The 121,896-nt window shown below is 38.2% G+C and overlaps 3 protein-coding genes across 17 annotated transcripts; 2 read left to right on the forward strand and 1 right to left on the reverse strand.

Moving 5' to 3' along the window:
• The first annotated feature begins 7,029 nt into the window (after positions 1-7,029).
• Positions 7,030-30,522, forward strand: Ivns1abp (influenza virus NS1A binding protein). 2 transcript variants are annotated; one of them, XM_090340224.1, is made up of 15 exons: positions 7,030-7,303; positions 12,749-12,978; positions 15,335-15,463; positions 16,105-16,274; positions 16,704-16,779; positions 17,970-18,143; positions 18,425-18,550; positions 19,883-19,990; positions 25,169-25,298; positions 25,529-25,753; positions 26,235-26,356; positions 26,450-26,576; positions 26,663-26,794; positions 26,887-27,060; positions 28,625-30,522. In XM_090340224.1, the coding sequence occupies exons 3-15, from the start codon at positions 15,353-15,355 to the stop codon at positions 28,876-28,878; spliced, it is 1,929 nt and encodes a 642-aa protein (XP_090196350.1). In that variant the 5' UTR covers positions 7,030-7,303; positions 12,749-12,978; positions 15,335-15,352; the 3' UTR covers positions 28,879-30,522. The 2 variants fall into 2 exon arrangements, with proteins under 2 accessions (XP_090196350.1, XP_090196352.1); XM_090340226.1 differs by lacking the exon at positions 7,030-7,303 and adding an exon at positions 8,485-8,700.
• Positions 30,523-32,830: 2,308 nt separating this feature from the next.
• On the reverse strand, positions 32,831-90,052 carry Swt1 (SWT1 RNA endoribonuclease homolog). Of its 11 annotated transcripts, none has more exons than XM_090340231.1 (21): positions 89,963-90,052; positions 85,882-86,029; positions 85,404-85,490; positions 81,171-81,254; positions 80,168-80,226; positions 80,051-80,080; positions 78,527-79,229; positions 75,154-75,213; positions 72,167-72,293; positions 71,670-71,771; positions 70,283-70,471; positions 66,887-66,980; positions 66,349-66,494; positions 63,929-64,092; positions 62,099-62,237; positions 60,969-61,117; positions 55,984-56,171; positions 52,205-52,339; positions 42,833-42,899; positions 39,349-39,413; positions 32,831-33,481 (listed from the first exon to the last, which is right to left on the reverse strand). In XM_090340231.1, exons 2-21 carry the CDS (start codon positions 85,891-85,893, stop codon positions 33,352-33,354), a joined length of 2,730 nt encoding a protein of 909 aa, XP_090196357.1. In that variant the 5' UTR covers positions 85,894-86,029; positions 89,963-90,052; the 3' UTR covers positions 32,831-33,351. The 11 variants fall into 11 exon arrangements, with proteins under 11 accessions (XP_090196357.1, XP_090196354.1, XP_090196355.1 ...); XM_090340228.1 differs by lacking the exon at positions 89,963-90,052 and adding an exon at positions 89,764-89,879; XM_090340229.1 differs by lacking the exon at positions 89,963-90,052 and adding an exon at positions 89,686-89,756.
• A 231-nt stretch (positions 90,053-90,283) lies between these two features.
• On the forward strand, positions 90,284-121,489 carry Trmt1l (tRNA methyltransferase 1L). Of its 4 annotated transcripts, none has more exons than XM_090340238.1 (15): positions 90,284-90,488; positions 97,007-97,117; positions 98,754-98,867; positions 101,372-101,436; positions 103,320-103,449; positions 105,664-105,787; positions 106,186-106,283; positions 109,849-110,095; positions 110,619-110,831; positions 112,220-112,410; positions 115,511-115,589; positions 117,404-117,570; positions 118,765-118,830; positions 120,904-121,030; positions 121,127-121,489. In XM_090340238.1, the coding sequence occupies exons 1-15, from the start codon at positions 90,284-90,286 to the stop codon at positions 121,332-121,334; spliced, it is 2,145 nt and encodes a 714-aa protein (XP_090196364.1). In that variant the 3' UTR covers positions 121,335-121,489. The 4 variants fall into 4 exon arrangements, with proteins under 4 accessions (XP_090196364.1, XP_090196365.1, XP_090196368.1 ...); XM_090340239.1 differs by having other exon boundaries at positions 118,765-118,818; XM_090340242.1 differs by having other exon boundaries at positions 106,204-106,283.
• The last annotated feature ends 407 nt before the right edge of the window (positions 121,490-121,896 follow it).

The raw sequence follows: 121,896 nt of genomic DNA on the forward strand, positions 1-121,896 counted from the left end.
AAGGACCTCCAGGATATAGAAACAAAAGCCATATAATGAGTGATTGTTGTCCTTAATGTACTATGTTATCTCTCATCTCTTTTGCTGTCCCTTGGTTATCTCATATTGTTACAATATTTCACCTTGTTATCTGATATATTTTATATATGCTTAATTGGTTATTTGAAATTGGATAGGGAAGGGGGGAAACCAAGATGGGCAGGGGTGGGGGGGAGGAAAATGGGGACCATGACATGAGAAAGGTATCAATATTTGTGAGGTGATGCACCTTCTATCTGGTGAACATAATGTAAGTCTATAGTTATAATAAAAATATATGGAAAAAAGGGTTTTGTTTTTGATACTTACATTTTAGATGCTCTCAGAAAGCCCAGATTGCATATTGTGGCCACATGTCTAAAAGAAAGCAGGAAGCAGGGGCACTAGTGTCTCACACCTGTAATACTATTTAGTAATACTACCTACTAATTACCTACCTGTAGTATTAACTACTTTGAACCATGATCTAGGGATCATGGTTCAAAGCCAACCTGAGCAGGAAAGACCATGAGATTCTTATCTCCAATTAATCACCCAAAACAAAACAAAAAACACCCAGAAGTTGGAGCCCTAGCTCAAGTGGTAGAGCACTAGCTTTGAGTAAAAAAGCTAAGGGATAGCACCCAGGCCCTGTGTTCAAGCCCCAAGAAGAGCACCAGGAAAAACAAAAACAAAAACAAAAACAATGAAACAGGATTAAAGGTTATACAACATCGAATTTAAGGAAGAATAATCTCTGAATGGCAGGAAGTTTTCATTTCTAAGAAACTGGTGAAAGAGAGAGAAACTATTAGGAAATTTCCATTGTTAGAGTAAGAGGTTAAAAGTTGATCTATAAAACTTTAGCAGTCATAGGAAAAGTTACCAGTAAAATAGTCTCTTTGAGTCATTTAGCAACCAGGCCTCAAGTATTCTGATATATTTGAAGAATTTTAAATTCTTGGATTAAAAAATAATAAACCAAACATTGGCCTTATTTTGATGAAAAATCTATGGATGTCTCATCAGGATAGGGAAAGATTTTTTAGTAAGAAGTATGTATTAAGAAAATATCTTTTTTACAGATTCAAGATAGTGGAAGCTGATGAGGGAGCTTGAAGAGATCTGCAAATGTGGAATGAAAAACTTCCATAACATCCGGGTTGATGAAGCTAATTTATTGACTTGACAAGGCTTATTGTTCCTGATAATACTGCATATAATAAAGGGGCTTTCAGAATTGAAATCAACTTTCCAGCAGAGTATGCATTCAAATCACCAAAGATCACATTTAAAACAAAGATCTATTATCCCAACATTGATGAAAAATGGCAGGTCTGCCTGCCTGTCATTAGTGCTGAGAGATGGAAGCCAGCAACCAAGACTGATGGAGTAATCCAGTCGCTCATAGCACTGGTGAACGACCCCCAGCCTGAGCACTCCCTCTGGGCTGACCTAACTGAAAAATACTCTAAGAAGTGCCATGAACGATTCTAGCAAGTGTGAACAGAGACCACAAGCAGAGCATTCAGACACCATGCAAATCAGGACTCTGGAAAATTGACATGTGCCACTGCCTGGCGTTTACTTGTGGCAGTTACTTTCTACAGTTTTCTTAATCAAAAGTGGTCTAGGTAACCTGTTAAGAAAAGATTAAAAAGGGCTAGGAGTTTGGCCTAGTGGCAGAGTGCTTGCCTAGCATGCATGAAAATCTGGGTTACATAGAAAAAAGCCGGAACTGGTGCTGAGGCTCAAGTAGTAGAGATCTAGTCTTGAGAAGTCCAAAGACAGTGTTTAGGCCCTGAGCTCAAGCCCAGGACTGGCAAAAAAAAAAAAAAAAAAGAAAAAAAAAAGATTAAAAATTGCATCTGTTCTAGTTCTTTGTTTTAAAAATCACTTCAATCAACTTCAAAAAATGGTGTTTCTTTTCTTGTCCAAATTTACCCCAAATCTTCAAGTTAGTTCAGAAAGTTGGAGGGAAAAGGTTGTGGTTCTTTTTTCTTTCCTGCCCTAGCAACTCCTACTTTCTTGCATTTAGACCCAAGTCTTATCTCCTCCCTCTACAAAGTGGCAGTGGTAACTTTTCTTCCATCCTACTGCCCTGTGGAAGCTGGTTCAGACTTTTCCTGATACCAGTTTATAACATCCTTTTAAAAAAAAATTTACAAAACAAGCAAACATTCACACTCCACAAAAAAAAACCTCCTTTCTTTAAAAAAATTAAAATAAAAAAAAGGCCACCCAAAAAAAAGCTCAGCTCCTGTATATAATCCTGGTTGTTTCCACAATAATGTGAATTGAATGGGCCAAAGCTCCACTGTTCATATGTGGCCAGGTCTGTGATGATGCTGGAGGGAGGGCCTGCCACTTGAAGATGCTGTGCACTTGTGTGATAAATTTCTCACCAGAGAAGCTTTGCAGCTTCCCTTCATGCAGCCATGTTAGAAGATCCACTGGTCGTCAAAAAGCAAAAGCCTGAATATCCTTTCGAAGTTCCAAGATCCTCTACCACTGAGCTCCTCTACCCTCTGAATGTGCCACAGAGCTCTCCAACTCAGTGTGGCAGTCCCACCACAGCCCTCCCTTGGAAGATTTGACTCTTTGCAGAATTGGAATTGGTGGGACTTGGCTTTGTAACCAGCACCAGTCTGGGGTTGCTCAGGTTCCTTCCTACTGGCCTCTTCTTTCGGAACAGCTGCCAGCCCAGCCCAGCACAGGAACAAGATGGCCTTCCCTCTCCCTTTGGACTCACAGCCTTTGCAGAGTCAAGCTCCACTTGAAGCTCACTCAATATCCATTCAATGTGTTTTATATTATTTTGCCTTTCTTTTCTGTAGAAATAAAAATTGACCTTAGAATTTATTATCAGAAAAAAAATCCTTGTTAGAGAAGCATCAAGTTCTCAATTTGTTATGCACTACAATACAGAACAGGTTTCAGGGACCAAGACATGAGAAAGGGTATCAATGTTTGTGAAGTAATGCATCTTCTATCTGGTGAAAATGATCTAACCCTTCTATTAATTACAATAAAAGTAGCTAATCTGTGATCTTCAAAAAAAAATGAACTACTTTAATGTTGGTATGAAAGTTTTAAGATAAGCTGGGCTTGGTGGCTCACACTTGTAATCCTACTCAGGAGGCTGAGATCTGAGGGTTAAGGTTCAAAGCCAGCAAGGGCACAAAAGGACCTGAGACTCCAATTAACCTCTAGAAAACAGGAAGTGGGGCTTGGCTCAAGGTTAGGGTAGCCTTTAGCTGAAAAGCTCAGGGACAGTGCTCAGGCCAAGTTCAGCCCCATGACCTCCAAAAAAAGAAAAAAGAAAAAGAGTTTTAAGACTTTCCCCTAGACTTTTTGTGCGAGTTTTATGACACCACTATTTTCTGGGTTTTACTCTTAAAAATCCTTTAATGTGACCTAAAAATATGTTCAAGACCAACATTAAAGAAGAAAAGGAGTGGCTCATGCCTGTAATCCTAGCTACTCAAGAGTCTGAGATCTGAGGATCGCAGTTCACCAGCCAAGGAAGTGAAGTCTGTGGGACTCATCTCTAATTAGGAACCAGAAAACTGGAGATTTGACTCAAAGTGGCAGAGCACTAGCCTTGAGCCAAAAAGCTCAGGGATAACACCCAGGCCCTGAGTTCAAACTTTGACAAGAAAGAAAGAAAGAAAGAAGGAAAGAAGTAAAAAAAGAAAGAAAGGAGAGGAAGAAAGAAAAAAGAAAAGGAATTGAGGAAATTTCAAGGGGAGGAAGTAGAGTTGTGACTCAAGGTGGTATATCACTAGTGTTGAGCAAAAGAGCTCATAGACAGGGCACAAAACCTGAGATCAAGTCCCATTATGTGTGTGTGTATGTGTGTGTGTGTGTGTGTGTGTGTGTGTGTTCATGCAGATGTATGTATCTCAACATGATTTGCGCTAGTTTCATCCACTTACCAGCGAATGCTACTATTTTATCTTGTCTGGTGGCTATGTAGAATTCCATTGTATATATGCCATTGTATACATATTTTGTATTCATTCATCTGTAGTAGGGCATCTGGATCGTTTCCATCAGTTGGCTATTGTGATTAGTGCAGCCATGAACATGGCTGAGCAGATGTCCTTATCATATTCTGGGTTATGATGCTTAGGGTAGATGTCCAGGAGTGGTATGGCAGGATCATAGAGAAGGTCTATTTTTAAGTTTTTTGAGGAACCTCCAAACTGCCTTCCAGAGTGACTGAACTAGTTTACATTCTCACAAGAAGTGCAGTAGGGTTCCTCTTTCTCCACATGCCCACCGGCATGTGTTGTTGTCTGAATATTGGCCATTTTGATTTGGGTAAGGTGGTATCTTAGGGTTGTGAAGGTATATTAGGGATGATAAGCATTTTCTCTTTTGTTTTTCTGCCATTTTAAACCTCTTCTTTTGATAAGTCTCTCTTTAGTTCCCTTGCCCATTTAGTGATTGGTTTGTTGAGTTTGGCGGGAATTGTTTTTTCTTGAGTTCCCTGTAGATATTGGATAGTAAGCATTTGGTGTATTATTGGTAAATATCTTTTCCCAGTTGGTTGGCTGTCTTTCTACTTTAGTAGCTATGTCTTTGTGCAGAAACTTCATTTTTAGGTAGTCCCATTTGTTGAGTCTCCAATCTGTTGTGACCCTAGGATTCTGTTTAAGAAGTTTTTGTCTATATCTATGAGTTCCAATGTCTCTTCTACTCTGTCGTATGGCAGTTTCAGGGTTTCAGGTCTGATATTGAGGTCTTTGATCCATTTTGAATTAATATTTGTGTATGGTGACAGGCTGGGATCAATTTTTAGTTTTCTGCATGTGGCTGCAGTTTTCCCAGCACCAATAATTGAAGAGCATTTGTTTATTCCACTATGTATCTCCGGCTCCTTTGTCAAATACAAGTTGGCTATAGGTATGTGGTTTTATTTCTAGATCTTCTATTCTGTTCCATTGATCTTTGGTCTATTTTTGTGCCAGTACCAAGCTGTTTTTGTTATTATGGCTCTATAGTAGAGTTTGAAGTCCGGTATTGTAATACCACCTGCATTGCTCTTTTTGCCTAGAATTGCTTTGGCTATTCTATTCTAGGTCTTTTGTTGTTCCATATGAACCTTTGGACTGGGGTAATATTAAAGCAATGTCACAATTAACATGGTTAGTAATAAGAAAGGTGACAGATATGAGGAAAAGGGGTAAAGACATTTACATGTGTGTGAGTGCATGTGCACTAGTGTAGAGACTTGAAACTCAGGGCATTAAGCTTCACTTCAACTTTTTCAGTCACCACTGGTGCTATACCTCTAATCCTGCGTTTTAGCTGGTTATCTAGAGATAGTCTTACAGACTTTTCTGCCAGGCCTCAGCCTCCTGAGTAGTGAGAATTACAGGAGTAAGTTACCAGTGATTAGCAATGACATTTTTCTCTATAACATTATCCTGTGCATTACATAGGATTATAGGAGCATTCCAGGCATACTAGATACCAGTAGTACCTCTCTCCCAGTTCTGTTTCCAGGCATAGCCAAATGTCCCCTGGGGGAAAAATAACACTTCTCCTTTGAAAATTACTAGTTCAAAGCCTTGGGACCTAGATGACAAATGCAAATATCCACGTGATTCTAACAAATATGGTCAGAGGACTGCACTTGAGAGACACAGAACTGAAGTGTTATGGATCAAATCATGTGTGGAGTTCAAAGTCATACGTTGAAGCTGTCTTAGTGGTTCAAAATATGACTTCATTTGGAAAGGAGAGCTGCAGATTTAGTTAAAGTGAGGTCAAAGTGGATTAAGCTGTGTCCCTAGTCGAGTATGACTTATGTCCTCTAAAGAGAAAATCTGGACAGTAAATATGTACAAAGGACAAATACTACGTAAAATGGAGGTTATACTCCACAAACTGAGGAGCTACCAAAAGCTAAAAGAATAGCCCTGAACAAATCCTCTGCACAATATGAGTAGGAAGACTGGACTTGCAATACTTTCACCTCCCATTTTCAGCTTCCAAAACATGATACATTTTTGTTGTTGTTTAACATAGTTCCAGATACTTTTGGTCACAGCAGATCTAGGAAACAAAAGATGGAATGTATTCATTGTCTCATTTTAGCAGGCATTGAGTAGTAATTGGATAGGAGTTACCTGGAATACAGTTTACACTCCCCTCCCCCACAGCCTTTCAGCCTCCAGGGGACAAAGAGATGGAGTACAGATAATTAGGCTTAGCTCCAGGCATAAAAGGCCCAGAAAGATAAGGTTAGGGGCTACTAATCCCTCTAGGTTTCAAGTCTAAAAGAAGACAGGGCCAGTAGAGAAGGGACTGAGTTTTCCCGAGGAGAAGTCCAGGGGACCGAAAGCAAAGGGGAACAGGGTTTCATGGTACACTGTGATAAATACCAATTGGTTTTTGTTAAGTTACGGAAAACTCTCACCCAAACCAGGCGAAATCCCTCCTCTCTTTTTTCCTCCATCTCCAACCTAAAGGCTGTGGACTAACAACCGTTCAAGTCCAGCATGGCCAAGTCTAGAGCAGCCGCTCTGACACGGAGAAATCCAATCACCCAGGTCCCATCCCTGAAGCCATTGTGCCTCCTGAGGGGAAAGGACAAACAGGTGAAGGCGGCCAGAGAGAACTAGTTCCGGGACAGTCCCAAAGGACAGAGGCAGGGTGCAGGTCGAGAGAGGAGGCGACTGCGCGACCAGGAAGGGACGGCGCGGACGCTGGGGGGGAGGACGCAGGGCCGTCTCCCGCCGCCGGATCACCTTGCGCTGACCTACTTGCGCCATGGAGGAGAGCGCGCCGGCGGACCCCGGAGGAGGGCGGGACGGGATGTGGGCGGGACGGGATGTGGGCGGGCCCTCGGGGGGCGGGGCCTAGAGCGGGCTGTTTCCGGAGCTCGCCGGTGATTCGCCGGTGGGTTGGAGCCGGAAGTGGGACGGGAGGCGTTGGCGTTGCACGTGGTGACGTGCGTGGGGGGGTGAGGCGCGGACGGGCGAGCGAGCGGCGGCAGTGTCTCCGGGACGCGCGTGGAGGTCGGGCGGTTCTCTCGGGCAGTGCTTGGGCGCCGTCTCCTCCTGCTGCTTCTGTGCGGCCGTGCCGGCGATCGAGCGAGTCCTCCCTTCCGTGGCGCCGCAGCCTCCACGGACTGGCCGCGAGTCCACGCGCACGCCCGCTGCCCCCCGCCGCCGGCACCTTTCCGCTGGGCCGGTTCCCGCCCGTCCGCTTCCTCCTGCACCCCGTCGGAGCCCCAGAGATGAATTTTTCCATCTCTTCCGCGATGAACCAGGTAATTCGCGTTGGCTCTTCGGAAAGCGCTCCGGCCAAGAGGGCGCGGCTGGAAGTGGAGGTGCGGGAATGGCGCGGGCGGCGGGGGAGAGGGCGGGAGGTGCGGAGCGGCGCCCGCGTCTCCGAGGACGCCGCTGCGGGCCGTCGGAGCCACGGGGCCTCCTCGTCTCCCCGCCCCGGCCGTGGTTGCTAGGTCGCGTTGCCCACCGCCGAGAGAGTGGCGGCGGCGGCGGCGGCTCAGACCCTGCGCGGAGCCGCGGCCGGCGCGGCTGGGTGCTAAGGTGGAGAGGTCGGTTTTGCCGGGAAGGGGGCCCGGCGACGGGAGTCCCGGCGGCGTGGGGGAAGGCGCGGGGTGGGGGGGGGGCGAGGGAACCGTCCGGAAGGAGGGCGCGGGACTCGGGGTTGGCCGGGAGGAACGGATCTTGCCGGGGGGGTCCGCGCGCTTCCCCGGGCGACCAACCGAGGCCCGCGCGTGTGGGCGGCGAGTCTTCCGGGGGGTCGCGCCGGTCCCCGGGGCCTGCGGCAGAGGTGGCACCGAGTCCCCGATCGCCGTGGGCCGCGGGGTCCTTTGTTCCCGCTCCACGTTGCCCGCTTTTCTTGCCAAGCGCGGGGAGAAGAAGGCGGGAGGAGCCAGGGAGCGGCTGGCCTGACGTGTCGCCGCTGAATGACTGCGGGGCCGGCCAATCGCGGGCGGGGGTGTGCGGGCGCCGGGCGCCAGCGAGGCCTGGGGGGCTGAGGGGCTGCGGGTCACTCTGGGCCGTGGCCACACACCGTTCACACACACGCACCACCACCACCGTCACCATCAGAAAATAAAAAAGGAGTGGGCGGAGAGGTTTGCTCTTGACTTGTACTAACTTGCTTGGAAAAGTCTCGAGGAAAGGACACCGGGAGTTATCCGACTTCTTCAAGTACGAACGTGGACGAATTAGAACCGCAAGTACTTCGGAAATGCGTGCCCTTTTCTCCCAGTATCTAATAGGCAGATGGTCCGGGACAGCTGGCGTTTCCAATCAGAAGACATGAGACGAGCCTGAAAGGCGTATTTTTGTTTCTGCTTTCTGTTGGCAGTGATGAAGGTTATTCCAACAGCTCGAAGTTTTTGTGGAATCCTTGGTTCTCAGTAATAAATGATAACCTTTGGAAGTCTTGCTGAGCAAATGCAGCGTGGACTACATTATCACGGACATATTCGCTTTTGACCCCAACAGTAATAGTTGCTTTGGGAAAAATACTGATAATAGTTTCAGGTTGAATTCTGTAGGAACTTACATTTTAAAAAAGTATTGTAGGAACAGTTGTAATTTTAAACCTGGATATAATGGAAACACTTTTTGTAGAGTTGGGTTGAACTTCGTACCAAGATGCTTACCAAACGTAGACAGGTTAACTGTGGAGGTAAGCTGGAGTTCCTTGATGGAAACTATGTTCCTATTCGGTAAAATCTCTAGTAAATTAATAGATGTTAATGTCTAGTCTTCAGATTTGTCTTTCTGATTTTACCCCTCCCCCCGAAACAAAGCAGTTCAGGTGTTAGTTTTAAATTAATATCATTTAATTCCCCAGTTTCTTGTTAGGGAAATGCCTTAGTAATCATTGATAGTACGCTGAAATTCTGAGGTTGAGGATTCTCCCCCACCTTGTGTTTGCTACAAGGCTATAGATAGAAGTATTAGGAAAAAGAGTTATGTTAGTACCTTGTAGATATTTCTAAACCTATTCATAGATTCAAGTCTCCCTCTCAGTTTCCTTCTTATTTTTCTCAGTGTCTCAAACTAAGGGATTGTGTTATATTTTCTGGGATTTAAAAATTACTCATTTTGGTAATGATGCCACATCTAAACTAAAATGTTTTTAAGTCCTCACAGCCAATTTTAATTGGCTTCTGTTCATATTTTACCAGTTCTACCAGGGCATCCACCACGTTTCTACTCAAATGACTTATACTTCCTTGTGTTAAGTCCTTCCTCTCCCCATACTTAGCCTTTGTTTAAATCCTGGAATAACTCTCTACTTCCTCTCCCACTATTTACCATTTACATCCTGCAGTCTGCAGTCTATTGAAACCCAAATAGCTACAGTTTCAGGAATGTTTGTCTTCCTTTTTCCTTTTGCTGTTTTTCTCTCTGGTTTGTCTGCCTTCTTAGCTCATTGGGTGCAATGTTCAAGGGTCAAAAATGATTTACTCCATTGTGTTATAAACATTCCATTCCAGTTTGTGTCTGACACATGTTTGTTGCCACATATGTTAGAGTGTGAACTGAAAGGATTCCTAAACTATAAGTTTAACAGTGTGAAATAGGTGAATAAGTTTGGTGAATTGGGATACAGATAGATGGCAATAGCTAAACTTCTGGTTTTAAAAAGTATTTTGACCTAAGCACACATGAGGCTTTGATCCCCAGCATTGGGTTGGAAAAACTGCTTATTTTATGGTTGACTACTCAAAAACTGACTTGAAGGTTAAATATTTGTAATTTATCTTAAGCTTTTAAAAGTGGTTTTAAAGTCTGATAAACGATCACTTTTATCTTACTAAAGGCCAGACAAGAATTTAGGGGAAGGCCATGGTATGCCTACTTCCTCCATTTCCCCTCATCCAACAACTCTGTTAAGACATTTTGTTAAATTTCATTTCATCTGGGCTGTGAGCAGTAACTGGGGAAGGTCTGAATCTTAGAAGCTGTTTCTTTGAGTCTTCTGTTTATTTCTTTGGGGTAGTTCTATTAGGGAACTGAAATACAATTATCAGAGTATTCTGTTTGACTTGTTTTCATTTTAAAAGTGGGTTTGTTAAATGTATAATTTAATACCAAGCATGTACCTTTTGTATTTTTAGATGACCTTGAAGGTACTTGGGATTTGGGTATTTTTCAAAGAGAAACAGTTTTCTCTATTATTTAATTTTTTTTTTTTTTTAAACAGGGCTGGGAATGTGGCATAGTGGTATAGTGCTTGCCTAGCATGCACAAAGCTCTGGGTTTGATCCACATACACAGAAAAAGCCAGAAGTGGTGCTGTGGCTCAAGTGGTAGAATGCTAGCCTTGAGAAAGCTGGAGGACTATCTTGGGGTGGGAGTGGGTGGTAGATGTTACCTTAGTTTCTGTGCTTGGCCAAAGAAGAATAGAAATCTTGATTTGCCTGGACTAAAGTCAATCAACTTTTGAAAGCAAATTTACATTGACTTAAATGTCATCCAGATTTTGACTGGCTTTTAAAATCGTGTAAGATTGCATTTTTATAGATTAAAAGGTAGGGCTCTTTTTAGAGCTTGATATTAGAAGTCAAAAAATACATAAAGATGTTCTACAAATTTGTGTGCCAAGAATTATTCCAAAAAGTCTTAATTTCTAAGGGACTGTAGCAAATAAACTTAAGGTGGAACATTTTTATTAAATAACAGGTGCCATTTTTGTGGGTAGATTTACTAGGTAAAATTATGTTTTTAAATATTTACAAATTAATTCAGTGTTTCAGATTTTTTTCTGCTTTTTTTGGGGGGGGGGGTGTGTCCTGGAGCTTGAACTCAGGGCCTGGGCACTGTCACTGAGAAGCTTCTTTTGTGTAAAGTTAATGCTCTACCACTTGAGCCACAGAGCCCTATCCTGCTTTTGTGTTCAATACTGAAGTATTGAACCTGGGGCTTTATGCTTGCTGGGCAAACACTCTATGACTAAGCCACATTCCCAGGCCAGTGTTTCAGATTTTTAAAGGATGTGTTTTAATCATATCAAAATAGTTTGTGTGGGGGTTTCCTTCCCCTTTACCTTTGTTCTAGGAGTAGTTTATAAAGCTGAAGTGAGTTGCCAGTAGTTTGGCACCCAGTTTGAAAGGATTGTGTGTTCTCTTTATGAAATAAGTTTCTGTGCTTTTGGAGAGCATTTATTTTACTGAAACTAGCTTGGTAAGAAAGCTGAGAAGTATACAGCAGTACAAGTCAGCATTATGTAATGTGGTGTGATAGTTTTGAGGAACAATAAGCTTTAACTTACTTCCTTGAAATGAGTCCTGTATGGAGAAATGAGCAAGAGAATATGGGTTCCAGCTCTCACAGATTGTATACCATGTTAAATCGTACAAAATAGGTTCATCGCTAGACTTGCCTTCAGTAACCCTGAGGCAAGATAATACTCCTTTCCAAATAATGATGGACTTAGAATTACGAGTTTTATTGGTGTGTACAGAAAGTTTGGGTAACTTTAAGATGTCCATTTTTAAAAAGGTTCCACATTTCACAGTTCGTTCTTTCATTCTCTGAATTAGGTGGTGATGTAATAACAGTTCAAAAGTTTAAAAACAATAAGTATGGGGCTGGGAGTGTAGCATGCAAGGTTCTGGGATCCATCCCCAGCACTTGGGGAGGAGAGACAGTAAAAGGGGGTATATAAATATGACATTACTAATTAATGTGAAAATTAGTGGGAAAGAATAGGTAGGAGGACTGATTTCCTTGATTTAATTTGTAACAGAATCATTCTATTGGTCTTACTATATGTGAGAAAAATGATTACACAAAGAACAGATGTTAATACTTCCCCTTTTGTTTCTTTATTTCAGTATCTTCTTTTTTGTTGTTGTTGGCTTGAACTTGGGCTCAGGACACTCTCCTTGGGTGTTTTTTGAGTTCACAGCTCTACTTCGATTTTCTGGTACTTAATTGGAGATAAAGGAGTCTCCTGGACTTCTTGACTGAACCACAGATCTTAGATCTCAGCTTCCTGAGTAGCTAAGGTTACAGACATGAGCCAACAGCACTAACATATTTTCTCTGTAAATAATAAATTCAAATTTTGACCTGCTTGTGGAGGGCAAGATGGGAAGGTTTTGCCTTGTTGGGTCTTGAATTGAGAAAGATAAAACAGATACATGGAAGCAGAACATAGAACAGACAGGCTGTAAAATTAGATATACCTTTCTGAGGTTTCTGGATGAGAAGGATGGGTATAACTACTTCCATCTGTGTAGGATTTGGCAAAGGCTCTGTGGCCAAGATTGGATTAAGAGCTTTGGGGGTAGAACAAAGGTAGTGAGACTAGGATTTGTAGAGCACACTTTGGGAACCAAGTATCTGGTTTGTAACAGTATTTCCTCATTTGGGAGTAGCACTCAAAGGTTGTTTCCTGGGTCCTAAAACTGGCATTTCATATTTGTACATAAATTGAAGTCTAAGTACTAAAGAGAGAGTGGGAGTTAACTCTTAGCAGTCTTGTATACTCCACTTAAATGATAATTCATTACCTCCTGCCTCCTTGGGGAGAATTTTTTTTTAATTGCTTGAGTAGTTCCAAGTGAAAAGTGTTTGTGTATAATTCTATTTGTTGTTTATGTGACATGAATATGTTTGCCATTTGCCTCAACGTCTCTTAAACATTGTTTGCGTGATGTTTTCTGTTAGTGGCAGGCTGTTTGTTCTGAATATCTAACTTAGATCTGTCATTGTTGTAGATTATGATGCATGATTATCACAGAAGAAATTCGTGTCTATAGCTATTAAGGACTTGATTACATCATTTTCAAGCCTGATAGTTTTGGAACCACCATTAGAGCTTAAGACACACATCCACCTTCACTCCAGCCACCTATCTACATACCTTGACGACGTGCCTCATTTCAACACTCCTTTGTCTTTGGATCAATTTTAGTTTCCAGTAATCATTTCTCACCTTAATAAGAAGGTAAGTTAATGAATGCTTAGTGTAACATTTAGGATAAAGTAAAATGTTTTTCTGAAGACTCTACTCAGTACAGAACAACCTTTTTTGTTTTTGTTTTTTTGAAAGCAAAGATGTCAGTAATCTTTTCTTTTCCTTCGTTCCTCCCCACCCCCCCTTCCTTCCCTTCCTCTCTCCTCCTCCTCCACCTTCTTTTTTTCTTTTTTTTGTGCCATTCCTAGGGCTTGGACTCAGGGCCGGGGTACTGTCCCTGAGCCTTTTTTTTTTTTCTTTTTTTTCTCAAGATCACTCCACTTCAGCTTTTTGGTGGTTAGTTGGAGTTAAGAGTCTCAGGGATTTTACTGTCTGGGCTAGTTTTGAACTATAAGCCTTAAGTCTCAGCCTCCTCAGTAGCAAGATGTGAGCCATGAATGAGTGCTTGGCCAGTAATCATTTTACTATGAATACAGTAACTTCCTGGCCTTCTTTTATATGATCAAAGGCATTGTGCCTTTGTCTTGCTCCTAAATCTTAGATAGAAGCATTTTTATAATGTTCCTTTCTGTAAATAGTTTTGCCTTTGGTGTGCATGTATACATAGGCATGCATACTATTCTAGGTTTTGAGCTCCAGGCTTGGGCACTATCCATGAGTGTGGTAGGTTTTTGTTTTGTTTTGTTTTGTTTTTTTCTCATGGCTCTACCATTTGAGCCACAGCTCCACCTTTGGATTTGGGAGGGGGAGCAATTTATTGGAGATAAGAGTCTCTGGGACTCTTTTTTTTGACAGGGCTGGCTTTGATCATGATCCTCAGATCTCAGCCTTCTGGGTAGCTGTGATTACAGGTATGAGTCACAGCACCTAGTTACTACTATTTTGATTTTAAGTTGCTTTAAACTGAAGTCTCCTGCATGTTCTTCCCCCCCATACATATCATACATGGTGTATTCTTGTGAAATTACTTATTTTTAAAGTAAATTACAAAAACTTTGTAAAAGCAGTAGTTTCTATTATCTTAGGAAATAAGTGGTTTAGAATGTTTTGACACTTAGATAAGAGCAGAAGATAAAATTCATCTTTTTAAATCTCTACCTGATTCTTTTAAATGGTATTTGGAAGGCCAGGAGTTTGGCTTAGTGGTAGAGTGCTTGCCTGGCATGCACGAAGACCCAGGTTCAGTTCCTCCATATCACATACATAGAAAAACCCAGAAGTGGTGCTGAGGCTTACGTGGTAGTAGAGCCCATGGACAGTGCTCAGGCCTTGAGTTGAAGCCTCATGACTGGCCAAAAAAAAAGGTATTTGGTAGATGCAGTGTCAAGACATCAGTCTTTGAAAGTGTGTTTTAAGCAAGGTAAGAAGTAGATAATTTTCCACATTTAAAACAAGATATAAGCAGGGTGCAGTGGCTCACACCTGTAATCTTAGCTACTCAGGAGGCTGAGATCTGAGGATCAAGGAGGTTCAAAGCCAGCCCGGGCACAAAAGGACCTGAGACTCTTTATCTCCAATTAACTTCTAGAAAATGGAAAGTGGGCCTTGGCTCAAGGGTAGGAGAGTGGTAGCCTTGAGCTGAAGAGCTCAGGGACAGTGCCCAGGCTGAGTTCAAGCCCCGTAACCCACCAAAAAAAAAAAAAAAAAGATATATTTTGGAGATAGAATCAAAATAGACTGTTCAAGGATTCTAAAAAAAAAGACTGTAGGATGGCTGGGATGTAGCTTAGTGGTGGAATGCTTGCCTAGTACACATGATACCCTGGGTTCAATTCCTCAGAAAGGTTGATTCCTCAGAAAAGGCTGGGAATGACGCTGTATGTAGCTCAAGTGGTAGAGTGCTAGCCTTGAGCAAAAGAAGCTCAGGGTCAATGCCCTGCTCCTGAGTTCAAGTCTAAGACTGGAAAAAAGAAAAACCTGTAGGATTGAGATAGCAGTTTTCTCCATAGTAGCAGCCCAAATCCAAGGAAATCTTCCTCAAAGGTTCTCAGGTTATTTGTTATATTCTGTTGTAGAATAGTTTTATTTTTCTCCTTTCAGAATGAAGCTATTGAGGCAAATCTTAGCATACTCAAAGTATGGTGTACAGAGATGAGCTTTCAGCACAAGGGCTCTTTCAGTAAGGGTTTTGTTTTTTAAAAAAGGGTGTATGTGCTATTTGCATGAGAGAATTACAGAGTAAAGATACTGTTTTACTCTCTTCCATTTGTATTTCCTTTTTTTTTTCTTTTTTTTGGGGCGAGGGCATTACTAGTGTTTGAACTTAGGGCGTTGGGCTTGCTTTACAAGTGCTCCACCCCTTGAGCCATGTCCCCAGCTTATCAGTATATTTTTAAGTATTATCTATGATTTGCAAGTAAAATAACTTAGCTGTCTTTCTTCATAGCCAAACTTATAAGGAAAAATGATTCCGAATGGATACTTGATGTTTGAAGATGAAAACTTCATCGAGTCTTCTGTTGCCAAATTAAATGCCCTGAGGAAAAGTGGCCAGTTCTGTGATGTGCGACTTCAGGTACTACACCCTAACTTAGTGAACTGATCTTTTGTTGCTAAAAACATCAGTTACTAAAAGCCAAGCATAGGTCTTAGGTTTGTTTTCTTCCCCATACACATTTAATGAAATGAGTGCTTTTGTTTTTGTTAGTCCTGCGGCTTGAAGTCAGGGCCTGAGGTCTGTTCTTTGGCTTTCTCAAGACTAGTACTTTACTTCTTGAGCCACAGCACGATATGCAGCTTTTTCTATGTGGTACTGAGGAATCGAACCCAGGGCTTCATGCATGCTAGGCAAGCACTCTTATCACTAGGCCAAACCCCCTGCCCTGAAATGAGTTTTTAAAAGAATACTTTATTTAGGCGGGCGCAGTGCCTCATGCCTGTAATCCTAGCTACTCAGGAGCCTGAGATCAAAGGATCATGGTTCAAAGCCAGCCTGAGCACTAAAGTCCGTGGGTCTCTTATCGCCACTTAACCACCAGAAAATCAGAAGTGGTGCTGTGGCTCAAGTGGTGCTGTGGCTGAAGAGCTCAGGAACAGTGCCCAGGCCCACAACCAAAAAAAACCAGACTACTCTAGAAATACAAGTATGTAAAGGATACTGGATACAGAAAAAAGTATCCTACATTGTATTTACATTTTCATTTTTTATAATTGCAGGTCTGTGGCCATGAGATGTTAGCACACAGAGCGGTGTTGGCATGCTGCAGTCCCTATTTATTTGAAATCTTTAATAGCGATAGTGATCCTCATGGAGTTTCTCATGTTAAATTTGATGATCTCAACCCAGAAGCTGTTGAAGTCTTGTTGAATTATGCATACACTGCTCAGTAAGTACTGTAAACTGTATAGTTAAGAAATATCAGAAAATAGCAAGTTTCTATGATTTTTATTGTAATTAGTAAAAGGGTTACATGATATTTGCCAGATAGAAGGTGCATTAATTCACATACATTGATACCCTTTCACATGTCTTGGTACCCATTTCCCTCCCCCCCCCCACACCCCCCACCCGTCTCGGTTTTCCCCCCTTCCCTATCAAATTTCAAATAACCAAATGCAAATAAATTCAATATATCAGATAACAAAGTGAGATGCTATAACAATATGAGCTAACCAAGGGACAGCAAAGGAGATGAGAGACAACATAGTACATGAAGGACAACAATCATTCATTATATGGCTTTTGTTTCAATATCTATGATTTTTTTTTAAGTTAAATATCTTGTGTGTTAAGGCCTAATTTTTTTTTTAAATAGGTTAAAAGCCGATAAGGAATTAGTGAAGGATGTTTATTCTGCAGCAAAAAAACTGAAAATGGACCGTGTAAAACAGGTAAGAGTATCAGAAGAAATACAAAGAGTTTGTTACCTGTGAGGTGTGTGATCAGAATTCAGAACTTGTCCTGAAACATTTTGTTATTCCCAAGAACTTGAAAATGCCTACCCACATCCAACAGACAAAAAAAACTCCTTAAGTATATTGTTTTCAGTAACTGAAGTGTTGGAATCACACTCTCAGAAAGTTAATTTGGGCTAATAGCTTGCTCTTGAGACAGTTTTCTATGTTGCCATGGCTATGTCAGTCAAAGTTCTTTCCCCTTCCCCCAATCATAGGGAATTTTCCATCCTCATTTTATTTATTGATTGAGCCAGCAGCAGGGTTTGAACTCAGGACCTCCCATGTGCTCAGCTTTTTTGCTCATACCTAGTTTTGCCATACAATCCATGCCTCCGATACAGTATTTTGCTGGTTAATTGGAGATAAAATCTCTCATACCTTTTCTTCCTTGGCTGGCTTTGAAACTAAAGTATTCTAGGGCTCAGACTCCTGAGTAAGTAGGATTTCAGATGTGAAGCTCTGGCACACAGCATTTTAAAAAATTTTATGCATTTTTCAGTGGGGTGACAAAAATTCTTCTACAGTAAATGAATTTATTTTAGTGTAATATATATTACATTGTAATGATTTTTCTACAACCATAAAGTTAGTAACAGTAAACCACAGAGTCTCTGGGTGGTTTTGTTTTGTTTTGTTCTTATTGTTCTGTTTTTTGGGGTTTTTTTTTGGCCAGTCCTGGGTCTTGAACTCAGGGCCTGGGCACTGTCCTTGAGCTGTCTCAAGGCTAGTGCTTTACCACTTGAGCCACAATGCTACTTCAGGCTTTTTCTATGTTCATCGAATCTAGGGCTTTGTTTATGCTAGGCAACTCTACCAGTAGGCTGCACTCCTGTTTTCTTTATTGTGACAGACAGTATGGTCTTACAGACAAGCCTAAAGAAAACCTTAGGCCCTATACGACCAGTGAAGGAATCCATGTATGAATGGGGTCTTGGAATAAGGTCCAGCAAACCAATCTTTCTTAAAGATCTTGTGGGCCATTATTGACACTATATTACTTGACCTATGCTCTAGTTTCCTGACAGTGATTTTTAGTCTCCTTCCTAAATCTTTGTATACATGTACACATACTGAGAGTTAGGTCTTTGTTGAATAAATTTGCTATTTACTTTTTCTTTTGCAAGGTTTGTGGTGATTATTTGCTATCTAGAATGGATGTTACCAGCTGTATCTCATACCGAAATTTTGCAAGTTGTATGGGAGACTCCCGTCTTTTGCATAAGGTTGATGCATACATTCAGGAGCATTTGTTACAAATTTCAGAAGAGGAAGAATTTCTTAAGCTTCCACGTCTAAAAGTAAGGGCTATACATATACATTTATTTTACTGTTTAGTTCAAGAAATAGAAACTTTGTGCTTTAAGTGAGCCATGTTTATGAACATGATAATATGTTGAAATTATTATTATTAGTGTGATATTTTCTGCTTGTCCATTTGTTTTCTTTGTCTTGGGTTATTGCTGTCCTTACAAGTTACAGCAAATGTATTGATCAGACTTTATCATAAAGTAGAGGACTGGTCAAAAAATTAAGAGTTTCAATACTAGTAACACGTTTCACTGTTTTTTTTCTCCTCTAGCTGGAGGTGATGCTTGAAGATAATGTTTGCCTGCCCAGCAATGGCAAATTGTACACAAAGGTAATCAACTGGGTGCAGCGTAGCATCTGGGAGAATGGAGACAGTCTGGAGGAGCTGATGGAGGAGGTTAGTTTTAAAGTAAATGGGATCTAACAATTTTTAAACATTATTTTGTTGTGACATGAAGGATTCCCTTTCACTTTATTTTATAACCATGACCCTAAAGAATTTAAATTTTGCTATAGGTACCCCTAAGCTGAGAAACAGGGGGGGTGTCCAGGTGAGCTGATTGAACTGTTCAGTTTGGTCTTCTGCTCTTCTTTTTTTTTTTTTTTTTTTAAATTTTTATTTCTTTGCTTATTATGTGCTGTTAACTTTCTTGAAAGTAGCATGTAATTTGCTTTAGAAATGGGAGGTGGTACTGAAATTTCTGTAGATTCTTAATTTTTCTTCACAGGTTTTTGCTTTAAGTTTGACAAGTAGGTAAAGCTTCTAATGGTTGTTCCTCCCCATTGGTTTATCTCCCCATAGGTTTATTAACAAAACTAGGATACCCAAGACTGAAGAAACAAGAAGAATCCTCAAGTGTAATGACACGTAAAGAAGCAGCAGTCCTGCCCCATTTCTCCTAAGAAAAATCCGCTGTGGGCAGAGAACGATGATGATTTAATGGTGTTTACTCCTTTACAGGATTCTTGTCTTTAAAGCTGTGTGTTTCTCACTGGTGTTGTTTCATACATTTAGTCAATCAGTTGCTTAACTTTTAAAAAGCTACACAAGAAAACCAAAACTGGTTTTGGTGGGAATCAGCATACGCAGGTGGAGCAGCATTGGTTGATCTTTCCATATTAGCCTTGCCAGTCCACTTGGTCCTCAAGACTGCATTACTACCTTCTGAAAGCAATCAAGCACCATCTTCCATTTCTGTCGTTCCCACTTGAAAATTAGATGCATTAACAATGTATTTGCATCTGTTAAGGAAGAATGAAACTTCCTTGAAGTTTTACACTAGTATTTATTTGTTTAACCTGACATTACCTACAGGAGAGAAGTATGTTGATGAAAGTCATACCATTTATTTTCAAAGGTGTAAGGTATTCAATATTTTATTGTCAATATGTATATTCTATAGGAATCTCTGTTGTTACTAGTACCTTTTTTTTTAATGTTATACAATAGAAGCTATGAAAACAGTGAAGATTTCTTTCAAGCCAGTCAAGCCAAGGAGTCTTCAGTCTTAGAAGATTTTGTGTTCCATTTTGAGTTTTTTTGTTTTTGCTTTTTAAATTTTTACCACCATGACATGTATTTTTCTTTACTTCGGGATCCTACCAGAGTAAGATGTCAAGAAGCTTAAGCAGCACACTGGAGGTTACCTTGAGGCGGTTGTGTATCTGCGTTCTAGTGGAGTAGCCATGGTGACAGTAGCCACATGGGTGTTCTGTTGCTGTTTTGCAGGTTCAAACCTTGTACTACTCAGCTGATCACAAGCTGCTTGATGGGAACCTTCTAGATGGACAGGCTGAGGTGTTTGGCAGTGATGATGACCACATTCAGTTTGTGCAGGTACACATTGCACAGTCTGAGGTAACCTCAGGTTAAAACGTGACTAGAGAACTTTACAGCATACTTAAATTTTCCTTTAGTAAAGGAAAGTAGACAGATTTTATTGGTATAACTGGACAGGAGCATTTTTGGGGGAGAAAACTAGAGTTAACTAGCATTTTTGCCATATGACCAAAAGTTAACTCGGTAAACCAGAAAACCCCATTTAGATTTTTTTTTCTCAAAGTAGAATTTACATGATAAGAAGAACAGGAGATGCAGCAATGTAGAAATTATTTGTTTGGGCTAGATGATGAAAACAGTTGCAACAGCATGCCTAATAGATCCTGTAATGAAAAAATACACACTTAAGTTGATGACTATGGACGCAATTAGGCTATATCATTAGTGGGCTTTCATTTGAAATTAGAAATGGTATAGCTAAGACAGACACTGGAAACCTGTTAACACGGATTGTAGTGTTTCTACAGCATTATCAACTCAAGTTGATCACAATGTGATCTAGATGTAAATTGAGAAAAATGAATTGAGATATAATTCTACTGTGCTTATTGAGTTGCTTTGCCTTTTCTTAAATACAAGTGTATTCAAAACTTTTTTGACCATTTATTAGAAAACATATGCTAGCAACTTCAGCTTATGGAAAAATATACATTTATTTTTTTCTATTGCTTAACATGGGAGTACCCAGAGCCTACCATTGAGTCATATTGCTGGCCCACAAATCATAAACTAACCAATGTATAAACCCTACCCATATTTTTTTTTTAAGTTTTCTAGTGTTTTATAATCTCTGTGCCTTATCCCATTATCAATCACTATTCGATACTGCCCCACGAAACCATTTTCCTGAATAGGTTTTGGTAGATTGCTTTGCCTATGCTTGAATGAAACAATAAAAATGGTCATGAAATAATGTATTTTCTTGGCCTTTTAGCTCAGCATTATAATAGGAATAAGCTATAAAGTAAATCTAGATTAAACACAGTTTTGTCTTTTGGGATTTTTTTTTTTTTGTCTAGTCCTGGGACTTTCAGGGCCTAGGCACTATCCTTGGGCTTTCTCAAGGCTAGCACTCTACCACCTGAGCCACCACTTCTATTTCTCTGTGTGTGGTATTAAAGAATCAAACCCAGGACTTCATGCATGTTAGGCAGGCATTCTACGAATAAGCCTTATTCCCAGCTTTTTTTTTTTTTTTAATTTAGAAAGTGAGCTGGTCATAATGGTGCTTGTCTTTAGTCCTAGCTACTTGGGCAACAAATATGAAGGATGGTTGTTTGAGGCCAGCCCAGGAAAAATAGTGTATGTGTCCCTATCTCAGCCAACAAGTTTGGTATGATTGTTCACATCTGGATATCTCTGCTATGCAGGAGGTATAGGTAGGAATTTGCGATTCAAGCCTAGCCTGGACAGGGCCCTATCTGAAAAATGCCTTAAGTGAAATGGGCTGTTGGCATGACTTAAAGTGGTAGGTCAAGTGCTTGCCTGGCAAACACAAGACTCTAAAAGAACAATTAGAAGGTAAATGATAGAGTTGCTAGTAACCTGCGTGGTTGTTATTAAAAACATTGTGTGGTATCCTGTGGTACTAGCATTTGAACATTTTCTAAAGAATTTGGGGGGTTAAATTATTGAGAATTCTGTTTCATTTTGAATATTTAAGGTATATATTCTCTGTTAACCATAACATTTTAACATTGTTTTAAATTTTTTTGTTGTTGTTGGGATAATATATAGAGGGGTTACAGTTACATTTGTTGGGTAGTGAGTGCATTGTTTCTTGAACATTGATACCCCTTCTCATGTTTTTGTCCCACTTTCCTTCCCCCAAGTTAACATTTTTAGTGTCCTTTCAACCAGGAAAAGATTAAATGCCCAGTAAGTGTCAAGCTATGATGTTTGGCATGGTGACACAAAAGTGTACACAAGATATCCCAGCTACATGGAAGGCTGTTAACATCAGGAAAATTCTGTTTTTCAAGGCCAACCTAGGCTAAATAACCACTCTCCCCCTTCTCAACAGAAAAAGATGGGTACAGCAGTGTGTATTTGTCAGAGATATAGCAGTAAATATGGATAGGTTAGAGGTCCAGACCAGCCTAGACCTTTGAAAAACAAAAGAATTGAAGAGGTGGCTCAAACAATTGTTTATTTACCAAGTGTCAAGCCTAGAGTTCAAATTCAATAATGCCATAAAAAAAAAGTGCAGGAGTTAGTTTCTGCTGGCAAGACTTTATTACTCTTACAAGCATATCTTACAATATACCTCTGGGTGCCCCAAAGGAGAAGGTGTAGTGAAATACCTGGAATCCACAGAGGCATTTGTGTAGACATGATTTAGAGTTCTTTAAGTTTGATTGCAAAGTCCATAATTTTTAGATCAGAGTTGTCTTTTTATTAGTTCTAGGAAGCCTTAGGAACTGATATCTAGCACCTGTAAATCCAGCTATTTAGAAGGCTATGATCTGAGGGATCATGTTGAATTCCAGCTCAGGCAAGAAAGCCTGTCAAGCTCTTATCTCCAGTAAACTACAAAAAAGGCAAAATTGGAGCTGTAGCTCAGAGTGGTCATAGTCCTAGCCTTGAGCAAGAAATCTCAGGGACGGCACCTAAGCCCTGAATTTAAGCCTCGGGACAGCTCCTCCTCCCCCTCCCCCCAAGTAAAAAAGGTCTTAGGATTAATGAAGTATTCAAATACTCATATTTGGCATTTGGTACATGATTATGTTAATTACTTCATGGTCACTGTGTTTCCCTCTTTAAGATAAAAGAGATGGTAAGGTTGGTTTCTTTCCAGGTTTGAGATCCTGAGTCTGGGAAAGGGGTACAGGCAATCTGGATGGGCTATCCTGAGGTAGCAAAAAGAGGGAAGAATGGGAGCAGGTCCAGTAGTGGTGAGAACAAATTAGCCTATCCGTGTCCTGAACTGTGAGATCCAGTTGATGTGAAGCTTTCCAAAAGTGTTGCCTTGAGCATATTTGTATAACCAAGCACAAAGGGCAGATAAAGCCCATGAGACCAGTTTGTAGATGTTGCAGGCGGTAGCTGAGGTTTTTTAAAAAAGTTAATCAGGCATGGAAGGACAGAGAAAATGGACAGAGAAAGGATGGATGTGTACTGTGTATGTCTACAATCACATATAAGTGGAAGTTGAGTTCGTAGGCCGCCATAATCACTTAGGAGGTTTGAGGAAGACCTGAGCATGCATGGGATCCTGACTTGCTAGCGTGTGGTAATGTGAATAGGGGGATGGTGAGGCACACAGGATGAGGAGCCACATAATAGTTTCTGGAGTAGGAGGAGGGAAGTTGAGACGGAGTCATAGAAAGGTAGGAGCAGAATTAGAATCTAATCATATAAAAGCTACCTAATGTGGGAAAAGAAAATTTGGAGGGAGAGTATTGGCACAATCACATCACCTGAAAGATAATAGAAAAGCTGGAGATAGCATTCTATCCTAGTCCTGTTTTGTAATGCTGGTCTTCTCTTTAATTTTTCTTTATCCATTACAATAGTTTTACTGCAGTCAGCCCTCTTGATGTGAGTATCCTCTCTTTGCGGTATATTTCTTCCCCAAGTTAGGCAAGATGAGAGATTTACATACTTTGTCACTCCTCAGATATAGCTTGATATCACTAACGAGTCCCTGTTAGTTTTCTACTGCAGTGTATGAAACGGTAGGCTTTGTTTTTGGAATTCCTAACCTTAATTTTAGCTGCTTTATTGGGTAGCTTCTTAGACAATATAGGCCATCTTCTCTGGATTAAAAGGTTATAATAACTGCATGAGTACATGTAAATCAGTGCTAGCCAACAGTGTGATGAGTTCTCTGCCTTTTCTTAAAGGAGTGCATACATTCAGTTAACTACTTACGGAATGGTCCAGACTTGAAGACAGGGTTTAACCTGAGCTCATCATCTTCCTGCCTTCAGCCTGCTGCGTGCTGAGATGATACACATGCCACACCACTCCAGACTATACCTAATTTTTGAACATTACATTACTTCTTTCATCATTTACCTTTTCATGAGCCACAGCATTTTCCAATAGAAACTACACCTCTGTGTAGTTTGACCCCTGGGGTCTAGTGACTAAGTGGGCTGGCCAGATAATTACTAAGGTAACTTACACCAGTTACTTTGGCAGTTACTCTCATCGTGGTTATGATTAATCTTCCATAGGATCACAGTCCTTAGAAGTGATAAGGACTCAAATTCTGGGAAGAAAGCTATGAAAACAAACTCATACATGAGGAACTTGGTGTAATTCTCTTAGTCATTTGTCCTTGTGTTACATTTCTTAGATATTCCACCTTTGTGGATATTTGGTTCTTGTAGTAGTATTTCATTTTTTTTTTTTTTGGCCAGTCCTGGGCTTGAGCTCAGGGCCTGAGCGCTGTCCTTGGGCTTTCTCAAGGCTAGAGCTCTACCACTTGAGCCTCAGCACCACTTCCGGCTTTTTTCTATGTATGTGGTACTGAGGAATCGAACCCAGGTCTTCATGCATGCTAGGCAAGCACTTTAAACACTAGGCTAAACTTCTGGCCCAGTATTTCATTTCTTAATTGTTGTATTGATGTATTTTTGCCTCGAGCACCACTCTCTTACACATATGAGACAGCACTAAAGAAATAACACAGGGCTTCTTGTGATGGCCATGTTTTCCTATAAAATACTTAGAGAGAAACTGGAACTCTGTGTCTTCACTTTAGTGACTGTGCATACGGTAGCCTTTAGTTAAGGTTTGACAATTTGGTGGTGACAGTTAGATGTGCTTTCTTGGGTAACTTGTGCCATTATAAATTTATGATCTCTTTGGGGAGATTGTATATTTGATCCAAAACAGAACTTGGGCTTATGTGAATTATAGATGGTATTTTTCTTCCTCATATCCATATTGCGAATACCCTTCTGAGGCTTGAGCTTTTTGGATTGTTTAAACTGAGTGTTTTCTAACAAATTGTGTAGGTAGGTACTGTTTTATCTGGAGCTGGAAGTGTGACCGTAATGGGTCACTTGGAAAGTGCTGGTGGTTGTATTAAATTTAGTGTGCTATCGGTGTTCTTTAGGTGGAAATGACTCAAGTGGTTGGCAGTGTCATGGACTAGCTCAGGAACAAAGGTACACCAGGTATGGTCTTTGGCTAGGTTTCTGTAGCTACCTTTTGATTTTGCAGAAAAAGCCACCACGTGAGAATGGCCATAAGCAGATAAGTAGCAGTTCCACTGGATGTCTCTCTTCTCCAAATGCTACAGTACAAAGCCCTAAGCATGAGTGGAAAATCGTTGCTTCAGAGAAGACTTCAAGTAAGTATAGAACACTGGCCAACTTTGTCTTCAGTTTATTCTTAAGGAGCCTAGTCAATTTTAATACTTTTAGATTGACTAAGGAAAACTTAAGCAATTAAATTTGGAAAACAGTAGTCAAATATCCCAATCAGGGACCTGGAATCTGTAAAGTTCAAATCAGAATCATACCACAATCAGAAGCATTAATTAATATTTGCATCAGTAACATGGAACTCTTGTGTTTACAGATAACACTTACTTGTGCCTGGCTGTGCTGGATGGTATTTTCTGTGTCATTTTCCTTCATGGGCGAAATAGCCCACAGAGCTCACCAACAAGTACTCCAAAACTAACCAAGAGTTTAAGCTTTGAGATGCAACCAGACGAGTTAATAGAAAAGCCCATGTCTCCGATGCAGTATGCACGGTCTGGGCTGGGGACAGCAGAGATGAATGGCAAACTCATAGCAGCAGGTAAGTACAGAGGATTTACCAAAAGCATTTAAGTGGACAAGCCTGGTAAATGGCCATTTATTCTTGCTTTTGTGGCATTCAAATTCGAAGGCTTAAAATACTTAATAGACTTCCATGGCATTTGAAGAGAACAGAAATAATACCATTAAATAGACCTAAACAAGGTAGCCTGTTTGTAATTTTAAAAAACAAAAAACTATATAGTACATGAGTAAGTTTTATGCCAGGATTAAACAAGTTTCTCACACTAACAGTGCTACTTTTGTGAGCCTGTCAGTATCAGCCAGTGGGTTCTTATTAAAGTTTTTAATACTTTTCTTTGTACATAGATATTACTTGGAGCATTCTTGGTGGGTGTGGAGGAAGATCATAAATTCAAGGTTAATCTGGGTTCCATAGGATAGCTGGTCTCAAGAAAATGGTTAACTAGAACCCCTTGGCTGATTCAATTTTTTAGAAATAAATCTGGTTCTCTGAACAGGTGGCTATAACAGAGAGGAATGTCTTCGAACAGTTGAATGCTATGATCCACATACAGATCATTGGTCCTTTCTTGCTCCTATGAGAACACCAAGAGCCCGATTTCAGATGGCTGTACTCATGGTAAGCATGTTGTGTTGCCATAACAACCTATATTTAACATTGTTTCCCTGTACTCGAGCATGGCAGAAATTCTCACTTTTCATTTTGGTGTAGGGCCAACTCTATGTGGTAGGTGGATCGAATGGCCACTCAGATGACTTGAGTTGTGGAGAGACATATGATCCAAACATTGATGACTGGATCCCTGTTCCAGAACTGAGAACTAACCGTTGTAATGCAGGTAATAATACTTTTCAGAGATAGCCAATATTGAAATGCAGTATTTACGTTATTAATGTACAACAGCTGTGTCTTCTGTTTACATAGGAGTGTGTGCTCTTGATGGAAAGTTATATATCATTGGTGGCTCTGATCCATACGGTCAGAAAGGACTGAAAAATTGTGATGTTTTTGATCCTGTAACAAAATCATGGACAAGCTGTGCTCCTCTTAACATTCGTAAGTTAAAGACTTGTGAAGTAGTATGTGTGGGTTGGCATTTACAGGTTTGATAGAATTGGTAATTGCCTTGGTTTGGCTTGGTTTTATAGGTAGACACCAGTCTGCAGTTTGTGAGCTTGGTGGGTATTTATACATTATTGGAGGTGCAGAGTCTTGGAATTGTCTGAACACAGTAGAGCGTTACAATCCCGAAAATAACACCTGGACTTTAATTGCTCCCATGAATGTGGCCAGGCGAGGAGCAGGAGTAGCTGTTCTTGATGGTGAGTGTTTGGATTTGGAGAAGTGTGTAACAGTAGCAAGGATTTGTTCTCAGATTCCAAGGAGGTAAAAATGATACAAATTATACCTTTATCATAGAATTCAGAAGCATCCATCTCTGAGGCAGTGGGGACTGAGGACTTTTTAGAAGTTTGGTGGGGTTTTACTTGCTGTCTTTTCCCTCTAGTCTGACTGAGCATACAGCTTAAATATGAATTATCAGACTTAATGAAGTTCCAAATCATTTTTCTTTCATAAAGCAAACCCAAAATGTTTTATCTTGAGCTTCCTTCCCTTTCTTGTGTGATTGTAAAAATATGATTTCCAACTTGCAAATACAAATCCACTTTTTCCACATGAGTGGGAAGTAAAACCTATGGGATACTTTTGTTTTATGTTGACAGAGTTCGTGTTTTATTGCTGTTTTAAATCTGATGATGTAATTGTTATTAGAAATTTTTTTTTTCTTGAAGCAAGCTGAATGTTAATAGGCTGACATGTATAGACAGTGAGAATAGCCACTGCCATGAGCCTCCTGCTTTCTGCAAGCCTTGTTAATATGTTGTGCAGGTTTGGATGCAAGGTAGATGAAGTAATGAACTTAAGAATCAGTAATGTTTTTCCAAGCTACAGAGCATTTTATGAAAACATTTCTTAGAATATAGTTTAATGTGGAAATTACTTGTAGTTATGTGTTGGTGCTTGAACTGAAGGCCTTGGTGTTGTTCAAAGCTGAAATGCTACCACTTGAACCATATATCTGCTTCCAGCTTTTTGGTGGTTAGAGATGAGTCTCATGGATGTTTTTGCTTGGGCTGCCTTCAAACCATGACCTTAACATAGTCTCCTGAGTAGGGAGGATTACAGATGTGAGCCACTGATGCTCATATTTATTTGCATCTGTAGCCATAACTTCCTGAAAAGAACATGACTTCCAAATTTTTCACACCAATGGAAAGCTCCAGAATTTCAGTTTTTGTGGATTATTCTATTAACTGGACTAAATACACAAGCCTTGTTGTGTGATGCCATCCAATTTGCCAACCTAAAATCTGTTCAACTTTATGCTTCTCATTTCTTTAATAAGGACTACCAGAATTTTTTAGATGCTGCTGCCACTTGGGTCCCGTTTTGACTTCTTGAGGAACAAATTTTTATCCATGTCACTCCTTTTTTATCTCCAACTTCAAAAGAGCTTGCCACATTGCACAGAACTAAGGAAGATTTTTTTTTTGACAGAACTACGTAAAACTATTGATTTTTTTTTTTTTTTTTTTTTATGTGGCCGGGAGTTTGGCCTAGTGGTAGAGTGCTTGCCTTAGCATGCACAAAGACCCAGGTTTGATTCCTCAGTACCACATACATAGAAAAAAGCCAGAAGTGGTGCTGTGGCTCAAGTGGTAGGTAGCCTTGAGAAAACCCAAGGACAATGCTTAGGCCCTGAGCTCAAGCCCAGGACTGGCAAAAATAAAAACTTGATTTTTTTCTAGTAATAGATGTCTGGTTTTCTTTTTTTCATTATTGCAAGTCAGCCTTTAGATTTACTCTGCTTCATTTCTCTTTTAGGAAAACTGTTTGTAGGTGGCGGCTTTGATGGCTCTCATGCCATCAGTTGTGTGGAGATGTACGATCCAACTAGGAATGAATGGAAGATGATGGGAAATATGACTTCACCTAGGAGCAATGCTGGGATTGCAACTGTAGGGAACACTATTTATGCAGTGGGAGGATTTGATGGCAATGAATTCCTGAATACAGTGGAAGTCTATAATGTTGAGTCAAATGAGTGGAGCCCTTACACAAAGATTTTCCAGTTTTAACAAATTTAAGACCCCCTTAAACTAACAGGCTTAGTGATGTAATTGTGTTTAGTAGAGGTACATTTGTGAATAAGGAGGGTGGGTGGGTGTAGATGTTCATAGATGTTGTTAACAGCAACACAGAGCTTTTGCATATTGCATATTATTAAACACGCTGTACATAACTTTTTGTGTTTGGGAAGGAATGCAAAGATGAAGGTCTGTTTTGTGTATTTTTAAGACTTTCTTTGGTTACCTTTTAGAAGTTGATACTATAAAAGAATAAACTGAGAATTGATTGGGCATGTAATGTCACTTCAAGAAATCCCTTCTCCACATTTGTTTTGCCACTTTGCACATTAAATGACTCCTCCCTCAGTTGTGTATTATGGGACAGAGGGGTAGGGTTTAAACATGTAGGCAGTTGGGATTTTTAAGGACCCTTTTTCAATAACTGGAATACTCTATTACAAAAGATACTTATTTAAATAGATAACAATGACTATTTTTGTTTTTTGTTAAAGCTGACATGCCTACCAATATTTAATCTTTTATGATTGCCTTTTTATAACTTTTTATATTCTCAGCAGAGTGCTTTATCTGTTGAAATAAAATGTGACAAACTCAGTTACTGAAGCAGAATGGCAGTCTTGAAGGATGCAGTGTAGAGTAGGGCTTCTTAAATGCAGACTTGGTAGCATTTGATTCAGCTGTTTTTTGGGGGGATGTAGTATTAATGTTTGTTTGAAACGAGTTGCTGCTGAACAGTAACATAGTGATGATTTGGTAATTCAAATACTAGTTTCAATTAATTTGACAAATTTAAGGAATTTAATAGATAGTGATAAAAAAAGCATTTTTATCATCTTCCAAATCCTGTTTTCATTATGAACAAAACAACCTTAAATGGAGCCTTTGAAAAAGTAAAAAATAATTATTAATTGTTGGGTTTGTGAGTGCAGCCCTTATCAGAACTATGTTTTTGTTCAGCTTTTCTATTCAGATAAGTGCTGATTGGGATGAACTGGTGTCTGATGCGTTATGCTACACACCTAACTTATGGTGCCAAAATGACCGCATCTAATGCTTGCAGACACATTAAAAGTACCTTGCCAGAAGTCCTTGCACGATGGGATGAATATCAAAATGTTGTTTGTCTACTCATTCATTACTAAAAGTTGAGGGATTAAAAAATGCATATATATATATATGTATATATATATGTAGATATGAGAATGAACTTAAGGTGTTGTAGAGATAATCACCTAGCATCCTACATCTGGAATAAGGGGTGATATAAGATTTTTTTTCACAGAAAATGAAGCATGCAGGAACCTAAAAGAGCTGGATGTGATGGGATGACTTCGTTGGCTAACTTGGGTTAGGAAAAAGTTTAAACATTCGTTCTGCTGGTCCTTTGCCATCTTATTTCTACCAGATTTCACAAAGAACTACTCGAAAATCGGATCACCTGGTTACTAACCATTTATGCCTATTTGCTTCTGAACTAAAACTAGTGTAGCAGGTTAGATTTGAATTTGCTTAATATGATACTTGTTCTTTACATGAATCTGTGTATGTTCTGTCAAGCTCAAGGAAATAAAGTTTTAGGTGAGGATTCAGCACTAAGTAATATGCTTCATGCAAATAAACGTGGGAATACTTTGTCAGAATTTTCGTCATTACCATTTGTAGCAAATGGAGCTTAATGGATAAAAGTAAAAAGTACTGTGGTGGACTGTTTTGATGGCCCTGTAGCATTAGGACCTGGTGCTTGTCTTATTGGCACTGTACTACTTGAGCTGTGCCTCCAGCCTTGCTTTTTGCTTGTTACTTTGAAAATGGGAGCCTATGCCTTGTCCTCACACTTTCTTCCTTGATCTCCATTCCTAAGTAGCTAGGATTTCAGTTGTAATCTACTAGCACCTGGCACAAGCATTACATTTTTTTTTAAGAAAACAATAGTGCTAATTCACCAGTTTTGTTTCAATACTTTCAATCAGTTGCAGAAAACATACTGAAATTTCTAAAAACGATAACTGCTTTTAATATACCAATTAGTTTGCTACATGCAGGTATGGTTTTAATGTTTTGGTGGTTTGGGTTTTTATTTTTGGCTATGTTGCCACTGCTCAAAATGTTTTAGAATCTCCTAAATTCAAAGAGACTCTTAACATTGGCTTAAAAAAAAAATGTCATATGGGGCTGGGAGTATAGCCTAGTGGTAGAGTGCTTGCCTAGCATGCATGAAGACCCGGGTTTGATTCCTTGGTACCACATACTTAGAAAAAGACAGAAATGGTGCTGAGGCTCAAGTGGTAGAGTTCTAGCCTTAAGAAAAATCCAAGGACAGGCCCTAAGCTTAAGTCCAAGACTGCCCCCTCCCCAAAAAATGTTTTTGTGAGGGTACATCCCCCAAACCTAACAACATGTTCATTTAAGTTTTATGAAGTAGGTTTTCACCCAATGCAAACTACTGCTTTCAAGTCAAGTTTGGAAGGCAAAGGTAAACATGTCCTAGTAAATGAACTCCAAAGTTAGTGTAGTTCTTGTCCTATTGGTGCTTATATTCCTTTGAATGAGTTTTTTAGCAAAACACCCCCCAGAATACAAGGGTGATTTGCCTGTACAAGCTCCACGCATATTTCCTTTGTCATGAGAGTTTGTGCTCAAGACTAGTGTTCTACCACTTGAATCATAGCTCTACTTGAAGCTTTTTGGCAGTTAATTGGAAATAAGGCTCACCAGTTTCCTGCTCAGACTGGCTTTGAACCACAGTCCTCAGATCTCAGCCTCCTGAGCAGGATTACAGGCGTGAGTCACCTGTGTCCAGTGGCATCTATTTCTTGTAAGAAGTAAATTCATCTCTCCATATCACTTGGAGTTGGCAAAAATGGGACATGTGAACAATATAGTCAGTTTACACTGTGCTCTTAAGACATCCAAAATACCAAGGAAATAGATCCCAGCCTTTGTGTGACAAAGACAAATGTAAAAAGTTAAATTGGGAGTTGATGGCTCACACCTTAGTCCTTGATACTCAGGAGGCTGAGATCTGAGAATTGCCATTTAAAGACAGCCCTGGCTGGAAGGATCATTAAACAAATGTATGTCTACAAGGTGGGGATCTTCAAGCCAATCTAAGACCAAAGAAACCAAGCTCTGATGGCAACATGTAATCCTAGTCACTAAGGAAACTCAAATCTGCAGATAGCCAACCCAGGCAGAAGGTCCACAAAACTCCACCACCAATGTAGTGAAAAGCAGGATGGGAGGTCTGGGCTCAAGTGGTACAATACCAGCTGGAGAAAGGGAAAAGAAGACTATGAAGTTAGAAAGGAACTATATGCATCTCAAGTTGAAGTCAAACCACAAAATGTTTAGTATAGGTGAACTGGCAATCAAAATGAAAGGGAATTGCATGAAACGGAAAACCTACAAACTGGGGAAAAGATACAACAAAGAGCTCAGTAATAACTACAAACGAAGGATAAAGATACTCTTAGGGAGGAGTATGGACAATTGCCTGAAGCTTCTAGGTCACAAGGGTTCATATCCTATGTCCCAACACTCAGTGGTGGGGTTACTTACTTGGCAAGTAGAAAATATGATGAATTGATTCTTATTGGAGATGGTTACTATTTTTAGCATTATATCTGTACTAGTTTCACAGAAGTTATTTGGAAGTAAAAATGGAAAAAGAAAATCTTACTAAAATAATTTATTGCTTTTTTAAAAATAAATTAACATTTATAATAGAATGCCAAATTTGGTGTGTTAACAAGGGCATAATACATTCCAGTAAACAGATTTCCAACTTACTGAACTAAATTAGGAATAAGTCAATTAAACACTGGGCAGACATCAAGTTAGTCATTGCAACCTAATTCCAAAAATTAATGTTGCTTCACATTTTAAGGGGCAAGTCAGCACAGGCCTTGTCCCCAACAGAAATACACTGACAAAAGATGAGTCCAGGGAAGAAAAGCCAAATTTATTACCCTGAGGAAGGTGGGGTTATTTCCACCAGATTTATATGAATGACCATGGGATCACAGAAACATCTCAGGACAAGAGTTCCTTCATGGAATGTGGTAAGCATAGTCTTGTCCTAATTCTTGGCAGTGTGTGGTCATGGGCCTGTATTTCAGGTTGTGGGACTGGTAATGCTGTGCCATAGGCCTTCCTCAGATGCCACAATGGCTCCAGCCCTGGGAACAGTAAAAAGATGGCTCTCCTTTCCTTAAAGGTACTGGCTTGGTGCCAGCTGTAGAGGTATGAAGGTATTGTCAACTCCGAAAGAGTCCAGTCCACAGTTTATCATACATGGATGCATGAGGATAAGCTTTACTGAAATTGTCAATAATAGAATCACTTTTTATACTTATGAAATTGCTTAAAATTTCCTGAGTTTGGTTCAAAAAAGTGACCAGGTTGAAAGTTACTCTGTATTTATGAAGCAATGGCGTTCCTTTTTAAGTTCCAAATCACCACTTAGGCCCTGTCATTGAGTGTGTCTCCACACCATCCCCTGTTCCTGGCTTCCATGTAGACGGATGCACTGCACTGCTGCATGGTATATTCCATCTCAACCAGCTGGCGGCATCCAATGGTTAACTTCTCCCTAGGAGAAAAAAACAAACATGCAATCACGGGAGAGGCTAATCAGAAAAGCAGTTTTTCTTTTCCTGTTTTAAAAGAAAAAAGCATGAATTGTTTAGCTGTTTAGGCATTACACGACATGCTGTTTTGAAACATGCCACACTTAGTGGAATGGTTCAGCTGAACTAATAAACAGCATTACTTGTACTTTTTTTGTTGTGAGAACACTTAAAATCTGCTCTTAGCAATTTTCAAAATTTCAGTTTACTAACTAAAGTTAATATCTTGCTAGTATACTAGTTCCTCCCCCACCTTCTCTGACACAAGTATTACTGTGTAGCCCAGGTTGATGGAGAACTTAAAATCCTCTTCCCTCAGTCTCCTGAGTGCTGGGATTTTTATAGGTATGAGCTACAATGTCTGGTAGTATCTCTGGAGTTTACTCTTCCTAACTTAAATTTGTGGGCTTGACCAACATTTAACCAACTTTTCTATCACCACTACCAGCCTTGTGACTACCATTTTATTCTCTAATGAAACTTTTTTAGGTCCCATAAGGAATCATGCAGTATTCTTTCTGTGCCTGGCAGATTTAACATAAATCCTTTCAGGTTAATCCATGCTGTGTGAAATAACAGGATTTTCTTCTTGCTTTAAGACAACATAGGATGTGATGAAGTATATATGCCATATTTTCTTTACTCATTAGCTGCTGGACATTTAGGCTATAATATCTTGTGCAGGTTGGCTATTGTGATTAATGCTATACAGACTGGGAGTGATGGTATCTTTTTAGCATGTTGGTACCATTTCTATTAGGTAAAATTGAACTTTTTTTTTTTTTTTTGCCAGTCCTGGGCTTTGAACTCAAGGCCTGGGCACTGTCCTTGGGCTTTCTCAAGGCTCTACCACTTAAGCCACAGCACCACTTCTGGCTTTTTTCTTTGGAGGTGGTACCAAGGAATCGAACCCTGGTCTTCATGCATGCTAGGCAAGTACTCTTATCACTAGGCTAAATTCACAGCCCACAACTGCACATTTCTTAATATGACCTGATATTAGGTGTGATTAGAAATATATATTTTTTTATATTTGAAAGAAGATTCTAATGACATAGTTCCCTAGCAAAAGCAAAAAATAGGAGTATGAGCACCTAGCTACACATATTTTTAGATAACATTGTAAAAAAAGAGTAACACTGTAAAAATGAGCAATTCTCAAACCAGAAAGAAGGGTTTTTATGGCAGATCTTTGTCAGCAAGCAAAACTGTGTTTAAACATCATCCTTTATGTGGTGAGTTGGACTGAACCACCTAGTTCTACTTTAAAACAGTAAGTTTACTCTAAAGAGAGTAAGGAGATAGGTTAAGATATTACTAAGGGATACAAACAACACTGGAACAAATGGCTTTACCTTGTCTTCCTTGATTTGAGAGCTAATAGGTAGACTGGAGGATGCCCTTTCTGAAAGACACTTACAAAACTGCCAACGCTTGATAAAGATTATAGCCACTGGCACCAGTGGCTCATGCTTATAATCCTAGCAATTCAGAAGGCTGAGGATTATGGTTTGAAGCCAATGTGAGCAGGAAAGGCCATGAGACTCTTTTCTCTAACTAAGCACTAAAAATTAAAAGCTGGAAGTGGATCTGTGGCTAGCCTTGAGGAGGGTGGGGAGAATCAAGGACAACTGGACAGCACCTAGGCTCTGAATTCAAGCCTCAGGAGGGCAACAATACCCCTACTACCCCCCCATACCAAAAAAAGGAAACTGGAATTAATATATAGTGTACTCCACACCTACACATTTTTTAAGTTAATGGAGGCTTAGAAATTGTGAGGTCTTAAAGTAGGGCGCGGTGACTCATGCCTGAAATTGTAGCTACTCAGGAGGCTGAGATCTGAGGATGGAGGTTCAAAGCCAGCTCAGGCACTAAAGACCCTGAGACTCTTATCTCCAGTTAATCACTATAAAAGAGGAAGTGAGTCTGGCTGAAGAAGGGCAGTAGCCTTGAGCTGAAGAGCTCAGGGACAGTGTCCAGGCCCTGAGGTAGGGTGATAGCCTTGAGCTGGACTACTCAGGGACAACGCCCAGGCTCAGAGTTCAAGCCCCATGACCCACAAAAAAAAAAAAAAATCGTGAGGAGGTCTTACATTATGGAACACTACTCCATTATATTTTAACTTAAGCTTACTGAAATATGACATGTCAAGTTCAAGAACATTCAGCATCTCATACTGTATGACTACCTTAGACAACTAGAAGCCATCTCCAAGGTGTTGGAAAAGACCACCAGCTGCCTCTCCCATTTTTGCGAACACATAACATAGATAACAAAGGAAAACAAGAAGTCAATCAGAACAAAGATGCACAAGACTTGCACAAAACACTGGTGAAAAAAAAATAAAAGAACTAAAGTAGATCATAATTCCACTGACTAGAAGCCTCAGTAGGTGTTTTTATACTCCCTAAGGCAATCTACAGTATCAATGCAATTCCTAACTCTCAAGCAATGTACTTTTGTAGAAATGGAAAAGCTAATTCTAATATTCATCTAGAATTACAGTGTACTCTGAATTGTGAAAAGGAAAAAAAAAGTAAAGGAATTAAACTTTCCAATTTCAAAACTTTAATGGTGATTAAAAAGTGTGGTACTGGCATAAATATAGGCATGTTTTTAAAAAACAGAATAGCTGGGTGCCAGTGGCTCATGCCTATAATTATTGCTTCAAGCTCAGAGACAACATCCAGCCCTCAGTTCAGTCCCTAAGACCAGCAGGGAAAGAAGTTAGGAAGGAAGGAAGGGAGGAGGGAGGAGGGAGGGAGGGAGGGAGGGAGGGAGGGAGGGAGGGAGGGAGGGAGAGGGGAAGGGGGGAAGGAAGGAAGGAAAGAAGGAAGGAAGGAAGGAAAGAAGGAAGGAAGGAAGGAAGGAAGGAAGGAAGGAAGGAAGGAAGGAAGGAAGGAATAGAGAAAGAAAAGACAAAAATCAAGGAATAGAATTCAAAATCCAGAAGTAAGCTCTCACATGAATCAATTTACTTCAACAGGGATGCAATTCTATTCAGTGGAGAAAGAACAGGCTTTCTGTAAAATACTGCCAAGACAACTAGATGGACACACAGGAATGCATAAAATTGGCCCCTCATCTCACACCATAAATAAATGGAACCTGAATTCTAATTTTTCAATTTTATGATGGTATAAGAGCATTATCCCTTTGACAGAAAATGTAGTTTGAATTTTAGGTTTAGATTTTTTTTTTTTTATACTCTGGTGATATCCTGCCTGATACTATACTCTACAGAGATTCTTAGAGGGGTGGGCTGCACCTGACCTAGCCATAGCATAAAGGACAAATACTGAAAAGGAATTGCTAAGTTATGATGTTTTGTACATTAATGCCCTTGTATTAAATGCTTTTTATCAGGGTATAACCCCATTATAACTTAAGTAGCATCAATACTATATAGTTCTTTAATTAAAGCAGAAATACCAAGTGTCTAAATTTGGTCTTTAGAATATTACTCTCTAGAGCTTTTTTCTAAGGTTTCTTGAAGAGACCAAGTTAGCTTATTGTAGCAATTCTAAGACTTTATTGAGTTTTGGAATTGTTGTTAAACCCATTTTTGGCTCCACTCCTAGTTTCTGATTCACAAAATCTGGCACAGGGTCTTAGAATGTGCTTATCTCACAAGTTTCTAGGCGATTCATATTCTGGTATAGGGCAACATAAGAGAGCCATAGCTCTAATAACATCTGGAAGATACTACCATGCTCTGATTGCTGGAGTCAATTATTTTAACTTTGCACATTAAATCTATTCCTCCAAATCTTCCAACTATTTCAAAAGTAAGCTGAGACCAAAACAATATGTCAATACACCAATAATAATTCTTCAATCTAACTGAAGCCATCTTTTAAGAGGCTATGGCCTCCGAAACCTAGAGTAAACATTTTAAACTTGCAAAACTTTGCCTAAAATTAGAAGGCATTTCATTTTTTACACAAATATTGCATAATCTTCTAATTGTGGATTATATGTAAAGATATACAAGCAAGAGTATAACTGATTCATTGAAAGTCTGAAGATCTGAGAAAGAAGTTTTTTCCTCCAAATACAATGTATTTGTGTATATGTACTGACTTCAAATTTTCTTGGAAGACTTACTTTAAATCATGACTGAGTCAACTTTCAAAACTTTTATAACTTCTATCATTATTCCTTGAGTCTTACTATCATCAAATTGATCTGGAGTTTCGACACAGAAATATTTTGAAAAAAAAAATTGAAATAAAGTATTTTGAGGGCCAGGAGCATAGCCTAGTGGTAGAGTGCTTGCCTAGCATGCACGAAGCTCTGGTTAAATTCCTTGGCACCACATACACAGAAAAAGCTGGAAGTAGCCCTGTGGCTCAAGTGGCAGAGTGCTAGCCTTGAGCAAAAAAAAGTGTCCAAGGTCAGTGCCCAGGCCTGACAGGGGGCGGGGGGGTCAGCAGAGGGAGAGGAGGGAGGGAAGGAGGGAGGGAGGGAGGAAAGAGGGAGAGGAAGAGAAAAGAAAGAAGAAAATATCTTGAAACAAAAGATTGCTACATTTGCTCCTAGAACATCTTAAGTTATATGTAGCAAATGAACTATGGATTAGTGACACAATGTACTTCATTCTGCCACAGTGCTTGATTTCAAGCCAAGGATTTGTTCTGATACTACTGATTAAATTTGAACACAGTGCAACTTTTCTCATTTGGTAAGGAGAAGCAAAGAGAAAATCATACCCAGCTAAGGTTAGGAAACAAAAACACATGTACACACACCTCAAACTCATAATAGCTCTTCATCTGTGTTGAGACATGCACTCACTTCAGTATTACAGCTTCACATTCAAATCCAAGTAATTCTCAAGCTCAAACTTTTTCAATGACTACCTCTTCAAGCCAACTTTAAGGTAAAAATTTCATAGTAAAATGACAGCTTTTTCATAGCATTAAGGCATTTCTCAGCCAGTGAACATGTATAACATGGGATATCATTTTTATTAGGTTTTTATCTTTTTTTGACATGTTCCTGATTAGGCTTCACATTTTCCTCACGGGACCTGTAGTTTTTAATGCCTGACTGTTCAATGCAGGCATGGCATTTAGAAATATCTGTACTAATAGAACTGTCCATAAACAATTTCTCTTTCATTAACATGGGTGAGTTTCCATGTTGAGTTAAAATAGACTGAGGGTAAAGGGGCCGGCAGAAAATAGCTGTAAGGCAACACTGAAGTCTCTAAGCAGGTTTTTGCTCCTCTTGAATTTATTTTCTTGGGCCAGAATTAAAGGGCTTAGTTTTTATTGCTATCACAAAACAGGAATTTCTTTTTTTTCCAGGAATTTATTTCTTATGGTCCTGGAGATGGGTAGTTTAAGCAGCAGACATTGGTAGACTATTAGTCAGGTGAGGCTTCTTTTATGTGTCTTAGGTGGCAGAGGGGTTCACTGGGTCTCTAAGGTTTCCATCATGACAGCACTAATTCATTTTCAAAGCTTCATGTTGCTATCACACTGAGGAATAGGCTGCAAATCAAGGGCTTCACAATCCTGTGCGTACATGAATGCACGCATGCATATATATACACACACACATATATATGTGTATATATATATATATATTCTCTAATGTTCTTATTCTGAGACAAGGTCTTACCAAATTGCCGATTGACCTTGAATTTTCAATCCTGCCTCAGCCTCCCAAGTAACTGGAAAAGTACTATACCAGAGAGTACTGTACGAAAGAGTACTGTACCAGAAAGTACTATACCAGGCTGACATTTGACAAGTCTCAATGCTGCTGAACATGCTAAAAGCCTGTAACAATGATATATCTACATACGTGTAAGACTTACCGGTACTCAGTCTGAGAAACACAATCATAAAGTTCTTGGGCAGTAAATTTGACATTTTTATTTACCTGAAAAGAACCAAAGTATAGCTATTAAGAAGAAACATTAAGCAAAATGAGGTTAAGGAGTAAAGTTAGAATGCCCTGTCTTCTAAAAAAGCCAGATTTCATGCTCCTAGTTACTGCTTTAAAAAAGACCCAAATAAGAAGTTCACCAACAGTGAATTACATAGAAAAATATCAATCCTAGTACTATTTATACCTCACACATGAAATGGGCAGATGATCACATCACACTGTAAATCATACGGACAGAAAAAGAACCTAAGATTATAAACTATTGAAAGCTCTAGCTAATTTAGTTAAAACTTTGATACAGCTTTTTTTCCCTCCTTCTCCATTGCCTTTTTCATTCTTTCCATGATACTGGAGATCGAACACAAGGCCTCTAGTGTGCTAATTAAGCAAGTGCGCTGCTGTTTATCTACAACCCCAGTTCATAGAAATTTTTGTGGTTTTTGTTTTGTCACAGGATCTTAGTATTATCATCCAGGGTGACACAGAACTCATTATCCTCTGTCCTTAGCCTAATGAATGCTGATATTACATGTGTGAGTGATGACATTTAGCTTGTTATGGAAACAGCAATTTTTTCCGGGGTTCCGCCTAGAACCATGGTCCTTCTATCTTCACCTCTTGCCTAACTGAACAACAAACTGATTTTGAACCTGATATAAGAATACAAAGTAGCCCCTTATTAACTATTATCCGGATTTATCTTTGGTTTTAAAGCAATCATCCACATAGATGGACCTCCCAGAACACAATGAATAGAAAGGTGACATAGCTCCATTATAGTAGAAAACTTAGAGCACAAATTCAAGACAATCTAGAAAGGTAGTTTACTAATATGAACACAAATTCATGAAAATCTAGTCTGAATATATTCATACTCATTAATTTTGTATATTGAGATTTTTACTTACTCATTTTGGGCCACGTTAAATGCAATACAATTGTCCAAGAAATAAATAGCTCTGTCCTTGAGAAAGCCCAAGGACTGTGCTCAGGCCTTGAGTTCAAGACCCAGGATGGCAAAAAAAAAAAAAAAAAAAAAAATTAAAAATTCAAGACGTAGGGCCGGAAGTTTGGCCTAGTGGTAAGAGTGCTTACCTATCATGCACAAAGACCTGGATTCAATTATTTGGTACCACATACATAGAAAAAGCCAGAAGTGGTGCTGTGACTCAAATGGTAGAGCTCTAGCCTTGAGAAATCCCAAGGATAGTGTTCTGGGCCTGAGTTCAAGCCCCACGAATGGGAAAAAAAAAATTCAAGACTTAGCCAGGTGCCATTGGCTCACACTTATAATCCCAGTTACTCAGGAGGCTGAGATCTGAGTCCAAAGCCAGCCTGGCTAGAAAAATCAATGTGACTCTTATTTCCAATTAATCATAGAAAAAGTTGAAAATGGCATTGTGGCTCAAGTTGTTTAGTTCAAGCCTTGAGCAAAAGGAGCTTAGTGCCCAGGCCCAGACTTCAACTCCCAGGACCCAGGCTGTGGGCTTATTTATATCATAAGACAATGTAATAACTGATGTAGGGAAGAAATTTTGCTAAGTGAAATTATTTCAAACATCTGATAGTCAAATCCATGCCTTCTTTTAAATGCATATTAATTCAGGCATTTTCAATATTCTTACCAATATAAAGTAATATACCCCAAAAAGAGATGCCTTAGAAATTTACAGGCTATAAGCTGATGTGTGGTGGCTCATGCCTGTAATCCTAGCTACTCAGGAGGCTGAGATCTGAGGATCAAGGTTCAAAGCCAGCCCGGGCACAATAGGTCCTGGGACTCTTATCTCCAGTTAACCTCTCGAAAACGGGAAGTGGAGATAGGTTCCAGAGTAGGGCAGTGGCTTTGAACTGAATTTCCCAGAGACAATGCCCAGGCCCAGTGGCAGGGCCGTAGCCTTGAGCTAAAGAGCTCAGGAACAGAGCCCAGGCCTCGTTTAAGCCCCATGACCCACAAGAAAGGAAATTTACAGGATATATAATGTTCAGACTATCCTTTTGTTTCTACATGAATCTTTGCCATTATATGTAATGTCATTTTTAATTTTTGAAAGTCTTATAAAATATGTATCAATTCAAATAAGAAACATCCTTTCAATGACCATATAATATGGTTAAAGAATGTTAAACTGATTCTTTAAGTGCATGTACATGTAAAATTATTTTTTGGTTATATAAGAATAGATCACAACTATAGACATCCTGTATGCCTGATTCTATGCTATTTGGAGAACTTTATATGTTCTTTCATCATTCCAGAATATATACGTCTGCTGCTATTCTCATCTAAAAGATGAAGAAACTGGGATAAGCACAGTGAAGAAAGTCACCCTTGAAAATATAGTTAGTAAATGAAAGCACCAACATTTGACCACAAAAAGTGGATCTCAAGGGGGTATCAATGTTCAAAAAGTAATGTACCCACTACCTGATGAATGTAACTGTAACCCCTCTATATGTTAGCCTGACAATGAAATACAATTTTTAAAAAAGTGTGATCTCAGATCCTGGGTTCTTATTCATTAGGTTTTAATAGATGCTATGACATACAAAAGGTTAAATAGTTAGCCAAGACTAAAAGGAATGTTTTGACTCCATAAGAAAGAAGACCTAAATATGCAGCTCTTCACCTGAAATGTTTAAAATTAAACACATGCACACAACAGAAAAATGAATAGAAAACACCAGAGAGTTTTAGGCAAACTGAAATGAACAATCAGCAGAAAACTTTCCATGGATCAGCACTGAATGTGTGGCACACAATGTAAGAATAACTCCAACAATAAATCTACACTGAAACAGTTTGTGTGGAAACAAATGTGCCATTCTATTTTTTACTTAGGAAACAAAATAAACTGGCTATGTCAACTGGCAGGAGTGGGATGGGAGAAGGCAAGGACCAAAGGACAGAAAGTTGTAGATATACGGGATAAAGAAGTCTAGAGAGCTAATGCAGAATGTGAGGTTAACAACACTGTATTTAGGAATTTCACTAAAAGCGTAGATTTTAGGTGCTGTTGGTACATCAATTAAAAAAAAGCTACTGAGATGTATTAACTTAATTGACTACAGAGATAATTTCACCATGCATATAAAAATATCATCATGTATACTTTAAATATATCCTTTAAAAAATGAGAGTAAAAGAATAGGTTACTAGCAAACTACTATGGCATTCAAGAATTTAAGTTGGACATGGAGACAAACACTTGCAATACCGGTACTTGAGGGGCTGAGGAAGGAGAATAATGAGCATGAAGTCAGCCTGAGTTATATAGCAACTGTGTCTCAAAATAAAAAAAATAAAATTTAAATATCAAATTGCATTTGCTATGTTTTATAATTACTATATTCATATTAAACTTGTTTGTCTATAAGAAAAATACAAATACTTGAAAATATTCTCATACCTCATACTTGATTAGGAAGTTATAGAGGGTCTCAACATCTTGACAATTACTGTTGGGGGCCAAAATCCTTTAAAATAAAATAAAGGAAGAATGACTGATTCAATAACAGTATCTTGAATCTTTTTCTTCTCCCCAAAGTACACCCATACCATGAAAAGATAACTGGCTGTTGAATTAATTTATTCAAATTTTATAACCTTTCTTTTTGTTTACCAATTAAAATCTGTAAGATCATGAACTTAATTCAGCAGAGATCATTACAATATTTTGGCTTATTTAAATTGATACTTGTAACAGCTAATCAATAACCATAACCATTCTTACATGTGAAATTACAAGTCATAGAGTGAATAAAGGATAAGTATTTCTCAAAAGGTAGAGAGCCCAGTGCCAGTGGCTCACATCTATAATCCTAGCTACTGAAGAAATTGAGAACTGAAGGATTATGGTTCGAAGTTAGCCTGTGGTTTCTGCTAGGCTAGGCAGAAAAGCCTATGCGACCAGAAAAAAATAAAGATGGAGGTATGGCCCAAGAGGTTGAGTGCCAGCCAAGCAAGCAAGACAAGTTGAATACTTTGTACAAAGCACTAAGATTTCCATAGTAATATTTAACTAGTCCAAACAGACAACTAATGAAACTGTAAGATACATTAAAAGAAAACTAATGGAAATAAAAACCTGTGGCTAAACTCAAAAAAACACTCAATTATCATCCAAATGCTCTATGAAAAGTCAGATGAGTGCTTGAACGAGGCCAGCTGATTGACATGACACTGATTGATGATATACACACACAGTAGATAGATAGATAGATAGATAGATAGATAGATAGATAGATAGATGAAACAAAAAATAGAAACAAGATGCTTTACCTTATTACTTTATGCTAATTTGTTTTACCAGTGCTAGGACTTGAACTCAGGGCCTGGGCACTGTCCTTGGACACTTTTTGTTCAAAGCTAGCACTCTGCCACTTAAGCCACAGTGCCACTTCCGGCTTTTTCTTTGTATGGGGTTCCGGGAAATCAAACCCAGCGCTTTGCAGGTGCTAGGCAAGCATGCAACCACTAGGCCACGCTCCCAGCCCAATGCTAAATATTTTTAAATTATTTCAATATGAACATTTTTTCTTTTGAAAAAAATAGGAAACCTACCTTACCATTACAGAGTAAGGATTGTAAATATTGTCTATCTCAACCTGTCTGTTATGACCTTTCATAAAATACTTAAATTTATGTGACTTATCTGAAAAGTATGGATGGGGATAATACCTACTTCATAGGGCTATTGTGAGAATTAAATGAGTTACTATTAATAATAGTCATTACAACAGTGACCATATATAACAAACACCACACACTTCAACTGCAACATCATTACTTAGTTAGAAGTCACAAAATAAGTGAATGATGCAACTAATATGAAATCAAGTCACCTCAATTAGCTCTTAAATCTCAAGTGGTTTTTAATTGTAATGTCTCAAGGCTGTCGTTTCTTTTGCCAATGCCAAATACTGTGAGAATCAGAAGCTAAGCGATGGGAATAGAAGTATTATTAATTATATCTTGAGGCTATTTGGTCTTTACTACACTTACAGTAAAACTTGTATAGATTCCCTTAAAAGAGGCATACACAAATCTGAATGGTAATACCAGTTTTGGGGACAAATAATTTAAAAATAAAATTAAACTTCTAACAAAAAACTACAATCAAAATAGGGAGGGGCAGGGTCCATAAACTGCTTTTAAAAAACAAAACCAAAATATTAGCATTAGCTAGTCACCAGCAATGCAACAGCACAGCAGAACTTCTTACTCCTAACTACAGCTTGGTCCCCACCAACCATGTTCCTCATCTCTTGCCCCACCTAGCAGACTGCTGGCCACCAGTCTAGACTCTTCTATGAGATCAATGGTAGATTTCAACATGCTAGAATGATTTGGATTTTACCATAAAGAAATGACATATGTTTTGAGCAGATATGTAACCTAATTAATATATTTTGCCATGAATGCTTATACTGAAGTATCACAGGTACCTCATAACTATGTAAAATGTTTATTTTTCTATGTAACATTTCAAAAGATTTCAAATGAAAACAATAGTAATGGCCAGTTACCTAGAAAAGAAGTGAAAAACAAACTGGAATGTTCTAACCTCATAATGTGATAAAGACAAACTATCGCCAATATACAACAGTATATACTTGTTTCTTTTCATGCTTTAGTTATTTTCCATGTGTTATTTTTCAAACTGTACACACAAAAGGGCAAGGAAATTTGATATTTTAATATTAAGAGCTTTATGAGATCCAAGTTCATATCACATAAATACACATATAAGAATAATTAACACTTTGTTCAAAATCGCTTTGTAGAAAACCTCATTCTAAGTAAATTGGTCATTTGTCTCTAGCAACAAGATATATCCAAAGTAGGAAATAAAATAATTTACCAATTTAGTTTTCTAATTAGCAGAAAGTTTAATTCGTGTGTGTGTGTGTATGTGTACACGTGTACATGCACTATGCGCTGGTCCTAAAGCTTGAATTCACAGCCTAGGTGCTGTCCATAAGCTTTTTTGCTGAAGGCTAGCACCTTACCACTTGAGCCACAGTTCCACTTCTGGATTTTTCATGCGTAATTGGAGGTAAAGAATCTTAGGGACTTTCCTGTCTCAGCTGGTTTTGAATTGCATCTTCAGATCTCAGTCTCCCGAGTAGCTAGGATGTCAAGTGTGAGCTACCACTGCCTGGCTAAAACTTTGCTTTTAATAAAACCGTGGTTGCTTTTCTTTTTTAACAGATATAATTTATAGTCCATAAAATGTATTCACGTTAACAACTGAATGATTATTAATAAATTTACATATGTGTATAATCACCACTGCAATCTAAATTCAAAACATTTCCTTCAAAAAGGGATCTCTTTTGCGGTTGCCATTCTGATCTACCCTGTATCAACAGTTGCCATTTCTGGACTACACTGATCTCTTCATTTCTAAATTTTCTCCCTCTTCTAATCACAAAAGCATGATTATAACTGTAAATAATAGCGTACTATATTAAGAGTCCAGAGGATGAGCCCTAACTTCCACAATACATTTGATGAGTAAGCCAAAAAGTGAAAGTATACTAAGGATACCCAGATCAGAACAATTAATCCTTTCTTCTCTCACTCAACAAACATCTGAGACCTACACTATGAACTATATACTGTTCCAGATCCTTGGGTATAACAATCACTAAGAAAAGCCTGAAGATCTAGAGTAGGCTATAATGTAATTGTTCCAAAAAGCACATGAAAGAAAAAACACTGACTGAGCAAGGTAGATAATCAGGAGAGATTCCATTTTTGCCATTTGGCAGCTGCCCACTTCTGAATGCTAACTGTAAACAAAACAGGAAAAACAGAAATTTTAGGCTTTTAAGAAAGCAGTCATTTGTTTCAAAGTTGGTTTGGTGGTAGTGGCTCACTTCTGTAATACTAGCTACACAGGAAGATGAGATCTGGAAGATAACAGTTCAAAGTCAGCCCAGCAGAAAATGCTCTGAGACTCTAGCTCCAATTAACTAATAAAATGCCAGACTGGAGTAGTGATCAAGTGGTAACATCATCCATGAGCACAAAAACTGAATGAGAGTATAAAACCCTGAGTTCAAGCCCCAGTACTGGCACAAAAGAATTGCATTCTAATGAAGAAAGGTTTGCTAGAATAAAAACAACACATTTAGCTGGATGCTGGTGGCTCAGATTTGTAATCCTAGCTATTCAGGAAGCTGAGATGGGAGGACTAAAGTTCAAAAGGCCAGCCTGGGCAGGATACTCTTTTCTCCAATTAATCACCAGGTCAGAAGTGGAGCTGTGGTCCAAGTGGTAGCAAAAAAGCTCATGGACAGGACCCAGACTCTTGAGTTCAAATCCCAGGAGCAGCGCACACATATGGCACACATATATATACCCACATACATACATGCATACACATACACACACACACACGTGTGCGCGCGTGCTATATATACTATTTTTTAAAACCAAGATATTCATTATTTCAAAAGAATGGTTTAAGGTAATTAGATTCTCAAGTAAACTGAGTCTAGTAAAATATAACCAGTTAAGGGAATTGAATTCAGACTTCACTACATCCTACCAACTCTGAGTTTTAGAGAATAAAATTTGTACTGGTAAAAAACAATTACAAGCTTTTACTCTCTAGAAGTACAACTTGATGAAAACACTTGAGAAAAAAAAACAGACAAAAATGGAGAAAAATTACTTCTGGATTTTAATAAAATTTTGTTTGACACAAAATAATTGTAAACTTCTATGCTCTAGAAGTACAACTTGTTTATAAAAAATAAAAATTCTGTTTATGGATTTTCATGCATTAGTAATTCCCCACACAAAAATTCTTCAGAGGTCAGACTTCTTCAAGTTTCTCGTTTCTTTTTTCCTTTGTACCAGTGGGAAGACAAAAAACTCTCAGAACAAAACCCCCAAAACTACCCTCTGTGCCAATTTTTAGAAAGAATAAAAGAACAAATGGAAATTAATTTAAGAAAATGAATGTAGCTTAGTGGTAGAGTGCTTGCCTAGCATGAATGAAGTCCTGAGTTTGATTCCTCACCACCACATAAACACAAAAAGCCAGAACTGGCACGGTGGCTCAAGTAGTACAGTGCTAGCCTTGAGCAAAAAAGAGTTGGGACTGTGCCCAGGCCCTGGGTTCAAGCCCCAGGACTTCAAAAAAAAAAAAAAAGGCAATAGGTGTGTATATAATATATTCCCATCTTTGTCCTTTTAAAAGACATTTGTAGGCCTAGAGGTTGGCCTAGTAGTAGGATGCTTGCCTAGCATGAACAAAGACCCAGGTTCAATTTCTTGGTACTACATACACAAAAAAAGCAGAAAGTTGTGCTGTGGCTCAAGTGGTAAAGCACTAGCCTTGAGAAAGCCCAAGGACAGAGCTAAGGCCCTGAGTTCAAGCCCCAGGAATGGCAAAAAAAAAAAGACATTTGTAGTAAGCACATATTCAATTTATAGCATTTTCTCAAACACATGTTATGAGAGCTATGGAATCAAAGGTGCTAAGGGGAGTTCAAAGCTATTACCAAAGTATACCCTCATGGCAAGATAACTACATTTTTCATCCTATTTAAAATGACATATTCTTGCTGGGGAATAATGGCTCACACCTGTAATCTTAGCTACTCAGGGGGCTGAGATCTGAGGATCATGGTTTAAAGGCAGTCCAGGCAGGAATGCTGTAAGACTCTTATCTTTACTAAACTACACAGTCACTCACACACACATGTACTCATAATGCAGGCTTAAATGTAATGAAGCATCTTAGTATAATAATATCCATTTTTATTATAAACTATCAGTATCTATTGTAATTGATCGTCCTCAAAAGAAAGCCATCTATGGAATATAAAACAAATATTTAAGACATCTTTTTTTTAATCTTCAACTTGTTTATAGTCTTGAAATTTTACTCCAGGATGAATTCTGAGGAACAAAAAATGTCCTCTACTGTTGTGAACAAAATAATCTGTTCACAGAACTTGAGTGCATTTTGGTTTCTCTAACAGTTACTGCAAGTCTGAGCATGCTCTACATAGATCATCTCCAGTCCTCTTAAAACCCTGAGTTTAGTCAGGGGACTTGAATCAAACTTCTTTATGTGCATCTTAGTCCTCAACTGTGAAATGGGGATAAAGTAAGGTTTATCTCATAAGGTGTGAATTAAATAATGTATCTAAAGTGTTTAGCAAAACCCCTAGCGGTTGCCTCCTCATCTGACTCCATTTAGGCCTGGACCAGCTTAGGCGCCACTATCCCATGCTACATGTCTCCATGTTTGTATCCTGTGTCTTGTCTTCTGGCTGTTCACTATGGTGTCCACTGGAGTTGAATTGGGTTGTTGGTTTTGTTTTTGTTGTTTCTTTCCTCTCTGGCCTGTTTCCTTACTGTATTAAGTGTATTTTCTGGCTGCTGGTCTTTGAGGCAGTCTATTATGCAGTTACTTGTCTTTTAATAGAGACCCCATGATTTGGACCCTCAAAAAAAAAAATCCCTAGCATATAGTTTGTGTTCAGTATAAGCTAGTACAAAAATTAGTTTTCACATGTAAAAACTAAAGATCATAGTTTTTTGTTTAGGGTTTCTTTTTTTTTTTTTTTTTTTGCCAGTCCTGGGGCTTAACCTCAGGGCCTGGGCACTGTCCTTGAGCATTCACAAGGCTAGCACTCTATCACTGGAGTCGCCACGTCCAGCTTTTTTGTGTATATATACCAAGAAATTGAGCTCAGGGCTTCACACATGCTAGGCAAGCGCTCTACCACCAGGCCACATTCCTGGCACCTAAGGTCAGAGTTTTAAGACACTTGTCAAAGATGGTGTGATTCTGGAATGCATGCTTTTCTTAGTGAAAAAAGAAAAATTACTACTCTCTACTTGCCTGTTGGTAATGTTACAAAAACCACATCAAAAGCCAAATCTTGCCCTTTTTTTGGTAGGGGGCTGTTCCAGGACTTGAACTAGGGGCTTGGACACTGTATCCAAGGTTTGTGTTCATGTCTAGTACTCTACCAGTTGAGCCACAGCTCCACTTTCAAGTTTTTGTGGTTAAATGTAGTCTCATAACCTTTACTGACCAGGCTGGCTTTGGACTACAATCTTCAGATCTCAGCCTCTGTAACAAGGATTAAAGGCATGAGTTACTGGTGCCCGACTGAAAACTCTTGTCTTTAATCAAATGCTGTTGTAAATTATTTTTATGTTCCAAGTACTAAATGTTTCTGGTTATCTTTTCCTCAAAGCAATAAAGTTAGTTACTAACAGAATCAACACTCATACAAGTCCTGACTTGCTCACATATGCCATGAGAGTTCTCTATTTGCCCAGGAGCAATATCATAGAGTAAGTAGTCAGTTGATCTCAATTTAAAAAATTCCTTTTCCTGTATCACTCAATATAAATAAATGTCCTCTTCAATACAATACTAGAATTTCTAGCTAGAGCAATAAAGCAAGAGACAAAGGGATCCAAATAGAGAAAGAAAATATAAAACTGTCCCTCTTTGCAGATGACATAATCTTGTATTTAAAGGACCCCAGAGATTCCTCTTCCAAGTTATTGAGCTCATCAGTAACTTTGGCAAAGCATCAGGGTATAAAATTAACCCACAAAATAAGTAACTTTTCTGTATGCCAACATGACAAGAACAAGGCTGAAATAAAAAATGCAAATACAAAAACCTCAAAAAAAATATCTAGGAATTAACCAAAAATGCAAAGAACCTCTATGATGAAACCCTTGAAAACCTGAAAAAGGAAATTAGAGCAGATTTCAGGAAGTACAAAAACCTCTCATGCTCCTGGATTGGAAGGATTAACATCATGAAAATGGCAATCCTGCCCTAAACTATCTACAAGTTCAATGCATCAAAAACTCAGCAACATTCTCTGATAATATTGAGGAAGCAATTCAAAATTTCATATGGAATAATAGAAGACCCTGAATAGTAAAAAACATCCTTAGCAGGAAGAAGTGCTAGAGAAATATCAATATCAAGTTTCAAACTCTATTACAAAGCTGTAGCAATTTAAAAAAAAGCCTTGATTTTAGCACATGAACAAGCCTAAGGACCAATAGAATAGAATTGAAGACCCAGAAATAATCCTACAGCCCTATGGCCACCTAATCTTTGATGAGGGAGCCAAAAAAAGAGGGAAGAAAAACAGCCTTTTCAACAAATGGTACTTGCAGAATTGCCTATATGATTTAAGGAGAATAGTTCTAACCATTTTCTAAAACTTAAGTTGGTAAGAATTAAGTAACGAAACAATAAATGACCGTGGTAGTAGCTAAGCACTTATATACTACTTGACAGAAATTGTTCTAAGTGTTTTGCATATGTCAATAAGATATGGCAAAACTCATGCCCCTATTTTCAGCTTGAGTTTTCATGAGTCTTCTTGGTAGATTAAAACAAAAAAGTCTTAGAAGATCCTTCAAAAACTAGCTCCCAAAGTAAGAAAATAATTAAAATATAGACATTAAAGAATATGACAGTCATCAAGGTAGATCATTCCCCAGAGCCATTTCTCCAACATTAGCATCTTAGGTCTCTGAGGATTATCATCAACTCTGAGTCACTATGTAGCAATACCTAAAACATCTAAGTATTTTACTAAATCATAAAGGCACCATGACTCATGGATGTAAACAACTTTGAAGAAGGCTGCACAATGAGCTAAATTACCTTGCATTCTAACACTGTGCAAAAATGCTCACACTTAATAGATATTATCAAAAGATGGAAATAAAATTTTTATGAACAACTACCATCAATAATAAAAGCTACAGGACTAGGAGCATGGCCGAGTGGTAGAGTGCTCGCCTACCATGAAGCCCTGGGTTTGATTTCCCAGAACCACATACACAGAAAAAGCAGGAAGAGGCACTTGGGCTCAAATGGCAGAGTGCTGGCCTTGAGCAACAAGTGTCCAAGGGCAGTACCCAGGCTCTGAGTTCAAGGTCCACGACTGGCAAAAAAATTAAAAAATAATAAAAGCTACAATTTATTTCTTTGTCTTGGACCAAGAATTAAAGTTAGGAAAAAAATGTCAAAAATAATAAATAGGCTTGACATGGTAGCAAATACTATAATCCAGCTACTCAACAAAAGGAGAAAGGAAGATTGTGGCTTAAGGCCAGACTGGGAAAAAGTTTTCAAGATTCCATCTCAAAAAAATAAGCTAAGCGCCAGGAGTTTGGCCTAGTGGTAGAATGCTTGCCTAGCATGCACAAAGACCAGGGTTCGATACCTTGGTACCACATACATAGAAAAAGCTGGAAGTGGTGCTGTGGCTCAAGTGGTAGAGTACTAGCCTTGAGGAAAAAAAAAACCAAGGACAGCGTTCAGACTCTGAGTTCAAGCCCCAGGACTGGCAAAAATAAATAATAATAATAATAATAATAATAATAATAATAATAATAAGCTAAGTATAGTGATATATGAAATAAAAGTTAAATCTATTTTTTTCTTTTTTTTTTTTTTGCCAGTCCTGGGCTTGAGCTCAGGGCCTGAGCACTGTCCTTGGACTTTCTCAAGGCTAGAGCTCTACCACTTGAGCCTCAGCACCACTTCCGGCTTTTTTCTATGTATGTGATACCAAGGAATCGAACCCGGGTCTTCGTGCATGCTAGGCAAGCACTTTAACCACTAGGCCAAACTCCCGGCCCTAAAATTTAAATCTAAAAGTAATTTATTTATTAAGTTACTGGAAGATTCCTAGCAAATTTCAAAAAATATTAATAGGCAAATAATTAAAAACTGAAACCTTAAAATTAATATAGAGTTTACCTCTGAATTCCTTCAAGAATGTCCTTCACAGCTGCCATTAACTTTTGAAGATATAAAAATGCTTCTTCAAATGATGCTATTTTTGGAGGGGTAATCAGAGTTGAACTAGAGCCCAATCTTTGAAATACATCGGTGCTAAAATACAAAAAAGATGTTTTAGATAAATTGTACATTGAGTATTTCAATTATTTCCACTGCCAGTGTATAAAAATGATGATAAAATTACATCTCTTGGAATACTGATTTATTTAAGTTAGAAATACAAAAGATGGTGACATATGAAAGTCAAAGCTAAAATTCATGGAAGGGATGCAGGTCATACATAATGTAGTTTTGCACTAATACCGTAAAAGTTATGTAGATAAAGTTCTATTATAATAGATCATAAGAAGCCAGGCACAGTGGCTCACACCTGTAATCGTAGCTACGCAGGAAGCTGAGCTCTGAGAACTGAGGTTCAAAGACAAGCCGGGGCACTATAGAGTCCTTGAGACTCTTATCTCCAATTAACCACCAGAAAACTGGAAGTGGCACTGAGGCTCATGGGGTTAGGGCAGTAGGGACAATACCCAGGCTCAGAGTTCAAGTCCCATTACTAACAAAAAAAGAAAAAAAAATAGACCATAGTAAGTAATGCTATCAATGTACATTTAAGTCAGCACTCAAGAATATATGGAAAAAGTTGAAATTGAAATTTATTCTGGAAATTCTAGTTCTAGAAAATCATTAATCAATCATAATTCACAATCAGATAAAAATAGTAATACTCTATGTTGGCCGCTAATTCATAGCATTTTTCCCTTAACCTACAGATCTTTCAGTTGAGATTACAGGTGTATACCACCATGGCCAGTAACACAGGAGATTTTTTGAACTTGAACTAAGACTTTCTTGAACTTAAATCATTCAGAGTACCTATTATCTAGCCAAGTTCCTCATAATTTCAAAAAACAACAAAAATCTGACTTGATGTGCTATTAAGAGTACAAATGATTATTAAACCACAGGACAAGGAGCTCGCATATACACTTATGTAAATCCTGCTACACCTCCCAGTGAGCCTTTTTACACGGAGGGCCCAAGCACATTGTGTGGCATATGTTCTACATTGACTTTGGTGTACAACCAGTTTGTGAAACGAAGAAGTAGACTTAGCATTTTCCATTTACTAAAATGCTATTGCCCAAAAGGTACACAGAACCCTCTACAATACAAAAAAATATATATATACATATATATATATATATATATAAATTTGTGCCAAGCACGGTGGCTCACACCTGTAATCCTAGCTACTCAGGACACTGAGAACTGAGGATCTTGGTTTAAAGCCAGCTCAGTCCATGAGACACTTATCTCCAATTAAACCACTAGAAAACCACAAGTGGCTCTGTGGCTAAAGGAGTAGGGCAGTACTCATGAGCTGAAGAGTTCAAAGGCAAGTCCAGACCAAAGGAACAAAAGGCGCATGGAATCCTTAATATTTGGCTATTAGATCCAAACAGTACAAGAGTGAGGACTCAAAAGTTGCATACCCAGGGGGCCCGGAGTTTGGCCTAGTGGCAGAGTGCTTGCCTAGCATGCACAAAGACCCAGGTTCAAATCCTTGGTACCACATACATAGAAAAAAGCCAGAAGTGGTGCTGAGGCTCCAGTGGTAGTGCTCTAGCCTTGAGAAAGCCAAAGGACAGGGCTTAGGCTCTGAGCTCAAGCCCAGGACTGGCCAAAAAAAAAAAAAAAAAAAAAAGTTGCATACCCAATGCTATGAACATGGTACTGGAAATATAAACACAACTACATAGTCATAAAAACTTATGACTCTATAACATAATGTTTTATTACATAGATTATTATGTATCTATGACATATAAACCCTCAGCCTAATTTTGATTATGTTCTAAAATCTAAGTGCCAGTGATTGTATATAGATACCGTTCTTGAATACCTGTTTGTTAAACACGTCATTTGAAATATGATGTACAAATCAATGTTAATAAATTCTTTAATTAAAAAAAGACAGTGCTGGGCTGGGAGTTTGGCCTAGTGGTTAAAGGGCTTGCCTAGCATGCATGAAGACCCAAGTTCGATTCCGCGGTACCACATACATACAAAAAAAGCCGGAAGTGGTGCTGAGGCTCAAGTGGTAGAGCTCTAGCCTTGAGAAAGTCCAAGGACAGTGCTCAGGCCCTGAGCTCAAGCCCAGGACTGGCAAAAAAAAAAAAAAAAAAAAAAAAAAAGACAGTGCCCCACAACCAACAACAACAACAACTATATATATATATATATATATATATATATATATATATATATATCTTCTTTATTGTATATGTCACTCAAAGGTAGTTCTTTAGTATAATAAAGTAGCTAGTCAAATGACTGATTATAAATCTATTGGAGAAGAATATAGCCAAGGAGGGCCAAGAGCATGGCCTAGAAGTAGAGTGCTCACCTAGCATGCACAAAGCTCTGGGTTCAATTCCTTGGTGCCACATACACAGAAAGAGCCAGAAGTGGTGCTGTGGCTCAAGTGGCAGAGTGCTAGCCTTGAGGAAAAAGCCCAAGGACAGTGCTCAGGCCCTGACTTCAGTCCCCAGGACTGGCAAAGGAAAGTAAATAAATAAAAGAATATAGCCAAGGACTAAAAGTCAGACCCAATGAAAAAGTTGACATAGCCGATTGCTCACAGGTGTTTCCAGTATTGTTCTGCTGCCTTTGTTAACAGTAAAACAAAAAGTAGCAACTGTCACATGACCTTAAAAATCAAAGTCGTAAACATTAGTTTGATAGAATTTGATTTTATATAACTATTCCAAGGGGTTGGATACATGGCTCTGGTCATAGAGCACTAGCCAATGAGTGAAATCAAGTCTCAGATACCAAGCTGGAATCCTGCTCTCAGACAAAAAAAAAAAGATTCTGAACTTGGAGAGAAATATATGTAAGAATATTCATCTGAGTAGATTAATCAAATCAGTAGCTTTAAGTTATCTTACAAACTACTCTAGCAGCAGCCCATTTAAAACCCATTCTAGGGGCCAGGGGTATGGCTTACTGGTAGAGTGCTTGCTTTACATGGATGAAGCCCTGAGTTTGATTCCTCAGTATCACATAAATGAAAAGTAATAATAAAAAAACTATTCTATTCTATTCTATTCTATTCTTATACTATGCTATTCTGCTTGACCAATCCAGTTGACTTTTCATTGGTTTTGACAATACTTCTCAGCCAAGTTTACATATGAAACCTGGAGAGATTATTCTAAATTTACACTCAGCTTGACTTTAATCTTTCTGAATCTAGATTTCTAGAAATAGATCTTAAGCTATATACATTTTAGAAAGAGTGTCTAAAGTTTCTAGCAGGACAGTAGAGCTATTTATATATTAGTGACAAAAGAACAATCCTTCATCTGGAAAAGTCATCCTTTTTCGTCCAGTGTGCAGCTTGGAGAGGGATGTACAAGAAATGCTCTAGGGTCTAGTCAGCCAAATAAACATTGATAATCAATGAAGTGACAGATGTCCCAGCTACATCACCCTCATATATGTGTATGGATATCATACATCACATATATCATATACCAAATGTAATCTCACATATATGTGAGATATACATACACATATACATATATACTTAAAATTATAAGCAAAAGGCCTTCAGTAAGACAATCTAGAAAAATAAATCCATAAGCTAAACACTATTTCATAAATAATAGTAATAATGGGAACCCTAAGAAATCTGTAAGGCAAGAGTGAAAAGATTATTGGAAATTAAGTACCTGTTCTGATATATTATAATCCATACATTCTCTAGGATAGACCAGATTTCTTGATGCCTATTAGGCTGGGGAAGGTCAGATCCGGAGAAAATAGTGATTTCTTGGTTATGAAACTTCATCAAAGACGTATCTTCCTGCCTTGTACTCACTGTGGTTTTTGGAGAATTTGATGTAAGTTTTGTCTTGACCTGGGGAAATAAGAATTAAACAAAATGTACTCACCTTTCATTAGTAAATAAGTAAAACAGAAAACCCATACTCATAAATGTTAGCTTTCTGGGAAATGCTAGCAATTCTTGGTCATTGAGTAGGTACAGAACATTCCCAGAAACAGCGAAAGAATAGATATTTTCCTTTTCTGTTAAATCAAATAATATTTCAATCCATTTATTGTTTGATCTGTGTTAGTTAACATGCTAATGTTAACATAAGAAAATTATTTGATCATTTTTAAACTGACAGTGGGTTCTTTTTGAACTACAAGAGACCATAGAAAACTAAATACAGACTCAAGATCCAAGCAATATACTTCATGTATCACATTCATTACACATTGTCATTGCTGATGTGGGATAATACACTGAACATATCACATATTATACTGCAAATACAATAAAACATGTTTAAAGTTTGTGTCTGTTTACAAACTTAAAAAAGACAGTATACCAATTTATTGTATAGATATATGTTGACTTTGAAGTATAAAAAGATATTCACAAGGAAAGAGGAAACTCAGTAAACATAATGGCCAACAAAAAGTATTAAGTAGTATATCTAATCAGGAAAGTAACTCCATTTGTAAGCTCCCCCCCCCAAAAAAAACCCCAAACACCAGGAATTGACGAAGGATGTGAAGGAACTCTACAGTAAAAGCTATAAAATCTTGAAGAGGCAAATTGAAGAAGACATAAAATAGTGGAAAGACCATCCACTCTCCTGGATTTTCAAAGTTAACCGCATGAAAATGGCAATACTGCTCAAAGCAATGTATAAATTCAACGCAATGCCCATCAAAATTCTAACATCATTCTTCAATGAGATAGAGAAAACAATCCAAAAATTCATATGGAAACACAAAGGCTTACAAATTGCAAAAGCAATCCTGACTAGAAAAAGTAGTGTTGGAGGAATAACAATATAAAACTTCAAACTCTAGAGGTCAGGAGTGTGGCCTACTGGTAGAGTGCTTTCCTAGCATGCATCAAGACCTGGGTTTGATCCTCAGTACCACATACACAAAACAAAAGTCAGAAGTAGGGCTGTGGCTCAAGTGGTAAAATGCTAGACTTGAGAAAGCTGAAGGACAGTGCCCAGGCCCTGAGTTGAAGCCCCAGTACTGGCAAACAAAATAAAACTTTCAAACTATACTATAGACCCATAGTAGTAAAAACAGCCTGGTACTGGCATAAAAACAAGCCTGAGACCAATGAAACAAAATAGAGACCCAAAAATTAAAAAATTACAAACTTATAGCCATCTAATATTGGATGACAACACCAAAAAAAAAAAAAAAAAAAAAAAAGGCTGGAAGAAAGACAGCCTCTTCAACAAACAGCACTAGAGCATCAATTCAAAAAGTCTCAAAGACCTCAGTGTAAGACTAGAAATCATGAAACTATTACAGGAAGGAGTAGGAGAAACATTAGGACTTCTTGGCACTGGTAGGAACTTTCTGAATAAAACATACAGAAGCACAGCAAAGCAAAGATGACTTGATAAATGGGACTGCATCAAACTGAAAACTTCTACACATTAAAGGACATACCAAACAAGCTAAAATGACAGCCTACAAAATGAAAGATTCTTTTTTGCTAATTCTGGGCTTGAGTTTCAGGGCCAGAGCACTGTCCTTGGGTTTTCTCAAAAGCGCCACCACTTAAGCCACACCATTTCCAGCTTTTTCTATGCCTTCAGTACCAAGGAATCGAACCTGGGTCTTTATGCATGCTGGGCAAGCACTCTATCACTAGGCAAAACTCCGGGCCCTGAAAGAAGATTTTTACCAGCTATACATAACAGACAATGCCCTAATATCCAGAATATGCAAGAAGTTTAAAATTAAGCCCTCAAAAAACCAGTAACCATAGTGGCGCTGTGGCTCAAGTGGTAGAGTGCTAGCCTTGAGCTGAAGAGCTCAGGGATAGTGCCCAGGCCCAGAGTTCAAGCCCTACAATGTACAAAAACCACCACCACCACCAACAGAAAACAGCAACCCAATTAATAAATAGGCTAATGAGCTAAAGAGAGACTTCTCAGATGAAGTGAAAATGGCTAATAGACACATAAAGAAATGTTCAACAGGTTTGGCTATAAAGGAAATGCAAATCAAAACACTAAGAATCCACACCTCACTTTAGTTAGAATAGTTACTATCAAGAAAATAAACAATAAGTGCTGCCAAGAATGTAGCCAAAAGGGAACTCTTATTACAATAGTGATGGGAATGCTAACTTGTTCAACCACTCTGGAAAGCAGTATGGAAGTTCCTCAAAAACTAAATATGAGCTTTCCTCCTATGACCAGCAATTTCAGTCTTGGGTATAATCCAATAGAGCACAAATAAGGCTACAGTAAAGCTACAAATACAACCATGTTCATTGTAGTACTATTCATCATTGCCAAGATATGAAATTAGCCCAGATGCTCTTTATTGAATGAAGAAATGAAAAATGTGTTATACTATACCATGTAGAAAAAAATGATGCTGAGGAAAGTCAAGCACAGAAAGACAAAAGCTGCATGTTTTCCCTTATCTGTAGAAGCCAGAATTAGCTTATAAACATATAATATGTTGGGTGGTATGCAAGTACTAATTGAAATATGGTAGATTCAAGGCAGATTTCAAATTGTATAGAAACAAGTAATTGAATGGGGTGGGTTTAAAACAAAAACTGGTAAGGCAGAAAAATATTTGTTTTGCCAGTCCTGGGCCTTGAACTCAGGGCCTGAGAACTGTTCCTGGGCTTTCTCAAAGCTAGAGTGCTACCACTTGAGTTACAGCAACACTTCTGGTTTTTGTCTATGTATGTGGTACACCAAGGAATTTAACCCAGGTCTTTGTTCATGCTAGGCAAGTAGTCTACCACTAGACCAAACTCCTGGCTCAGAAAAACATTTTCATTATGAGTTTAAAAAAACTTGATTCTGGAACTCAGTTTTACAGTAACTTTGCTAGAAGCATTGTTTGTCTAGGGTTCAGTTTCTACATGGGAGCTGGTAGCACACACATTTTCCTAGCTACTTGCTAAGATGAGATCTAAGGATCATGATTCAAAGCCAAGCCAGGCAGAAAAACCTGTGAGACTCCTATCACCAATTAACCACCAAAAACAGGGAAATGGAGTTCTAACACTAGTGATTAGGTTACCTAGAGTTCTGAGTGGAGGAGCCCTGGCACTGATAAAACAAAAACAAACCTTTAGTTTCTTAGGTTACTAATTTTATGCTTTTATTTGATTTTTTTGCCAATCACGGGGCTTGAACTCAGGGCCTGAAAGCTGGCCTCTGAGGTACTGAGGAATTGAACCTGAGTCTTTGTGCATGCTAGGCAAGTACTCTACCGCTAGGAGAAATTCCTGGCCCTAATTTTATGCTTTTAAGTTACAAAAATAAGCCAGGCACTAAAGACTGTGAGATTCTTATCTCCAATTAACCACTAGAAAACCAGAAGTGGAGCTCAAGGGGTAGGGCTGAACAGCTCAGGCCCAGAGTTCAAGTCCCACAACTGACAAAAATAAAATTTCTAAAACTATAAATTAATATTTATAAGACTGCTATGTACATCAATCTTCTATTAGAACAATTAACTTTATGACTACCTAGTAAAACAAATAACTAAACACAATCTAATAAAACACAAACCCTACGAAACAGATACTGTAATTCAGATTTTATAACAGAGGAAACAGACATAGCAAAGCTAACTAACCCATGCGATGTCACTTAGATTGTATGAGGAGTTGACCTTCAGTTATCTATAAATGCAGTCATGATGTCATGCCAGGTATAAAAGTAAATATAAGGACTAGGAGTTTGGCCTAGTGGCAGAGTGCTTGCCTAGCATGCATGAAGACCCAGGTTCAATTCCTTGGTACCACATACATAGAAAAAAGCCAGAAGTGGTGCTGTGCTCAAGTGGTAGAGTTCTAGTCTTGAGAAAGCCCAAGGACAGTGCCCAGGCCCTAAGTTAACAGGATTGGACTGGCAAAAAAAAAAAAAGTAAATGTAACATTTATCTTCTAATGCAGGAAGTAAAAATGATGCTTACCATTTTTGCCTATTAAAACTCAAATTTAATTCATATATATGAGACAAAATCTCAATACATATATATTTGTTTTTGCTTTCTGGTGCTGATTATGGGGCTTGAACTTAGGGCATGGGCCATGTTCCTGCAATCTTCAGATCTCAGCCTCCTGAGTAGCTAGGATTATAGATAAGAACCAGAGGTATTTATTCCCTACATGTGACATATAAGATTCACTAGTCTCAGGCACTGAAAATAAAAAAAATAATATAAAAGCTCACCAAATGCACTATGGTTACACAAACCTAAAATTCCAGCACTGGATAGCAGGAGGACTGCAAATTCAAGATCACCCCAAGCTACATATAAGGACCCTGTCTCAAAAATAAGAAGGGTAATAAAAAAGAAAGAGCAAAAGGAGGGAGAAGCGAAGGGGAAAAGCAGGAGATGGAAAATGGAAAAGACAGGGGAAAGAAAAAAGGTATGGAAGGGGAAAAGAAAAAGGAAAGTAAAAAGAAAGAAAAAGGACTACTTCATGAACAAAATAACGAAACTGTTAATTTTAACTGTCAAATGTCTTCATAACTTATAAGACTTGCTTATACACCCCTAAACTTACTTATCTAATGCCTTTATGCTAGAATAGGTTAGAATTACATTTTTTACCCCTTTCTGTCTAAATACATTTTTAGAATATATGTTAATGGCTACTCTAAATGGTATTTGAAAAGTATTTTACCTCTGCAAATGTTTGGAGCAGTTTGTTCACCTCAGCAAAGGTTTGTGGAAGAATACCATCATAATTTGACCTTGTACTAAAAGCATGTAACAAAGTTTTAGAATCATGAAGGAGAAATTTTACTGTTGCAGAATTCACTTCATTATTAGCTGGTAAGAGAAAATAAAGAAAAACATGTAAGAATGAATCCACAACATGAAAATCACTTTGGGACACTAATATTATAAACTCCAAAGTTTAGGAAGAATATATGTTTACGTGTACATGTCATGTCTAACTTACCCTTCTGCTATTAAAAGAGATTAACAAACAGAGAAAGTTCTACCATTATTCTGTTTTCAGATTCTAGGTGTTCCCTCACTTTGTCAACCTCACTCGTTAGAAATGAGATAGTTACTAAAAAAAAAAAAAAAAAAAAAAATCAAACTGTAGAATTTCAAGTTGAGATTGCTTCCCATGCACATCCTTTCATAGTGATGAACGTACCAAAAGAGTCAGATGTTATGGCAACCCATATTAGTTAGATATGGTTCTTATCACACCAAATCAGTAGTCATGTTGTGCTTTTTCTTCAACTCACTGCGTGAAACTTACCTCTTGATTTACTGAAAATAATGTGTTTTGCGTGTAACAAAATTATGGCAAAAAAAATAGAGAATTTGGGCAATAGTGAAAAGCAAAAGGGGCTAGATTTTTTCTCCCCTGTAAGTTAATGTGAGAAATCTACAAATAATAATTTAAAGACCTAACAACTTACCTGGCACTGACTGCTCACACCTGTAATCCTAGCTACCCAGGAGGCTGATATCTGAGGATCTGGGTTCAAAGCCAGCTTGGGCTTTGAAAAGTCTGAGAAACTCATCTCCAATTAAACACCAGAAAACTGGAAGTAGACCTGTGACTCCAAGTGGTAGACACTAGTCTTGAGCAAAATAGCTCAGGAACAGTGCCTAGGCCCTGAGTTAAAAGCCCATGTCCTCCACACCCTCCCCCCCCCCAAAAAAAACTCAGACTTTTCCCAAGCTGGCTTCAAACCATGATCCACATATCTCAGCTCCCTGAGAAGCTAAGATTACGGGTGAAAGCTTTAATATTGTAATACACATAGCTAAAGGAAAAAAGATTCATACCTTTGGAGAGATTTTCATATAGGCGCTCAACAGTTAAAAGCAAGTTCTTTCCCATTATTAATCCAAATACAGCCAACCAATGTTTTTTAAAGCACTGTAATAAATGTATTAGTGTCCATGGTGGTTTCAAATACAGCATCTAAAAGGCATTTTCAAAAATTATTATTTATGGACTTTATTATTATTACTGTTACTTAAACACACCTATTTAGAAATATATATTTCTGTTGAAAATATAGTTGGATTCTCCTTATATTAAAATACATTTTATAAAAAGTTAATCACAGCCGGGCCAGGTCAAACTCTCGGCCCAGAGTTTGACCTAGTGGTGCTTGCCTAGCATTCATGAAGACCCGGGTTAGATTCCTCCGTACCACATATGCATAGAAAAAGACAGAAATGGTGCTGTGGATGAAATGGTAGAGCTCTAGCCTTGAGAAAGCCCAAGGACAGTGCTCAGGCCCTGAGTTCAAGGCCCAGGACTGGCAAAATAATTTTTTTTTAAGAGTTAATTACAGCCAAGCGTTGTGGCTCATGTCAGTAATCCTAGCTATTCAGGAGGCTGAGATTTGAGGATCATGGTTCAGAGCCAGCCGGGGCACTAAAGTCTGTGAGACTCTTATCTCCAATTAACCAGAAAACCTGAAATGGCCCTGTGGCTCAAGGGGTAGTTCAGTAGCCCTGAAATGAGCTGAAAAGCTCAGGGACAGTGCCCAGGCCCAGAATTCAAGTCCCACAACCAAACCTCCCCCACCCCCAAAATCAAAAAACAAAAAACAGTTAATCATCTTGAAATGCTATTACAATCTGCTCTTGTAAAATTTACATGAGCATTAATTTTTATAGTTTCAGAAACCAGAAGTTTAAGAAAAAAAAAAGCATAATTCTAACCAGAGAAATAGTCTTCATCAGAAAGGTTCTTTAATGTACTTTTTGTATGAAATGTCAACACCTTTTTTCTGAGTCATTCCTATTTCTATTATAGAATATCCCATTTAAATCAAACCTCCTAGAATCTTATCATTCTCATTATTTTGGCACAACACTAAGTAATACAGTCAAGTTGCAAACACAAGATACTGGCAAATATTAGAAGTCACTGAAGAGCTGAGATAAAGTTAGAAGCTACAATTGATGGGCTATATAATGTTTCTGCTAGCTATAAATGTATGTGAACATCAAATCAACATTACACTGAGCTCTTAAGAACATGGTTGCCCAGTTTGGTATTTTATTGAATTGTAGAAAAGAGTAATCCTAAAGAAAATCCAAAGCATCTTGCTAAGGTGATCAACTGTATTCTGACTGTCATTATTTGACATAAGCCAAAATACTAATTTTTTTCCTAAATGCACATTGCTAAGTGGATTTCTCTATATCAAATCAAATTAAAATAAGTTTTCTAGACTCAATTTAAGCTCCAGGAGTAGGCTTCCAACACATCATAAATATTTATTGATTAAAACTATGATCATGTAGTTTTTAAAACCTTTAAGAAATACCTATGATTTAGGCCAGGAGTTTGGCATAGTGGTTCGATTCCTTGGTACCACATACATAGAAAAAAGTCAGAAGTGGTGCTGAGACTCAAGTGGTAGAGCTCTAGCCTTGAGAAAGCCCAAGGACAGTGCTCAGGCCCTGAGCTCAAGCCCAGGACTGGCAAAAAAAAAAAAGAAAAAAGAAATACCTATGATTTGCCAAAAAAACATTATTTCAAAAATCTGGAGAAAAATAATCAATGCAATATTACTAAAATGAAGCTTACACATTTTGTATAATAATCTTTTAAGATAACAAATCTCCCATTACAGAAAATTTTGAACTAATCACCTCCATCCAAAGGTTTCCAAAAGCAATTTTCATTTCTGTTTCCAATATTGAAGACAAAGCTGTTCCAAGAGATTTTTCAAGATCACATACAATGTGTTCAAGTAGAATGGATAATCCAGAATTTGTAGACTCTTCTTTACAGCTCTCTTCTACAGGTGGGGCTCCTTCAAAGCAAATAGTTAAACGGCTTTATATAGGGCATATATTGTTATTGCTCTTTGTTATTGCTTTTTGGGTGATACTGGGGTTTGAATTTAGGGCCTCATGCTTGCTAGGCAGGTGTCTGCTACTTGAGCCATGGCCTCATTCCTTTCGAGTTTTGGGGGGGGGGGGAAGAAATTAAATGTTTTTAGTCAAATGGAAAATTTTTTAGACTTTAAAATTTCTTTTTATTATTTTGAAAATAAGAATGAAAAGAATGTGCTGCATTTATTTACAACTGAAAACCCCCAAAAAAGTGTGTACAAAAATAGGCTTTCCAAAAATAGTACATATTTCTAATCTCAGTCCACATCAATCATTTACAAACAACCAATATCTCTAGCTTAACTTTTCTTTATGTCTTTTCCCATTAAGGAAAGGGAGAAGTCATTTCATTACTTGAAATCATTTCATTATCAATACTCTGTATGTGTGTGTGTATGCCATACTCAGGTCCTAAGTGCTGTCCCTTAGCTTTTGCTCAAGGCTAGCACTCTATCTACCATTGAGTCAGAGCTCCACTTCTGGCATTTTGGTGGTTCACTGGAGATTAGTCTCTCACAGATTTTCCTACCCAAACTGGGTTCAAACCATAATCCTCAAATCTCAGCCTCCTGAGTAGCTAGGATCACAGGCACCAGCCACTGGCTCCCAGCTATCATTACTTTGGATACTTCAAACAACGAGATGTTATTTGTAAAAACAAAACAAACAAACAAAAAACCACACACACACACACAATTTTTAAATCAATCCCGGGGCTTCAACTCAAGAGCCTGGACCCAGACCCAGACCCTGACCTTCTTTTGCTCAAGACTAGCATACTACCACTTGAGTCATGGTTCCACTTCTGGTTTTCCCTGCGTTTTTTATCTGAGATAAGGATCTCACAGACTTTCCTGCCTGGGCTAGCTTTGAACTGTTATCCTCAGAGCTCAGCCACTTGACTAGCTAGGATTGTAGATGTAAGACACCAAGGCCTGGCATGTATGCTGTTTTTGTTGTCTTTTCCTTTTCTCTTATGTGTTAGTTTGTCTGTGGGAGGGAAAGGTGGGACAAACGGTGAACAAATACAGCACTGGTACTCACTAGACACTATGTGGAAAATGAGCTATATAATTTGTGGATGGGGATGAGAGGGAAAAACTAGGCGTGGGTGAAGGGATGACTTGGAACAAAAAACAAGTACTCATAACCTGATTTATGTAACTGTTTTTAACTACTCTGTACATCACCTCTACAATAATAATAATATATATATATTTTTTTTAAAAAAACTAATATTTTTAAGGCAAAACCCAAAACATTTAAGTGGTTTAGTGTGACACATAAAAACTAGGGATAAAAGATGGCAATAATACAATGGCAAAGTGAAAAGATACTACCACTGAAAATTCATAAACTTGAATATTCTGTATTCCTCTCAAATGTTTTGAATATTACAATAAAAACTTTGTTTCCAAAAGGAGACAAATAGCTTGTTTGTATTCACAAATATCTACATAAATTACATAGAAAAAATATTATAAATACTGAAGACTTTAAATTATCTTCATAGTGATAAGGTGGGATATGTTTCTAAATGATGCCATTTGACATTATGCTCTATTATACTTTTCATTAATACAAGCAACAAGTATCCTAAATATGTTATTTTAAATGTCTACGATGAGCTGGGCACTGGTAGCTCATACCAGTCAGAAGGCTGAGATCTGAATACTGCAATTCAAGGTAGACTGTACAGGAAAGTCCATGAAACTCATTATCTCCAACTACAAAAAAGCCACAAGTAGGGGCCGGGAGTTTGGCCTTGTGGTTAAAGTGCTTGCCTAGCATGCATGAAGACCCGGGTTCGATTCCTCAGTACCACATACATAGAAAAAAAAAGCCGGAAGTGGTGCTGAGCCTCAAGTGGTAGAGCTCTAGCCTTGAGAAAGTCCAAGAACAGTGCTCAGGCCCTGAGCTCAAGCCCAGGACTGGCAAAAAAAAAAAAAAAAAAGCCACAAGTAGAGCTGTGGCTCAAGTGGTTAGCATCAACCTTGAGCATAAAAGCTCAGAAACAGTGCCTAAGCCCCCTGCTGCAAGCCCCAGGATGAGCACAAAATAAATCTACAAGATAAAAATTTACTATTAACTACTATTACTATTAATTACTATTAATGTCATTAATAATTGTGGTACAAAAGATAGTTTTAATTATCCACAGAAAAAAATACTACCTGCTTTCAACTGCTGCTCAGAAATACAAGGTTGATGACACATATCTGTATTCAAAGATAAGTTTAATAACTCTGAACTCAACTCTTCTTTACTGAGTGACTTCACACCACTTATTAGGCCTTTGCTTCTTAAGTTTCTATCATCCCTAAAGTTAGGGTTAAAAGGAAAAATACACTTTGTTAAAACATATAGCAACTCAAAACAAATGGGATCTAGTCAGAGATCAGTGATTATTAGCACATAAATTATTTGGGGGAGGGTCAGGGGAAGCACAGAATTATGGGACAAAAAGTAAACTAATTGAACAGTGATAATCACTAGAAACTATGTTGAAAATGAACTGTACAATGTATGGGGAGAGGGGTCAAGAGTGGAAACTGGGAGAAAATGAGGAAAAAGGTGACTATGTTCTAAAAGAAATATACTTATTACCCGACATATGTAACTGCAACCCCTCTGTACATAAACTATACAATAACAGTAAGTGAAATAAAAATTTTTAAAAAGAGAAAATAACAAAATGGCTATGAAACTTACGTGCACAGAATAACAAGAGAACATGGGAATAATTCCTGGTACTGGAGACAGCATTTCAGTACTCGATCATCATTGTTTTCATCACTCAACCCATCTGCAAATTTAGCAAAGTCAATTATCAATAAACAGATAAGAAATCTAAGTTTCACATAAACAACTGAGGCTGTGTTTACCAGTTAAAACTACTCTATGATATTGTCAATAAATATGTCATTATTTCTCCAAATGCATACAGTGTACACTAATACCTAATACAAACTGCTGCCTATGAGTAAAAATGTATCAATGTAGGTTCACTAGTTTATAATAAATTTAACTAGTCTGATTTGGGTACTGATAATGGTGGAGGCTACTCATATGGGAGTGGAGAACATGTAGGAAATTGCTAAATCTTCTTCCTGAAGGTAAAGCTGTAATAAGTCCATTTTAAAAATATATCTGAAAGAAAATCTTTAAATAAATAGTAAAATAAGCCTTAATAACTTCCAGTTCTAAAATTCACATATCATATAGTTGCTCAAAACTAAATGAAAATTTTATTACTGAAATGGGCTACTACTACTCAAAAGAAAGAAATGTGACCCTGAGGCTGTCAGATCAGAAACTTAAAGCTATGAGTTCCAGTCACCATTCAGTTATTCAGAATATAAATACACTATATAACTACTTAATGTTTAAAATTATCTCAGTAGTAAGAGATACATAAACTAGTGGGCAATTGCTCTCATAGCAACGAACTACTTTTTCTGTGTGTGCGTTCTCTCAACCTCTAAAGGAAACATGAGTCACAGGTGAAAAATACAAAAACTAATTTCTACCAAATGGTAATTAGTTGCCGAAAGAGTATTCTCTGGCATTCTTTTTTTTTTTTTCCATCGGTTGTGGGACTTGAACTCTGGGCCTGGGAGTTGTCCCTGAGCTCTTCAGCTCAAGGCTACCATTCTACCCTTTGAGCCACAGCACCACTTCTGATTTTCTGGTGATTAACTGGAGTCTCAAGGACGTTTTAGTCCCCTTTTTTAGTACCTGAGCAGGCTTTGAACTGCTATCCTCAGATTTCAGCCTCCTGAGTAGCTACGACTACAGGCAAGAGCCACCATGCTCAGCTTCCTCTGGCATTCTTTAAGACTTAAAAACATATACTAGGCTGGGAGTTTGGCCTAGTGGTTAAAGTGCTTGCCTAGCATGCATGAAGACCCGGGTTCGATTCCTCGGTACCACATACATAGAAAAAGAAGTGGTGCTCAGGCTCAAGTGGTAGAGCTCTAGCCTTGAGAAAGTCCAAGGACAGTGCTCAGGCCCTGAGCTGAAGCCCAGGACTGGCAAAAAAAAAAAAAAAAAAAACCATATACTAAAAATATACTAAAAATAGTTAAGTGTAAGAGACAGTACCAAAGATAATGTTTATCATAATGGTCTACTTGTCTTAGAATTCCCTCTGGTGCTTTTTAATAATGGCAGGGCCACACCTCAGACTGATTCTGGATCCAGACACTGATTTAAGCTGTCAACAAATCTTACACACTGATTCAAGACTCTTTTCATTAATGAACCCCAACCTTGGTCTCAGTTTATTTTTCTCTCCATTTTTAGCATACAGTTCTTAATTATTGAAATTTTAATTAGAAAACTCATCTACCCTGCATAAATATGTATTTAAAACATTATGTTTTAGTTGATCATGGATACAATGGTAGTCTCATAAGATTATAATGGTGGAGCCGGGCGCTGTGGCTCATGCCTGCCTGTAATCCTACCTGCTCAGGAGGCTGAGATCTGAGGACCATGGTTCAAAGCCAGCCTGGGCACTAAAGTCTGTGAGACTCTTATCTCCAATTAACCACCAGAAAACCGGAAGTGGTTCAAGGGGTAGGGCAGTAGCACTGAGCTGGAGAGCTCAAGGACAATGCTCAGGCCAAGTACAAGCCCCATGACCAACAAAGAAAATAACATTATAATCATCAGAAAATACTTATTACCTAGTTATTTCATAGCACAATGCGTTATTCAAATGTGTGGTAAGGCTAATATAAATAAATCTACTGTGCTTCCATTCATGTGAAAGTATAGCAAATACAAAGCATAATACTTTATAATGGTAATAAATGATTTATTGACAGGGCTTGTACTCAGGACCTGAGCACTGTCCTTGGGCTTTCTCAAGGCTAGAATTCTACACTTGAGCAACAGCACCACTTCCAGCTTTTTTCTATGTATGTGGTACCGAGGAATCGAACCCAAGTCTTTGTGCATGCTAGGCAAGCACTCTACCACTAAGCCAAATTCCCAGCCCTCTACATTTAAGTTCCATTATATAATTTAGAATGTAGTCCTAGTCACAAAAAAGTTCACTCTAGAATAGTCTATTGTATTACAATGACAGCAAGCTTAATCATTTTATGTTTACGTCATTACATCTAGAAGCCATGGCTAGGCAATGCTTAGATTATTATACTCATGTAGGTATACCTAATAGTCACACATTGGTGATATCACCTAATCACATATTTCTCCAAATTGTTCACATCAAGTATATATACATGGTTTGCTCTTAAAACGACATAAAAGAAGACAAGCACTAGTGTCTCGCACCTATACTACTACTCAGAAGGCTGAGATCTAAGAATCATGATTCAAAGCCAACCCAGGAAGACAAATCCTAGAGATTTATCTCCCATTAAGCAGAAAAAAAGCCAGAAATGGAAGTATGGCTCATGTGGTAGAGCATCTGCCAAGATATGAAAAGCTGACTAAGAAAATAAGACCTGGACTTCAAGCTTCAGTACTAGCAAATATAGGCAAATTTAGGTTTGCTGGTTCAAGCCCATAATCCCAGCTAGTGGGAAATAAGAATACAGGAAGATCAAGGTAGAAGATCAGCCTAGTCAAAATGTTAATGAGATAATACCTCAACATACAAGCCAGGAAAGCTGGGTCATACTGTAATCCCAGATACTTGGAAGGCTTAGTTAAGAAAATCAACATCCAATACTGGTCCCAGGCCAAAGTGTGACCCTATCTGAACCATAAATTCAAGCAAAAACCAAGGGGTTGGTTCAGATACCGAAATGCTTGCCTAGCAAGTGTAAGGCCTTGAGTTCAAACTAAAACTTACTTCCCCACAAAAACAAAGATCTATAATATAGTTGCACATACATATAGTACTACACAGTTACTCAATGCGAAATCCTAGAATAACCATAGTAAATCTAGGCGAAACAAAAGTAAATAAAAACCAAGGAATCCCAAAATAAACCACAATGCAACACAATGCCCATTCCATTTACATTTCAATGACTATATATTTTTTGGAGCTTTGATCTGTTTCCTTCCAATAATTAGTCAGAACCCAAACAAGTCTACCAGGAATCAAGCATCTTGAAAGACAATACTCACAAAGTTTCTGAGATGCGAGTTGTATTGACTGACCCCATAACTTCCTATCTTGATTTTTGAGACTGTCGTTGATGAAATGAATTGCGGGTATAGCTTTGTGTTGGGCATGTTTTAGTAATTTTCCCTCCTTCATACGGTCTAACTCTTGTACAACAACCCAAGGAATTATTAATACAAGTCTGTCAAATCCTAAAAAACAGAAAGATTTCTTAGAACCCAACCAACATTTATTGAGTTAAATTCAATTTATTATTCATTAAATCCAATTGTAAAAGAACTAGAAATTTAAAAACACATAGGACCTGCCTTTAAGAAATCTACAATAAATGAGATAATTAAAAATATGGAAATTAATAGAATATAATGGTCAGAACAATGCTAAAAAGTAACTACAACTAGAGAACAAAAAAAGAGCTTAGCAGAGGCTGGGAATTTGGCCTAGTGGTAGAGTGCTTGCCTAGCATGTACGAAGACCTGGGTTCAATTTCTTAGTACCACAAATATACAATTTAAAAAAAAAAAAAAAGCCAGAAGTGGTGCTGAGGTTCAAGTGGTAGAGCTCTAGCCTTGAGAAGTCCAAGGACAGTGCTCAGACCCTGAGCTCAAACCCAGGACTGGCAGAAAAAAAAGGGGGGGGGCCGGGAGTTTGGCCTAGTGGTAGAGTGCTTGCCTAGCATGCATGAAAACCCAGGTTCAATTCCTCGGTACCACATACATAGAAAAAAGCCGGAAGTGGTGCTAAGGCTCAAGTGGTAGAATGCTAGCCTTGAGAAAGTCCAAGGACAGTGCTCAGGCCCTGAGCTGGCAAAAAAAAAAAAAAGGGCTTAGCAAGTAATTTCTACAATCAATGTTCTTAATTAAAATTTCATAAATAATTTTGAATTATAATGACCATGATTTTAAAAGGTATTAGAGCTAAGTTAACCTAAGAAGGATCTTTTTTTATTTGAGCTGATTTTATATATATGTATAACAGCAAACATCTAAAGATCTATATGAGGGGGCCAGAAGTTTGGCCTAGTGGTACAGTGGTTGCCTAGCATGCATAAAGACCTGGGTTTGATTCCTTAGTACCACATATATAGAAAAAAGCTGAAAGTGGTACTGTGGCTCAACTGGTAGAGCACTAGTCTTGAGAAAAGTCCAAGGACAGTGCTTAGGCCCTAAGCTCAAGCCCAGGACTGATAAAAACGTAAAGGAAAAAGAAAAAGCCATAAGTGGTGCTGTCTCAAGTGGTAGAACTCTAGCCTTAAGAAAGCCCAAGGACAGTGCTCAGGTCCTGAGTTCAAGCCCCAGAAGTGGCAAAGAAAAAAAAACAAACGATGTATATGAGGAAAAATGCATTTCAGTTAAAAAATAATAGAATTTTAAATAATTTTTATACTACCTGGTATTTCTGTTGTCTTCAAAATTCTCACAAACTTAAGATGATTCATTAGAATATTTGTGTCGATAACAATTAGAAGTTTTTTGTCCAAAGCAGTATTTGCTTGAGGAAAGGAAGAGATGAAGAATTCCATGATTTGTACAATGACTAAAATAATACCTTCAGGCAATCTATCTTATAATTGAGCAGTGTTTCACTTAGTTGAAACTGATAAAATTTGTGATTAATAAGCCAAGAAGAGGACAACTTGGAACTCTGATTACTGGTTTTTGACAAAAGAAGATAATTATTTCTAACTGCCTAACAATGTGAGATATATAGAAAACAAATGAAACAAATATTAGTCCTGATTTATAAACCCAAAAGAAATACACCATATTTCATTTCATATGAACAAAATGTAACTTTTCATTTACAAAAGGTAAAAACTGAATGTTAGCACATTATTATTAACTTGTGGGCAAAGGATATCATAAACATTAATATATAGGGAATACCAGCAGAAGAATGTACATCATCTTCCATCAAGTCTATTTCCATATTCATTAACTCTCCAGAGGGTGGAACAGGTAAATCCGCACTTCTCCCCACTCGTGCAGCATGGAGTTCTTCTACTATCTGCATCTAAATTATAAAAGACCTCAGTGAAATATTTTGGGTTACTTACTTTCCTGATCAATAAGAAAAGATTCATTAAGTCAAGTAAAAATTCACAGAGAGTGCTGGGCTCATTCCTGTAATCCTAGCTTGAGATCTGAGGATCAATGTTCAAAGACAGCTGGAGCACAAAAGGACCAGAGACTCTTATCTCCATCTAACCTCCAGAAAACAGTTAAGTGGGTTAAGTGGGGCTTGGCTTAAGGGTAGGGCAGTAGCCTTGAGCTGAAGAGCTCAGGGACAGTGCCCAGGCCAAGTTCAAGCCCCATGACCACCCCCCTCACACACACAAAATGTACATGTGTGTGTATAAACAATAGACGAATGAATGAAATGCCCTAGATATAGTTATCCTTAGAACAGAAAATTCTTTCAGAGCTCTTACCAGTTTGTTTGTTTTTTGGTCAGTGGTGGGGCTTGAACTCTGGGTCTGGGCACTGTCCCTAAGCTTTTCAGCTCAAGGCTAGAGCTCTACCACTTGAACCAAAACACCACTCTGGTTTTCTGGTGGTAAATTGGAGAAAAAGAGTCCCACGGACTTTAATGGCTGGGCTAACTTTGAACTACGATCCTCAGATCTCAGCCAGCTGAGCAGCTAGAATTACAGGCATGAGCCACAGGCACCTGACAGCTCTTACCAGCAATATGTGCACTATATGTCTTTGCCATTGAAATCTGATAAAATAGGTAGCATATTACAAATAAGAAAAGCACAGGGGGCCGGGAGTTTGGCCTAGTGGTAGAATGCTTGCCTAGCATACACAAAGACCCAGGTTCGATTCCTTGGTACCACATACATAGAAAAAATAAAAGCTGGAAGTTGTGGTGAGGCTCAAGTGGTAGAGCTCTAGCCTTGAGAAAGTCCAAGAACAGTGCTCAGGCCCTGAGCTCAAGCCCAGGACTGGCCAAAAAAAAAAAAAAGCACAGACTCCAAGCCAAGGGTAGGCAGTCTGACTGCCTTGAGCAAGCTCTATGCTCTAGTGCCTCTCCTTTTATAGAATTAACCAAAACAATATGACCAGCGTGAAGAGTATCACACAACAAAGTAAGCAGTGTTCTCAAAGGATGTCCTCTCTCTTCTGTATCAGTAAGACATGGATATTGGTTTAGAATTCACTTTCCGGGACCAATATCAGACAGAGTCTCAGGAAGAAGACTGAGTCCTACATTTTAAATAAAGATTCCAGGAAATTTTTATGTGTGTTAAAGTCTGAGAAATATTATTTTAGAAATTAAAAAACAATCTAAAAGTGCTCAATTCTGAAGCATAATATTCTATAGTATATTTATTTGCTCTAATTTTGAATTGAAATAATGCAGCTTCTCTTTTATTCCCAGTATATGAACAAAAAGAGTAAATATGGGGTAGTGGCATAATATACTATTATTTTGGCTAAAATATTTTACTAAAGCCAGGTGCCAGTGGATCATGCCTGTAATTCTAGCCACTAAGGAGGCTGAGATCGGAGGATCACAGTTTGATGCCAGCCCGGGCAAAAGTAAGTGAAAACCTTCATCTCCAATAAACTACTAAGAAGAATCTAGAAGTGGTGTTGTGGCCCAAGTGGTAGAGTGACAGCTCTGACTACAAAAGAGGCTCAGGGACAGTGCCCAAACCCTGAGTTCAAGCTCCAGAATCAGCAAAAAAGAAAAAGAAAATACAAAGTATACTGAACTTTTGTGGCTCCACAGAGTTCCAGCTGTGTGCAATAAAGCTGAGTGAGAATGTGAGGTCCTGCCTTCTAGCTCTAGTACTGGCACACAAAGCCATCGGGTGCCCGAGGCTAATGATTGCAAGCAGAGCTACTCCAAAGGCTAAAACACAGACAATCAGTTTTAAAACCAGCCTGGGCAGAAAAGTCTTTAAAACTCCATTTCCAATTAACCTGCAACATGTGGTTCAAGTGGTACTGAGCCAGAGATGAACAGAGACTTCAAGGCTCTGAGCCCAAGTATGAGTATCAACACAAAAATAAAAATAAATGAATAAAATCACTTAAATATTTAAGAAAATAGGTATGTTGATTAGAAGAATAGCATCTATAATATTTCATCTTGTAATTATAATTATTTTTAGTTGAAGCAGAATAGTGCTACCTAATAAAAATTAGTCTACTAATTTTAATTATGACTTTTGGCTCTATTGAAAAGGATTCCTCTATTTCCAAGACCAGAGTATTTACCTCATTAATAAGAAAATATACAGATGTTATATACTCCACAGCTAACCCTGTTATTTATCTATTACTTTGAGTGGGTGTTAAACAGAAAGACTACTAATTGATTTAATAAGCATACTTTGTCTAACAACAGTTTCTACTAAAAAAAAATCATCAGAAAAACATGAAACTCAGGGTTCATGCAATCTGGCTCTGAACTATAAAAGGGTTGTAGAGATTTGGAGAATGTTAGTGAGTCTATAATTTTACTGTATGCTTTTGGTGAGATGTGTTTAATGTCAGACAGACTTGAAAAAAATCCAGGATCTCTATTCAGTGTACTACTTACGCTGCAAAAAGAAAACTAAACAATTACCACAGTTACATATTACATTGAAAATTTCTTCTCATATCAGCAAGCAAAAATGTTATGGAAATCTTTCAATATTTGGTATTATTTTTAATAGATTTTCTATGTCAATCCTATACATTGTGTTCCATATATAGGTATACACAGTTCTTTCCTAGATCTTTCATATATAATGGATAGATACATACAAATAGATCTATCAATAGATATAGATATCACTTTTTAATCTCTTAAAGGTACAAATTTTTTCATGTACAAGTAAGAACTGCTTGAATTTCATTAAAATATTCAAAGTAACCTCTTGATCTGTATCTTCAACACTTTCAGGTGATGCAGATGAACATGGTACTTCAAAATTCTGAAATGAAAAGAATAATTATTTTAGGAATGAAGCACACAAGGTTTCAAACTTGACTCTATAAACATTTGGGGTAACAGGTTGTCCTGTACATTATAGAATGCTTAGCAACATCACTCGACTCTACCACTAGATGTCAGTAGCACTGCTTACATTCCATCTTGACACGTGTCATTGCTAATGGTCCTGAGATGCTAAAATGCCCACACAATAGAAAATCCCCATTCTATTCATGAAATATGAGTAAAATTACTTAGGGTTTTAGTTCTAGATATACTCATTTTCTAACTGTTGAGCTATATTCCACTCTAACAGGAAGAAACACGGTAAATAAACTGGACTTCTGTGGTAGAAACATGGAGCCATTTCTAAAAGGGACATGGCAAAAGACAAAAGGAACTGAAGATTTTTTTTTTTTTTACCAGTCCTGGGCTTGAGCTCAGGGCCTGAGCACTGTCCTTGGACTTTCTCAAGGCTAAAGCTCTACCATTTGAGCCTCAGCACCACTTCTGGCTTTTTTCTACGCATATGGTACCGAGGAATCGAACACGGGTCTTCGTGTATGCTAGGCTAGCACTCTACCACTTGGCCAAACTCCCAGGCCTGGAACTGGAGAATTTTAATCAGGAAAAAGAGAAAAATTCAGAGACATATTAAGTGTTTGTATTTTATTATTCTGTCTTCTAAAATTCTAAGTTGGTACCAGCACTTCTTTATTTGTTGGGTTTTCTAGATTTTTTTTAAAAACTGTACTCTTATATAGTCAGACTGGTCTAGAACTCTTGATCTTCCAATCTCAGCCTCTGAATCCTGGGATTACAAGTATGTACCATAATACCTGGTGCTGAGCAGGCACTTTTGTTCAGTGGACAAGTAAACCTGATCCTACATATAGATGCCAAGAAGCTCAGAAAAAAAAAAAAAATTAGCAAATTCTCCAAGGTAAATGCAAATTCACATATATTTTATGGAAAACTATAATACAAGTTATAGACATCTTTTAAACAAATACAGTGCATACAAAAATGGTTTATTTGGAATTTAGCTTCCACCACAACTCTCCAACATCAAAATTCCTATGATGTAACACTATCTGCATCATATAAATCAGCACCATTAGAGCCTTATAATTTCATAATTGCAGTTTATAAGCTCATCTCTGATTTTAAATACTTTTGTTTTACTTTTTAATATATTAGCATATATTAGTTATACAAAGGTTTATTATAACATTTCTATACATGTACACGATATATCCAAATCAATCTTATCCCTTCTCTTCCCCATCCATTGTCTCTTCTTAAAGCAATATCAACAGATATCACTGTTCTATTTTCATACATAAAAATAAACTATGTTAACCATGTTCATCCTCATTCACTCTCTTGGGTAGCCCCCCACCCTTTTTTTTTTTTTTTTGCCATTTTGGGGCTTGTACTCAGGGCTTGGGCACTGTCCGTGAGCTTCTTTTGTTTAAGGCCAGTGATCTACCTGAGAGCCATTTCTGGCTTTTTCTGTTTATGTGGTACTGAGGAACTGAACTTAGGGCTTCATGTATGCTAGGCAAGCACTCTATCACTGAGCCACATTCCCAGCTACTTTCCCTTCCTTTGATACTCATTCTCTTGAGCCTGTTTTACTTTCCTATCGTTAGTGTATATGTATCTTTCTGTGTGTGTGTGTGTGTGTGTGTGTGTGTGTGTGTGTGTGTGTGCATTAACTGCACCAAAAAGTTTCATTATTTCCTCTAATTTTTCTCTTTTTTTCATTCTTAGAGTTTGACCAAAGAGCCTCACAATTGCTAGACAGGCTACCACTAAAGCTATACTCCCAGTGCTGACTCTAAATCTAACTAGTTATCATTAAGGTTTTCTCAAAGAAAAAAAAAATGTCAAAGAAGGCACAGAACTTCCTAAAACTCTTGAAATTCTAAGTATTCTTATTTTCTTCTTTGAACCTCAAATGCCCTTTGTTATCTTTCACCTTAGGCCACTTTTGGAGAGTTAAGTGCAATGATTTGCACACAATAGTTCAGAAAAGTTCGTTTCAGTTGTTCCTAAACAATTCTTTCCTATTAAAATGTAAGTTTTGCCGGGAGTTTGGCCTAGTGGTAGAGTGCTTGCCTAGCATGCACAAAGACCCGGGTTTGATTCCTCAGTACCAAACATATAGAAAAAGCTGGAATGGCACTATGGTTCAAATGGTAGCCTTGAGAAAGCCAAAGGACAGTGCTCAGGCCCTGAATTCAAGCCCCAAGACTGGCAAAAAAAAAAAAAAAAAAGTTTTAATAGGCATTTAACTGTTTGCCTTCCTCCAGCAACCATGATTACCTTTCAGCATCTTTCATGTACAAGATATACTTGTAATCCTAGCTATAGGGGAGGCTAAGAGCAAAAAACATTTGAAACAGTTGGGATAGAAAAGTTCACAAAATGTTATCACAAAAATAACCAGCAATGGGCCAGGAGTTTGGCCTAGGGTTAAAGTAATTGCCTAGTATGCACGATTCCACAGTACCATATACATAGAAAAAGCCAGAAGTGGTGCTGTGGCACAAGTGGTAGAGCTCTAGGCTTGAGAAAGCCCAAGGACAGTGGTAGAGCGCTAGCCTTAAGCACAAAAAGGCTTAGGGACAACACCCATCCTGAGTTCAAGCTCCATGATCAAAAAAAATAAAAAAGACGGGGCTGGAGGAGTGGCTCAAGAAGTAGAGCACGAACCTAGGCTTGAGTTTAAGAACTCTGAACACAGTCTGTGTAACTCTTAGACTATTTTATTCAGTGCCTGGCATACATAACTACTACACTATTAGCCCCTAAAGGCTCAAGTAGTGCAGTTGGAAAAGCCTACAGGATTTATAGTGCTTTTCCCCCTTCACAAAATGTAAGTTGTTCTTTGCATACATTTACCCATTCCCTTCTGTTACAGGTCTGGAAATATAACCTTATGGAAGTTGGAATTTGAGAATAAGAGATCCAGGTTATTTTTTAATTTTTTTTTTTTGCCAGTCCGAGGACTTGAACTCAGGGCCTGAGCACTGTCCTTGGGTTTTCTTAAGACTAGAGCTCTGCCACTTGAGCTGCAACGCCACTTCTGGCTTTTGGTATGTGATACCAAGGAATCAAACCTAGGTCTTCATGTATGCGAGGCAAGCACTCCACCACTAGGCCAAACTCCCAGCACCGAGATCCATGTTATTTTTACAATTAAGTTTAGATGAGCCTTTAATGATTACCATCAATAATAAAGGGAACTTAAAGCCTTACCAATTTTTTTTTACTAAGCTCAAATTCCTCATTTTGTAGCTCCTTACCTGGGTAAGGTTTTCCTTAGAATTCGAATTGTTACTTTCTTGATACTCATGATATTTCCTTTTCCTCTCATTAACAGTCTGCTTATATGTAGAATCTGAACACAAGTGTTCAGGTTTGTGTCCTGTTAAATTTAATGAAATCTGGGAGCTTTTCAGGCATTCTTTTTCTTCCCGCTTAGTCTTTGACTTGTTATATTCCAAATTGGAAACATTTTCTTCTAGTAGTTTCTGGCGGGTATTACAGGATTTTACTGGAATTCTGAAGCTGATTTTCTTTCCTTTAGATTCAAAGGGTTCCTTAATTATGTTATTGGAATTATAATCCTGAGAAAATTGATTTTTCTTGTATTTTGCTGAGATACATTCTTCAGAATTGTCTCTAAATTTATTGGTCTTTTCATTCTTGATTTCTTTCACCTTTTCCCTCTGAGAAAGTAATTGGAGCCATTTCTTTTCCTTCATCTGGTTTTCAGCTTTAGGTTTCACATCTTTGGCAATTTTAGGATAGCTAAAGTTTTTAATTCCAAAGTCAAGCTTATTCCTAACATTTGTAAATTTAGTATCTTTTTTAATTCCATTTGAAAGACTCTGTGATGTGATCTGGTTATCATTTGAGTATGATGCTTCTTGGAGTTTACTAGATTCCTGAGATGAAGAACTGCTTTTTTGCTTCTTTCTGGGTATATCAATTTTTGCATTCAATCTATAAGGCAGCAGAAAAATGTCCATTTCATTACAAATAATGCTCATGATCTGGTAAATATAATGTAACCCTTCTATTAATTACAATAAAAATATATAGAAAAAACAAATAAAGCTCATGGTATAACTTTTGTTAGTGATGATAGACTGGTCACAAGTGCAAGGACTTGAGTTTGAACCTCAATGAGAGACAGAAAAAAAGACATAAGAGAGAGGAGAGAGAGGAGAGGGAAGAGAGGAGAGAGAAGAGAAAGAAGGAAAGGGGGGAGAGAGAGGAAGAGAAAAGAGGAGGGAGGGGATAGGGAGAGAGAGGAGTGGGGGAAGAGAGGGGAGTAGGGGAGAAAGGAGGGAGGGGTACAGTGCTGGGCAGGGTAGAGCAGGAAAGGAAAGAACAGAGTGTAGTGGGGGAGAACGGGGGTGGAAAAGATTAACAAATAGTGTTGGAATGACTGGTTTACTATTTGAAAGAAAGTTAATTTTACCTAATATCAGACAAAATAAATTCTGAAACAATTAAGTATAAGATAATTAGCATAATTGTTACACTTTTCAGCGAATTTTTAATAATTACAGGATAAAATGGGATGCTTATACAATTTTTAATAAAGAACTTCCTAACAGTGAGAAAAATAGTAAAGGAAAACAGTAGTACTATATGGTTACTTTAACAAATGAAAACATAAGCCATGTATGATGGCATAGGCCTCCTTAATAATTGGGGTACAGGCAGGAGGATCACAAGTCTGAGTTCAGCCCAAGTAAACAGCAAGACTGTCTCAAATGACAAAGGACTAGGATATCACGTAGTAGTATAGCACTTGCCTCATTTGTGCAGGGTCCTGGGTTTGATCACTAGAAGAAAAGAAAAGGCAAAGAAAATCAGCCTTCGTTTTTAAGGCAAAATACTAAAAAGCTATCTAGAAAAAAATGGATTTTTACCTTTTCACATCTTGTCTTCTTTTGGTATTACAATACAGAATGTCTGTATGATGTGATTTCTAAAAATGAGAAAACATCATTTAGAAAATATAAATTGTGCATTCATGTAAAAGTGACAGGGAAAGGAGATTAGGAGATAATTATTTTCTATAACTGTATGAATAGGCTGCCATAATACTTCCAATCATCCTCATTTTACAAATAAACCACCAAAGGCTTAAAGAGAATTATTCATCTACCTCATTGTCACAGAAAAAAGTCAATGTCAGAGTCATGATTTGAAACAAGATCTCACATTCTCTATTCTCTATTCTGTATTCTGGGGATGAACCCAAGATAGTGAGATAGACATAAAAGGTACGTACAAATAACCTAAAGTAAAAATATAGCTAGGTGTCAATGCAGAAGACTAGCCAGTCAGTGTTAAGACTTCTTGACATCTACCACCAAAACATGGAAGGTCCTCAGGAAGAAAAAAAAAGTATACAAAATACATTCTAAGCACTGAAAAATGAACTAGGCATGGTGGCTCAAGCATGAAACACTACTTACTTGAGTGGTAGAGATCAGGATAACCTGGTTTGAAGTCAGTCTGACATTAAAAAAAAAAAAAACCAAAAAGTCCATCATAACCAATAGCATGGCATAGTGGTGCACATTTGTCTAAAAAGCAATACTAATTTTGTTCAGACTGGTGGGTACCTAGTTTTGTCTCCCAAATAGTTGGAATCACAGGTCTCTACCACGGAAGGCGATCTTCAGATCTCTGCCTCTAGAGTAGCTAGGATTACAGGCATGAGCCACCATCTATAATTTTTTTTTACTGTGAGATTGGGACTCGGTATTAGTACCCCTTTCATTCACTGGTTAGTCCTCTATCAACTGAGCCAAGCCTCTAACTCCTCTCACTAACTTTTGCCCAAGATGGTCACAAACTTCAGTCTTTTTGTTTCCACTTTCAAAATAGCTGGGAATACAGGTTATTACAGTATTTAACACTCACCAGTTTTCTCTTCTCTGATAAAACTGGTCTTATACAGTAATATGAACGAATAGAACTGGCTGAAGGTTCTTCCTCCTTCTTGTCCTAAGAATGGCATTTTGTGGGAAAGGACAGAAACACTCAAAATAAAAACACTTAGAGCATTATTTTATTATTATTCCACACTGACATTCTTATTCAACAATGAACTCCAGAGAACACTTAAAGACATAGAAACTTTGGTTAGAAGAAAAACTAGAAGAAGGAAAACTAAACTAGAAATATTCTGATTTATGAGCCTGTATACTCATCAGTTAAAGATGAAATGCATACAGTGGCAACAGCAGGCAAGCTGACAACTCAAAGAATGTAGTAAGTTGACACTGTCATGGTAGGACTCAGTCTTCAATAAAGTAAAACCATTATATCCCATCAGTTGTTAGTAGGTCTTGAATTCAACAAACCAAGAACAAACTTGTTGGGAGTATCTGCCAAATACCAAAGATACCAAGAACAGGGAGGAGAGATTAATCAAAAGATAGTAAAAGCCTACAGGTAAAAAACCCAGTGTAGTCAGATGATACAGCAGTACAAAAAGAGGAAACAAATAAGAAGGGCAGCCAACAGAAAAGTGGAAGGATCTGTAATTTTAAGCAGTAGTTCAAACAGATCCCATTGATAAATTGACTTCTGAAGGGAGACCAAAACAAAAAACATAGAATTTCAATAAAAAGAAAAAAAAGTGAATCATCAGCAAAAGCAAGGCCTTGAGAGGTACAAATCAGCTTGGATTCCTGGAACAAGTAAGCCGTAAAGAAGAATTGCATAGAAGAGTGTGATTGGCAGATGTGATGGGGAAAGCCCAATAAGTATGATTTTTACTCTGAATGATGCAACTGAAAGAGGTGTGATAATATTTGTTTACATTTTAAAATGATGACACTGATTACTGGATTAAGAGTAGACAAAGAAGCTAGATACCAATGGCTTATGCCTATAACTCTAGCTACTCAAGAAAAGGAGATGTGAGGATTGCAATTTGAAGCCACCCCAAGCAGAAAAGTCTGTAAGACTATCTACAATTAGCCACCAAAAAGATGGAACTGGAGTTGTGGCTCAAAGTGGTAGAGCACTAGCCTTGAGTAAAAAAGCTCAGGGACAGTGCTCAGGCCCTGAGTTCAAGCTATAAGATCAGCACAAGAAAGAAAGAAAGAAGGAAGGGGGGCCGGGAGTTTGGCCTAGTGGTTAAAGTGCTTGCCTAGCATGCATGAAGACCCGGGCCCTGAGCTCAGTGGTGCTGAGCTGGAAGTGGTGCTGAGGCTCAAGTGGTAGAGCTGGAAGTGGTGCTGAGGCTCAAGTGGTAGAGCTGGAAGTGGTGCTGAGGTTCAAGTGGTAGAGCTCTAGCCTTGAGAAAGTCCAAGGACAGTGCTCAGGCCCTGAGCTCAAGCCCAGGACTGGCAAAAAAAAAAAAAAAGTAGCTTGTTGAAAAGAAAAGGAACATGGGTAGTGTACCTTTTATAACATTAACATCACCTGCCAAAAACTGGCCATTGACAATAGTGCAACCCTGGCCAATGCTGAAGAAATTAAGGAGAGAGAAAATGTGGGTCTAATGGTGAATTGTTATTACAAATGTTAAGATTCATGGGCTTACAATTGAGATCACAAATGAAAACTATTTTCTTCTCAGTACTCCATGCCTCAGTTTCTTATCTCTTATCTGAGATAATAGTAACTACTTCAGAAAACTGAAGAATAAGTAAAATAACGCAAGTAAGGAGTGAGAAAATCAAGCTATTTCTTCTAGGTCACATAGGCAGAATAAAGTACCTATCTCAATGTAAAATTAAGTTTTTTTAATTACATAAAAATAAATCATAGCCAAGTGCTGGGGGCTCACACCTGTAATCCTAGCTACTCATAGGGGAAAATCCTGGATGATCAATGGTTCAAAGCCAGCCTAGACAGAAAAGTACATGAACTCCATATCAAATTCGTAGCAAGGAAATTGACTCAAGGTATGGCTCAAGAGGTAGACCACTAACTAGCCATGAGCAAGTAAGCTAAGCTAGCAAGGGATCCCAGAGTTCAAGTTGTAGTAGTAAAAAGAAAAATAAATAAGGAGGGGAGAGAAGAAAAGGGGAGGGAAAATAGGGAGAGAAAGAAATTGTTAAAAGAAAATAAGGTGAGATCTGCAGTGAGAGTCTGATCTCCGGAGTCTGTATTACTTGTGGGCTTTGTCGCCATCTTATCCCCCATGTAGACATCCAAGAAGGATGAGAACATCTGGTGCCCAGATGTGGGGCACAACTAGGGAGTAAGTGGACCTCTTCAAGCAATTATGTGGAAAGGAATCTTGGAGAGCAGGCACCTTTACTTTTATGAAACTGTTCTCTCTGCCTGTGGGTGATTCCAGGCAGGATATGGGATGAGTCCATGTGGAACCTCCCCATCGGGGCTGCCATTCTGAGTTGCCCCCCCCCATACATCCACCTTGGCTCCGGCACCTAGAATAGGGACCCCTGGAAGAATGCTCCACTGCCCCTGTAGATAAAGGCGCGGGCCAGCAAATTTATCCATCTCTGATTGATCTCAAGCTCAATGAAAGCAGGCCTCCTACACATCCAGGTAGGTCTTGACCCTGGGCATCTTCAGGAATCCCCTGGGGTGGGGAGCCCTTCCCTTAGTAATCCTCTCCCATGAATTGTTACTAATCTGATGGTAAAATGGGTGATGTGATTAGTATTTCTTAAACTTGCCCCCTAAAATGTATTAAATTGGGAAAAAGTGTTTTAAAAAGAGTAAAAAGGAAAATTAGGGCTAACAAAATGATTGTTTAATTGCTATTTCAATTCACCCTTGTAAGTTTGTAACAGTTTCCAGTGGGCCCACAGAAAAGAACAGCAGGTCCTTATTCAGATGTAAATTTTTCCCTTACCAAATTTCAGATAAGATTATGCTTAGAGAATCTTCTGTAAACATGCCTTACTAAAGCCTTGTGTTACTGTGCAGGAACTTGTAAGTATAATAGTGGGTAGTTTACAATCCTAATTTTGCTCTAAGCCCTAACTGAGCAGATTTTGGGTTGAAACCAGCCACAAATTCAGGAAAGAAGCTTGTAAACCTGAGGCTATGTGCCTATCAGTCTATAAGTTAGCTGCTAAGCTTTTAGGGTCCCTGGTCAAGTATAGAGACAACGCCCTTGAGTCAGCTTGAAAAAGATACAGGAGTCCACTCCTGGGACTTTAGCTAGCCTACTCTTGGCCATTGGCCCCCTTAAAAACAAATAAAAATGGGGGGATACAGGTACCTAAGGCATTAGGCCTCAAGATAAGCTTGTTGATAATTTATTTACATTAAACTTTTTAAATTTCGATTCTAAAGGATTTCCCCTGCTTATAAGCATTGGGGCACCATGCTACCTCGCCCAACCCTCCTGCCCCTTGTCCGATGGAAGGGCCTGATCACTAACACCTGGCAGGAGCCAGCCCCTCTGTTAACAATGGGGCAAGGGTTTGCTTGTGTTTTCCCAGACAGAGCAGAGGCGGCTATCTGGATTCCCAGCTGAGATCTACATCCCTACACAGCCCAGGGAAATGGAACCGATGCAACAAGCACTGTGGAAGATGAGCCTGATGGAGATGATCCCTAAAGCCCACCTTGAGGACAGCCCTGGATCAGAAGCCCGTCAGATTACCTGAGGGGACATGGGATTTTAAAACCCTAGTTAACTGTTAACTCTCAAGTTTCAGGAATAGGCAATCTACAAGTTCCTGCCACCACAAAATGGCCTCTCAGCAACACCGCCACCAGCTACAGCCAGCTGACCTGAGTCCTGCCTCCACTTTTGTGACCTATCCAGAAAAACCGCCCTGGACTGCTCTGCCACATATGGATGCCACGGACTCTCCTCAAAGCTACCTCATCCTATGTCTACCCCGGCATGGGAACCAGAAGAAACAGGAACTGTGGAGGTCTGTAGTAATAAACTTGACTCCCAAGCAGGGGACCGTGATATGATTATGAATTATTATTTTCCCTCAAAGCATGCTGGGGAGGGCATGGGGGCTGTGATTCTCATTTACCCCAATCCCGTTTCTGAAGCCCATCTAGTCCTCTTTGGCCCACCCAGATCATTTCCACAACAGCAGGCTTTGTGCATCCTATATTCTGTTATGAGTGTCCATAAATAAAGAAAAAGGGGGAGAAAAAAAAAAAGAAAATAAGGTTAGGTCAGCAAATCAAAATTCTTACTACATCAAAAATAGGTGAAGAGGCACAGCTTTTTCTCTGAGCATTTTCTTCTTTCCCATAAGATTCTTCATTGGACATCTTTAAAAGCTAAAACAAAAAATTCCAGATACATTTTTATAATAATGAAGTACATTATGAACTATTCAGATATATAAAAATTAGTTTTAAAAAATGGTGTCCAGGGCTGGGAGTATGGCCTAGTAGTGGTCAAGGGCTTGCCTGACATGTACAAAGCTCTGGGTCCAAGTCCTCAGTAATCACATAAACAGAAAAAGCCAGAAGTAGAGCTGTGGCTCAAGTGGTAGAGCACTAGCCTTGAGCAAAAGAAGCTCAGGGAGAGTGCCCAGGCACTGAGTTCAAGCCCAAGACTGGCAAAAATAAATAAATAAATAAATAAATAAATAAATAAGTGGTTTCCATATTCTATCTATTCTCAATATGGTAAGATGCTCCCATTGTTTCACATTTTATTACTTACATTCTCCTTCATAAAGATCTGTTCCTCTCCTTCAGTTTGATCAGTCAAGCTTGTTTCAAAACTATGCCTTGATAAGGTTTTTTCTTTTTTGCTGTTTTTGTTTTCTTTCCTTTTTGTTCTGCTTGCTCATTTATATGTATTTGAGGGTCTAGGAGAGGCACAGAAATACAGGGACAAAGTGTGAACGAATGCAGCAATGTACTCACTGGACATTATGTTGAAAATGAACTATACACCTTATGCATGGAGATAGGAAGAAAAAACTGGGAAAGAGTGAGGGAACGGGTGACAGTGTCCAAAAAGAAACCTGACTTATGTAACTGTAACCTCTATGTACATCACCTTTACAGTAATAATAAAAAAAAATTCTTTGCCTTGAACTTTTTCCTCAAGTGCCAGATTTTCAAATGCCTGCTGAAATGATGTATTTTACAACTATACTTCAAAAACAGTTATAAATTTTCATTTTTTCCCAACACACTCTGTCATTTATTATGCGAAACTTCAGCAAACTGCAGGCAAAGTACATACATTATTTTCTGAGTCCATTTCACTATATGTAAAAGAATTTATTCTAAAGGTTTATTGAGGAAGTCAATTAAAACACAGATGCATGATAGAATCTAAAGAAATTCCTATGTGGATGTACTATTAGAAACGGAGTTCCTTGAAAAGTATGCTGTATTAAAAACTTGGGAAATGCCTGCTGGTGAGTGAATGAATTAGTCTTCCATAGAATATTCACCCATTCTGAACCATTTCTAATTCTTGCCAATTATGGTTCCTCTGTTCAGTGTCCATCCCTGTCTCACTTTTTGAGCCCTGCTCTAGACTGAGACAAAGGCAATAGGTGATTACAAAATATATTTGAAGCTGCTCTTATAGCTCTACCATCATGCTTTCACAGGACAGTATCTTTGGCAGCTATCTTCACAAAAACCTCATGAAAAAAAAATGCAGAGTCAAGTCCAACTAAAAAGTCATTTTTGAAACCAGGTGCCTGTAATCTCAGCTACTCAGGAGGCTGAGATCTGAAGATCACAGCTCAAAGACAGCCCAGGCACTAAAGTCCATGAGAGTCTTATCTCCAATTAACTACCAGAAAACTGGAAGTAGCTCAAGTGGTAGAGCTAGAGCTGAAGAACTCATTGCCCAGGCCCAGAGTTCAAGCCCCACAACTGACAAAAAAAAAATCATTTCTGAATTCTTGACCTTGAGAACCTTCAGCATGATAAGTGTTCATAGAGTCATGTTGAGCTATGAAGTTTATGGATCACCTACGTAGTAACTGATACATAAGTATACTTCCATAATATAATGCTTCTTTAGATTTCTTCATGCTAAGAAATTCTTAACTATATTTCCCACAGAATGAATATACTAAAATTGAATGTGTCTACCTTTTGTTTTCCAGATGGTATTAAATCATGGAGATGGCATGTTGAGTTAAGCTTTCTTTTTTTGGGGGAAAGGGGGTGCTTTACCTGAGCTCTTCACCTCAAGGCTACTGCCCTACCCCTTAAGCTACAGCCCCATTTTCCATTTTCTAGTGGTTAATTGGAAATAAGAGTCTCTAGGTCTTTAGTGCCAGGGCTGGCTTTGAACCTCTATCCTCAGATCTCAGCCTCCTGTGTAGCTAGGATTACAGGCCTGAGCCACCACCCCAGGCTTTGAGTCAAGTTTTCTACAAACAAACAAGGGCTAGGGATGTAGCTCAGGACTAAAGGGCTCACCTAGTATGTGCAAGTCCCAGGCTTCCAACCCCAGCAGCACTCCCCCCCAAAAAAGGAAGAAAAATTAAATTACAGAAGATAACTAGAAATTTAAAAATTATATTTTAAAGGATACACTAATATAGTCAGCATTTCTATAGGTTGTAATCATATAGGTTATATAATAGTGATATTCCATTTTTAAAAGGAAGTTCAATATACGCCCAAGAATACTAGTTAATCAGAAGAGGGGAGGATTTAAAAGGGCTTTAGTGGTCTTGGTAGGCTAGAATGGAAACCAAATCCTGAGTATTAGGCAAAAGCTTTACTACTGAGATACAACCCCAGCTGCCTATTAAAAGGGATTTTAGAATTTGAACAAATTTATGAGAATAATCTGTCTTAAAAAAAAAAAACAGTAATAATGCCAGGTGCTGGTGACTCAAGCCTGTAATCTTAGCTACTCAGGAGGCTGAGATGTGAGGATCGTGGTTCTCACCCAGCCCGGGCACAAAAGTCAGTGAAACTCTTATCTTCAATTAACCACCAGGAAACCAGAAGTGGTGCTGTGGCTCAACGGTAGGTAGCCTTGAGCAGAAGAGCTCAGGGACAGCGCCCAGGCCCATAGTTCAAGCCCCACGAACGACAAAAATGAAAATAATAATAACCTGGCACTAGTAGCTCCCTGGAATCTCAGGTACTTAGGAGGCTGAGATCTGAGGACTGCAGTTTGAAGTCAGCCGGAACGGGCAAATCCAAGGGACTAATTTCAATTTGATCAGCAAAAAAGCTACTTTTGGCGGAAAAAGCTAAAAGGGGCAACTTCTAGGCGCTAAGTTCTAGCCCCAGTACCCAGAAGACAAAACAAAAAACAAGCCAGGAGCTGTTGGCTCAAGCTTGTAATCCTAGCTGTTCAGGAGATCTGACAGAGAGGTTACAAAGCCAGCTAGCTTGGGCTACGAGACGCTAACCTCCAATAAACTACTCAGAAAAGGCCAGAAGTGGGGCTGTGGCTTAAGTGCCCGGAGTTCAAGCCCTAGGCAACTCCCCGTACCCCCCCCCCACACCAAACAAAAAAACAAACACAAAACCATTCTAACTTCCAAACTAATGAGAAAAAAAAAAAGGCCAATTTCCAATTAGCGTTTCTGGCATGCACGCACGCGCGCACGAGCGCGAACACACACACACACACACACACACACACACACACACACCCCAAACAACAACAAAAACTCTTCCAGATAAACTTCCCAACTAAGGAGAAAGGAAGAGGTCAACTTGCAGTTAACGTTTCAAGGTCACAATCAGGCCGTTTTTCCATTTCTAAAACCAGTTTGGAAAAACAACAGACGGATAAGGAAGGTACTAACCTTAGTACCTCAGAAAAACACCTGGGTGTGACGCTTTCTCTCTCTTTCCCCACTTCCCTGCGGCCCCCCAACCTTCAAACCAGAAAACTCAACTTAGTTCCTCTCCCCCTCCCCCACGCCCCCTCCCCCACGCCCCTCCCGAGCTGTAAAGAGAAAAGAACGACAGGAGTGAAGGGGAGAAAAGAATGGGGCGCAGGTTCACTGCCTATAAAGGGTGGGCAGTGTGAAACGCACCAAGTGCCCTGAAGCTCTAAACAAGCCGAGCTCTCCCCCGTACCAGGCCCCGGAGGCCTACCAACATCCAAACCCGGGCCGAAACAATCCCGACGCCCGCGGCCACAAGCAACAAAACAGGAAAGGTGTTCGGGTCACAGGGAAGGGGAAGCATGAGAAAGGAGGCGGAGTCCAGTCCAATTCGGAGTTAGCTGGACAGGTTTCGGAGGCACAGCTACTGGCGGGGTCCACCTGCTCTCCCCAGGAACCCACCGGAGCCAGACGCAGCGTGGGGACAACCTCGAACCCGAGTCCCACACCCGGCCACACCCTTCAGAGCCACCCGGACCCGCCCACAGACAGCCTCGCCCCGCCCAGGCCCTAGCGGCTCCGGGAAAACTTCCGCCGACTCGCGGCCCTTGTGGGTGCTTGGGTCCGGGGGTGAGGGGGCCGGGCATGGAGGACTCCTAACTCAGCTAAAAGTCAGCGCACCTCCAGTTTCCTACCTTACCGGCGCCTGCGGTGGTAGCGACTCGGGAGGCCCAAGCCAGGATTAAGCCCCCACCCCCGATCCCGCAGCTCACTGGGAAATGTAGTTCCGCGCTCGGCTCCGCACCAACGCCCCAACGCTCCGGAGCGTAGAGCCCATCTGCCTGTTCTTCCTCTGAGGACTGGAACTCGGCCCCGCCCACGGGGCGCAGTGCTCCCTGGGTATTGTAGTCTTGAGGTTCGCAGGCGGGCCGGTGAAATGAGAGACGCAGAGTGGAAAAGGAACTCTCTCACCTGATTGGACGAGTTCTCCAGCACGCTTCTGCGCAGTGTGAGGGGGCGTCGCGACGCCCGGGGAGAGGGAAGCGGTCGCGTTCTCGAATCGTTGCCTCTGGCTTTTCGGCTGACAGGATTTGTTCGCCCGGTTCCTCTTTTCTGTTTGTTGTTTTTTGTTTTATTTTGTCTGTGGCTCGCCACTTTCCCTCTCCTCATTTGTTTCCCCTCTCCTTGATCCTGCCCAGTGGGCATTAGCTTCAGTTGTCTCCACCCGCTGTGAGTCCCCCCCCACACACACACACACCCGCCCCCAGGTCCCCTGGCACGGAGGCGGTAACTATGGAGAATATGGCGGAGGAGGAGCTGCTGCTACCTCTGGAGAAGGAGGGAGCTCAGGTCGGCGTCCCGACCTCGGCCCGGGTTTCAGATTCGGCTCCGGAACCGGCTCCGACTCCGGCCTCGGCTCCAGCCCCAGCCCTCGCCCGGGCCCAGGCTCCGGCCCTGTCTCCGTCCCTAGCGTCAGCCCCCGAGGAGGCGGAAAGCCGTAAGTGCCGCGGGAGCTGGAAGGAGGGGAGGGGGCGGGGGTCCTCCCAGTCCGCGATGGAGTTCGTGGGGACCGGCAGGCCTGGGGGACCGGGGTCGCGGTTGAGGGTCGTTAGAGGGCTGCGAGGTCATCACAGCGAGGGTAGCGGGGAGGCCGGCGGGTGCCGTGGGCACCAGTTAACGGTGAGCTCCAGAGCCCTTTCGTTGGGGAGAACCGTTCTGTTGTACTAAAATAAGTTCGCACAGGTATTTTTGTACTCCAGTCCGTCTCCATCCCGTGTCCGCTGTGGTTCGTGGAGTCCGTACCGATGTGACGGCGGCAACCGAGGCAACCTGTTTAAGAGAGATGGTGGCTGCCACAGTTTAGAAACTGCTGTCCACTGCTTTACACCGAGATGGGCTTGTCTTGTGTTGCCCTTTCCTTTGTAACTTGCTTCCCCCAAAGAATTTGAGACTTTTAAAGTTGTTCGGGAAACACCTTCAGTGTCCCCACGCGCACACGTATAAATACCAATAGGAGTGTTTACTTACTTCCTCCACTCAGAAGTTGATTTGGAAATTAACAGACCATGTGATTGTGCTCTGAATCTGCTTCATGTTTTCTGAGGGGTAGTTGATTGGGTCGTTTGGGAACTTTGAAAATCGATGATTCACCACTTCTGTAAGGATCTTGTGAACATTTTTAAACGTGAAGGAAGATTTCGCGACTACTTCCACGAAATTAGTTTATGTTCCATAAATTGATGTTTATTCCCTTTACGTAATAACCACTTAGGATATTTTAATCCATCTACTACGATGTGGCCAATTCGGAACTTGGTGTTTTCAAAAAACAGTTGGATAGTTATAGTCTAATAGAATTACTCTGCGATTTTAAATGAACATGTTACTGTTACAAGTAGATTTGAAACAAATATGTCTGATCGAAGCAAAGAAAGTCACCATCTCTGGTAGCAGTCTCCTTATTTTGCTTGCACATGCAAAATAAGGCTAGTTTATTTCTTCATCTACAGTGTGGTGGGTGAGTGGGGAATTTAACACTGCTAAGTAGCCTACTGCTTTTCAGATTATGTCTATTTAAATTAGTCACAATGGTTCAGCTGCTTTAGCGAATGCATGCTTTCTCCACCTCCTCACCTTTAAGAATATGTTAAACCAGACACCTACTGTAATCCTAAAGGTTGAGGTAGAAGGAGGATATTCAGTTGGAGACCAGTCTGGACTAGAGAGAGAAACCCTGTCTCAAAATTAAAAGATTGGAAACATTTATGTATTTCAGGACTTACAAGTGTGTTTTATGAAGAATGTATATACTTTTCTAGGAGCTTGGAAATGCATTACTGGGACAAATGAATGATTTTGAAATCTGAAATGCATTAGAATTAAGATACATATTAATAATACTTTAAAAATTATTTTTACATCTGGTTAGTCTTTTGAAGTCAATCATAAGTAGGGAAGATGAAGATGGTGTATCTGAAATACATTTGAAAACTGAGGAAACAGTAACAGAAGTTTTTTAAAAATCTGCTGACATCTTGGACTCTCCTAATTTAACAAGAGCTTTGCCTGTTGATTTCTGGATGTTTAGTGTTATGAAAAACAAGTTGAATGCTTTTAAAATACAGAGTTCTTTAATCAGAAAGTAATTTCAGAAATGTTTGATAGACATCATAAATTCTGAAGACAGATGTTTGACAGTTTTCTTCGAATGTACTATAGTTTTCAATTTTCTGATTTTGCAGGCTTTTACTTTTAATTAAGTCAACAGGCACAACTTTATGTAATGTTATATATCATGCTTTACAAACATAAATCTTTGAACTATGTAGCCAAAAACGTTATGGCTTCAAATAGTATAGGTTGGTTTGTACACTTAGAACTCTCAACTATTACTCTCTGACTTAGCAATTAAAAGTGTTTGATAAGATAGGAAAAATTTTTATCTATTTATAAAAATTATACCTCATTGGGCCTGGGAATATGGCCTAGTGGTAGAGTGCTTGCCTAGCATGCATGAAGCCTTGGGTTCAATACCTTGGTACAACACACCCAGAAAAAGCTGGAAGTGTGATGTGGATCAAGTGGTAAAGCAACAGCCTTGAGAAAGCCCAAGGACAGTGCCCAGGCCATGAGTTCAAGCCCAGGACTGGAAAAAAAAAGTTATACCTCACAGTACCTGGTGGCATAAGAATTTAATCAATATTTCTTCCTCTTCATTGTTTCTTTTTAGTAAGAAAAAATTATTCTGAGGAAGAATGTGTGATAATACTGAATTTCTAAAATTAATCCAAAAAGTCAAATCTTTTTTTTAATTAACATGCTTTGGTGTCTGCTGTATGCAAGTTTCTGCAATCTGGCACTTAGTCATCAGGAAGATGAATAAAGAGTATGTTACTTTCTCATATTATTATTTGTGAGGAAGACAAATTATTCTAATAAGTGAACATATGAGGGAGACTAGGTGGTAACAGTGCAAGAACCAAAGTTAATAGTCCGAAAATAGACTAGAGTTAATAGTCTGAAAATACTCTAAAATTGTAAGCTACTTAATGAAATGAATATTAAAGAACCCCAGGAGTTAATTCCATTTTCTCCTACCATTTTGTGGATTTTTTACTTATCAGTTAGCACCTTACACATTCACGCTCCCACTTTGTAAATGTTTCTTTGCTATAGATACACATAAAATCACATCTCTCCACTGTTAGAAAAAAGAGAATTATAATTTTATCTATCTCTTTTTTTAACTTATCAAACTTCCTAAAAATAAATATTACTAGTCATGTGCAGTGGCTCATTCCTGTAATCCTAGGTACTGAGGAAATTGAGATCTGAGGATTGTGGTTCAAAGCCAGCCCAGGCACTAAAGTAGGTAAGACTCTTATCTCTGGTTGACAACCAGAAAACTGGAAATGGCACTGTGACTCAAGGAATAGGACAGTAACCTGAGCTGAAGAGCTAAGAGAACAATGCCCAAGCCCAGAGTTCAAGTCCCACAACCTACCAAAAAAAAAAAAAAGGAATTATTACCAATATTCTGTATTAATTTCCCCTTCTGATATTTTTTCTTACTAACACCTCACTGAACCTGGTTTTCTAAAGGTCACCAATATATACTGTGTACTACATTTTAATCTGTACTGCTGTGTGCAGTACTCAGCATTAATCATGTTTCTTACAGACTAAACTGCCAAGTACCTATTTCCATCCATCCATATCTCACTTATAGATTATATCCATTTATATGAATTAGTAGTGAAGTTATCAGCATTTGAGAGTGGATTCCCTCACACCTAGTCAAGAGCATGTTAAAACATTTTAGAAGACATTTCAAAATTTATAAGGTATATTTTTTTTTTGGGGGGGAGGGGAGGTCATGGGGCTTGAACTCTAGACCTGGGCTCTTCTGGTGGTTAATTGGAGATGAGAGTCTCATGAACTTTAATGCCCTGGCTGGCTTTGAATGGTCATTCTCAGATCTCAACCTTCTGAGTAGCTAAGATTACAAGCATGAGCCACTGTGCCCAGCTTGAAGAATCATTTTTAAGAAACAGAAGGGTCCAGCAGTTTGGCCTAGTGGTAGAGTGCTTGCCTAGCATGCACAAAGACCGGGATTCAATTCCTTAGTAACACATACACAGAAAAGGCTGGAAATGGTGCTGTGGCTCAAGTTAGTAGATTGCCAGCCTTGAGAAAAGCCCAAGGACCGTGCTCAGACCCTGAGTTCATGCCCCAGGACTGGCAGAAAAGAAAAGAAACAGAAAAGTGCATAACTGGGGAAAGTATAAAGATTCAAAAATGTGAACTGTGTCATTATTTAAAGATAATTGCAGTATAGTTAATTACCCAATCATAACTGGATAAGCTGAGGGTTTTTTTCTTTCTTTCCTTTTCACAGCTTTTGTGTGTGTGTGTACGTATGTATGTTCATACGTGAGGATACTCAGAGCCTCAGCAAGTGCTTGATAGGCTATCTTGTTCTCAGTTTTACCTAATATGCATATTTATGATTTGTATCTCCATAGTCCCCCCTCAGCCCTAGAAGCAAATTTTCAGCTGCCTTCTGGAATTTGTTTTAATCTGTAATATATAAAATGTATTATCAGAAATTTCTTTTTCTCATCCTTTCTGATTAAAGGGGTTCCTCTTCCTTCTTTGGGTAATGAAAATGGCACCATCTTCCTCAACCAAATAAACTCAGAATCTTTTGAATCATCTTTCTTTTTTTCCCTTATATATTTTTTATTGTAATTAATAGAAGGGTTACATTATATTTGCCAGATAGAAGGTGCATTAATTCACATACATTGATACCCTTTCTCATGTCTTGGTCCCCATTTCCCTCCCCCCTACCTCCACCCCTCATCTTGTTTTTCCCCCTTCCCTATCCAATTTCAAATCACCAAACACAAATATATCCAATATATCAGATAACCAAGTGAGATACTGTAACAATATGGGATAACCAAGGGACAGCAAAAGAGATGAGAGATAGCATAGTACATTAAGGACAACAATCACTCATTATATGGCTTTTGTTTCCATATCCTAGAGGTCCTTTCATTTAGGGTCATACTATATGGCCTTATGTATCTAGGTTTTGCTCTATTGCAAATCTCTGCTATGAGAGCCCAAGGTTTCTACTGATTATGACAAATGAGGGAAACCATTGAGCCTATGTTCCTTTGAGTCTGGCTTACTTCATTTAATATGATTTTTTCCAGGTCTTTCCATTTCCTTATAAATGGTGCAATGTCGTTCTTTCTGATGGCAGCATAGAATTCCACATCCTTGTTGATCATGCTATACATTCTTTTTTGCCTGAATATATCTACTCCTCAAAAACCTACTACTCTACTTCAAGGGTAGATTAGTGAAAGCTGTATGTTTTGGGGTTTTTTTGTTGTTGTTGTTTGGGGAAGTTTGTAAGGTTTTTTTGGTGCCACTCCTGGGGCTTGAACTCGGCTTGGCTGTGTCGTGAGCAGGTGAAGTAATTCACCAATAGGCAGGTAATATGATGCAGCATAGTTTATTGATTTAACATAGCAGAGTTTACACTATGTGCTAGTTACTATATTCTAGTCCTCAATTGCCTAATTCTAATCTGCCTATCCAGCCTATCTGCTGGTCTCACCTCTCCAACATCTCTTAGTCCCAAATTCAAACAGGATCTGCCGTCAGTTGTTAGATGCAGCTCCCAGTCCTGCCACAGTGTGAGTTCCAGGGCCACACGATGAGTCTCAGTCCTCATGGGTCCTCTCAGGCAAGGAGCAGCTTCTATATGGCCAAAGATCCTTGAACCTCAATCTCAGTTAAGGCCAGCAGAAGTGCTGTCCCTCATTCTGGGTCCTTTGCTTATATTGGTCCTTGGCCTGCTCCTTAATGGCCCAAATTCCTTCTTGCTTGATTCGGATTGGTTACACCTTCATCCTTGCTTGGTCTGGATTGGTAACACCTTTGATCAGTGGTGCCCAGAGATGTGCTGGTACTATTATTCTCTTTCCTGTGCCCAGGTATCTGGGCTCTTAGGTCTTTTATGATTGCTCTATCTTGTAAGCCATGCTCCTGACAGTTCCTGTGGTTACAGTCATATGTGTCCTTGCATCAGTTTTATCTCCCACGTCCATATGGCTTTAGATACAAGTTTGTATTGGCAATATATTTCTTTAAGTATTTTAGCTGCATTTCATCCCATTGTTTTTCATTCCAATCATATTCATTTAGTATTTTCATATCATATTCATTATTCTAGTATTCTCACATCATATTCTTTATGTTATTATTTTCACATCATTATCTTCTCTTCTACCTTCACATCTTTATGCTCATAATAGGCTGCTATCCCTGAGCTTTATTGCTTAAGGCTAGTGCTGTACCCCTTGAGCTACAGCTCCATTTTGGGATTTTTTTGTTGTGGTGGTGGTTGTTGTTTTGTTTTTGTTGGTTAATTGGACATAAGACTCTCATGGACTTTTCTGCTCAACCTGGCTGATATCTTGGTATGAGCCAGTTGGCCTACCTGTTAGCTGATGATTTTATAGCATATACTTTTTACTCATAAGGTTACTTTACAAGTCCTTACTAGGTCTCCAATTGAAATTCTGTTCATTACCTTAAGTACTAAATGCCACTAAGTCACTTACTAGATTCAGTCATTCTCTGCATGACAAACCTGTGTCACTCCATTCTACCTCCCTTTACACTTACACTTTCCCATGTGGTTGAAAGTTCTTTGAAGACAAGAAAAATAACTTATATTTCTTCATTTTATAAAAGATAATATTTTTGTAGATAAAATTTTAAATCTTTGAATTTACACAGTGGGGTTTTTTTTCTACCAACTTTTTTTCCCATTGTGAAATACATTTGTCATATTGTAAAATGAATTTTGACATTTATTTACCACTTAGATTCTAGGACACTATATTACAGAAGGTAAGTGTATGAAATTGTGTGTGATGGAATTCAAAAACATTCTTAAAGCATGATTTTCTAACTCTTTAAATTTTGTTTCAGAAAGACACATCTCAATTCAAAGGCAACTTGCTGATCTAGAGAAACTGGCTTTTGTAACTGAAGGAGACTTTGATCCTACCAGTTCATTGAACTCAGATAATCTTGATGCAGGTAATTCCATTTGAGGAATTTTTTTTTCTTCTTACTGAGTTATTACCTTTCAGCTCATGAAAATGGTTTGCTAAGAATAGGTTGGTTACTTCCTATTGAACAAGAACAGAAGTAAAAATAATTTTTAATACAGAAAATAGATTCTTTCTATTTTTGCAAAAGTGTTGTAGAATAAATTTTTTACCTCATCAAGGAAATTAAAATCTCATGCCTTAGCCTATATATTCTGTAAGGCAACTAACTGTACTAGCTACAAGTTACAGAAGTTAAAATTATTATTATTATTATTATTTTTACCAGTCCTGGCTTGAACTCAGGGCCTGAACACTGTCCTTGGATTTTCTCAAGGCTAGAGCTCTACCACTTGAGCCACAGTACCACTTCTAGCTTTTTCTATGTTTGTGGTTCCAAGGAATTGAGCCCAGGTCTCCGTGCATGGTAGGCAAGCACTCTACTACTAGGCCAAACTCCCAACCCAATGGTTAAAATTATTTTATGTAGAAGAAATCCCAAGCCAGACAGTTTAAGGTTGTTAATGCAGGATTTCTTGATGTTGTCCATGCTCCTTCTGCTCTGCTTAGTTCTTGGACTTTGTTTTTTTGGTTTTTTTTTTTTTTTTTTTTTTTGCCAGTGCTGGGACTTGAACTCAAGGCCTGCACATTGTCCTTAGGTTTTCTCAAGGCCAGAGCTCTACCACTTAAGCCATAGTACCACTTCCAGCTTTTTTTATATATGTGGTACCGAAATTGAACCCAGGTCTTCGTGCATGCTAGGCAAGCACTCTGCCACTAGGTCAACTCCCAGCTCCAGTTCTTGGATTTTTGTCACAGTTACTTCCTGGTTTCTTGAAGTAGACATAGACATATTAAAAAAAATGTACCTATTCTGTATGATCAAGTGAATTACTGATTATTTCTGTGTATTCTATTGCTTTAAACCTAAATTTTATATCTTAATTCTTATACAAATTGGAATTGGGGATTTGAATTCTTTCACATACATTACATTTATAATTAATACTTATGGTTTGGTGATCCATATTTTTGTCAGGAATGTGCTGTAATGAAGAAGGACAGATGTATAAAATCAATAATAAAATTATATTCAAGATTCTAACCATGTGTCATGTCTCCAAATAACAATTACATTGATGATTATTTCCATCTTATGTTATTCTAGCCTTATGTTTGTTTTTGTTGTTGCCAAACTAGTAGAGAAATAGCACAGGGGATGCTTATATATCTCTTTCTAGCCCTATTCCCTTCCATGAGTCTGATCAGTGCTGGCCTTTCTCCTATCCAAAATCCTGAGTGATTGTGGGTAATGATCATTTTGACTGAAGAGTGTATTATATAGGTCATCATTTCCTTGACTTCGTTGTTCCCAGTGGCAAAAGTATTAACTAACCATAGAGAGGAGAGCTTTAAGGTAGAAAGTCAGTTGCTGATCATGTGCTACTATGCTTTTAAGCTACTTCCTGGGTCTGGAAAAATGATTTTTCCTGAGAGTTAAACAAGATTTAAGTAAGAATCAGGAAGAACACATGGAGAGGTCTCCTGTTCTTTTGTGTGGCTGAATCCAGTCATTAGTAGCCTGATATATGTTGTGCTTTATTGATTCTTTTTTTCTTTTTAAGGGAATAAGCAAGCTTGTCCATTGTGCCCTAAAGAAAAATTCAGAGCTTGTAATAGCCATAAGCTTCGTCGTCACCTCCAAAATTTACACTGGAAAGTCTCAGTCGAATACGAAGGTTGGTATTTTTGTCCTTAGGATAGAAAGATAGGTAGACAGACAGACAGACAGACAGACAGACATTGCAACATATACTTCATGACAAAAACTTGAAATTAAAACAAAAGGTAAGCCTGGCACAGGGACTCATGCCTGTAATCCTAGCCACTCAGTAGTCTGAGATCTGAGGATCAAGGTTCAAAGCCAGCCCGACACAAAAGGACCTGAGACTCTTTATCTCCAGTTAACCTCTAGAAAATGGGAAATGGGGCTTGGCTCAAGAGTAGGGCAGTAGCCTTGAGCTGAAGAACTCAGGGATAGTTCCCAGGCAGAATTCAAGCACCATGACCCACCAAAAAAGAAAAAAAAGTAAACAATGGCATCTACATACCGTGAAATGTAATACAGCCACTGGGAAGAGTACATTCTTCAAACAAAAATATATAGGAAAGAAGTGAAGACTTTATAACATTTCATTTGGATGTAAAAAGTTCCCCCACAAATGTGTGTGTTTATGTGTCTGTCACACACAAAGACTTGTATATGATCATGTGAAAATAGAAATTATCAAACTTGTCTGCAGTTTTCAAACAAACTGGGTTAAACAGGTGGTGTGACATACCTAGAAAAACCTAGAACTGGTGCCATAATCAGTTTCTTACTAGTCCTAGTTAGAGACACTCACTCACTCTCTTTCACATATGTGTGTGTGTGTGTATACACATATATATACACATATATATGCACATATATATAGAGTGTGTGTGTGTGTATATATATATATACATATATATATATAGCATAATTGCCTAGCATGAGCAAGTGTATGGGTTTAATTCCCCAGTAATGCGAAAGAGAAGAACACAAAATATGTATAGTAAATTATAATAGTTTCTTGCCCAAAGAAAATTGTTCCTTTAACTTAAAAGATCTCTTGTATCCTTCATTTAAGCCCTTATTTAACATTTAGATTTAGTTTCCAGGTTATTTCTTTCTGCGATTTCCTTATTCATAGGTATAGGGTTTCTCAGATACATTAAATTATTGGGTTATTTCACAATATTTAAGTAAATAGACATAATAGTTTTCATCTTTTCTTCTCTTTTATTTTGCCAGTGCTGGGGTTTGAATTCAGGACCTGGGCACTGCCTTTGAGCTTTCTCAAGGCTAGAGCTCTACTACTTGAGCCACAATACTACTTCTGGCTTTTACTGTGTATATGATACTGAGGAATAGAACCCAGGGCTTTGTGCATGCTAGGCAGGCACTCTACCACTAGGCCATGCTCTCTGCTCAGTATTTGTCTTTCATGAGCAAGTTTCAAAGTGGTTGCAAATATATTGAGTATAGAAGTAACAAGATGCATTGTTGGGATGACAGATGTGAAAGAAAGCTGAGAATGCTTACTCTTGAGTAAGGAAATAGCAGAAGAATATGACTCAGTGGTAGAGCAGTTGCCTACTGTTCATAAGGCTCTTGAGTTTTTTCTCAGCAACTCAAAGAAAACAAAAAAAGGAATCAGTGAGTTTAATCTTGACAAGTTTTGAGATACTGACCATAGATTAGCCATGGATCCTTAATAGGCAGTTGGAAAAAGTTATTAGTAACAAGAGCTGTGATTTAGGATTCCTTACCATGAGGAAGATACTAGAAATTATGAAAGGAATTAAAAGCTACCAAGGATAAAGCCAAGCCAGTGGCTCAGATCTCTAATTTTAGCTACTTAAGAGGCCAAGACCTGGAGGATCACGATTCAAAGTCAGCTTAGGCAGGAAAATCCTTAGACAATGAACAAGCAAAAAGCTGGACTGCAGTTGTAGTTCAAGCAGTAGAATACCAGCTGAGCAAATGTAAGGTCCTGAGTTCAAGACCTGGTACTGGAAGGATAAAAAAGTTGCTAAGGGCCAGGAGTTTGGCCTAGTGGTAGAGTGCACAAAGACCCGGGTTCGATTCCTCGGTACCACATACATAGAAAAAAGCCGGAAGTGGTGCTGAGGCTCAAGTGGTAGAATGCTAGCCTTGAGAAAGTCCAACGACTGTGCTCAGGCCCTGAGCCCAAGCCCAGGACTGGCAAAAAAAAAAAAAAAAAAAAAAGTTGCGTAGCCCACCAGTCTAAGGAATATCTACATTTTAAAATATGAGAATGAATAAAACCTGTAAAGTAGACTCAAAAGGGTGAGAAGAAAAACAAGTTCAAACGATGTCATAGATGAAGTAGAGTCATTATAGTGACAAATGCAGCAGGAGATAAAGATGATAAAGCTTAAGTTGGCAGAAAATAGATGAAAAGAACTGAATGCCAAAAATGTGAAATGACTATCCAAGATAAAATAGTCATGAAAGACCAGAATTTAACCTGATTTTCTGTATTTGTTTCTGCCTATCTCATGAACAAACTGAAGCAAACTCCACATAATTTTGACATTGCAAATACAAGGTTAATTCCAGTTATCAGTGTTTATAGTTTTTAATATTGAGTATTAAATGAACAATTATAAGACAACCAGTCCTTCTTTGTTGTAGGTTTCAGGATGTGCATCTGTCATTTACCTTGTAGACCAGTAAAACCAAACATTATTGGAGAACAGGTAATAAAATATTAGACTTTTTATTTTAGATTCAGTTGTCTTTAAAGAGTACAATATTTTCTTGCTTTCAAACTACATTTGATCTTACTCAAAAGCCAAGAAGCTATTCTTGATTTAAAAATAAAACCTGTTTAGCATTCCATTTACCTTAAAATTCTTATCTGAGTGCTTGCAGATGATCATGGTAGAAAAAGTATGAAATGTTTAAGAAGGAAGTATTGTATTGAACTTCTCATTTTATAGCTTTTACTTTCAGTGAAGTTTCTCCTGTGTTGAAAATGAAAACCCATTGCCAGATGTTAGTGGTTCATACCTATAAAGTAAGATCTGAGGATCAAGTTTCAAAGCCAGTCTACACAGGAAAGTCCATGAGACTTTTATCTCCAATTAACTGCCAGAAAACCGGAACTGGCACTGTGGCTCAAAGCCTTGAGCTGGACCCAGACCAGACCCATAGTTCAAGTCCAACAACAGACAATAAAAAGAAAAACAACCCTTTGAAAATGAATTTTGATCCCGGAATAAGTGCTTTAATATTCTGTAAGCTAATGTCCTATTATAAATTCCATACCCATTCATATATATATGTATATATATATGTATATATATGTATATATATATATAAATCCTTTGAAGTTGAAAGAACCAAGGAATTGAAATACCAATAACTTTTAAAAAATGTATGTTTTTTCAACACAAAGACTTTTTAGTAATATTCCTTGGGTGCCTTTTATCCTACTGGTGCTTGTTTTGTATTTTGAGTTTTTTTTTAATGGGATGGGGGGTAGGGGAAATGGTAAAATGCCAGGGGGAAACTTTTTATTTTTCTAATTAAATTAATTAATTGGTTTTGTATTTGTTTTAGTACTGGGACTTGAACTCGGGGCTAGGGTATTCTTTCTTAGCTTTTTCTCTCAAGGCTGTCAGGTACTGTACCATTTGAACCACTCCTTCATTTTGGAAAAAGTGTTCCTTGTGGGCTGTGAATGCAGTGTCTTGGTAGAGCATTTACCTACCATACATAAGCAGCAACAGCAAAAACAAAAAGCCCAAAATATTGTTATAAACGGTTAAGTTACTGCAAGAAACTGCATAAAAGCTGATGGTATACACATGTATTCCCAGCACTGGAGAGACAGTAAAGAGGATGAGTTGTAGACCAGCTTGAGCTATATGGCTCAGCCAGGCCACCTAGGTAGACTTGTCTCAAAAAAAGAAACAAAGGGATTTGCTATAATGTGGCAAGTGAAAGGAAGTAGCAGTCAAAACTGAGGAAGAGCCATTGGAGAAAGGTTTTGTTGGGGATGATAGTGGTGGTATTTTCAGGAAAATGAGAAATTCTGAAGAACTGTTTACTTGAAAAATTACTTGTTACTATGTTCCCAGCATTGAATCTGAATTTGAACTGGCTCAAATTTTCAGAAATCTTAAGAAATGATCGCCAAATACAGCTATCATTAAAAATTAAATTAAAAGTAGACAAGATATAAAATGAAAAGGCAAAGGTGATGAATATTAAAAACTCAACCATCCCTAGTTATTGTACTACATTTTACTATTATCTCTGCCCTTCCAGTTTTATCTGCATAGTATCATTACTTTCAAAAGGTAAAATAAAGGCCAGGAGTTTGGCCTAGTGGTAGAGTGCTTGCGTAGCATGCACAAAGACCCAGGTTCGATTTCTTGGTACTACATACATACATAGAAGAGCCGGAAGTGGTGCTGTGGCTTAAGTGGTAGAGCTCTAGCAGACTTGAGAAAGGCCAAGGACAATGCTCAGGCCCTGAGTTTTACCATCAAGTCTAGGACAGACTCTAGTGTATTTGCAACTTTAAACTTGTGTTTTACTATTGTACTAATCTATAAAAATCCCTATGTGATAGATATCCAGTAAAATGGGTGCCCACTACCATTGTATCATTTGTTCAGCTACAATCACCAGAAGGACCGACATGTTAGGGCATGTTAGACGCCATGTGAATAAAGGAGAGACTAAATCCAGGTACATTGCTGGTAAGTTGAGCCATCTCATTAACATATTGATAAGTAGATACTTCAATTCCAATAATCTAGTTGTTTTTTCCAGATCCTTAGATAATATATATTGATTTAACTAAGTTATTTAGTTGAGTACTGTTTTATTTGTGTGATGTTGCCAATAACATTAGAGCTAGTCATAATAGATTCCAACAAATAGTATAAGCCAAGCTTGGTGGTATTAACCTATAATCCCAGTACTCAGGAAGCTAAAGCAGGAGGATTTCAAGGCCATCTTAGAAGACTACACAACAGGACTTTTTCTTAATAACAACATAACTTTAAAAAAAAAACACAGCTGATAAATAGTACAAGCACAAGTGACAGTGACACTGAAGTAAATATGGATAACTTGACAGGTTATTCCTACTGATGGCTTTTAAGTCAGTAACTGTATTATAGTTATTGTACAATAACTAAAAGAAAGATCTTTATTTTAAGTGCTAACAGATCTCAAAAATGAAATGAACCCTATATTATCACTTAATTTCTCACAGAACCTCATTCATCATGGTTGATACTGTAAGATGGGTGGCATGCTTCTTCAGTGAGGATAGAAAAATATTTAACATTAGGAAAGGCTACTTTTGTTGGCATTATAGATGTCAACAAAAATAGATGGTTGCTATTTTGTCAACTTCTGATTGTAATTTTATTAAAATTCTACAGATAAAATTAACCCAAATTTCCCCACAGATGATTGTATTTATCTTTGCCACATACATATTTACCCATTACTTGAATTTATAGCTTAAGTATTTTGTTGTATGCCTTCTTTTCTTTTCTTTGTTTTGGTGTTTTAATTGTAGACACTTTCCCGCCTGGCTTTGAACTGTTATCCTTAGAGCTCTGCCTCCTGAGTACTTAGGATTATAGGCACGTGCCATGGGCACTCAGCCTCTAATATATACCTTTTTTGGGTTTGGTTTGGGGATTTTTTTTATGTGTCAAATCAGAGCCTGGCTGCTGCCCCTGACTTTTTTGCTATGCCACTTCAGCCATAGCTCCACTTTTGCCTTTTTGGTGGTTAGAGATTAGAATCTTTCAGACTTTCTTACCCAGGCTGGTTTCAACCCTTGATCCTAGGAATATAGGTTTTATGGTTTGAGCCACTGGACTTATATATTGCTTTAAAGAAATAGTAAAAGTCGGGCTGGGAGTTTGGCCTAGTGGTAGAGTGTTTGCCTAGCATGCACGAAGACCCGGGTTCAATTCCTCGGTACCACATACATAGCAAAAAGCCGGAAGTGGTGCTGAGGCTCAAGTGGTAGAGTGCTAGCCTTGAGAAAGTCCAAGTAAAATAGTAAAAGTCCAAGAAATAGTAAAAGCCATCTAAATGCAATTTTTTGTTTAAAACTATGAGAAATCATTCTGAAGGTCAGAATTTTTTTTTTTTTTTTTTTTTTTTTTTTTTTTGCCAATCCTGGGCTTGAGCTCAGGGCCTGAGCACTGTCCTTGGACTTTCTCAAGGCTAGAGCTCTACCACTTGAGCCTCAGCACCACTTCCGGTTTTTTCCTATATGTGGTACCGAGGAATTGAACCCGGGTCTTCATGCATGCTAGGCAAGCACTTTAACCACTAGGCCAAACTCCCGGCCCCAAGGTCAGAATGTTTTATTTTTTTTTTTTAATTTTTTTTTTAATTTTATTTTTTTTATTGTAATTAGTAAAAGGGTTACATGATATTTGCCAGATAGAAGGTGCATTAATTCACATACATTGATACCCTTTCACATGTCTTGGTACCCATTTCCTTCCCCCCCACACACCCCCCACCTGTCACTCAAACTGATGGAATACAATCATGCAGATGTTCATTTTCTAATGATTATATCACAGTGAAATGTACTTAGCACTCAAACTATTCAGACAAAACGTAGTACTTAAATAATCTTGAAGATACTGTAAGGTTTTATGTTGTCTTAAACTCCTCGTAGGTAAAATAATAAGAGATATTGTTACACTAGGCATTCCAGTATTACGAATGCATTTTCTTCCATTCATTCAACTAGGTTCAACTTTTTCTAGAGACACTGATGAATAAATCTTGTTTTAGTCTTTGGTTTGCTACTTTCTATATATCCATCCTTTCACTATAATACAAAATAATAAAGTTATGTTTGTAAGTGTATATTGTTTAAGATGTTTGGAATATCTTATATTTCCCTGAATGTTTTTTTTCCACAATAGTGTCTACTGCTAAACCGTCAAATGAAATTATGAAGGAAACAGATACAGATGTACAAGTTTGTCCTAACTATTCTATACCTCAGAAAACAGATTCCTATTTTAATCCGAAAATGAAGCTAAATCGGTAAGATCAATTCAAAATAGGGTTATGGGATATTTTGAATAATGAAAACCTTTTAAGTTCATATGTGTTAATATACTAAAATTAAAAATGATACAAAATGACAATCATCTATTGTAACATTTTCTCAAAATTATGGTTTCCTTTGTTTTAGCTACAAAGGCAGTTTCTTTACTAGAGAGTAAAATAGGACTTATTTTATATAGTTAAACTCAAATAGGCTTGTATCTTTGTAGGTAAGTTTTGTTAAAAAAAACTAAATGAATGTTTGTTAACTAGAAAGGAGTCATTGCTTAATTTCACTAATTTTTAGATCTTATTTATTAAATTAGGCATATATAATTAGATCATATTTCAAAAGTCTTTAGTGATGAAGCCATAGTAACTGAAAATTATTTCAGATTATTACTTCCTTCTAGGCAGCTAATATTCTGTACATTGGCTGCTCTGGCTGAGGAACGAAAACCTTTGGAATGTCTAGATGCTTTTGGAGCCACTGGTAAGTGAAGAAGATTTTTGAAATCCCATTTGATTTGTCCAGTATCTTAAGATGCTTATATGGATATCATATTTTTAAAAAGAAAACAACTTTTCCTAGGACTCTGTAGACATAATGTTTTATTTTATAAATTAATATGTATCTATGATATACAAACCCTTAGCCTAATTTTGATTATGTTCTAAAAACTAAGTGCCAGTGATTGTATATAGAGATTCCCTTCTTGAACACTCATTTGTTAAACATGTCATTTGAAATATGATGTTAAAATCAATGTTAATAAATTCTTTAATAAAAAAAAAGAAAACTTTTTTTTTGTACTTGGCTTGAAATCAGGCCTGATAGTCTTGTTTGGCTTGTTTGTTCAACCAGTGCTTTACCATTTGAACCATACCATTAGCCCAGCTTTTTCCTGGCTAATTGGATTTGGAACCTCAAAGACTTTTCTGCCTAAGCTAGTTGTGAACTCAGGTCTCAGCCTTTTGAATAGGTCAATTACATGAGGATCCACTTGCACCTGCTGACAAAAATGTTGTCAAATAAAACAAAATCTTGCTTTCTCCTCCCAAGTGTTAGGATTACATGCATGCTACCATGCCCACCTCTGATAAGGACTTTATAAGAAATACAACTAAAACACTATTATTATAGCTAAAAAGCAAGCCTTAGTTGCAATCCACCTACTTCAAGTTTCCCATCATTTTTAGATTGACAAACAGGAACATTGGGACCTGCTTCCCATTTCCCTCTATAGAAATGGAGTCTCAGACTTTTTCTTCCTCCGCTGCCCAGGAACCATGATGCTTTCTTTTTTTGTTTTTTCAGTTTTATTATAAAGTTGTTATACAAAGGGGTTACAGTTACATAAGTAAGACAGTGAGTACATTTCTTGTTAAACATTGTTAATCCCTTTTGTTTTTCTCCCACTCTCCCTCCCCCTGGAACCATGATTCTTGATTTCAGCCTTCCATGGGTGTTGACAGGCACTGTACCAGCTATGAGTTCAAGAGGGGGTCTCATGAACCTTTTTCCTTAGCATAGCCTTAAATCACAATCTCACTCTGTTTCTCAATTAGCTAACATTACAGGTGGGAGCCACCTGTACCCATGTTCAGAATAAATATTTTTTGATTGTTTCATGATATCTAAATTCCTTCTTAATCTACCATCCCTTCTGACCTTAGAGAGAGAGAATGTGTGTGTGTATATGTTAACCTTTGGCCTGGAATTTCTAACCATCTAGATTTTTATTGATTCTAGTGTCATCCATTGCACATGTAACATAGTTTGATCAGATTCAATAGGAATTAATTTATTTCAAGAATACTTGTTCACTGTAATCAAGAGCAACTGATAGCTCTTTTATGTTGTGCTGATCATTGCCTAGCCTTTAGTTTTAAATTGAGACTATTTTCGCAAAAGACCTAAAAATAAAGATAGAAGCGATAGAAAATCTCTAAAAAGCCACTGTACTACTCATTGAAATCTTCCTTAAGATTATTATATTGCACACTGGGAAATCTTGTACCAGTGGGTGAGAGAACATTTGTAAACTGTCCTTCATAAGTCCTAATGGGTAAAACAGTGTTGAAAAGAGAAACTGTTGAGCCAAAAGTCCCAGCTCTCTATGGTTTTATTACCATAGGAAATTGTGCTCAATTTTCTCATCTGTAACAGTAAGGAGTACTAAAACCCATACAGTATTAAAATTTTAAGTAAGTTAATAGAATTAAAGTGATTAGAACAATAATACATGGTTTAACAATTGTTATCTAAGTATTAGGTATTATTGTTATTGCTATTGTCATTATCATTAAGTATAAATATGATAAAAGTTATGAGATGATGAGCTGATATTTAGCAGGCCATATCCTCTGAATCTCTTGGAAATGAAAGGTGAATCATATTTTATTTCTCCCTTTGCCTCTACTGACCACATATCAGCTAAGCCCCAGATCTGTTTAATGTATCACACTCCTTTTCTATTCTGTATTTGCCAGTTTAAAGATTTGATGGTATCTATTGCTGTAATCTCTAATTAGTATCTTTGCTTATAGTGATTGCTCTGCCTCTAAGAATGTCTTGCCTGCTGCTGCCAAAAATAGACATTCCTCGGAGGTGGCACCATAATAATGTTACTTCTCAGTTTATTGCCCAGAGTACACATTGCTCAATAACAATTTAATATGTCCTTCATATTAATTTTTCCCAATATTTTTCCTAGTGTACTCTCTTTGTCTTTATTCTGGACTGGAGTTAGAACTCAGGCTTTACACTTTCTAGTCAGGTACTCTACCACATGAGTCATTCCAATTCCATCAGTCTTTTTTGTGTTACTTGTTTTTTGAGATAAAGTCTTGCTTTATGCCTGAGCTAGTCTTGTCTATGATCCTCCTATCTGTGCTTCCCCCATAGCTGGCATAACAGATGTGCAAAACTTTTTGCCCAGGCTGGCCTCAAACTATGATCCACCAGTCTTCACCTCCCAAGTAGTTTGGATTACAGGCTTGAGCTACCATATCCAACTTCTAACCTTTACTTTTTAATGGGCCTTTGGAAATTTCTATCAGGTTTGTAGCAGCTATTTTGTATGTTTTCAGTCCCTGAAGTGAGGATGTTCAGTCTTATAAATTTATTGTGAAGATATGAAAAGAATATATTTAAAGTCTATAACATATAGTAGATATTATTTCCATTTATAAGACATAATATGGAGAAGAAAGTGAATATTTCTAATACACAGGAGACCTTCTAATACATATTGTGCTGGGCTTGTATCATTTACCATGTCTAGTTAATGAATTGTTCCTTTTTTATGACCAATCTAATGCTATGGAAAACATGTGAGAAAGTGTTTTCTGATTGAATTCTTCTCAGTCATTTGTTTACATGTACAACATTGTTTTTCATTAACAAGCAAGCTTTTGTGCACTATTTGAAATTTTTGGTCCTGGAAAGTTAGTTATGCATTTTGGTGCTTAGAGTAAACTTCAGAAGTAGGACTTCAACTTCCCTTCCTCCTTTCTAGCAGAATAATCCCACTTTTATTGTATATTACATATCTTCCACTTTTTATTAAAAAGGTATAAGTAGAACAACAATATTGCACGAACTAAAATAAAAATTTTATTTGAACAAGAAGCATCTGAAAATTATAAGAAATATTAATAAAACCTATTTGGTACATGTTTTTGTGATAGTTTTTTTTTCTTTTTTTCTTTTTTTATTGCCAGTCCTGGATTTGGGCTCAGGGCTTGAGCACTGTCCTTGGACTTTCTCAAGGCTAGCATTCTGCCACTTGAGCCTCAGCAGCACTTCTGGTTTTTTGCTATGTATGTGGTACCGAGGAATCAAACTCGGGTCTTTGTGCATGTTAGGCAAGCACTCTACCACTAGGCCAAACTCCCGGCCCCCTGATAGCTTTATAGTGAGGAAAAATAGACTAGTAAGAGCTACTTATGAAAATATTAAGGTTTTAAAGGAATTTGTTATTATATTCCTTATTGTTTTTATTATTTAATAATTACAACTAAACCAACATGTTTTCTTTCCTATATCTCCTAAGGGATAATGGGATTACAATGGGCAAAACACCTTGGAAATGCAGTCAAAGTTACAATTAATGACATGAATGAAAATTCTGTGACATTGATCCAGAAAAACTGCCATTTAAACAAATTGAAAGTGGTGGTAGACAGTAAAGAGAAGGAAAGTGGAGATTGTCTTGGAGAAGAAGAACAAAATCTTGGTAACATTAAGGTGACCAAAATGGATGCCAATGTATTGATGCATTTGAGATCTTTTGATTTCATGTAAGTGAAAAAGATTTGCTACGTCACATACTAAATTGTCCTGGAAATTTTTTGAGGGGTGGCAAAGTCAGTTGAGAGTAGTTGTTTATTGTCATAAAGTTTTTAACATTATCCTAACATATGTAATAAGAAAATTTTCTAGCATTTCAAATAAAATATATGGGCCTGAACTTTTTCTTAGCTGATTTATCTTTACATTTTATTTTATATCATTTTATTGTATTAAAACAATTATGTATCTAAAAATCAACTTACAAAGGACTTCTTTGTTACTTTGTTTTGTTTCTATTTTTTGGTTTCTTGAGACAAAGTTTCACTATGTAGCTGAGGCTGGCATTGAACTAGAGTTTATTGTATATTATAGACTGTCCTCTAATTCTGAGTTCTTGGGCTTCTATCTGGCAAGTTGCTGGGATTACAAGTGTGCACTACTTTAGGATTTAAGGAATTTCATCATTAGAAATAAATATTATTTTGGTTACCAATTTGAGTTTAAATATATCTGATTTCTTTCTAATTTTAGACACCTAGACCCCTTTGGAACATCAGTGAACTATCTAGATTCTGCATTCAGAAATATAAGAAACCTTGGCATAGTATCAGTCACTTCTACAGATATCAGTTCCTTATATGCCAAAGCACAGCATGTTGCCCGGCGTCACTATGGATGTAACATTGTCCGAACTGAATATTACAAGGAACTAGCAGCCAGAATTGTGGTAGCTGCAGTGGCAAGGTACAGTGTGCCTAATATGATTTTGGTGTATGACTGAAAGTGATACTACAAATGTCTTATTTTTCAAAATATGCTTGGGATATAAATTCTGTATTCTAAATTTGGTATGCTTTAATGTATGTGTAATCTTACATTCTATTAAAACTTTAACAGTTTATATCTGGTGGAGACCAATGGTTCATATTTGTAATCCTCCCTACTCAGAAGGCTGAAATCTGGGGATCAAATTTTGAAGCTAGCTCAGGCAAGAAAGTCTATGAGACTCTTAATTTCTAATTAACCACAAAAAAGCCAGAAATGGAACTGTAGCTCAAGTGATAGAGCACTAGCCTTGAGCAAAGATCAGGGACAGTACCCAGACCCTTAGTTCAAGCCCTAATATCAGTAACACAAAAAAAGTTTGTATCTGAAGTATTTAGTTTACACTCCAACTTAAAATGTTACAACTAAAGTTGTAAGACAGAAAAGCCAGTGAAAATTGATTTCAGATCTGCCTATTTTAACAAGATATAGGGTATATAGCAGGTAACAACATGAAAAAGGAAAACCAAATATTTAAGTTAGATATATTTGTTTTGTATCTAGTTTTTTAGATAGACTGAATAAAAATTAAGGCTTATATTCTTGTGCAAAATGAATTTAGAAAACAAGAAGTTCTGTTTCTTGTCCAGATTTCTAGGTAGTTGAAAAAAAACCTGAAGACTATTTGAACACTTTTTACATGAAGATTGTTATGCTAGAAGAATAGCAAGTGGTTTATCTAGTAGGACTTAATCCAGAAAGTTATTAGTGGGGGAGGGGGGGAGGAACATGGCCTAGTGGTAGAGTGCTCGCCTAGCATTTATGAAGCACTGGGTTTAATTCCTCTGTTCCACACACACAGAAAAAGCCAGAAGTGGTGCTGTGGCTCAAGTGGCAGAATCCTTGGGAAAGCCGAAGGACAATGCTCAAGCCCTGAGTTCAAGTCACAGGACTGGCAAAAAAAATATTTTTTTAAAGTTATTCATGGCAGAAATGACTTTGACTAAAAATTCAGCAGCTAACTTACTATAACAGCATATAGACAGTACTCATATATATTTGGAAGAAGCGTGTACAGAAAAAAAATGAAAGAAATGTAATGAAGATAACAGGACCGGAAATAATGAAGCTGAAAAGCTAGTACTATTGCAAAGTTATGATACAGGAAAATGTCTAGAAACTGAACAGGCATACTTTATTACCTGTATTTCACTTTGTATAAAAGTTATAGTAACAATCTTTTTAAAAGCTCTGCTACTAAAAATTGAATTCCCCATCACTACCCATAGTTTACCAACCAGAACTGTTGTCAGTATTATGCCAGAGGAAAATAAACTTTTTAAATAAATTATTTCAAAATTTTATAGAGCTGCAGCACGATGCAACAAAGGCATAGAAGTACTGTTTGCAGTAGCTTTGGAACATTTCGTGTTGGTTGTTGTGAGAGTGTTGAGGGGGCCTACTTCAGCAGATGAGACCGCCAAGAAAATTCAATACCTCATCCACTGTCAATGGTGTGAAGAGAGAATTTTTCAGAAGGATGGTAATATGGTAGAAGGTAACCTGAACTTGAGTATAAATTAATGGATAAGCCTCTAATGAATAAGTGTTTATTACACTCCTAATTATATATATTATCCTTCGATTTTAAAGATTACAGTGCTAACTTTGTTATTTACTATACTGGACTTTGATCAACAGACAACACATTCCTGTGAGTTTATTACTATGTAGCTTTCTCGACCTACTCTTTTTTTTGAAACATTAGAGGTAACTTAGTTTCTACTTTCAACTAATGTTAGGAACCTAAGTCAGAATTACTTTAATCTTAGCTATTACAAAGCATTAACTTTTTAGGAATAATTTTTTTGCGTTTTTTACTGAATGTTAAGGCCACCAGTTATAAAATTAATTCAGTAAACACATCTCTGCTATATGCCAGGAAGAAATTGTGGTTCATGCCTTCATAAAGCTGTTTCTGGGACATAGGAAAAAATGCCATTTTTTATTAAATTCTTGCTGTTTCTGAGCTTTTATGCTCAAAAAGCTAGCACTGCTGGGTGTGGTAGCTCACACCTGTAATCCTAGCTACTCATGAGGCTGAATTCTGAGGATCAAGGTTCAAAGCCAGCCCAGGCACAAAAGGACCTGAGACTCTTATTTCCAATTAACTTCCAGAAAACAGGAAGTGGAGCTTGGCTTAAGAGTAGGGTGTTAGCCTTGAGCTGAAGAGCTCAGGGACAGCACCCAGGCCTAGTTCAAGCCCCATGATCCACCAAAAAAAAAAAAAAAAAAAGAGCAGATATTTTCTCTTGATGTTCACCTTTTCTGTGATGATTTAAAAACATCTACATCTTATGCTGACTTCCACATAAGTTTCAGTTTGTTTCTGGATTTTCTATTTTGTTCTAATATCTGTTAACACCTGTACCATATAGTTTAAAGAGGTTTTCAAAAGCATTATTTACTATCTGTTAAAGCAATTTCTCCTCAAAGCTTTTTTTTCCTCCCAGAATGATACTAATGCTTGGTTTTGATTTGGATTTCCTTTAAAAAGAAGAAAAGTAGCTAGGGATTGTGGTGCAGTGGTTAGAGGCTGATAGGTTAAATCCTCAACAGTGTAAAAAATTAAAAAGGGGCATAGAATAGAGGGAGGAAGGATAAGCAAATGCCGTCGTTGTATTCAATGTATTCCTTGTGTTTCACTTTGTGAAAAATGAACTGTGCAATTTGTGGACAGGAACAGAGGAGGGCAAATGAGGGAAAGCAAAGGAAAGGGCAAGCTGGTCCAGGAAGCAACCCCCCAGCAGGCTGAGCTGGAAGGATTTCCCAGCAGGAAAGAATCTTAGCTCCAGTTAACCACTGAAAAGCCAGAAGTAGAGCTGTGGCTCAAGTGGGAAAGCATTTACCTTAAGCTAAAAAGCCAAGAGACAGCACCAGGTCCTGAATTTGGGCCCCAAGACTGGCACCGAAAAAATAAAAATTTTAAATTAAAAGAAATAAATAACCCCGCCAGGTGGTGGTGGCTCATGCCTGTAATCCTAGCTTCTCAAGAGGCTGAGATTGTGTTTCAAAGCTAGCTCAAGATAAGAAAGTCCCTGGGACTCTTATCTCCAGTTAAAGACCAAAAAGCTGGAAATGGAGCTTCGCCTCACCTGACAGAGCACTAACCTTGAGCAAAAAAATCTCAGGGACAATGCTCTGGCCTTGAGTTCTATCTCCTTGACTGGTACAAAAACAGAAAAAGTAAATAACCCAATTGGCATTTTATTTCCATTACATAAAGAAGGTAAATACTGTAATTTTAAAGCTTCCCACAAATACTTTTTTATTTTATTTCTTTAAGTTCTTTAGTACTGTGGTGGTAAGGGAGGGTATTCTGTTTTATTTCTAGGTAGCTGCTCTACCACTTGACTCATGCATTGTAATCTTTAAAGTACTCTCACATTACAACTGTGTACTGTGCTATTTAATGTCATTAACAGAGGTAGAAAGAAATAAGGGACCTATGTTCCTGCCTGGGTCCTGAGTTCTGATGGACCTGAGACCATTCCAAGATAGTCAGTGATCAATCCAAAAATGGCTTGGAATTGAAGGAGGCTGTGAAGAGAGTTTCTGATCTAAAAATGACATTCTGAGAGCTGTTAGGGTATCTTAGTGGTCTGATGTATGTGAAGCTCTGGGTTTGATATCGGCACCATTTAAAAACTAAAAATAATAATAAATACAGCCAGCTGGGTGTGGTGGCTCACATCTGTAATCCTAGCTACTCAGGAGGCTGAGATCTGAGGATCGAGGTTCAAAGCCAGCTCGGGCACTAAAGAACGTGAGACTATTATCTCCAACTAACCACTAGAAAAGGAGAAATGGGGCTGTGACTCAAGGGGTAAGGTGGTAAACCGCCTTGAGCAGAAGCACTCAGGAGAGTGCCCAGTCCCAGAGTTCAAGCCCCATTATCCACCAAAAAAAAGAAAAAAGAAAAGAAAAGAAAGCCATGTACCAGTGGCTCATCCTAGCTACTCAAGAGGCTGAGATCTGAGTATCACTGTTTTGAAGCCAGCCCAGGCAGCAAAAGTCCATAAGACTTACGTATTTTGATAGTGACATTGGATAAGGTTATATAACACTTATTAGGCCTCATTTACATGTGCTATTTGTTTTGGAGCCATTATTGCATCTTACATTCTAACCTTGTGTTCTGCTCAGCTTTTTCATTTATAGTTGGAGCCATGCCTCCAGTTCCAGTTTTTTGCCAGTTAATTTAAGTGTCTCACAGATTTGTCTGCCTAAGTTGGCTTGCTTTGAACCTGGATCTTTAAATCTCTTGAATAATTAGGATCATAAACACGAGCTACCAGTGCCTGGCTGATTTATACACTGTGAGTTATATATCAACATACGATATAAATTACACCCGAGTCAGTTAACTCGGCTTTCAGGAGGCCATTTGACAGATTTCTACTGTCTAAGCTTTGATTGTCTAATCTGTGATTGAAATATTAATATCCTTACCTTCAAAGAATAATGATTAAAGATTCAAAATACATTTAGAATTCTTAGCATAGTACCTGGAACATAGTAGATCCTCAGTGTATACTAGCTACAAATAATTACTATTTGCAGTCGTTATTTCTCCTTTGATCTCTATTTATTCACAGAAAACCCATATAGACAGTTACCCTGTAACTGTCATGGAACCATGCCCGGAAAGACAGCAATAGAACTTGGACCTCTGTGGTATGTACTTAAACATAATAAGATTCAAAATGGGCTGAAATAATTGGTTTATTTTCAACTTATGATTATATGTGGTAAGCAGCAATTTTGTTTTTATGTCTGAGTAAGCAGTTAGGACTCCTCTCCCTGAATGATCTCAAAATGTTTTCAGTGGAGCTGTGATTCAAGTGGTAGAGTGCTAGCCTTGAGCAAAAGTATCTCAGGGGACAACACTCAGGCCCTGGTTCAAGCCCCAGGATTGGCATTCCATTACCATCTGCTACATAGTGACCCTACTCAAATATCAAAGCTAGAGAGAGACATTAAGAATAACAGGCTGCTGGATCCAGAAGGAAGATCTTCTAGCCTAGCTCTCCTAATTTTTTACAGATATGGAAGTCATGGCACATTTTTAAATGCTTAGTAAAACTTACTACACAAATAAAATGGCACAATCAAGGCCATAATTTCTCCTAGGACTATGGTTATCATTCATAGGGATTGTTCCAGCCTTTACGCTCTTCGAGGGAATATCATCCCATATTCAGGTTATAGTTCTCCTTTTAAATCTCTTTTTAGTGTTTGAGCTCTAAATTCTTTCTTAGTATATCTTACATTCATCATTTGACCTTTGAAATTCTAAATAATTACTACCCTTAGTATTCATTGAGAATATATTTTATAGTAGGTATCATATATGGACCATCTCATTTAATTCCCATAAGTTTGTGAGAAGTTTTAATTTCAAGATGAGGAATACTATGCCAGGTGTGGTGGTTAGTGCCTGTAATCCTAGCTACTCGGGAGGCTGAGATCTGAGGATCATCGCTGTTCTAAGCCAGCCTAGGCACTAAAGATAAAGAACTAAAGGGCCAGGAGAGGAGTCTGACCTAGTGGTAGAGTGCTTGCCTAGCATTCATGAAGACCCAGGTTCAATTCCTCGGTACCACATACATCAAAAAGTCAGAAGTGATACTGTGGCTCAAATGGAAGAGCGCTAGCCTTGAGAAAAGCCCAAGGACAGTGTTCAGGCCCTGAGTTCAAGCCCCAGGACTGGCAAAAATAAATAACTTTAAAAAAAAAAAGATAAAGAACTGAAGAATGTCAGACTCATCTCCATTTAACCACTAGAAAATGGGAAGTGGTACTGTGGCTCAAGGGTAGGGCAGTACACTTGAGCTGAATAGCTGAAGGACCACAGAGTTCAAGCCCCATGACCCACACAAAAAAAAAGAGGAATACAAGACTCAGACAGTAGTAACTTCTAATGTTAACACAACTAGAAAGCAGGACCAGAGTCCAGGTTTGTTTGAGTTCGAATTTCGTATTTTGTCAGTTAATATAAATTATACTAAACACAAATTAAATAGGAAGCATACTAGATTTTTTGCCTGGGCCATTTTTTAATTATCCCACCACAAATATATACACCAGAATTAAGACTGACTGTTTCTGACTGAAATATGCATTAACACCATGGGTTCCTGTTTAGATTTATTAACATTATGTTTCTATTTAGAGTTATAGGATTTTATAGGGTTAACTTTGAATTTTATATTTGGGTATGTCCTCCATATACCTACCAGTACATCATAGTACTGTGTAACTTGCTAGGGCTCACTAATTCTTACAGATTTAATGTAAATGAATTTCTTCAGCTAGTCTTACTACCTTAGAAAACTGGAATGATAAAGGAAGTAGAGAATAACAGTGTAAGTAGTACCAAATCATAGATTTTTAATTTTCAGTGTTTTACTTGTAGTAAAAGTTATGAAGACTTATTTTTCAAGGAACATAAACATTTTCCAAAGCCAGTTTTGTGTACTTTTTTCCAGGTCAAGTTCGCTCTTCAACACTGGATTCCTCAAAAGAATGCTATTTGAATCTCTTCATCATGGTGTGGATGATATTCAGACCCTCATAAAGACATTAATCTTTGAATCAGAGTGTACTCTTCAAAGTCAGTTTTCAACTCAGACACCTTCAAATCTCAAGAAACAAGGTTATATATACTAGTTTGTTAGTTTACAGATTGGTCCTTAAAAATATTCTTTTTAATCTTTGGTATTATGTGTCTTACCTCCCCTGAGTCTCAGGGCCTAGGCTCTGCCCCTGAGCTCTTTTTTTTTTTTTTTTTTTTTTTTTTGTGGGTCATGGGGCTTGAACTAGGCCTGGGTGCCATCCCTGAGCTCTTCAGCTCAAGGCTACCACTCTACCCCTGGGCCTAAACATTACCTTTCCCATTTTCTAGTGATTAAATGGAGATAAGAGTCTCAGGTCCTTTTGTGCTGGGCTGGCTTTGAACCTTGATCCTCAGATCTCAGCCTCCTAAGTAGCTAGGATTACAGGCATGAGCCACTGCCAGCCTGAGCTTCTTTTTTGCTCAAGGCTAGCACTGTACCACTTGAGTCACAGTACCACTTCTAGCTTTTTCTGTTTATGTGTATGAATGCAGAGCTTCATACACGCTAGGCAAGCATTTCCAGCCCAAGTCTCATGATTTTGCACAACTACCTTTTTGTAAACTTTAGTAGATTATAAAGAGCAAAACGTTTTTTGTGACTTTATTACTATGTCTACTTTCTAGAAAAAGAGACCTTAGGGAATTACACAAGTGGTACAGCCAAAAATTTTGGATAAATCCCATTGAAATTCATAAGAGGCTTATGTTTATCACTCAGATAATTTTTTTTCTCAGTACCAATAGGCTTTTGTAGGCTAATCTGGCTGTTGATAAAGAATGAGCCTATTAAACATCCTAATGCTGTTTTACATAAGAAAAAGCTGTTGTTAATATATAAGGTTAAAATATTTAATTTGGGCCAAGTGCAGTGGCTCACGCCTATAATCCTGGCTACTCAGGAGGCTGAGATCTGAGGATCATGGTCATCAAGCCAGCCTAGCACTTAAGTCCGTAAGACTCTTATCTTCAGTTAACTACCAGAAAACTGGAAGCAGTGCTGTGGCTTGAGGTGTAGGGCAGTAGCCTTGAGCTGAAGAGTTCGGGGACAATATCCAGGCTCAGAGTACAATTCCCATGATCTACTCCCCCCCAAAATATTATAAAATCTGTTTTAGGCATAAAACTTCATATATATACACACACACAATAATGTAGATAGAATTACATGAAGATTTATTGCAACACTAACTTGCAATATCATCTTTAAATATTGCTTTCCCATTCTTCTTTTAGAAGAAAATGAAGTACTTATTAAAACCACAGATACCACAACAGATCATCTACAAGGTATGAATATGGGTATGTAAATACGTATTACTAAGCATCAGTGTGCCTAATCGCAGAAAGGTAGAAAAAAAAGAGATGGCCTCAGTATCCTCCTATTCTCAAATGCTTACAACAGAACAATAAAAATTTTAAACAGCGTTCATGTAACTTAAAGTCTCTATTAGCATGTATTGTTCATGTTTCTAATATGGAGCAATCTAGAGAACTTGAAGAACAATGTGAACTAAAATAGACTATTATATGATAAAGGTGGCGTATTAAGACTAAATATCGGACATGCCCTGGTGGTTCACACCTGTAATCCTAGCTACTTGGAAAACTGAGATCTGAGGGTCATAGTTCAAAGCCAGCTTTTATCTCTAGCAAAAATGTGGAAGTGGAGCTGTGGCTCAAGTGGTAGAGAGCTAGCCTTGAGCAAAAAAAACTCAGTGACAGTACCCTGGACCCGCACAGGGGAGAAAAAAAAAAAAAACAAACTACAGATATTCTAATTTAGTTTAATTTATCTGTTGGAGAATTAACAGAAGTGTTGAGTTAATCTGAATAAGAAGTAAAAAAGCATTATTCGGCCGGGAGTTTGGCCTAGTGGTTAAAGTGCTTGCCTGGCATGCACGAAGACCTGGGTTCGATTCCTCGGTACCACATACATAGCAAAAAGCCGGAAGTGGTGCTGAGGCGTACAGCTCTAGCCTTGAGAAAATCCAAGGACAGAACTCAGGCCCTGAGCTCAAGCCCAGGACTGGCAAAAAAAAAAAAAAAAAAAAAAAAAAAAAGCATTATTCTACTTCATTCTTTTAATTATATAACTTTAAAAAGGACCCTCAATTTCTTAGCCTAAATCTTCAGAATAAGTTAAAACATAAATATGCTTTTAAGACATTCAGAATCTCTTTTAAGGTTTTTTTTGTACATTTAAGGAAATAGACTTATCTCTGGGCTCTTCTTTATCTCTAAAATTCGTAAGTTTATTTTAAGACTGGTTTGTCAGCACAACATACAGAGGAGGAAAAATCAATATTCTGCTTCTGATGTTGCTAATAAGGTCTTACATGGCATTTTTGTCTCATTTTCCTAGAAATTTGTTCTAAATCTGGGTATTTATCCTTTTACTATGTGTTTGTTAGTTTCATGTGGGCATAAAGTCAGATTTTACTGGAAGAGTCCCAAATGGTCTTGTTGCAGAAAGTCAACGATTTAATAATTATGTGAATTTTTTCATTTCATGTACCATGTTTTTTATGCATCCAATTTCCCTTCTGAATACTTTTACGAAAACGTAATTATTTTTCCTAAAGATGGAACCTTCCCTAAATGATCAATTTGTAGTCAACCCTTATAGTATTTGCTTGCATTCTTAGCAGCTCAAGAAGCTGAGATAGAAGGATCATTGTAGCTCACCGGCTCAAGACCTGTAATATTAATAATGACATGTTGAACATTCAAGCAAAATCTCATGTTATTGGGTATTTCATTTGTGTGTCTGTGTGTATGTCTGTGTCTGTGTGACTTTGGGAAAGATTGCGAGAACCTAACTTAAGCCTTAAAGTCAGCAGTGAGCTCATATATTGTACTTTTATCAGTATTTCTGTAAGCCTTTGAAACTTGTGTGTGTTTGTGTTTACTGAATTCTTATTATGTATCTGGTGCTATACAATTGTAATACAAATAAAATAAAAGGGATGATAGAACTTGAGCTCTGAATGGTGTTGTATTGGCAGCAGTGAATTGTTGTGAGGTGAATGGCTAGTAGATGTTTCCCTGCAGGAGAAAGTTAAGTCTTGAAGTTGAAAAAGGTAGAAGGAAGTTCTGACTTAGTAAATATATTAAAATTGAGTAAATTAAAGAACCTCGTTCTGAGAATTAAGATTGAATAAGTAGGTTTAAATGTGTGTCAACAAGTTTTCAGGTGGTAATACATAGTTATCAAAATTCTGGGATTGTGTTTGTGTGTGTGTGGTACTGAGGTTTGAACTCAGGGTTTCACACTTACTAACAAATGCTGTACCATTTGAGCCATGCCTTCACTTAGCTTGTAGTCTTTATTAAGAGAATATTAACTGTGTATAAATGTATGTTTCATTTCAGGAAAGAGAAAAAGCCATGAAGTGATTACAAATTTAGCCAAGAAGCAAAAGTCTGATGTCAGTACTGAACATCCTCCTTTCTATTACAATATCCACAGACACAGCATTAAAGGAATGAATATGCCAAAGTAAGGCACTAGTGAATGGCAAAAAGATGTCATGTTTTAATAAAGTTGTGACTTAAATATTCAAGAACCTAATTTCTTTTCTTTTACTTTTGGCAGGTTGAAAAAATTTTTGTGCTATCTTTCTCAAGCAGGCTTTCGTGTAAGCCGAACTCATTTTGACCCAATGGGTGTTCGTACAGATGCACCTCTATTACAGTTTAAATCTATCCTTCTACAGTACAGCACCCCTACTTACACTGGAGGACAATCAGATGGCTATGTCCAATCATCACCTGAAAATTCAGTGGCTGACAGGGTTGAATAACAGGTTGAGTAATAAGAAGTGGCTGCAGAAGGTGGCAATCATAGAGAAGAGTTTATTCTCAGGTGTCTGTACAGATGGCCCAGTAGTTGTATGCCAACTTGTATTTCTTTTTCTATTCAATTCAGTTGTGTAAAAATAAAGAGAAAAAAGAGGTACTGATGTTTTTATTCAGAAAATTAGCTCTAAGTTAATCAGTTTTAGAACTTTGTAAGTTTTTCTTATTTAAAGAAAACAAATTTTAATGAAAAGTATTTCATAATGTGAACTATCTGACTGGGATCACCCTATGTTTAATAAGTTTAGAAAATTTTCACACAGATAGCATTTAGAAACAATTACATTGTAGAAGTGCTTCATTTTTTTTAGGGGGGCAGTGTTGGGGAATCTTAACTCAAGGCCTCAGGCATACTAGGCAGCAATCTGCCACTAAAGTACACCCTTCAAATTAGTCCTCTTTCCTTGATCTCAGTAGCTGGCATGCACAGTTGTGCCCTGCTATCCTTTATGATTCTTGGTGTTTTTCTGTGTATAATATACAGAATGAAGTTGAAGCCTTTTACAT

Source organism: Megascapheus bottae, chromosome 10 (assembly GCF_031878675.1).
Source record: "Megascapheus bottae isolate mThoBot1 chromosome 10, mThoBot2.hap1, whole genome shotgun sequence".
Taxonomy (NCBI): Eukaryota; Metazoa; Chordata; class Mammalia; order Rodentia; family Geomyidae; genus Megascapheus; species Megascapheus bottae.

Excerpts from the sequence above, each read along its gene's own strand:
- Ivns1abp (XM_090340224.1), top strand. The coding sequence starts at position 15,353 with ATGATTCCGAATGGATACTTGATGTTTGAAGATGAAAACTTCATCGAG. Across the intron at positions 18,551-19,882 it reads TGGAGGAGCTGATGGAGGAG|GTTCAAACCTTGTACTACTC; the intron begins GTTAGTTTTAAA and ends GCTGTTTTGCAG. Across the intron at positions 26,577-26,662 it reads AACTAACCGTTGTAATGCAG|GAGTGTGTGCTCTTGATGGA; the intron begins GTAATAATACTT and ends CTGTTTACATAG.
- Swt1 (XM_090340231.1), bottom strand. Across the intron at positions 81,255-85,403 it reads CTTCACCTATTTTTGATGTA|GACAAGAAGGAGGAAGAACC; the intron begins GTAAGAATTTTG and ends TGCCATTCTTAG. Across the intron at positions 70,472-71,669 it reads GAAGACAACAGAAATACCAG|GATTTGACAGACTTGTATTA; the intron begins GTAGTATAAAAA and ends TCTGTTTTTTAG.
- Trmt1l (XM_090340238.1), top strand. The coding sequence starts at position 90,284 with ATGGAGAATATGGCGGAGGAGGAGCTGCTGCTACCTCTGGAGAAGGAG. Across the intron at positions 103,450-105,663 it reads TAAATCCAGGTACATTGCTG|TGTCTACTGCTAAACCGTCA; the intron begins GTAAGTTGAGCC and ends TTTCCACAATAG. Across the intron at positions 106,284-109,848 it reads AGATGCTTTTGGAGCCACTG|GGATAATGGGATTACAATGG; the intron begins GTAAGTGAAGAA and ends ATATCTCCTAAG.